Source organism: Oryctolagus cuniculus, chromosome 2 (genome assembly GCF_051225735.1).
Source record: "Oryctolagus cuniculus isolate XC-2025 breed Fujian yellow rabbit chromosome 2, ASM5122573v1, whole genome shotgun sequence".
NCBI classification, from domain to species: Eukaryota; Metazoa; Chordata; class Mammalia; order Lagomorpha; family Leporidae; genus Oryctolagus; species Oryctolagus cuniculus.
The window spans coordinates 169,519,703-169,662,681 of record NC_142868.1 but is presented as its reverse complement, the minus strand read 5'-3'; the positions used below and the strand labels follow the sequence as shown (position 1 = coordinate 169,662,681).

Below are 142,979 nucleotides of genomic sequence, written 5' to 3'. Positions count from 1 at the left end.
TTTTTAGCATCACTACATTTTTTTAATGTCACATAAATCTTTAGGAGTATTTTCAAAGTTAAGAAAATCTCTATCAGGTCTCTTTTATGTAGGAATTTCAAATTTCAGGGTCTATCAAGTATTCTTTTTGGTGACACTCTGAAATCCTCTTTGCATTGAAAATGTGTGGAATATTTATTAACTATATATCCTGTGTTTTGCAGTAAATTCTTGACAGTAGAGAAATTCTATTTTTAATCATCATTGATGAGGGGAAATTCTTTTTACAGTTTGACCTATCTTCTGATGGGAATAATTTCCCATAGACCAATTTCTGGCTCCCAGCACTTCAAATATTTTCCCCCACTCCCCACATGCTTACTGCTGGTGTTGGCACTGAAGGACGCTTTCAACCACTGACCTTGAGTCCAGGAATATGGGAACTGAGAGACAGAGGCTTCAGGGCTAACATCCTGGCAGTTGATGCTAAGTAGATTGGGGAGAAACAGAAAGTGGAGGGGAGCTGTGGCCCTGCCCCCTTGTGGAACTCATGGAAGACACTGCTCCACAAAGCAACCTTACTGCCTTGAGAAATGACTTAGCCCATTGAACACGGCGGTGCCTGGTGGTCAGATGGTTAGTTACCCCTTCTGCTCCTCCCTTCATAGGACTCGGAGTCTTCGCCAGAGGAAAGAAAAGAGGTAGCTGATGGAAAACTGGAAGTGAGAGTAGTGGGACAGGGAGTTCGATCTAAGCCAGGAATCAGACGGAGGTTGTAGGTGAAACTCAAACAGGTAGGCCACACCAAGGTGGTCTCGGCCAACAAAAAGGAGCACCAACTTCCAGACAAGCCAAAGAACAAAGAAAGCTCAGTCAGATCAACTTCAGCTCCACAGACGTGAGTGCACAGGGACAAGACTAGCCAAGCATCTCACAGCAGAGCCCAGCAAGGCCCCACCCGGTAGCACAGGGACTCAAACATGCATCCTCGCCTGCCCCCTTGCCAGGTGGTCACACAAGGAAGCTTTCTACTCTGCCTGCAACCCTGTTCTTTCAGCCATTGTTCCAGGAACGAAGAGAAAAACAGCACCAGATTCCAGAATCAGATTCATAAGTTACAGGGTAAACTTCCTGGAATCCTCTTAACATTGATCAGGTCCTTATATATGCCAGGGAATTAACATTATCCTAATAATAATTACTTTTCTTTCCATGCAGCTTCGCAATAAGTCTAAAGCAAAGATACGACTATATTTTACTCTGAAAAATCTGGGGCAAAGAAAAATTAAGCAATTTGTCTGACGCTACTAAGCTTATAAAATAATGGACTTAGGCTTTGACCCTGCTGCAGATGCAACCCTAGCGCTCAAATGGTTCAACTCTGTTGCCTGTAAGAACTCCGGGTTGTGAGACCAATAGCTCCTTGGGGTTGACCTGACAATCCCCCACCACAAGTCCCCTTGTAAGAGTTTAAGACCCTTCAGGATAAAAAAAAAAATCTTCCAATCATTAAGGGCTATCTTCTCTACTCCTGAGTCAAAGGCCATAGTCGATTACCGATTGTGTCTCCATTCGACTGCTTGCCACCACCATCAGCATGTAACAACAATGGCAGTTCTCAGCAGACGAAGTGGAGGCTGCTCCAGTGTGTTCAGTGCAGTCTGCCTCTCAGGTCCGGAACCCAGATGGCTTCAAGCAGGGCTACTGCTGCTAGAGAAGCAATGTGCCTCCCCAGCCACTACTCTGTGGAAACCACACTGGGGCGGCACTGGCAGCAGCCAGCCCGGGCCTTCTACCTGTGCCCCTTCTCTGCTCCTCTCAAAAGGCCTGTGGAGCATCTCAAGGGCATGAACACTGCCAGCACAACCACCTGTTCCATATTTTTATTATAGATGTATATATTTATTTGAAAGTCAGAGTTACAGAGAGAGAGATCTTCCATCCTCTCGTTCACTTCCCATATGGTCACAATGGCCAGGGCTGGGCCAGGCCAAAGCCAGAAGCCAGAAGCTTCCCCTGGGTCTCCCACGTGGGTGGCAGGGCCCAAACACTTGGGCCATCTTCTGTGCATTTCCCCGGCCATTAGCAGGGAGTTGGATAGGAAGTGGAGCAGCCAGGACTCAAATCAGCAGCCACACGGGATACTGGCACAGCAGGCAGCAGCTTTACCTGCTATGTCACAATTCTGGGCCCATGTGTTATGCATTTTAAGTCATGAAAAGTTATCCTTAGAAATAAGCACACTTGGGGCTGGTGCTGTGGCAGCGGGTAAGGGCTCTATTGCACCACCACATTCCATGTTAAAGCGCTGGTTCAAGTCCTAGCTGCTCTGCTTCTAATCCAACTCCCTACTAAAGTGCCTGGGAAGGCAACAGAAGATGGTCCAAGTACCCCTGCCACCCACATTGGAGACCCTGATGGAGTTCCTATCTGCAGGGTTTTGACTTGCCCAGCTCCAGCTGTTGCAGCCATTTGGGGAGTAGACCAAAGGATGGAAGCACTCTTTCTGTCACTCTTTCTCGATCTTTCTGTCTCTGTCACTCCGAATTTCAAATAAGTAAATAAATATTTAAAAAATAAAAATAGGCCGGCGCCACGGCTCAATAGGCTAATCCTCCACCTGCAGCACCGACACACCAGGTTCTAGTCCTGGTCGGGGCGCCGGATTCTGTCCCGGTTGCTCCTCTTCCAGGCCAGCTCTCTGCTCTGGCCCGGGAGTGCAGTGGAGGATGGCTCAGGTCCTTGGGCCCTGCACCTGCATGGGAGACCAGGAGAAGCACCTGGCTCCTGGCTCCTGGCTTCTGATCAGCGCGGTGCGCCGGCCGCAGCTCGCCAGCTGCAGCTCGCCAGCTGCAGCAGCCATTAGAGGGTGAACCAACGGTAAGGGAAGACCTTTCTCTCTGTCTCTCTCTCTCTCACTGTCCACTCCGCGTGAGGCTTACATACAGCAGACACTTTAAGGTTTAACTCTGTACTGATCCTTTGATAATCTAGGTAATTTCTACTTCAATGAGTATGGGTGTTTTAAACTCAAGTCTGTGCCTGATTCCCAGACCTAAGGATCTGGTGTTGAGCCAATCTACCAGTCCTCCAGGGATCTCCAATCTCTTCAAGTACTTTGGTCCCTACTGCCCATGTCAGAAACCTGGATGGAGTCCTGGGCCCCTGGTTTCAGTGTGGCCCAACTCTAGACGTTGCAGACATTGGGAGTGAGCCAGCAGATGGAAGAGCTCTCTCTCACTCTCTATCAGTCTCACTCTCTTTCAAATAAAAATAAGTAAATTAAAATGAAAAAACTGGGGCCGGCACTGTGGCACAGCAGGCCAAAAAAGCCCCAGCCTGCAGTGCCGGCATCTCATATGGGCACCAGTTCAAGACCCAGATGCTCCTCTTCCGATCCAGCTCTCTGCTATGGCCTGGGAAAGCAGTGGAAGATGGCCCAAGTGCTTGGACCTCTGCACTCATATGGGAGACCCAGAAGAAGCTCCTGGCTCCTGGCTTTGGATCAGCTCAGCTCTGGCCATTGCTGTCATTTGGGGAGTGAACCAGCGGAATGGAAACCTCTCTCTCTCTGCCTCTGCCTCTCTCTGCAATTCTTTCAAAATAAAATAATTATTTTTTAAAAATGTAAAAATTAATTAAGTAAAATTTATAGATAGGTTCTAGTAGGTGCTTTGTGAACACAATCTAATCCTGAGGGGAAAGTTAGATTTATTCACTATTCACTATTCAAAGTGAATAGTCAATTAGTCAATTGTCTAATTGTCAATTAGACAATATGTGTGTCAGGATGCTTTTGACAGAAAACCCAACAAAAACACCATCAACAAAAAGGGAAATGTACATTTCATATAGCAGTAAGTTCAAAGGTAGAATGGTTCCAGAATTGGTTAACTTATTGCTCAATGACATCATTAAAGCACTTGGGCTTTTTCCAACTTTTGCTTTTCCTTCCTTGATATGTTGACGTCTGTCCATACATTCTTCCTCCATCATTACAAACTGGTTGCCAAACTTTTAAGTGCTCCTTAAAGATGCAACAGTGTGGACAACAGTGTCATGAATCTGCCTTGAATCTGATCTCATCAGATGGAAAATTTCCCAGAAGCCCCCTTAACTTTCTGTCAGTCTCATTACTCAGGATTGTTATATATGCCCAATCCTAAACTAATTTCAGGCAAGGGAAGTGGACTTGTCATGATTGGTTTGGTGTAATGATGTAATCAGTTGGCTCTGGGCTAGAGCCAGAGCATCCCCTGAAGTATATGTTGTCTTATATCTGAACAAAATTCAGATGCTGTTAGCAAGGAAGAAGGAAGGAATGGCCAATGGAGAGGCAGCACGCAGTGTGCCTCATTGAGAAAGAACACTGGACATGATTTCTGAGCACACTCTATTGGCTCCCCTCTTTGGCCAATAATTCCCAAATTTGATCACAAGTGTAGTGTGAAGACCCTTCTACTACAGGAAGCCCTGAGACCCAGTTAAGAATTCTACAATTATCCAAAAATTAGTATAATCATGGGTGGCTTCTACTGAATTATGCCACAAGTGAGAAGTATACTATATACCATCAATGGTGCTAAAGAACCTTCCAAATAACCCACCCAAAGTACCCACCATGTGCTTTTGCTGTTCTTCCCTTGGCCTGGGATGTTTATAGGGTTTTTACCTTGCTGAATAGTTGAAAATCTTGTTTTCCTTACTGCCACAAGCATCTTTGTAATATAGTCCCCCATAACTTGAAGTGACTGGAATAAGTGTTGGGATTTTTCCCCCCAGAAAATCAATGTAACCAAGAAGTCCAGGTTTGGCGAGCTAAATGAGATACACAGGTTTGTCTTGCTTGGTACTCAAATAGTTGGCCTACAAAGTGATTTTTGAATTTTCAAAATTAATCACATTTAAAAATCATAAAATTTTGCACACTTTTAAAAAATCTGGATCTCCAACTTTTGTTGAGAAAAGCCAGTGTACCTGGGCCAGTCTTCCTCACAGTGCGAATTGTCTGAAGCTGACTGTTGAGTCCCCTTTGGTCAAGAAATCGAGGCCTGCGCTGCAGCTCATGGGGATAATCCTCCACCTGCGGCACAGACACACCGGGTTCTAGGCCTAGTCCGGGCGCCGGATTCTGCCCCGGTTGCTCCTCTTCCAGGTCAGCTCTCTGCTGTGGCCTGGGAAGGCAGTGGAGAATTGCCCAAGTGCTTGGGCCCTGCACCCACATGGGAGACCAGGAGAAGCACCTGGCTCCCCGCTTTGGATCAGCATGGTGCACGGGCGGCAGCGGCCATTGGAGGGTGAACCAACGGTAAACGAAGACCTTTCTCTCTGTCTCTCTCTCACTGTCCACTCTGCCTATCAAAAAAAAAAAAAAGAAAAAAAAAAAAAAAAGAAATCGATACTCCAGCTTGCCAAAGACCCTGTTTCATAGTTGTGCTACCTGCCTAATCCAGCTCATGACCCCTGGTTCCTAGTCAAAATCCCCACAGAGTTGCCTAATAGACTTGAACTTAATGAACTCAGAGTTCCATCTGAGGATGAACAGCAAATACACAGATAAAGGGAATGAACTATCAGGAGATCAGAGACATGTGACCATCCCCAGAGGAAAAACATTCTGAAACTCGCAGGCTTTCCGCATCTCCCCACAAATCTTGGGACTCTGGCCAAGCTTGATGAGAAAGAAAGAGGAGAGAAGAAAACATCCGATTGTTTCCTGGTCTGGTCTACAACAATCACCGTGTCAAGGGAGGCCCCAGAGCTCTAGATCTGATTACCTGCTGATGGATCCCAGCTTGCCGAACAAGCCCGTTCCCATTAGTGACAGCATACAGTTACTGTCCGATATGCTGTCAGGGTCTCAGCACAATGTTCTTTTCAGGAATTTCTTATTCTTCCTGCCACCCCTTACACACAGACACGCAGACACCCCACCTCGGTACATCTGAAGGTAGGTTTGCCCAAATGGAGCCTGGAAACTGGCCCAGGAAGGCTGTTTTAGCACCTCTTCACATGTTTATTAAGGTCTACATTTTCTTTTATTTTTTTAAATCCCCACTTCATGATTATGACCACTAAACCCCATCTTTCTTGCTGAAAGTAGGAGCTCAAATCTGATAGAAAGGCCAGGAGGAATGTCTACATGAATTACTTTCATTATGTACCTAATTCCAATCAAATCAAGAACCAGTAAAATGTGTTTAACATCTCAGGCTCTCAATCCAGAAAGAGCCAATATTTGACATGAGCAAAAATGTGCACAGCATGACACAATGCTGCATGTTGAAATGGGCAACTGAGTACTGATCCTTTAGCTTACGAGATCATAGAAACAGTTTTTAAAAGTTAGGACAGTAAGCCGGCGCCGCGGCTCACTAGGCTAATCCTCCGCCTTGCGGCGCCGGCACACCAGGTTCTAGTCCCAGTTGGGGTGCCGGATTCTGTCCTGGTTGCCCCTCTTCCAGGCCAGCTCTCTGCTGTGGCCAGGGAGTACAGTGGAGGATGGCCCAAGTCCTTGGGCCCTGCACCCCATGGGAGACCAGGATAAGTACCTGGCTCCTGCCATCGGATCAGCGCGGTGCGCCAGCCGTGGCGGCCATTGGAGGGTGAACCAACTACAAAGGAAGACCTTTCTCTCTGTCTCTCTCTCTCTCACTGTCCACTCTGCCTGTCAAAAAAAAAAAAAAAGTTAGGACAGATTTTTAAAAAATCAGCAAAAAGGACAATTAAATATCCTAGAGTTTACTGTGGCCTTTGGAGAAATTTCTGTCAAACTTGATTCAGCCACAGGGAAATCAGGTTGGTATAATAATATCAGACGTTTTGAGTCCAAAGCACTCCTTCAAGCTTGGAAGGACGCAAACAGTCCTCTCTCCTGATATCCATGGTAAGAGAGAATTCTAACTATTCCATTTTCTGTTGGCCTAAGGTATCTCCCTCAAGAAAATCCAGTTTGAAATAAATGAGCTCATTCAACCTGAAGATTTTTAGCCCTTGGAATGTATACTCTGGAGGAACACAAAGGAATTGAATATTTTCTAGAATTCCTCTCTCCTGGTTGTTTTGGCACCAGAACAAGTGCTTGAAAATGGGGTGATGGGGTGGGTGGAGAATGGTGAGATTGCCTCCATCATTTAATCCAGAACAATCTAATCAGATTGTATCTACCCTGCACACCGTGCTAAAGGTTGTATCAACTATAAGAGAAGCCTTTACCAAAACCCTTGATTGCGAGAAGCTGCTCATTCATTTTTTAAACTTTATTTATTTATTTATTTATTTGAAGGGCAGAGAAACAAAGGCAGAGCTCCCATCTGCTGGTTCACACCCCACATGCCTGCAATGGCCAGGGTTGGGCCAGGGCCAAAGTTGGGAGCCAGGAATGCAAACCAAGTCTCCCTTATGTGTAGCAGGAATCCAATTTCTTGAGCCATCACCACTGCCTCCCAAGGTCTATATTGGCAAGAAGCTGGAGTCAAGAGCCTGATCCAGGACTTGAACTTCAGTGCTGCAGTGTAGGATGTGGCATCTAAACTGCTAAGCTAGCATCTCTCCAAGAAGCTAGCCATCCTGTTGAGTGGGCTGAACCTATCCATCATGGAGGAGATCAAGAACAGCACAAGACAAAGATATAATTGGGCACCTAAATTGGTCTTGTTCATATCTCATGTATTTCCTTATGTATCATTCCACAAGCAGTAAATTATAAAAACTAAATATTAAAACCCATCATGAGTCACATTCCATCACAGCAAAAGTAAGAAGATAAATAATACCAGATGTTGGCAAGGATGCAGAGTAGCCACAAAACCTCTGATGCATCAATGATAGGTGAATAAATTAGCAAAAACCACTTTGGAAAACTGTTTGACAATGTCTATGAATGTATCTATATTCTATAACCCATCAGTTCTACTCCTGGATTTAGATCCAACTGAAGCTCATAAATATTTTCACCAAGACATGGACAAGAATGGTCATTCCAGACCCAAACCAGAAATTACCCAAATCCCCACCAGTTCAGTAGAGTGGCTGTATAATATATTCAAGCAATCTGACACCAGAATGTAGTGAGAATAAAGAAACTACAACTATAAGCAATAATACAAAATGGAGCAAAAAAAAAAGCCAGACAAAAAAGATAAGTACATCTGAGGTGATAGCATTTATATAAAGGTCAAAAGGAGGTCAAACTAAATCATGTGGCAGGACTCAGGATAGCAGTTTCCTTTACCCAGGGATGAGGCAAGAAGAGAACTGGTATGCTGGTAGTAATGATCAATTTCTTTTTCTTTAAAGATTTATTTATTTATTTATTTATATGGAAGATAAAGTGACAGAGAGAGAGAAAGAGAAGTTCTTCAATGGTTTAAACAGCCAGGGCTGGACCAGGCTAAAGCCTGGAGTCAGGAACTCCATCTAGGTCTTTTATATGGGTAGCAGAGGCCTAAATAGTTGTGCCATCATTCACTGCCTTCCCAAATGCATTAGCAGGGAGCTGGATCGGAAGCAGAGTAGCCAGGACTCTTATATGAAATGCTAGCATGACAGACAGTGGCTTAACCCGCTGGGCCACAAAATCAGTCCCAATGATCTTTTTTTTTTAATCTGGGAGCTATTTCCACGAGTGATGCATGTTATGAAAATTCATGGAGCACTACATGACTTGCACACTTTTTATGCATGTTTTCCAATTTAAAAAGTCATAGAAGATTCACATTTCAGCACTATAAACCCATCAACATTTCCCAATGACATCTATTAATAGAGACGTGAAGCCGGAAGAGTTGTAGCAATTGATTTCCAATAATCTTTGAATAAGACCAGTAACTTCATGATTCTTAACTCCCTGTTCTGCCCCTGATTCTCCAGGCAGTTTTAGAAAATCATTATTCTATTTCCTCTATTAAAATTGCCTCTCAGTCTTCATTCACTGTCAAACAGATTTGCCTTTAAGGTGAAATATGTGAAATTGGACTGCTGTCGGTGCTTGTGACATTAAATCAAAATGAAACTTTGAGTCCCTCACCACGTTCATGATAGGTAACACAATTTTACTGCACCAGAGGAATGTGTTGTTATCACCCAAACTTAATTGCTACCGCCATAGAGGAATTGGCCTGATGCTCTGTGAACCCACAGGTGAAGTCTGTGCTGTCACAAACCTTCCGGTGCAACCACGCTCTTTTCCTTTCCTCTTAAGGCAGTGGGGAAATGTAATTTTTTTTCTCTCCATGGACGGATTTCTTTCTTCTGTTCTGAGGAGCCAGGAAAACTAACATGACTTAAGAATGCGAATGGGAAAATAGTTGGTCCTAATGGAAGAAGACCTGGTGCTGCCGCTAACCATTTGGAAAATTTTAGACCACAGCACCTCTTGGAATCTCAACTTGCTCGTCTATAAAATGGGGCCCTGGGGCAGGCATGGTCGCAGAGCAGGTTGTCAAGCTGCTGCTTGAAACACCCATGTCCCCAGATCAAAGTGCGTGTTAGGGTCACGACTCCTCCACTTCGGATCCGACTTCCTGCTGATGCATCCTGGGAGGCAGCAGATGATGGCTCGGATAGTTGGGTGCCTGCCACCCTCATGGGAGACCTGGACAGAGTTCCAGGCTCCTGGCTTCAGCCTGCAGCCCTGGCTGTGGCTGTGGTGGGCATCTGGAGAATGAACCAGAAGATGGAATCAATCTCTCTCTCTTTCCCTCTCTCTCTTTCTCTCTCTCTCTCTGCCTTACCAATGAAATAAATAAAGGTAAACATTAAAAAAACACACATACACACACAATGAGTCCTTCAGGATCACTCTCCCGTTTACCTCCTTGGGTTCTTTTGAAGTGGAAATGAATGTGTGAAAGCAAATGCTTTATAAAAACCCGAAATTACAAAAATTAACAAAATGCTATATAATTATGGTAGGAGGGTGCTGATAAAGTCTGTTGGGTTCTTTCAAACATGAATGTCCTTGTGAGCCATTGCAGCTGCCGAGGGCACAGTGGAGTTAACAAGACTAATAAATTCCCTGCTCTCAAGAGCTCACATGCTGGAAGACAGATAGTAGAAAGGCAAACCAAACTTTGGTTTTGAAGAATGCCCTGAGGGGGCCGGCGCTGTGGCTCAGCAGGTTAACACCGTGGCCTGAAGTGCCAGCATCCCATATGGACACCGGTTCTAGTCCCGGCAGCTCCTCTTCTGATCCAGCATCTCTGCTATGGCCTAGGATAGCAGTAGAAGATGGCCCAAGTCCTTGGGCCCCTGCACCCATATGGGAGACCCAGAAGAAGCTCCTGGCTCCTGGCTCCTGGCTTCGGATCGGTGCAGTTCCGGCCGTTGCAGCCAATTGGGGAGTGAACCATTGGATGGAAGACTCTCTCTTTCTCTGCCTCTCCTCTCTATGTGTAACTCTGACTCTCAAGTAAAAAATAAATAAATCTTAAAAAAAAAAAAAAAAAAAAAAAAAGAGTGCTCTGAGGAGACTAACAATGCAATGCAATGAAATTGCTCTGAGAGTGGTGCATGTGAGCCATGTCCTCAATGTGAGAATGGATTTCTGAGGAGACAGTGCTCCAGGCAAAAGGAACAGTAGATGCACAGGTGCTGAGACGGAGCTGAACTCCCTGAGAACCAAGTGGAAGCCACCGTCGCTAGAGCAAGAAAAGGCCAGAGAGGTGGTCAGAGAGGTAAGCCAGAAACACGATGAAGACATGGTCACAGCAGAGGGAAAACTGGTGGCAAGAGACTCTTCCAGGGGCTGGCACTGTAGCATAGCAGGGAAAGCCACCACCTGCAGTGCCAGCATCCCATATGGGCACTGGTTCGAGTCCCTGCTGCTCCATTTCCGATCTAGCTCTCTGCTATGGCCTAGGAAAGCAGCAGAAGATGGCCCAAGGCCTTGGGCCCCTGCACCCATGTGGGGAACCCAGAAGAAGCTCCTGGCTCCTGGCTTCGGATTGGCTGAGCTCCGGCCATTTGGGCCATCTGGGGAGTGAACCATGGGATGGAAGATCTCTCTCTCTCTCTCTGACTCTTCCTCTCTGTAACTCTGCCTTTCAAATAAATAAATAACTCTTAAAAAAAAAAGACTAGAATATAAATGTCATTGTGTCCCACTTCTTTTTATTTTTTTAACTTAGATTTTTTTTTCCCACTGGTTTTTGATTGAAAGGGAGAGAGACAGAGACAGATAGACTGGAAGAGATCTCCCATCCCCTGGTTCACTCCTCTGAAACCAAGAACCAGGAGCTCAATCCAGGTCTGCCACATGGCTGACAGGGACCCAAGGACGTGAGCCATCATCTGCTGCCTCCTGGGGTGCACAGGAGCAGGAAGCTGGAATTGGGAGCAGAGCCAGCACTAGACCCCAGGCACTCCGATATGGGATGAGGGCGTCCCAAGCAGCCACTTCACCACTACAGCAAACTCCCTGTGTCCAAGCCCCTTCCAATGCCCCAGGAGGCACCCCGGCTTCCTGGTAATCAGATTTTGTAGTTTTTCTTTAAGAAAACTCTCTCCAAACCTGTCGCCACCCCTACATGCACCCAAATGCCTTACAAATTTCTGGTATAGGTCAGGACCTGGAGGTTTGTGAATGCCTCCCTTTTGTAAGCCCTGAGTCCTCCCATCCTGTCCAGGAAGTCAGACACTGCCATGTCTAAGGGCTGCCCTACTTGCGTCTCTTTTCCTTACTAGGACCTGGGCCCAGACATTGCACAATCGACCCCAGCGAAACGTTCCAGCTTCATTTTCCACCTGTCCCTGCTTCACCTCCACCACTTCCCTGCATCTGTGCAAAGCTGCCCTCAGCTTGGCCCCATTCTGACAGCAGAGAACTCTAGGGCTCCATACTTTGACACATGCTACTCCTTGTGCCTTGAATGCTCTTCCCCCTTTTCTGTCAATCTCTTACTGCACCCTCAGGGCTCTGGATAGTTTAAGTCTCTCATCTTTCTCTGATGACTGCTCCCCTAACACTGTGTATATCTCTCTATTAGAGCACTGATCTCATTATGTCAGTTATTCATTTACGTGTCTGGCTCCCTCCTATGGCCCACCCCATGCCAGACTGAAGAATTCCTAGAAAACACATCTTACCATCTCTTGCATTCTCTTTCTCCATCCCATTTCCTAGTTCAATGCCAAATGTTAAATCAATGGCTTGTGACTCTCAAATACTTAGTAGGGAAGGACACAAGGGCTTGAGGAGACTTCTAGTTTTACCAACATACCCCCAAATATATCTTTTGTTTGTTTCTTTATTTATTTATTTTACACCTGTCTCCCACCCTGTAAGCCTAACACCTAGCCCGCCATACTTGGTGCTCAAGAAATGGTTGTTGACTACATAACTATATGGTACCCCATGCAAGGCAATGGTTGTGGTCACTGTTAGGCCACTCCTCGCCTCTCAGGCATGCTCACACCCCAGGGCGAGGTGGGGCACGACAATTATTCTGAGCAAAAACAAATAAGATAATTACAAATCTTGGTAAGTGTTGGGAAGAGCATTTGACCTAGCATAATGTCCTTGTCCCATATTGGAACGCCTGGGTTTGAGTCCCCACTCTAGTTCCTGACTCCAGCTTCCTGCTAACACAGACCCTGAAGGGCAATAGAAGAGGGCTCCAGTACTTGAGTTCCTGCTACCCACGTGGGAGACCTGGATTGAGTTTCTGGCCCCCAGCTTTAGTCCCCTGGCCATGGCAGGCATGTGGAGAACAAACCAGCAGATATGAGCACTCTCTCTCTCAAAATAATAATGATAATAGTAATAAAATAATAATTGCAAATGTCCCATTGTCACCTGGGATCTGTTACTTGGGATCTGTTACTACGCACAAGAAAGCATTCAGACGTGAGACAGGCAGTAGAGGTGGGCATGCTAGCAAACTCTGAAAAGACAGTGTACCTGACAGACCAGGCAGGCACCTCCCTGAAGTACTGAGAGCCCAGTCTGCACTCAGACTGCAGTTTCTAAGGATGTTAGGTGTGGACCTTCTTTCTCCCCGCCCCCCACCCTTGCTCTGGTATTTCCTGGAGAGACAGCTTTCCAGGTGCGGAATTCCTCCCAGAGCTTCATCATAGACCCCTTGGGGAAGGGCACATGAAAGTCCCCTAAGTTGTCCCCAGGGAGAGGGCTGGGACCCACTCAACCAGGTTATTGAACAATGGCAAGACTTTTGATACGTAAATACTGGCTTCCTGCCTTGTTCCATCACACAGAAATTCCTGTTTTTCTTCAGCCGCTCACACACACACACACACACACACACTCCACACTCCTGTCTACCTACCTTAACACTGTGGAGACAATTTTAAAAGGTCAATGGCTGGGGGAAGGGAGCTACTTTGAGGAGGGCATGACAGCTCTAAGGAGTAAAGGATGAATGAATCTTGCCCTGGGAATTGCTCAGCAACCAAGAACAAAATCATCTGCTCTCTAAGGGGTCGGGTCTGGGGAGGAGGCACATTTGGGTGGACTGGGCTTGTTGCCTTGAAAACTCTTGCTGCAGTCCTGGCCTGGAGCAAAGATTTCCCAGGGCAGTCCCAGGCCACTTGTCAGGCCTGGGATGGTGGAGCTGGACTCACTGTTTACTAAACAAATCAATGTGATTATCCTGTCAAGATCTGAAAGAGAAAGACAAAAAAAAAAAAAAAAAAAAATTAGCATAAATACAAGGCCACCTACTTAATTAAAGCCCCAAACCAGGGCAGCTAAAAAGCTGAATATAAAACAGTCAGGGAGAGTTTTAATAAAAGTGAGTTATATAACTCAGAGACATGCTTGAGACTCAAACAAAGGCCTCCTTATCTCAAGGTTAAAGAAAGGAATTAAGACCAGCGGCCCTTTTCCTGTGAACTTTCTACCGACAATGACCCTCAGCCTAGGAGCCTAGGGGTGGCAGAGGCCTCCACAGCTAATCTTTCCTTGGCGTCAATCAGGATGTCCTCTGGGTAAGGTATGAGCTCCTCCTGGTGCTGGAGTCACGGGGCTTTCAACATCATGGCCATTTCGCAACACAAGGACCTGTGTGTATCTTGTCCAGGTGGAAGCAACCTTTGAGACCATCTGACCAACCCCCTCAGGTTAGCAAGATGACTCCAGAGGTCATTTGGCTAGGTGCTACAGGACAGCCCCTGCAGTTCAGGCTGGTGCCACCTCCAACCCACCACTCTGCCTGTGCCTTTAGACACGTCCACACCCCAGCGGTCAGCAGTCGTCAGCGAGGGCAGAGGCAAACAGGCCTGGCCCCAACAGACTTCTGAGGCCAGATCGTCTTCTCCCCACCTGGAGCCTTGCAGTTTCTCCAGTCCCTTTCTCTCCTCCTCTTCCCCTCCTCCTCCCCCTTTTCCTTCCCAGGTGGCCTTTGTCCTCAACCCAATCAGGGCACAGAGGGACCTCTAGGCATTACTTTGTCTTGCTGGTGGCACTGGGAAGCAGAGCTATCTGTAGATTACAGGATTTGTCCTCTTTCAGCCTGGGGGTTGGGGGTGGAGGGGCCAGTGTTTCCTCCTCTCTGCTAAAAGTTGTCACTCCTAGAAAACCCTACACAAGGTAATTACATTTTAATAGGGTATTCTTTGAGACCCAAGAGCTTCCATTAAGAAACACACTGGGGGGAGGGAGCGTGGCTAAGCTTCTGACAGGCACCTGCATCCCATATGGGCTCCTCTTCCAATCCAGCTCTCTGTTTCTGGCCTGGGAAAGCAGTGAAAACTTGGGCCCCTGTATCCACGTGGGAGACCTGGAAAAAGCTCCTGGCTCCTGGCTTAGGATTGGCCCAGCTCCAGGCATTGCGGCCATTTGGGGAGTGAACCAGCAGATGGAAGACCTCTCTGTCTGTCTTTCCCTTTCTGTCTCTGTAACTCTACCTCTCAAAAAATAAACAAAATCCTTAAAAAAAAAAAAAAAAGAAAAGAAAAAGAAACAAACAAACTTGGGACACCCACATTCCACTCCCAGAGTGTCCCAGCTACTCTGTACTTCCAATCCAGCCCCCTGCTAAAGCACCTGGGAGGCAGCAGATAATGGCCCAAGTACCTGGATTCCTGTTACCCACTTAGAGACCCAGATGGATTTCCTAGCTCCTGGCTTCGGCCTGGCCTGCCATTACCATTGTATGGGCATTTAGGGGAGTGAACCAGTGGATAGAAGATCAAGATCTCTTTCTGTGTCACTTTGCCTTTCAAATAAATCTTTTTAAGACTAATCTGGGGAATGGGTCCTCCCTGAACCTCTTAGGTCTTTACCTTGAGGCAATCCAATCCGCTTCAGGAACTCGAAGGGGGAAGGAGAGCTTTCCAATTCCCCTATACAAGGCCAGGGAGCTCCTGGCGTCCCTCACCTGCCCTGGCCAGAACTCTTCCTTTAATGCTACCTGCATCTCCCAAGCTGCAGTTGGAGGTCCACCCCTGTGCTGCCATCCTTTTGGGCACTTGCTACACTAGTCATACCGCCTGTGCTCTCTCCTTTGTTATAGACGAGGGAGGAGAAAAAGATAAGATCTAAACACAGCCCAGAAACTCTGAGTTGCACAAGTGAATAAAGGGCTACTTCTTAGCCACCTGTGCCAGGTAGGTGGTGGATTATAGCTTTAACTGCAGCAAAATGTGGCTCAAGCCGGTTCTGTGGGCAGTGAATGAGGTCTTTGTTTGAGGGACCTGCTGGGCCAGGTTAAAGTCAGAGGCAGGCTCTTTGGGGGTTGGTAGGTTCCCAGGGGTGCTGGGATTACACAACCCTCTCTGGATATACAGGCAGAACTGGCAGGCCCATTGGAACAGAACAAAGCCTTGGGAGAGAGATTTTTTCCTGCAACTCTGCCAGCATCCCTAATCATCCTGGCTCTAGATTTGGGGACTTTAACTAACAAAAGGATAGGTCTGAAATTTACTGTGCTACTCCAAAGATAATTGTTAGGACTCCCTGTGGATTTGAGAATTTTAGAAGTGCTGGTTTTGAATAACTGGTTTTCCCAAAGCTCTGCCACATCAGCAAAACATGCCAGAGAGAATGAAAACTTGCATTCTGTGGGACCTGGTCCTCCAGGGCCCTGTTTCCCCTTATTAGGCCACAGTTGTCTTACATTTGCATGGAAATAAAGGACACCAGCGTCCAACTGGGTGGCTGTTGCTGGGTTGTTTCACATTTTTCATTATTTAGAAAGACCTTTTCATTCCTTTGGGTTCTCTCCAAGTGGAATGGTCTTTTAGAACTTGTGTCTTTTGGGATGCATGGTGGGCCAGAAAGAAAACAAAGTGTGTGTGTGTGTGTGTGTGTGTGTGCAAGTGTTTAAATCTCCATGCTGCTTTTATAACAACCCGAGAATGAAGTGTCCTCAGGGTGGCCAACTGCTCACTGAGGGCCAACCCACACAGTGAATCTGAGAGAGAGAGGCGTGGTTAAAATAAGGAGAGAACTGCCCCCCAGCAGTGATGTCCAAAGATTGGGCCTGATGACTTCTGATTGTAATTCTGGAAATCACCACCCAACTTTATGGAGTGTAGTCCCAGCAAAGTGCAACCGAATCTCTCCATGGTGTCTCCCCATGGATGTTGTTGAAGACGTGATGTGTTCATTATGCAAAACTGTCTTTCTGAGGATCCTCGGGAGAACTTCCATTTTGGTCCTAATACCCAGGAGAGACATTCTTGTCTTGAATATTTATGCTGTTTTTTTAGATTTTATGCATTCCTGTAAGCAGTCTTCAGAGCTAGCCACACACCCTGGATGCAGCCTGCATCTGTAGTTCTACTGGGCTTTAACCTGGGGTGAGCCATCTCCCAGAACCCCAAGTCCGAAAGGACATCTCCCCCGGACAATCTATCCAGACCCTGAAGCTTCAAGAAGCCTCACTGTAGCACCTGTTAGAAATGCGGATGTGGGGCCAACGCCGCGGCTCACTAGGCTAATCCTCCACCTTGCAGCGCCGGCACACCGGGTTCTAGTCCCAGTCAGGGCGCCGGATTCTGTCCCGGTTGCCCCTCTTCCAGGCCAGCTCTCTGCTGTGGCCCGGGAGTGCAGTGGAGGATGGCCCAAGTGCTTGGGCCCTGCACCCCATGGGAGACCAGGATAAGTACCTGGCTCCTGCCATCGGATCAGCACGGTGCGCCGGCTGCAGTGCGCCAGCCGCGGCGGCCATTGGAGGGTGAACCAGCGGCAAAGGAAGACCTTTCTCTCTGTCTCTCTCTCTCACTGTCCACTCTGCCTGTCAAAAATAAAAAAAGAAATAAAAAAAAAAAAAAAAAGAAATGAGGATGTGGAGAAAGGAAGGTCGCCATTCTGTAGACATGATGCCCATGGATGTTACCCAAGTCCTAATATTTCCAAAAGAAACAAGACTTGAGTTGCTTTTGTTCTCTCTCTTTCATCGCAGTAATTTCTAACCACAATCTTCACATGGTCTGTCTATTTGGGTTAGAAGGTAACTCCCCTTGCCCTTTCCATTTTACTGATAAGAGTGATTATATCTTGGCCAACATTAGAGAATTAAGGCAGATAAAAGATCCAAGCCTCTTAACCCACACCCCATATTTTTCTGTTACTTGCTTCAAAGGAAGGATGAAATCTATTTTTTCCCTTTGTTCTTTCTTGGCAGTAGCAAGCAGTGCCACAGGCAAAGGTCTAAAAACACACACATTCTAATCTCGGAGTTCTTGCAGTTTGTTTTGGAGTTTCTGTAAACTTTCCAATTGGATGTATAAATATAATGTCTAAATGTCAACTGTAGGCCTTTATCTAGAATTTTGGGATGTACAAAAAGAAGAAAGGAAAGACAGGGAAGTCCCAAAGATGAGCCTCCTTCTATAGTTCACATCTCAGCCCCAGCAAATGGCTCACGTCTGTTTTAAGGGATTGATCTTAAATGCACAATATGGGCAATAATGACATATTTCAAATCAACGAGATCATAAAAATCCCAGGATCTTGACAATTCGGTCTCCTTGCCTTCTGGACCTAATCATGCCATTAGCCCACATCTGTACCGATTTCTTCATCCATTGCCACCCTTCAAGGCTCTAAAGAGCTTTCTCCAAAGCCAAGTACTGAATAAGTTGCTCTACAAACAAAGTGCCAAGTGAGAGGCAATACCCACATGTCCCGAGCCATCCCATGCCCTCGGCAGTAGTTCTACCAAGGTAGACATCCTTGAAAGAAATAGCTTTACAGTGTGAAACCCAGGAAGGGCTATGAGACAATGGAGAAATTGCATATCAATTGCAATTTCAGCTCATCCAAGATGGCTGGGTCTGTGACATAAATAGAAAAGTGACTCCAGATCCTACATGCCCGTCTGTTTTCCATAGATCTCATAGGACAATGAGTTAGACACAGCGTGTCTTCTGACAGCAGACCAACCAAGTGCTAGTCTCTCAGCTCGATGAGCTCAGGTACAGGGGATGCCAGGGCTTTGGGGTAAAAAGAACTGCTCTCCTTGAGGTTTGAAGGTTGGAGCAAATTTTTTTTCTAGTAAATGTGCTAGAGGCCAAAGGTCAGGAAGCCACTACTAGCTCCTCTGTGTAAGAACATTTTAGAGGCCTCTGATCATGGGTCTGAGCCTAAGTGTTCAAGTATAAAGGAAGAGGAGAAAACCAGACCCAGGAAATAGGCTGCTGCAATTTTCTAATTTTGTGCTGTTCCCACTCTTCGGGTCTCTCTGAAGTTGGTGTGAGCATTGCTTTGTGTGCTTTACTTTTAGCCCACTAGAAATTATCTGGGATGGTTCCATGACCCAATCTGTAGCCCAGAGGAACTGCCAAACCTACCAGGTGTGTATCACTTTATATATTGTCCTGCCCATATGCACCTGTGGATCAACCCAGACTTATTTGACCCACACAGTCTATATTATTCAGATTTCTGGGGGACAGCAAAGAGTATTTCATGTTGTCTTAAGTGATCTTGTAATTGCCATAGACATTGCTTTTTAAAATTTATTTACTTGAGAGACAGGAAGAGAGGGGGACAGACACATAGAGAGAGCTCCCATGCACTGGGTCACTCTTCAAATGCTCGCAATGGCTGTAGGTGGACTGAGGCCAGAGCTGGGAGAGGGAAACTCCATTCAGGTATCCTACCTGAGTGGCAGGGACCCAACTACTTGAGCCATCACCAACTGACTCCCAGAGTCTGCATTGGCAGGAGGCTGGCCTCAGAGGCACAGGTGGAACTTGAACTCAGGCACTCTGAATTGAGATGGAAGTCTCTCTCTCTCTCTTTTTTTTAAGATTTATTCATTTGAAAGTCAGAATTACACGGAGATAGAAGGAGAGGCAGAGAAAGAGGTCTTCCATCTGCTGGGTCACTCCCCAATTGACTACAATGGCCGGAGCTGCGCCAATCCGAAGCCAGGAGCTTCTTCCAGGTCTCCCATGTGGGTGCAGGGGCCCGAGGACTTGGGCCATCTTCTGCTGCTTTCCCAGGCCAGAAACAGAGAGCTGGATTGGAAGTGGAGCAGCAGGGACTGGAACCGGCACCTATATGGGCTGCCGGCACTACAGGTGGTAGCTTTACCCACTATGCCATAGCACTGGCCCTATGAGTCTATTTATTAAAAATAAAAAATTTATTTATTTATTTTAAATGCAGAGTTACAAAGGGGAGAGGGATGGAGAGAGAGAGAGAGACTTTCCATCCACTGGTTCATTCCCCAAATAGCTGCAACAGCTGGGAATGGGCCAAGTTGAAGCCAGGATCTAGGAGCTTCTTCCAGGTCTCCCACATGAATGGCAGGGGTCAAAGCACTTGGATCATCCTCTGCTGCCTTCCCAGGGCCATTATCTGGGAGCTGGATTGGAAGCGGAGCAGCTGGGACTTGAATGGGCACCCGTATGGGGTGTTGGCGTCGCCTGTAATGGCTTAACGCACTATGCGACAGTGCTGGCCCTCAGAATGAGTCTTAATGCGTAGAAATATCAACAAGTAGAAGGGAAAAGGAATGATAGATGGCAGAGCAGAGAAAGAAGAGCTGTCCTGAGCTCACAACAGCAAGATAGGCGTCGTAAACAGTGAGACCCTGTCTTTAGGAAGCTTCCATTGGAGCCCGGTTATCACCTGCCAGAAATCTTCCAAAAGGGATTCCCACCTCTGAGAAGTCAGCTCACGGTACTCTACCAGCTCGGCTTCTGAAGTCCTGCACTCTCAGACCTCTCCTTCAACAAACCGAATCACAGAAGGGCTCCTTCAATAAAGCCATTCAATTCTTTCAGGGTGCCACTGTCCCACAATTCAGTAGAATTGCTCAGTCTGCAGAAAGAAGATAAAGAGGCCAACGTAATCCCAACTCAGTGACACTCACTCACCTTCAGAGAGTAAGTGCAGCCCCCCAGCCGCTGCTGATGAGAGCTTGGATGAAGGAAACTCACTGGGCACAAACTGTAGCATCCAGGACATAGCGCTGGCCATGGTAATTGGCAACACTTTTTGGACAGACAGGTTTTTAGGGACCCACTGTATCATTGCACTGTGATTTTAGGGACCCACACTTCCTTCTCTGGTCTTCTCAACCTTGACTCTGAAGAACTGTTGAGCTTTCCTCAACTCTTCCTTCTGGTTGAGTGATAAGGAGGAATGCTCTTGTTCTCACTGATAAAGCCTCTTTTTTCCATTTTCATGCTCAGGCAAGTAGCTGCAAGCCTGGGAGATTTATCAATTTATTACTCATGCCAATTTTGGACGCTTGAAGCTTTGAATTAAGCCAGGGATACTTGAAAAAAAAAAAAAAAAAAAGGCATTGTACCAACCCAGCAAGCCAAAGTGGAAAACTCAGGAGAGAAAAAGATAGGTCTCCCCTTTGACTAAATTATTCACACTGGCTCACAGATCATTGCTTATTGAATCACGTGGCCTTATAGCCACGTGGCACTCCAGAGGGCGCTTAGAAAGCATGACCTCACTTGTTATCACCCGACCCTCCCTGCAGTGCTCTGCAGCGGGCGTGGCTGTGTTATGAAAGAGCAGGTGTTGCACCTCAGGGCTCCCTCTCCAGCCTCTCTCTGGACTGCTACCCTTTGACAATTTCATGTCAACTCTGAGCCCTGGTTTGCTCTTCTGCACAAGAGAGCTAAAGCTCACAGAGATGGATGAAGCTAACAAAGCTTCGGCTACACGACCTGCTTCTTGCACAGGCTGTGAACCTAGTTCTGACTGTACAGCTTTCCCTTAAAAGGGGCTCCCCAAATTGTAGTAAGCTTCAGGACCCAAAAAACCTACATCAGTCTCCTAATAATACCTGCTCAGCCCAATACCGGAGACAGAATACGACAGGGCTCTCTATTATCTCAGCTCTGCCCAAAGGCCTGTGTTGATCCCTATTCATCCCCAGCTACTAGGTCGACTCTGTCCGTGGCCATCTTGGATGGCCATAAAGATCTCAGAGCCACCCCCTTCTCCAGAGAATTGTCCTTGGCTGCACAGGAGCCCTCCATCCTGGAGTACATGTCACCACCGTCTTCCAGGACAGCTGACCAACACGTGACTGACAGACAATGGCCCTCTGTGCAAAGGCTGCAGCCCTGTCTGCAGGTGGGCCAGCTCTGTGGCGGAAGCCAGGCTCATGATGAAGCCGGGCTCCAGCTGGGATCCCACTCTTGCTTAGCTCCACCCTCTGTCCCATCCTGCTTCAACCATCCCCTTTCTCCTACAGCATCGTCCCCCTCGAGTCCCCACCGGGAGCTCAGCTTGTAGGACCCCCAAGCTAAGACACAGAGTGACAAGAAGGGTGCCGTCAATTCCCCATGTCAAAGGCTGCCTGGTCCACCTTCAGACATAGGCAAAACGTCACAAGTCCTCAAGACCCCTTGCAGTCAACACTCGGGCTTTTACAGAGATGTTTATACTTATCCTGTGACCTCCAACTTGACCTGAGACGCTCCCTGAGCCCCAAACAAAGTCTGCAGATTAAGAATTGCAAATGGGCTGGCGCCGCGGCTCACTAGGCTAATCCTCCGCCTAGCGGCGCCGGCACACCAGGTTCTAGTCCCGGTTGGGGCGCCGGATTCTGTCCCGGTTGCCCCTCTTCCAGGCCAGCTCTCTGCTGTGGCCAGGGAGTGCAGTGGAGGATGGCCCAGGTGCTTGGGCCCTGCACCCCATGGGAGACCAGGAAAAAGCACCTGGCTCCTGGCTCCTGCCATCGGATCAGCGCGGTGCGCCAGCCACAGCTCGGTGGCCGCGGCGGCCATTGGAGGGTGAACCAACGGCAAAGGAAGACCTTTCTCTCTGTCTCTCTCTCTCACTGTCCACTCTGCCTGTTAAAAAAAAAAAAGAATTGCAAATGCGTTTGCAACAGCTTACATGAGGGTCTTGAAGAGGCGGAGGGTGGGAGTGTTGATTGTGGGCCCACCCTCTGATGAATCACTCTAGAGGCTTCTGCTCAGAATCTTTTCCTTGGGAGAGAAGAAGGACCACAAAGGTGAGAATAAATAGTAGTGTCCTGTCTCCTCTGTTCATTTTCTTGTAACTAGTTCCTTGTCCTGGCTGAAGAAGAATCCAGGCTCCCTGATGTTGCCTGCCATTTTAGAGACAGCGTTTAGGAGTAAAAGGATTTAGAGCCTGTTTTCATCTCACCTCTGACTCGGTTTGTAGCACCAGATGAATTAATCATCACCTTTTAGCACTCCCCTGTGTGGCATGGAGATTTACTTCCAAGCCTCACGAAGAGCAAAGACTCTCTGAAAAGGATCATGCTAACAGCAAGACCATCATGCATGATAGAAACAAAGAATTTTATATCATCAAAAGAACAACGAGAAATTCCCCATGAAAGGAAATCGAACACGGGGCAGAAAGAAAATATTCATTACCCAGGGAGGTGCTTGCTCCCCATCTTACCCCTAGGGATGCAGAGATAACTAGCCATCCATGTTCTTCCATGAAGGAGACCAGTATGGGCTTTGCAGGCAAATTAGGAAGATCTGGGCCTAATCCGGGGGTGTAATTCAAGGGAATGAGAATCAGATGAGCCTGTTAGGCTGAGGCAGGAATATTTCAGAACCTGAATTACAGATTAATAAATAAATGCATGGTTGTCTCTCCATCCAGAACCACCGCATCTTCCTGTAGCTTCTTTGGAACAGACCTTAGAATGTGGGAAGCCCTGAACTCCAGTTCAGGGCAAAATAAACTGAATGTGACCTTGGCCAGGGTACTTGACCTCCATTTCCTCATCTGTAATAATTCTCCATTTTTTGAGAGATCTATTTAATTATTTGAAAGGCAAAGTTACAGAGAAAGAAGGAGAGAGAGAGAAAAAAGAGAGAGAGAGAAGAGGAGAGGGGGGAGGGAGAGAGAGAGAGAGAGATCTCCCATCTGTTGGTTCACTCCCCAAAAGGCCACAATGGCCAGGACTGGGCCAGGCTGAAGTCAGGAGCCAGGAGCTTCATCCATGTTTCCCACGTTGCTGCAGAGGCCCAAGCATGTGGGCCACCTTCCACTGCTTTCCCAGGTGCATTAGATGGGAAGTGGAGCAACAGGGCTTGAACCGGTACCCATATGGGATGCCAAAGCTGCAGACAACTACGCCACAGTGCTGGCCCTGATAATTCTCCTTCCATCATCATTCTATGCTGGCATCAGATTCGTGAGGCAGTAGGTATGAACTGCTCTGATGGAAATTGGAAAGCAAGAGATGTCATTGTAAGACAGTGGTATCTGGGGACAGATAAGGAAGGACAGAGGAAAGCTCTTCAGAATAGAAAGAAAGGAACTTGGATCTCTGTAGCCTCATCCTGCCTGGTGTTGGAGCCATCATGAAACCAGACTGGCACGTATATGGAGTTTCCCCACTGTCAGAGGGAGAGCTGGAAAGAGTCCCATGCCCCCTATCAAAGGCTCCTGGCAAAAATTAATCCATGTCTACAGGAGCACAGAATTGTTGTCTTCCTATCACAAACCACTGCAAATGACCATCTTAGTGACCTCTGCCATGACTCCTGCTCCGACTCCCTTTCCAGTTCCCTTTTGTACCTGAGGGCCCATGCACGTATCCTGGAACCACTGATTAGCTACTTGATTTAGTTCCTCCCTCAGGACAAATGGACCCATGAAAAAGAACATTGGATACAAACACGGCACTCAAAGTCTCCTTAAATATCCCCTCCCATGTCCTGCCTGCTCAGCCCAGATGGAATCCCCCATAAACCAGACCAGCCCTGAGCAGACTCGGCTCTACCCTAGCTTCGCGGTTCTGATCATGGGCTACCCTCCTGAGGGCAGGGAGTCTGTGGCTATGCCCTCCCCTGCCTTCAATTCAGCAGCAGTTGCTACCAGCTCCCTCCTCCCCATTAGAAGATTCCAGGACTGATAATGGCAATCTTTAATAATTTTCTCTAAAAATATCAGAAAGACAAGAAAAATACAAGTTAAAAGGCTCAAAAGAAATATGAAGCATGCACTTTTAAAACTTTCAACCATCAAAGGAAAAATCAAAGATAATTAAAATATCAGGGAAGAGATTACAAGCAGATAAAAATTGTATTTTCATATTCTTTAAATTATAAATTAGTGTGGCTGGTTCTGTGGGTAAAGCCAGCATCCCATATGGGCACTGGTTGAGTCCTGGCTGCTCCATTTCCGATCCAGCTCTCTGCTATGGCCTAGAAAAGCAGAAGATGGCCCAAGTCCTTGGGCCCCTGCACCCACGTGGGAGACCTGGAAGAAGCTCCTGGCTCCTGGCTTAGGATCAGCGCAGCTCTGGCCATTGCGGCCATCTGGGGAGTGAACCAGCGGATGGAAGACCTCTCTCTCTCTTTGCCTCTGCCTCTCTGTAACTCTGCCTTTCAAATAAATAAATAAATCTCTAAAAATAAATAAATATATTATAAATTAGTTTGCTTTCTCTGGGTGAGGAGACTTCAGACTTTAAAAATGTAGCTTATAGGAATGATAAAGTTTTGCAGAACCTCGTACATACTACACAAATTGTTGACGGCTTTATGGTACACAAACTCTACAGATGTACCGGATATGATGGTTAATTTTATGTGTCATCTTGACCGGACCACAGGGTGTCCAGCTATTTAGGCAAACACTATTCTGATATTTCTATGTGAGTGTTTATTGATCAGAGCAACATTTAATCGGTAGACACAGTAAAGCAGACTTCCCTGCCAAATTCTAGTGGGCCTCAGTCAATCAGTTAAGTAGAAGATTCTTCCTGCCTACCTGCCTTCCAACAGGGACATTGACTGTTTCCTGCCTTTGGACTCAAACTGAAACATCAGTTCTCATTGTGTCTTTGACTGACTGGCTTTGGCCCAGAAAACACCACGGACTGTGGATCTCAGCCTTTGCATTTGAACTGGCTTTCTTGAGTCTCTGGCTTGCTGATTTTGGAACTCATCAGCTTCTATGATCATTTGAGTCAATTCTTTATAACAAATATCTTTACAAATGCGAGGGAGCTTCAAAAAGTTCATGGAAAAATGCATATTATCAAAAAAATGCATGGATGTAGAATTTTTTTGCACCAGAATAAACTTATCTTTTAATTCCACTTTCCATGAACTTGTAGAACCCTTGTGTATGTACATACACACATACACGTTATTGGAGAACTCGGATACCCTGGGTCATCCTCAACTAAATACAAAGCAGATCTTAAGCTCCTGGGCTGAACAGAATAAGATTGTTTATGTTATTCATCTAGTAGTTTGCAATATGCAGGCATGCACCTTGGGTGGTGTGAGGGTGCAGTGTCCCTTGACCTCCAAGTGACCTCACCTGGGTCACTCAATGGCACACCAGGTGTCTGGTAAAGCAAATGGCAGGTGGTGTAAAGCAGCTTCGGGAGCTTTACGCTCAGGAAGCCAGCTGGGAGCACAGAGGTGGGAACTTGTCTGCTCGGGAGAGGAGCTGAACAGTTTTTAACAAGGCCCCTATGGCCCTGCATGGCCAGGAAAGGCAGCCATGTGGGCACTGATTAGCTCTGTATATGTCTCTTCCTCCAGGAACCTGTGCAAAAAGACCAGGTCCCCAGGGGCAGAGGAAGACTGAGAATATTTCTTTTATTAATGCTCTTGCACCTGCTGGCCAGAAAGCCGATAAGGACTTTCCTGCAGGCAGATTTCTGTCTCCAAAATTCACTGTTCTTGTAGAACCAAGGATGAGTACAACCAAAAATTTAGGATACCTGAACATCTGGAAGACAGATTCACACTTTATTTTGCTTAGTGGGAAGTCCCCACCTCTTTTATCATGGTGATGGAGTAATGTGACTGACCACGCAGGTCATCAGGTGGGTGATGGGATTTGGGACCACAAATCATGCCGTCCATATGCTGGGGTGGATCTTAGAGGCTTTGCTGGAGCTGGCTGGTTATTAATCCGAAGAACAGAAAGTACTTCTTGGGGTGAGCATTTGGCACAGTGGCTGAGACACTCATTATCCAGACCGAGTGCCTAGGGTCTTGGTCCAATTGCAGCTTTTTGCTAATGCACATTCTAGGAGGAGCAGGTAATGGCCCAAGTACTTGGGTCCCTGCCACACACATGGGAGACCTGAGTTGAGTTTCATGCTCTGGGCTTCGGGCCTGGTAATTATGGGCATTTGGGTAGTGAATCAGTTTGTATCTCTCTCTCTCTCTCTCTCTCTCTGCATTTCCAATAAAAATAAATACACAAGTACATTAAAAAAAAAAAAAAAGAAGAAGAAGAAGAAAGAAAGCACATCTTGTTAGAGGGCAAGAACAAGGAATGAGAGAAGAGAGGGATTGCTGTGTGGTCCAAAGCCAGAACTGCTGTATGTTATGCTCACAGTTACTGTCCTACCTAGCACTCTTCTTGGTTTCCCTGGTCAATGGGTGAACTCCAACTGCCATAGTCCATTAACATGACACACTAGGCTTGGCTCAGTCTGTCTCTTTTTTGGGAGGGAGAGAGAGAGAGGGAAGTATCTCCCATCTGCTGGTTTACTCCTCTAATGCTTCCAAAAGCCAGGATTGGGCCAAAAACTTAATCCAGGTTTCCCACATGGGTGGCAGGGAGCCGACCCAACTATACACTACCTCCCAGAGTGCAGGAAGTTGGACTGGAGGGCAGAGTCAGGGCTTGAACCTCGGCACTCCGACGTGGGATGTCCCAAGAGGAGGCCTAACTGCTGCCCCAAACGCCTGTCCCCTCAGCCCTGGCCCTTGATGTGACCTCCCCACACTCACCTTCAAGCACCCAGATTGACAGTGCCTGGGTTTAACCCGGATGTTTGACCACGTGTCGGCTTTCTTTAGTCTGGAATAATCGCTGCCTTCCAAGTGCCTGGAAATTGTCTCCTTATCCTTAAGAATCAGCTGCTTCCTTGGCACTCACCCACCTCCACCTTCCACCATATCCTCCTTGGTTCGCTCCAGTAGCCTCCCACCTGTTTATCAGGAGGGTAAATCCCCCAGGTGGAGATGACAGCATTTTATCAGCATGTTTCCGGAACCAGCACTGTGGGTGCCAGTGATGTTTGTTGAATCCAATTGAATGGAAATTGACTGTGACTTGAAAGTGACAAACTATTTTCCTTTTCTAAGTTGGTTTATATAAAAGCGTGAGAAGGAAAATTAATACTTGCATATCATCTCCAAATAAATTAAAAGACAACTTCCATGTGAATTTTAGGTAGGCAAATTCTGTCAGCATGTTCGTGCAGGTACACCCAAAGGTGTCTCTGGACCTAGTCACACTTTAGACCCAGGGTAACAGTGGATGGAAGAGAAGCAGGTGGTCTTGTTTACTCAGATCATGAGCCACGATCAAAGAAGGGAGGCTTGGCTTTTTGTCGTGACTTTTCCATTTAGTACCTGCCATGGACTTCAGGCAAGTCATTCCTCTACCTCCTTCGCCTTGAAATGGCAGAATACAGACCTTCCTGACTAAAATGATGGACAACTGGACCTTGACCTGCCAATGTAAGGTATTATTAGACATAGGTGGCCAATGCTGCAAGAGTAATCTTCCAAAGGATTGAACACTGGAAAAAACGCCAGGCAGAAGTCAGCTTTCTCTAATGACTCAGTAGGCACCTGAGTGCTTGGGGTTCATTGTTATGAGTATTGTTTACCATTATAACATACCATGTGCAAATATCAGCTAACAGTTTCATTCGCTAGCATGGTGCATAAGCCAACTTGTGACAACATTGCATGTTTTCTTTTTTTTAATTGGCACAGTATGGAGTCATCTAATGAGGTTATCGTCAAAGCAGTGTTAGTGTTTTGTGACTTAAAAGCAAACTCAGAATCAGAAAGATTTGTTCCAGCTCTGTTGGCTTCATCACTGTTCATGGGGCCCAGCAGAGTTTAAAGAGATGGTGTTAGGCTACAAACGTCTGATCAATGTTCACACCCACACCATTGTTTCCAGGTCAGAGTATCAAACATGTGGAGAGTAAGCCCTATAACATTCTTAGTTATAGGGAATTTGGGTACCCTTGAAAGTTGGTGTCATAGAAAGAGAATTTCAAAGGCTTTCATTGATAGCAAGTCTGAAAATTACTGTTTCGCACAGTGACCTAGAAACAGCATTCTAGAGAAAACATCAGTGTTCTCCATGTTCCCCCGACTTCCTGGAAGCCATTTATTGTGGTGACCATTACTTCATGGAGGTGCTCTAGGGGATGAACAAAAACTATAAAGTGAGTCTAAACTCCTGCACCAGAGAGATCTTACTTGTGATTTTGTTCATAGTCAGGACTAGGAAATAAAAAAAGTAGAAGGCTGATTTTGGAGCAAGGATCGTGCACTAAAATCTCAAGGAACAAATCCATTTTGGACAGAGAAAGGATTACAGAAAATTTGAACAAATGAGTGATTGAAGCCAAGAAAGGCCTGAAAAAGAGATTGAGAAATCTGAAGTCATGGTCGAAGGGAGGCAGAAGCTACTGGAGAGAATTTGGAAGACAAGGTGACCCCCATGAGTGCTGAGGCAAGCTTTGTGAACACGTCCTCACTTTTGATATGAAGCACAAAAAGCACCGTCGGTGATCCAGGAGGTGGCAGGTGTGTGAGAGAGAACCAGCGGGACAAGTGGTGGGAGTAGGGCGGGCACATGTGTGCCAACGTTAAAAGCGCATCCCAGGTGGGGCCTTGTTTCCCCGTGAGGTCCGTGGAGCAGCAAGGCCAGCCTCGCTGGGAGACTGTCGAAAAGGCAGGACCTCGGGTCCCACCTCTGACCTGCTCAGTAGGAGTCTGCACTTTAGCAGGATCCCCGAGGGAGCTGGATGTGCGCAGACCGAGCCCTCTATGTTTAGGGCCCTTGCGACCTCACCTCTTCCTTCCGTCCATTCTCTGTATTCTCTTCTTCTTCACCTCTCATCATCCTACTCCTGGAATTGCAAAAAGGGCTGTGCGTAAAAATCAGTGTGTTGGGTGCTTACCTCTCTACTTGGTCCTAATTCAAAGCACAACTCAGCTCAATTCATAAACAGGTGAAGAAGACAGAAACAGCAGGCAAGAGCCTTCCCCAACAAGATCTATGTCTGCATCATTTATTTGTACAGAGCCTTTAACCAAACACAGTGCTTTGGGGGAGGGGGAAACATGCTAAGAATACAATCCCTGCACTTTAAAAAATATTTTTCTTTTTCACTCCCAACCTTAGGGAATAGCCAGGGTGGGGATGGAGTTACAAAATCTTTGGACCAAAATCTATGACTACAATAGAAGGAAGCCGTAGATATTTGTTAAGGCCTCCAGATCTCAGTAAGTAAAGAAGCTTGACCTTCTCAAACAATGTGCGTGAATGGGTTTTTACTTTACCTAAAAACAAGCCCCCAATTTTCTGAAAGAATCTCAATCATACACACACACACACACACACACACACCCCAACACAACACAGATTTGTTTTTAAGATTTATTTAATTATTTGAAAGAGTTACAGAGAAAGAGGGAGAGACAGAGAGAGCGAGCCATCTTCCAACCACTGGTTCACTCCCCAGATGGCCACAATGGTCCTGGCTGGACCAAGCCAAACCCGTGTGCCAGGATTTCAGGGGTGGCAGGGCCCAAACATTTGCATTATCTGCAGCTGCTTTCCCCCAGGCCATTAGCAGGGAGCTGGATCAGAAGTGGAGCAGCAGGACTCAAACTGGAGCCCGTATGAGATGCTGGCATCACCGGCAGCACCTTTACCCACTTCACCACAATGCCAGGGATTTTAAAAGCATTTTGGTTCGAAGATACTCATTTACAAAAGTAAATTTAAGAAGAAAAAGCAGGGGCTTATCTCTTTCTCTCCTCTCTCTGTAGCTCTTTCAAATAAATAAATCTTAAAAAATTTAAAAAGGAAAACCTTTTAGTGATACAAAAACACAGACGCTATTGAATAATTACATAACTATTATATAGCTAATCAAATCAAGATTTCAACAAAGTTTAGTGCGAAACAGGCGGCAGAGCAAGACACAAAACCTTGCATTTAGCATTATCAGACTTTCATGTAAACAAAAAGGGGAACTAGCAATACCAAAATGTTCATTAATACTCTATTTCTGAAATCAATTTCCCGGGTGATTTCAGTTTCATTATTTATACTTTTCTACATTTTCCAAATGTTTACTACTCACTTGTGGACTTTTCTAAAGAGCCGCAGTAGTTTTGGTAAAAGTTCTTTCTTGGTCACATTATTCCCCTCCTGTCTATTGCCTTAAGTTGCCCACAGTTCTCTTCTCCCAATCCAGAAAAGAGATGATTTCATAGTATGATGACCCTCTGCATGGAGAAGAGAGTGAGACAGGGCTAGAAAGGGCCCAGAAAAGGACCAGCACTGTGGCACAGCAGGGTAAGCCATGGCCTACAGTGCTGGCATCCTATATGGACACAGGTTCGAGACCCAGCTGCTCCACTTCCAATCCAGTTGCCTGCTAATACACCTGGGAAAGCAAAAAAGGATGGCCCAGGTCCCTGGATCCCTGCACCCATGTGGGAGACCCAGAAGAAGCTCCTGGCTCCTGGCTTTGGCCTGGCCTAGCCCTGGTCATTGTGGCCATTTGGGAAGTAAACCAGTGGATGGAAGATCTCTCTGTCTCTCCTTCTCTCTCTGTAACTCTTTCAAACAAGCAAATAAATCTTCAAAGAGGTGGGGGAGGGTGGTCAGAAAAAGGAGACTTAATATCCCAAATCCTCCTAATCAACCCCAATTACTCATTGATATGGAAACCCATTCTGGAACCCAGAAACCTGGTGTTTGTTGTACAAAAGCCTGAGAGTGGGTGGAGCTTTCGAGACTGGCTAGTCCACCAGTTCTCAGTTGTGGTGCACGCTGGAGTCACCTGGGGACTTGAAAAAGTATGAATGCCAGGCTGCTACCCTTGGACATTCTGATTGAGTTGGTCCAGGACATAGCTTTTCTCCAAGCTCCCCAGGTGTGAGTCTCCTGTAGAGTAGGTGCATAGCCAGCCTTTGCCCGCTTCCTGAGCCAGGCCAGGTCAGATAGTCACCAGTACAGGTGCACAGCACTGTTCTGTCTCTGTGGGAAGAGGAAGGAATGATTTTGGTGGATGAGCAGAGCCCTGACCACACAGGGATTACCCACACTTCATTGCCAAACAGACAAGCTCATCTATTTCCTCAAGAATGCTTGTACTTGGACTGAGAAGCCACTCTAAGGTTCATTCTTGTAATTTCATTACAGGACAAAACAAGAATGCATTTTTTAAAATATTTTTTAAATTTTAGGGTAATTTTAGACTTATTTTAGAAAAGTGGCAGAGATAGAACAAAGAGTTCCTGTATAATTTTCCCTAATGCTAACAACTTTTTCAAGCAAGGTAGACTTATCTAAACTAAGAAATCAACACTAGTACAATGGTATTAAGTAAACTACAGGGCCGGCGCCGCAGCTCACTAGGCTAATCCTCCGCCTTGCAGCGCCAGCACACCGGGTTCTAGTCCCGGTTGGGGTGCCGGATTCTGTCCCGGTTGCCCCTCTTCCAGGCCAGCTCTCTGCTGTGGCCAGGGAGTGCAGTGGAGGATGGCCCAAGTGCTTGGGCCCTGCACCCCATGGGAGACCAGGAGAAGTACCTGGCTCCTGCCTTCGGATCAGCACAATGCACTGGCTGCAGCGCGCCAGCCATGGCGGCCATTGGAGGGTGAACCAACGGCAAAGGAAGACCTTTCTCTCTGTCTCTCTCTCACTGTCCACTCTATCTGTCAAAAATAAATAAATTTTAAAAAAAAGTAAACTACAGACTTTATTGGGATTTCACCAGTTTTTCCACCCCACGTGGCATTGGACATTAACACCTTTTAGTGTAACAACACTGGAAATGCTTCTACATAATTTATTATCAGATGCTGAGAGCAAATAGAGCATCCTCTGTGGGTCAGAGAGGCCAGACACACATCTCAGACGAGATGCTACCTGAGCTCGGCCTGCAGGGGTGTGAAGCTGTTGCACAGGAACAGGGGTGGGAAAAGCACCCAGCCCTCAGTGATAAGAGATATGGCTGCCAGCGTGCTAACTGCCCAAGGAATTTGCAGGTCACATCAGACAAAGGGTGTAAAGTTCTAACCACAGGATATGGGGCCCGAGAGGGCCAAAAGGTTGGCCAGAAGAGGAAAGACTCTCCCATGCCCTGCAGTTGACTCCTCGCCCTGTACACGGGGAACAATGCAAAACCTCAGGACCCAGCCTTATCTCGGAAGCAAGTTTCCAAGCAAAAGAAACAAAAACAACAAACTACATATTTAGTCTGCCTGCTTCTGAGAAGTGCCTTTGCTTTGCCTTTCTGGGGACCCCCTCCCTGGGAGGCTCCAGAAGGCTGGTGAAACAAGTGGGTCCCAATCGGTAGGGGGGGGGAAGCTGAACCTTCCCCAGCACTGCCGCAGCATCCCTGGGGGATGCTCACCCATGACCGTCTCTACTCGCAAGGTCACCGGCCTTTGAACTGGACTCAGTGCCCAAGGCAGGCACAGGACTGGCATATTGGCATTCCAGCTATATTTAACTTGGAATAAATTCTAGATTTAGCTCTTTAGCTAAGATAGAATTTTTTTCCTCCTCCCCAGCCCTCCCTCTTCCTGGTTCAAAACCAGGTCTAGGGTGAGGCGAGTGAGGAGCCTAGGGCATGGTGTGTTAGTAGGCCTCTGCACAACCTTCACAGAGAGCCCACCCCCTGAAGCTTTGTACCCTGAGTCCCTTGCTTGCTTCCTCCAAGTCCCAGCCCGGTTATCTCTTGCTTATCCACTGCTCTACCCCCTTGGTGTAATGAAAAGGAACCAACGAAATATCCAAACATATCTTCTCGCCAGCTATACTTGATACAGTTTTAAGTCACATCTTCCAGTTTTGAATCAGGGCTGAAAGTGGACAGTCTTCCTGGAAGCCTCCCAGGGAGAGTCCAAGTTCAGAGTTTGCTGCTGCAGATACCAAAGTGGAACCCTAGACAGGACTACATGCTGGGTGACCCAGGGCAAAGCACTTGCTGCTCTGGGCCCCCTATGGGATCAGGAAGATAGGAGGTGAGGACAAGGTGTTACAAAGAAGAGAGGTTCTACACCTTCTGAGATTTCTGACTTAGGAATGGAAAACCTGGGAGTGCAAAGAAGGCAGGAGAACCGGCAAGAAATTCAGAGAGATCCACTTGGCCAAAAAGAGGCGAACTTTATGGTGACTATCTATTCTCTCATCTCTTTGGATATCCAAGAAAGGCTAACAACCCAGTCCTAATTTTCCCATATGAAAAATCAAGTCATTTTACTTAATGAATTGTGTTCAACCCTGGCTGTACATTAGCATCACGAGGGGGCTTTCCAAACACCAGGGCCTGGGCTGCACCTGTAGAGATGCTACCGAGTCCTGCCCCACTGTCCTCAGTCCCCAGCAGGTGGTTCTAACACAGCTGGCGGGTCCCAGGCCAGGCGAGGGCTGGCGTGCCTTCTCTGACATTCTGTGATCCTGAAAACCAGCTTAGCTTCTCTGGGCAGAGCCCAATCCAAGTGCTCCCATTAAAATAATGGGGTGTTTAAAGAAAGGTTAAGGGACTTTAATTAAGTCTCTTGCTCTCTGGCAGAAGAAGTTGGAGAAAGGCAGCCCTGATGACAGGGTTAATGAGTAAATTTCCAAGTAGAAACTACTTGGAGCCTCAGAGACAGCAGGAAAGTCACAATTAAGTTACTGTCTATTCAGATGGCATGGCCATGGTGCCTGGAGCATTATGCAATTACCCAGCTGCCCTCTGAAGCGGGTGCAGGTCCTTGGGGCAATCAGCTGGCGAGCTCAGCTTGACTTCCTCAGAGTTCGCTAATGCCAATTCCAGCAGAGGTCACTGGGGTTTGACAAGGATGGTGTCCAGGCCGAGCGGTAAGTGAAGAGTCAAGTGCAGCACAGCGGATGTAGAGGTCAGGCAAACAGGTCTCATGTGCAGAACAGTGACAGCAAGATGAAGCAACTGTTGATTGCAGGACCAAAGTCTGAGAGCGGAGGTACGTCCAGTACCCACAGTAGATGTTGCCAGTGCGGCGGTCCAGTGGATCAACACAGGGCACGCTCTCAGCCAGGGCGCACGGACTGTTTCTCATTCTCCTCCTTTTTATTGCTCCCCTCTGGACTTCCCATGTGCACTGTGGGTGCTGAGCACTGTAAACACCTGGGGGTGGGGAGTCTCAACCCTAGCTGTGCTTGGGGTTTGGTTGGTCTGGAGCCAGGTCTGGGCATTTCAAAGAGTTCATGAAAAAGTGGAATTAAAAGATGTTTATTTGGGTGGGAAAATTTTTGAATTCTATGCATGGGTTTTCCATAAACTCTTGGAAGACCCTCATATTTTTAAAAATGTGTTCATTTGAAAGGCAGGATGATGGGGGAGGATAGGAGACACACAGAGAGAGAGACAGAGACATGGAGAGACAGAGATTTTCTACCTGCTGGTTCAATAGCCAGGGCTGGGCCAGGCCAAGGCCAGGAGGGCAGCTGGGTAATTGTGTAATAATAAGGTGCTTAGGACTCCATCCAGATCTCCCACATGGGTGGAAGGAATCCAAGTACTTGGGCCATCACCCACTACCTGGCAGATGCAACCGCAGGAAGCTGGATCAGAAATGGCAGCAGGACTTGATTCTGGGCACTCTGATATAGGATGCAGGCGTCCCAAGTGGCATTTTAAGCTGCCATGACACAATGCTCACCTGCCCCTACCTCTCGTATCTTTGACATTCCCCAGGTGCTTCTGACGTGCAACTGAGGGTGCAGAACACTGGGCCAAGCCACTCTTGGCCTGGCTGAGGAGATTATGGGATGGATGGGGAGCAGTCCATGGCGAAGATCTTTAGGAAGTGGAGGAGGATCAAGACATGAAGATCTGGCAAGTTTTCGGAAATCTTCTGATGCCTTTCCAAGCCAAGGCCACTCACCCACTCACTGACAACTAATACTGCTGTGGTGTGAGGATGTAAAGATGAAGTAAGACCCAGTCCTAGGCTTTAGGGGGTAGACAGTCCTGGAGGGAAGACAAACTTAAAGGTAGGTAATGGCGTGACAGAAGGTAGTGATGGACTGTGTGTGGCTTCCATTGCCGGAGCCCATCAAGGGCCCCATTCTGTGGGTAAACACCGCCCTACCATCAAGCACGCTGGGAGGAGGCTGAAGCTGACATATTCAATGAGAGCTTGGAAGCAGGGCCCTGGCCAAGAGAAGGTCATGACCTTGCTGGACCCTCCTGTCGTGAGAGGCCTGGGAAGTAGGCACACCCAGGGTAGTGCAATGGGCAACTCCAGGGAATGCTACTCTGAAAACACGGCCTGCTAGCGTTGTGTCTTAGACACAAGTGGTGATGAGAGAAGCTGCCTCTGGCCAGACAGTGCCAGGAAGTACCTCTGCCATTTGACAGGGCAGCCCTTGTATGGAAATCTGAACCAGATCTCCGCCTGTGGACTCTGAGAGCAACCAGGTCTGGAAGTCAGGCAGAAGGTTATCTGTTTCCCTCCCTGTCTTTCCAGAGCCTTCAGTGAAGTAGAATCCAGAAAGGCTCTGCAGCCTCCCTTCAGGCTGGCCTAACACTCACTAGACCCCAGCCTCCCCTGGGATCAGGGTCGGCGTGCACCCCTAGAACTACGGGGGCAGTCACTGCAGGATGGGCGCTGACCCAGAGTGGTGCGTCTCCACCTCACCGAAGATGCACTGAAAGAAATTCGATGAGAGTGAACCTGGAGAAGGTGTTGGGTTCCTGCCACTGTCCTGGTAAGGATGTACGCAGGTGCACTTTGAGTTTAACTATTCATGAGGCCTCGTTTGCCCTCGTGTTGCTAGGGGCAGGAGTGTGTAGGTGAGCTGAGAACATTCAAGGGATGACTTACAGTCTGCACAAGATAATAAAGGACCGTACATAGCAGGAGGAATCCCAGGGTGTGGTCTCCCAGGAGAGCCCCGACACATCCTGCGCTGGGTGCTACAGGGTGAATGGACCACGACCAAGGAGACAAAGAGAAGCAACTTGGGTCCAGGGACAGCAGGCAGGCAGGTGCACACAGCAAGAACTTCTGTGATCTGGGAACTGGAACTTAGGATCTAAGACTGGAGGGGCGAGAGGTGTCACATTGGGGAGAGCTAGATACATCAGCCTAATAGGGCTGTGCCTGTCTTGTCACTGAGGAACCCAAAGAATCCCAGTCAGGACAACGCCGTGGACTGAGGTGGGGGAGAGATCTGAGCAGGAGGGGATGCCACTGGTGCCAGGCTGGGGGAGACCTTGAGGAAAGCAACACCCTTTCTTTGCCATCCATGCCATGTTCTGCTTTGGGAGGTGTGGGCGATCCCAGCAGTTAGCTGGCAGGTGGTCGGATGCCCAGGCACGTTTCTCCCCACCCCTGCCTTCTGCCGATCAGGTAAACTGCTCCCGGGAGTGGCCCAGGCCCACTTGGAAAGCTACCTTCAAGCTGATTGGAGGGGCACATTGGAGCCAGTGTCAGTTCTGTCCTATAGTTAGTGTTTCCCTGAGTTAGCTACGCCCCTTCTCCCTGCCTTTTAAAAGTGTACGTGGCTGTGAACAGAGTCAGACATGGTTGCGGAGACTTGTCTCCGGCGCTACTTGTGAGGACACTGTCACCCTGCTCTCTTCAACAGTACGACATTGCAGGACAAGCCACAGGGAGGGAAGGGAGAGAAAAGTAGGTCTCTGTTGCATCCCCGACACCCACTGTTTCTCCATAGCTGACAAGGAAGGAGTCAGCCACTGTTTTGATTACATTCTTTTTAGCTCACTCCCATAAAAATAATGTCATCTTTCCATTTTCAGGAAGAACACAAACCTTGCCTTCCAAATAGGGTCTAACTTTCCCTCTGACTCCACTTAGAAAGCAGCTATGTCCACAGCCAAGAGAAAACAAAAGGAACTAAGCGTCAGACATTAGGGTTCTGCCTCCCAAATGGGAAGTGAGGGCTCCCTGGGTAAGTTCCTCCTCCACGGCCCACCAGTTCACTCTGGCCTTCTCCTGATGGTCAAACCCATTTCTCCCACCTCCAGTGTGATCCCCACCACGGTTTGGGTCAACCTGCTGCCTTCTTCCCTGTGGTGGAATGAGAAGGCCATGCCAAGATGGCCACTGGCAAGCGAGTGTCAGTTACTCAGGAATGGCTTCAGAAACCCCCTGGGAAACCACCTGGCAATGGAGCCTGCCTGGCAACAGGCTGTGATTGGTTAGGGCATAAACCGCCCCTTGACCAGATTGGCTGCCTCGGCTATATAAGCTGCTGTACCAACTGAAATAAATGAGTCTGCAGGCTCCTCACCTCTAGCCTGCTTTCACCTGACTTCCAGGGTCTGTGTGGTGACACCACACCTCTTGCCCCTACCACGCGCCTCCTCTCAGAACGAATCTACCACAACACTTCCCCACTCAGTTCTCTACAAGAAAGTCATGTGGATCCCCTGGGCTTGTAGAGTCAACAACCATCTCAATTCTAACTCAGCTCAGGATAAAAAAACCTCTTTGGGAGAAGTGACAGCCATGCAGGCACCAGGCTGGGGATGGAGAACGTCAAAGAGAAGCACTGTTTATTCAACTGGTTTGATTAGTGGGTGCCAGACAGCTATTAGGATAAAAATCAAGCTTTTGGGTAACAATGTCTATTTATGTATGAGATGCCTCCACGGAAAGCCCTGATAAAGCTGGTTGTCTTCACCCACACCAGCCAAATGTGTGGGTAAATAAAGATGTCACATGTGATTCCCTCTCTGTTGCTTTACCACAAATTGGCATGGCATGGAGCACCAGTCGGCCGCGCTCTGTTTCCTAGCTGGGTGGCTTCCATGGCCCAGGAAGGGGGAGGGAGAGGACCTTTTGGCACTGGGGATCTGGGTAGAAATCTGCTGCCCTCCTTCCTTCCTCCTCTGTGTTTATGCCGCACATTCACTCCCAAGTCCATGCATGTGCTCATTGTACGTTAGGTTGTCTAATCCTTAAGTGGTTGCTAGAACTGTCTACCTGTAACTAACTAGTGGTTTAGTCTAAATAGACCCATCCTCAGGGACCAAAACAAATACATCTGGGCCATGCCAGGGCCATTGGCAGCTAGTTCATCTTGGGTGGTCTATCTTTATTTTTCTGCCCGGCTCTGATCTCTGGCTCCATTTTGTTATCTAGCCTCACTGGGACCCTTGGAGCTTTGTGTCTTGGTCCTGGGCCCTAGTAGAAAATGAGCCAACTCTGTTTCCTTGCTTTTGCCAGTCAGCACTGGGCCTGTGCTAGCTGTAGAGCTGCCTTGCGACCACACCCCAGCTAATAGCAGGAGGGAGGCGCTGTCACTTCCCCACCCACCAGACGTTAGGGTCTTTCTGGAAGGTTGCACAAAAGCAAATGGCAACTCAGATGTTACAACTTGAAAAGTGATGGGGGTGGGGGGGCTTCCTAGAATCTCACTCTCTCAGCTTCCCAACTACAGTGCAGAGAACCAGAAGCGGCAACACATTTTACTGGTCAGGCTACATAGATTGATGAGTCACCAAAGATAAATACACCTTTTGAAAGACAGCTTCAAACAGACCTGGCACAAACGTTTATTCTCACTGAGAGCATCCTTACACATTGTGTGAGGCTTTCTGTGTAGTTACCCATGCTGAGGTAGACTTAGCACCTGGTGGTCACTTTCATCTCCCCCAAATCTTCCCGCTTTTGAAGCTAGGAGCCAATTACAACTCAGGGGATTTGAGATGGAGTTGATGAATTAGGACAAAACATAAACAACCTTAAGCAAAAAAAAAAAAAAAAAAAAGGCATTAGATGGATATTAGGGGAATATAGGATTCAAAGAAGAATCAAATAATTCAGTCTTTTTAAATTTTTTTTTTTACTTGAAAGTTAAAGTAACAGAGAAAATGAGAGAGAGAAAAATAAAGAGAGAAAGAGAGATCTTTCATCCACTAGTTCACTCCTCAAATGGCCACAACAGCCAAGCCTGGGTCAGGCCAAAGCCAAGAGCCAGAAATTCCATCTGCTCTGTCACATGGGTGACACAAGCCCATGTACTTGAGCCGTCTTTGGTTGCTTCCAAGGTACATTAACAGGAAACTGGATTGGACGCAGAGATAAATAAATGAGATTCAAACCAGGTACCCAATGTGGGATGCAGATGTCCCAAATGGCAGATTATCTCGCTATGCCACGACTCCCACCCAAGAATCCAGTCTTAAGAGAGGCTGGGCTGCAGCTGGGCCCTGCAAACAATCGACACCGGGGGCTCTTCTCTGCCAGCCTCTACTTCTCTCTACCAATTCTTCTTTCCCGTGATTCCCCAAGAGGTCTTTTTGAAACATACACTCTCATCCCAACCTGAATTTCCTTCCTGGTTCACCTAAAACAGTCAAGGTCAGGGTGAATTTTCCTGCCTAAGCCCCAACACCACTCTCAGTTTGGACCTTGTCTGCCTCTCCCAGCTCACACTGTCTCCTTGAAAGTCTCACTGTGCTGGATCATTTGCTGTTTCCTGGCTATATCCTGCTCTTTCACTGCAACGCATGGTTGCATGAGCTGTCCCGTCTTGATGGAAAGCCCTTCCCCTGGCTAGCTCCAACAAGCAGAGCTGTTTTTCAAGATATATAAGATCAGGAGACTCCTGGAACTTTTGTTCACTGCATTCCTTGTTCTGAATTAGATACGATGCCCTTGGTTCTATTCATGCCCATGGATTACTCTATCGAAGTCCTCATCACACTGTGCTTACTTGTTTGTCTTTGCTATTACATTTGAGTTTCTGGAGGTCAAGGCTGCTTTACCAGCACCAAATACAGAGTCTAGCAAAAGTAAAAGTTCAATAGAGTTGATTGCCTGAAACACCAATGATACATTTGTGAAACCCTGTGTATTAATAGGGATGAAGATGAAAGCACTGTCCTTTCTCCTTGTGGCTAAGTAAGCCAGCTGGGCATACAACCGATGACCTTGGACACAACAATCCAACTGGAATTTCCAGTTGCTCCACAGGAAACAGAATCCAACCTTGTATATAAAATATTGAGTTTTATACTGAAAATGATCTCTGTCAAAGTACTTATGATCTTTGTCAAAATGCTTAACCTTGCTGGTTGAGTTTATAACAATGCCTATTAAAAAAAACCCATTGAAATTCTTTGTGTGGCATTTTCATGGTTACTGCTGGAAAGATGGCGAATATTTCTATCTCCAAACCAAAGTCAGTCTTTGTGCTTGAATAACACATCAGGGTCTGTTATGAGATACTGCTGGTCATTGCCTGTGTTTTTCTAGTGTTTGGGTATTTGCATCTCAGTTGGAAACCTGGACCTTTTATGTGTTTTACCCCCACCTCATGACTTTGTACAGTATTCACTACAGCCCAGCTGTGGCTTAACCCTGCCCTAAGAGGCTGGGCTGTGGGTCCAGGTCACAAGCAAACCTCCTATAATGAGCAATTCTTGGCACAGTCTGGGGGGTGGGGTAGGGGGAAAGGCAGCCCTTGGGTAAGATTAACTTGTCCTTACACAGATTTCTAGACTTTCATAAATGAATCTCTAGTGGGCTGAGTAACAAAAAAAGGAAAAGCCACAGCTGTGAGAATACAGGTGGCATTGTACTTCTGTAAGGATTATGCACTAAGGCTTTTAAGGATATGTGAATTAAACATGGCTGAGCTTTGTCCTGTTTGTACTCACGCACACATTGCTTAGTACTCGTAGCAATCATCATCTGTGCCTTCCACGCAGCTAGTGCACAACTCTCAGGAAGCTGACTAAGTCCGAGCATCAGGTGATGTTGAGCAAAAATGCCCAACTGTGCAATATATAAAATAGCTAAGAAGGTAATATGAGCGACAAGGCTATAAATACACGTGAGAAGCTTGAGCAGCCAAGCCCAGGAAGGAGGAAACGGAGCCTCATTCGGGTTTTCACATTTCTGAACTTTGTTCTGTTATGGATGGTGCAATGTGTGGTTGGTATCCCCCAGGTAACCAGCATGCAGAAGCCAGAATGTCAACCTGAGGCGGAGTGGAAGCCTCTGTTCATTGCACAAACATTTAGGAAGCGCTCATTGAATCCCTGGCACAGCAGCAAGGGGGAGGTAGATGTGTAAGCCAATAATGTGATAAGGGCAGTGTCCCAAGCATGCCCAGACTACCAGAAGAGCTCAGAGAAAGGCGTGGCTCATTGTTTCTGGGGGCGTGGGCAAGGACGGCCTTGAGGACGTGGCCTGGAAGCCAAGTCCTGAGCGGCTCCTCTGGCTGAGGAGCAAGAAGGAGCCTTTCAGGTGAAAGCAAAGTCAGAGCTGCCGAGCCAGCCCCTCCCTGCCCCCCAGAAAGCCAGAGTGGACCCCTCCAGGGTACGCACCCAGCAGGCTTGCCAGGCACCCCAAAACCAAGCAAAAGACGAGTAGGGAGAGCCAGAGAGGAGTGCCAGTCAAGTCCCTCGGAGAGCTGGGAAGTCAACACAGGCAAAGTACGGGTCAGACGGTGACAGAGCCAGGAGCTGGCAGCCCAGGCTTGAGGAGGCGAGCTGGGGGAGCCTGCTGATTGACTGGTGCCTGCCTCTTGGTGGGCGGGGCTAGCACAGGATCCAAAAGATGAGTTCCATGACAGAGAGGTGGGTGTTTGGGGGAACAGTGAGTATTCAGCAGAACAGGAGCAAGTGTTCTTGGGAATGTGGGGAGGACTGGGATTGTATGTTGTATTCACTGGGGAACCACGGTGGTCCTTGGAGGCAGGGGCACAGGATCGCTCTGGCAGCTCTGGGGAAGACAACCCAGAGCAGTGGTTACAGAAGAGCGGTAAGAACGCCACCTGTATCAGAACTCCCTGGCTGCTTATGTTAAATGAATAAGCATCACTTGAGCTGCACCATAGCCTACTGAATTTGAATTCAATGAGGATATTTAAGAATCTGCACTTGAACTTCTCTCTGGTAATTTGGGAGCATAATTCAGTCTGCAAATAGTTGAATTGGAGGGATGGCAATAAAAGAAATAGGAGATTGCAAGCAAGAGAAGACAGAAACTATACTGAAAAGGAGACATAATTAAGAAACACGTAAGCAGGGATGTTAGCATTCAGGTACAGGCACCGCGGTGCCGAGGGTTAAGTCACCACTTGGGACACTTGCATCCTACACGAGAGGGCCTGAAACCAAGCACCACCTCTATTTCTGATCCAGCTTCCTGCTAATGCGCCTGGGAGGCAGCAGATGATGGCTCAAGTGCTTAGGCCCCTGCCACCCACATGGGAGGTTCAGTGGAGTCCCTGGATCCTGGTTTCAGCTGGGCCCAGCCCTGGCTGTTGCAGACATAGAGAAGGTGGGTTGAGGATCTCTCTCTTTCTCTCTCTCTCTCTCTTCTTATTCTCTCTCTCTTTCTCTCTCTCTCTTATTCTCTCTCTCTTCTTATTTCTCTCTCTCTCTTCTTATTCTCTCTCTCTCTCTGTCTCTATCTCTATCACTACCTCCCTCTCTGACTCACCCCTGCAGTCCTCCCCCATCACTCTGCCTTTCAAATAAGTGTTTTGTTTTTTAAAGATTTTATTTTATTATTCATTTGAAAGTCAGAGTTACACAGAGAGAGAAGGAGAGGCAGAGAGAGGAAGAGGTCTTCTATCCACTGGTTCATTCCTCAATTGGTCGCAATGGCCAGAGCTGTGCGAATCTGAAGCCAGGAGCCAGGAGCTTCTTCCGGGTCTCCCACACAGGTGCAGGGGCCCAAGGACTTGGGCCATCTTTTACTGCTCTCCCAGGCCATAGCAGAGAGCTGGATCATAAGCAGAGCAGCCGAGTCTCGAACCGTTGCCCATATGGGGTGCCAGTACTTCAGGCAGCGGCTTCCCCTGCTATGCCACAGCGCCAGCCCCTCAAATAAGTGTATAAAAAAAAAGCAATTCTGTCAAGCAAAGCAGAGGCATGCTAAGTATTTATTGAATGAATAAATGAATGAATGAAATACAAATATATTCAAGTGGTGTGGTGCAGTGGGTGAACACCCTGGCATCCCATATGGGCACCAGTTTGAGACCTGGCTGCTCCACTTCCAATCCAGCTCTCTGCTGTGGCCTGGGAAAGCAGTAGAAGACGGCCCAAGTCCTTGGGCCCCTGAACCTTCATGGGAGAACCTGAAGAAGCTCCTGGCTCCTGGCTTCAGATCAACACAGCTCCAGCCGTTGCAGCCAACTGGGGAGTGAACCATCGGATGGAAGACTTCTGTCTCTCTCTTTCTCTCTCTCTCTCTGCCTCTCCTCTCTCTGTGTAACTCTGAGTTTCAAATAAATAAATAAATCTTTAAAAAATATATATTCAAGTTTCAGAGACCTGTGTAGTAGGGACAGGTCAGCTCTAAAGTATTAGGTAAAGCATATGAAATTTCCATTGTTGTAGATCAAAACTGAATGAATATTGGCAATTTAGATGTTTGGTTTACTGACGAAATCTATGAAATCTCTACCCTTTCCTTTTAGGGTCTATCAGTGTAGGATTATGAAGCCAGGAGTCACTTGTTCTTTATAACCAAGCTCCAGGGGTGACTACAAGGGCTTTAGCTCTTTTTCCTAACTTGTGTGATGGTCTCTAGAGGGTTGGAAGGATTTGGGGCTAATAAGAGAAAAAGTGTGATCATTGGAGGCAGGAAGGCACAGTTTATTGAGCAGCTCCTGCACACAGTTGCATGAGAGGGTAAGTCCCTTGCAATGGGAGACTGCCAAGAGGCTCACGGGAGAGGGCAGGGAACTCCCAGGAAAGAGGGGCTCACTGTCTTGGTGACGTCACACAGCTGCATGGGGCAGGGAAGTCCTATTCACCAAAGCCAACTTTGGTTCATTTACATAACACAGTTCTGGCTTGAGGGACCTCAGTCTACTCCTCTCCTTTCCCCAGCTCTGCTCCTGCAGGTCACCCCTGACAGCTGGCAGTGGCCAATGGGAGGCACTGCCGGAAGATTAGAAGCTGGGAGAATGGGAGGCCCTGCAGTATTTTACACCCCCTTCTCTGCTTTGGGCTCCACTTTCGGCAGTGGCCACCTTTGTATTGAGATGACTCTGGTCACTGGGCTCCCGGTACCCCTCTCCTGTCAGTTGCCCCTGTAGGGAGGGCCCAGCTATTGCCACTCCTCCAGGGTCTCCTTGCCCTGTGGTCAGTTTCTCAACCTCACCCATCACCAGTGCCACCAATGACCTCCATGAAATTCCCTGTTTTAAGCACTCCGGGTGACTTCTGACCAGCTAGTTGGACCCAGGCTGACACATCTTTTGTTCTCCCCAGGCCTCCAAATCATGATAAGAATAGGGATAGTTTTAATATATACAACTGATGTTTTCACACTCTTATGTAAAATGTGAATAAAGACATCTGTTTTTTAAAAATTACCCAGCTAAAGAATGCAAATTAAGGAATGGGGTATTTTCAGTCTGCAGCTCCTAAGCTGCCTACACTTCCCTGCACCCCCGAGCACCTCTGTGTGGAAGTCCCGAAGGCACTCTTTCTCAGCAGTCCTGCTCCACGCTGTGCGCAGCTGGCGATCGCACGACGGCGCTGCAGAGAGATGGACAAGGCCATCTCCAACCCAGCAAGAATAGGATTGTGGGTCAGATGGGAGCCCAGCTCCCCCAGGCTAGAGAACATCAGCAGTCAGGAATTCGCCTCTCCTCAGAGAGTTCTCTGACTCCTAACGTTGGCCAACCTGAATCATCCAAGATCCATTTTCATAGCTTATTTCTAAAAACAGTCAACTTACCTGTGAGCCCCTCGGCCGCAGACACCTTCTACCAACACCTTAACACTTTAGTTTTCTTCCTATGAGTCTATAAATGGTCCTTTTATGTCAGTAGTATCATACTGGACACATTGCTTTAGAGTTTGATGCTTTCTACTTTGTATATTGTGAACCTCTGCCCCCAAATCTATTAAAAATCTGTGCATTATAATTTTTAATGATATGCAGTATTTTTTTAAACGTTTATTTTATTTATTTGAAAGACAGAGTTACAGAGAGAAAGAGAGGGAAAGAGGCAGAGAGAGAGGACTTCCATCTGCTGGTCCACTTCCCAAATGTCCACAGTGGCTGGGGCTGGGCCAAGCCGCCCAGGCAAGAACAAAGTCAGGTCTCCAGCTTTATCTAAGTGCGGACTTACCTGAGGTGCTAATGAAGCCCCAGGGGCTATCTTGAACTCTGAGTTTTGGCCTCTCCAAAATCCAGCCTGGTTCACTAGAAGTCAAGTGACCAAATGGCCCAACCACAGTCGTCAACTCCACCCCCGCCCTAACAGGATTCGCTGCTCCCACTTCCTATCTCTGCAAGGCTATAACAAGACCTTTTCCCACACAGACCCTCCCCCACCCCCAACAATACATTTTTCCTTTAACTCTGGTGTTTGGTATGTTTTATGGTGGCCTTTCAAGGAGCTTCTTCAGGATATCCCACGTGGGTATGTTGGGCCATCTTCCACTGCTTTCCCTGACGCATCAGCAAGGAGTGGGATTGGAAGTGGAGCAGCAGGGACTCAAACTGGCACCCATATGGGATGCAGATGTTATAGGCCACGGCCTAACCTTCTGCACCACAGTGCTGTCCCCAAGATTTTTTTTTTAGGGCACAAACACCAATGCTAGAAACATACAGAAAAACATTATAATTTCAGGAAAGCAAGGATGTGGCTGTATTCCTCTTGGTATCTCACATAACGCCAGCCTAACAATTAACAATGCAATTAATGTTTAATTTTTTTAAATAAAAAGACTCACAAGAACATATTCAACTTCTATGAATAATCTCTGTAGCACAGAGCAGGCCAAGCTCTACAATGCTTCATGCAGTGTCTCTCAACCATGATTGCACGTTAGAATCATCCAGGGACCACAGCCTGGACCAATGAAATCAGAGTCTCAGAAGGAGAAATATGCTGGCGTCAGCATATTTCCAAAGCTCCTTCAAGGATTCCAGTGGGCAGCCTGGGCTTGGAACCGAGACTCCTCAAAACAGGCACTTAACTGAGAACAGAAAAGAGACCTCACCTTCCCCTAATAATCATGGAGACTACAACATGGCCGAAATAGGGAAGCCCCGGGAGTGCGGGGGCATGAGGACCCCAGGCTGCGCGTCTCGGCGCTCCATCTGACAGAGGGGTTTAATAGCTTTTAAGGGCAGCGGCTTTCTTCTGTTGCCAAAGTGTCCAGCTTTCAAGAAAACCCTCTCTCTGCACTATCCCCATATGGAAACCAGGACAACAGATGGCAGAATAATGGGATGTGTCTGCTCAAGCTGGAGCGGCTTCCATTTACAAGACATCAGATTCATATTGACTGGGGGATGTCCCGACATGCTTCATTTCAAATGGAAATGGAAGGATCAGGGGCCCTGTCTTTGCTCATTACCATAGGAAAGTCTCCCTGGTGGCCGGGCACACTGGATTGCCCTGGATAGGAACTGCAGGAGCTGCAAGGGACCCCTCCAGCTCTCTGTGACCAAGTGTTAGGGAATCCCCATCTGCCCAACCAGGGAGTCTGAATTGCACAGGAATTAAGATTTATCCCTGAAGGAAATCATCTCCAGGCATGGGGAGTGGACCCGGCCAGCCAGGCGGTGCTCTTGGCGAGCCGGCTCCCGCTCAGACTGGGAGGTCCTGAGCCAGCCCTTAGAGGTGGCCAGAACCCTGCTGGCTCCCAGAAAGGCTGGTCTGGTCTGCGGGGAGCCCCAAGTCCCCGTGGGAAAGGTAGGGCCGAAGGAGAAGGAGCTGAGGAACAAACCGGACAAATGAACTGACAAGCAGCGCTCTCCCCTGCATGTCGAGAGATGAGGAGGAGCCAAGCCTCAGCGGCCAGGCAGCCACCACCAGGCGATGTGGACTGGACCTTGGAAACCTTCCGCTTCAGAACGCCCAGTGTGCAGTGAGACGTCGAGGGGAGGATGCTGACACGCATCCGGGGGCGAACTGCAGGCTTCTTCAGCTCCCGAGCCATCCACTTGGCACCCCCGGCGGCTCTCAGCCTTGGCTTCCCATCAGAATCTCCTGGGACGCTGTCTCAGCGCACAGAGATTCCAGCTGAACTGGTCTGGGGTGTTGTTCGGCTCCCCAGGTGAGAGTCCCCACTCGCCGCACCCCTAGGCGCAGCTTGACGAAGCGGACTCCTCCCTTTCACTTCATAAGGAGCCTGCACCGTGCGCAGGCCGGGAGCTGTGAAAGTGAATCAGTTGGCTTCTTGCCCTGTCGCTGCTCAGCCACAAGCAGGAGAGCACGCTGGGAAGAGCTCCGTTGCCGAGAGTTGAGAGTAGCAATACACGGACAGATAAGTAAGAGCTTGATCCGCTCTGCCTGGGAGGACCTGCTCCAGTCCACGTTCAAAGGCTGAGGCAGACAGATACACAGGCCCCTCCAGGGAGCGGGGACAGCACTCCCACAGGCCTGAGAGCGTGGAGCGCCGTTATTTGTTGGGCGATGTCTCTAATGCAGGATGTGAGGTGGGAGCCAGGGAGGTAGACCGGGCTGGGTCATGAAGGCTGGGCTGGGGAGTCATCCTGAAATGATGGCGACACACTGAGATAGACTGTGCAGAAAAAATGACAAATAAAGCTTGCAATTTATGAACATGCCCTCATGAGGGTGTGGGTAAGGAAGAGAGTGGGGAAGAAGCCAGAGACAGGGAGAAGAGCCGGGGGGGGGGAGGGGGGGGCAGGGATGAACCCAGGGCAAAGGGGACTGAGAACAGGGGTCAGGTAAGACCTGAATTCTTTCTTTTTTTTTTTTTTTTAAGATTCATTTATTTATTGCAAGTCAGAGTTACATAGAGAGAGGAGAGGCAGAGAGAAGTCTTCCATCCAATGGTTCACTCCCCAGTTGGCCGCAACAGCTGGAGCTGCGCAAATCTGAAGCCAGGAGTCAGGAGCCTCTTCCAGGTCTCCCACACGGTGCAGGGCCCAAGGACTTGGGCCATCTTCTGCTGCTTTCCTAGGCCATAGCAGAGAGCTGGGTTGGAAGTGGAGCAGCCGGGACTAGAACCGGCGCCCATATGGGATGCCCGCGCTTCAGTCCAGGGCATTAACCCGCTGCACCACAGCACCAGCCCCATAGACCTGAATTCTGAACTCTACCACTGCGTTATGCACTTGGCGGGTAGAATGAACAGGGTAAGGTAGTCATCTGGCTGAAGGCTGGGGATGTCTGGTCCCACCCTCTCCTCTCCATTTCCCTTCCTATCCTCTGAGCTCAGCATCTCGCTCTGCCTCCTTCAAGACACTGGAGGTTTTGTGAAGGAGGGAGGGGGTGAGGCTCACCAAGTGCACACTCCGTGTTCTCTTCCTTCTCATCCTGGCAACTCCGCTCCACGTCACCTGCTCTGGGAAGGTGCGCTTGGCACCCACAGACCCAGGCTGCATCCCCACACAGCTCTTTTGGATCCCTTCGTCAGCATTCAGAGCATTGCCCCACATTGTCCATATTCATGGCTTTACGCGTTTCCCCACTCCCAGCTCCCGCCCCACAGGGTAAGCTCTTTCCAAACAAGATCACTGTCTCTGTGTCTTGTGTCCTGCCACAATGCACAGGAAAGGGATTTGGTAGAAGTCTGTTGGTGGATGACTGGATGCCGAAGTTTGCGTTCATGGGTTGTAGGGAAATGTTCTGTGATAATAAGGAGGGTGACATACCCAAGATGCTGCAAACCCTCCCCTATCACAGGGCCCCTCAGATTTAATTGCCTGCATCATTGGAGCATGAGGGTGGAGAATGACAGTGAGAAGCCTTACCCATGTCATTTGGACTACTCTGCGGGACCACTTGGAAGACTCTAGGCCAACCACAGGGCTGGGAATCACACCGTGAGAACTTCCAGGGCATTCTCTCAGAGAACCTTTAACCAGAGCAGGGAGTGGAAGGCGGGGACAAGCCTGCTCTGCCCAGGGAAATAGGAAGCTGGTGGGCTTTTGTTTTTTTAAGATGCTGGTGGGTTTTTGTTTTGTTTTGTTTTAAGATTTATTTGAAAATCAGAGATACATAGAGAGAAAGAGAGAGAGGCACATTAGCAGGGAGCTGGATCGGAAGTGGAGCATCGGGACTTGAACCGGCACCCTTATGGGATGCGGGCACTCCAGGCAGAGGCTTAACCTTCTACGCCACAGCGCCAGCCAGGGCTTGCATTTCTCCCTGGGCAGTTCTCCCTCGGCTAGGCCCTCTCCACAGCCTCTTCAGGTGACTACCTTCCAGAAGCGCCTCTCACCCCAGGAATCCCGGGTCTTCACTGGTATTGTGAAGAAGGTTCTGATTGATCGATACACATAAGGTGTGCACAGGTGGCTACTGTCTTAATTCTCCCAGGAGGTCACCCATGTTTAAAATCAATTAATTAACAATCACATTTGAGACAGAGACAGACAGATAAGGAGAAAGAGAGAATTCCCATCTGTTGATCAGTCGCCAAGTGCCCAGGAGCCAGGAACTCCATTCAGGTCTCCTGCATAGGGGACAGGGACCCAACTCCATAAGGCAGCACCTGCAGCCTCCCAATCTGCACATTAGCAGGAAGCTAGAATCAGGAGTAGAGCCAGGACTTGAACCCAGGCACGCCCATGTAGAACACACGTGTCCCAAGCCGTGTCTCAACCGCTGCAGCCAACAGTAGCCCTGGTCACCTTTTTGAAGTGCTGGAAGATGACTGGGAAATTCAGACGCTACAAGCAACTTGAAGGGACGCCCACTGAGGCCTCAGCAGCATCCAGCAGCTCCCCCTGCCAGGAGGGAGACATTTGAGACTCATTCCAGCTCCCCGAGCCGCATGGTCAGGTAAGAGAGTCCAGCTGTGGAGTCTGAGCTGGCAACTGAAGGAAGAGCTCTGGAACCCGCACCACCCTCAGAATCCCGCCCGAGGGCTGCACGGCTGGCGGGAAAGGGAGTCGTGCGATCAATCCGGGCAGCCTCTCTGCACGTTGCTCCCACCCCTCCCCCATCCCCGGAGGCAGCTGGCTTGTTCAGGTGAACGCTGTGTATACTTGAGGCTCAGGGGAGTGTGAGAGGAGGGTGGAGAGAATGACAGGAAAGAGAAGGAAAGGAAAGAGGCTCCCCTGAACACACCCAATGCCGGAGTTCTACCAGGTGCTCTGCCGAAACTGAGCAAACCGGCACCTTGCGGATGCCATGAATTCCCTCCCGGTGCTCTGGCGCTGGGGGAAGCTCCCCTGGCTGTTCTCTGGGCGAGGCACCTGCCCTAGGTGGAAGGATACAGGTTGGACAAGGACAGGGCAGACAGGCCGGCTCTGGCAAGCCCAGACTTGAGGACTGTCACTTTGCTTGGAAATGGGGGCTGGTGGGATCTCCAGGCAGGGGAGCTGCTTTCCTGGGAGAGCCGTCAGCGTCGGATCAGCTGGAGGAGTCATGGGGCAGAGGCCCAGCTTGACTTTCTTTATGATAGCTGCGAAACAGGTGCAAGAAAACCATGCTGGGGACAAGTTGGTCAAAATGAAAGACGTGCTGTCTGCCCTGGGATGCCTCCGGGGCACAGTGGCTCAAAGGGGGCAGACAGGTTCTCCCCAGGGGAACACCTGCACGCCTCCAGTCCCTTTTCTACATCAACCTGCCCTGTGATTTTACTTTTTCAGGACAGATTCTTTCTGCCCTGGACCGTAATGCTTGATCGCGAAGGTTACTAGACTGATGCCTCCATACAGACCACTTGAGTTTTCAGGGAAAAAAAAAAAATCGCTACGTCTCCAGGTTGTAGTCCTTCCACTCTGATTTTAGGAGGGCCTTACCTGTGCCTCTCCTGAAGCAGCCTGGAAGTTCCCTACCCCGACACAGAGCCCTCACAGATGCCAGCCCCTGAACATCGGATCAGCCTGGGCTTCTGGATGGAGCCGAGCTCTGGTCCAGGGTACGAGTCTTCCAGCATAAAGGCCATTTTCCAAATGACCTTGAAGCTGCCCTCTAAATGCCTCCTTGTAGACAGATTTGGCAAACAGCAACTAAGTCCTTATTATACGTCAAGCCCTGGGAAGGCGAAAAGAGTGAGACTAGAGAGAGAGAATCGCAAGCTCAAGGTCATTTTCTCTGCTGGGAGTGTAGGAGTGGCCATCACGTGTGACAGTGGCCCTTAGCAACGGGTTTCACAGGAGGCTCTCAGATCACCTGCATCTTCACATTCTTCTAGGCCTTGAGTTCCACCTTCACTGCAGTTGGATTTCTAGGCGTTCTATCAATGACGACTGTGCCAAATCGAATCGCAGTTTCTCTCCCAGCGCAAATCCACATCCTCGATCCTGAGAGAGAATGTGAGCAAGAGCAGGACCCAGCAGCAAGGAAGGGCAAGCCGGCCACCCCTCGCACGGCCAGCTGTTGGCTTGTCCATCTGTCCGAAGCCCACACCTGCAGCCTTCGTGACTGCAGAAGGGGGTGAGGAATAACAACTGAGCTAAACCCAGCCTGAGAGTCTTGACCCACATTTCAGAGTCTCCAAACCGATGCAGCCAAGGCCCCGCTGCAGCTGTGCCTTTAAGAGAATGACGCAGGCCACGGAGCTCATCTTTCACTGAGCTGGCTGTTGGGGAGGGTGTGGCCTTTGCTTCTTAATATTTTTCTTGTGTCGCTGACGCTTGGAGGGATTATTGCAAAACTCACCTTCCTGCTCTCCCTGGGAACACAGAATGTGGGAGCAACAGCAAAGTCTTAAAGGATCAGTCTCATTATACAGAGAACAAGAGTAATCAATAGGTGTTTTCATTCCCTTCCTTTAGGAACCAGTTCTCAAGTCCTAGGGCCGTGGCCCCCAGTGTGGACCACACTTCTGGGCGGTTCCAGAGACGAGCCACAGCTGTTCAGCAGGCATGTGTGAACCACCGATCGTTCTCCCCTGCCCTGGGCTTGCAATGTGCAGTGTTAGTCACCAAGTTCTCATCCTCAGAACATGAACTCACACCTGGCTAAAAATCTCACTCTGACAACTGCTAGCAATGTGATCCTGGGCCAGGAACTTAGTTTTTCGGAGTCTCAATTTCTGTAAAACAAAGTTAATAACAGGATGGACTTGATAGAATTGATGTGACAATTAAATTGGAGACCGTGTATAATGCAAAACAGGTGCAACAAAGTCACACTGAGGGCAAGTTGGTCAAAAGGAAAGACAAGCTGTCTGCATCCACACATCCGTGTGGAGTCAGTGTGTGGTGCATGCTCAGTGCTTGACAAATGGCCTACCATGAATGGGAGGAGGGGCAGGGCACTATACCTTTAACAGCCACTGTTCATTGACCAGCAAGACTGAGAAGGCAATCATTTGGCCTGCTGAAATCCCCATCCATCCTCTCCATTTCACACTAACTTCATTCTTTCTTAGTTATCCACCTGCTGCTGCCACCAACTTGAAGGTATCAATATCGAAAAAATATAGGGCCCACGCTGGGAGACTTGAGTTTTAGTATCTACTAACATTTTCTCTTACTCGCCACCTGTTTCTCTTGAGGCATTAAACCCAAGACCTTTAGACCTTGCTGCTTTGCATGACTGGTTAGAGTGCATATGAGGTTTTTGCAAAGCAAAGCAAAGCAAAAAAAAAAAAAAAAAAAAAAAAAGATACATCACACCAATTTGCCTCTCAATCTCTGTTCCTATTGAAAGACTTTGAGCCCACAAGGTCCCCCAGCAATAATCATATGCAAGGCAAAGAAATTAAGAACTCTGGCTGGGAAGGCATTAAATGCATCTCTGGAATGTAGTAAAAGACATTTCCCTCCCCCTGGGTTTCTTTCTGGCTTCCTGCCACAGGCTCTGAGGAAAACAAGTCCTCGTATGAGAGGTATCACTTGGAACATGAGAGAAGATACCTTGAAATCTGATTATAAATCGCTGCTGGGTTCTTCGAATTGGGTTATGCCCTGGGTCAGATTATGTTCCCATATCAGCAATGCATAAAAGATATTGCTCCTGCTAAAACAAAAACCTGTGATACAGAGCTTGGAAGGCACAGAGACCCTCAGTAATACAAGTTGCAAATAACCCAGGAGTTAGCTTTACCCCTTTCATCAGCATTCCAGAGAGGTCCACTGGGCTTCTTGCTTCGCAATCTTAGGAGTCACCAGGATGACAAGAGCTTGGGGAAAGCAGGCGGTGGCTGGAGAGGAGCAGGTGGGCAGAGTTGTATTACAGAGTCTGCTTAAAAAGGAAGCGCAGGCCAGCCAGGCTCGTCACGGCTCTAAGGGAATCAGGGTCCCAGACAGAAAATCCAGAGTTGGGGACGGGGGAGGGGGCTTTGGCTGGGCTTGTTCTAGTGGAGCAGCATGCCCAGGAAAGCTTCTCCAAGGCTTCTTTAGATTTACTATGTGGAGAGAAAGCCTCCGATGCATGACGGGACTTCTGTCCCATGAGGAAGCGTGGCTGCCCCCAGGACAGCCCTGAAGGATGTTAATGAGGCTTTGCCGGTGCAGGGTGTGGCTGGCTGGCTGGCTGCTTCTCCCAGCTCCAGGAAGCCCTGCCCAGCCAACCTCATCCAGCTTGGTGGCCCAGGTCACCCCAAGAAACTCTGAACTTCCACCTACCAGAACACAAGGCCCCTGCGGCCCTGCGTCTGTTTGCCTTCCTGCAACAATCAGGCTGGGTCTGACAGGTGTTTCCGGGGCGCGAGGGGCGGGGGTCAGAAAGAGCAGCCATGGTCAACATCTGGGTAATAACCCTTGGCCCCTTCGCCTCTCATTCCTCTTCATGCTCACCCCTCAGGAAGGCCTTCCAGGGTGGGCAGGTTGGAAGCACAGCTTACCCACGCCCTCCCTCTCTCCTAACCCTGCTTTGATTTTCTCCGCAGGAAAGACCTTTGCCGTAGTTGATTTGTTAGTTTGTGTATCTACCATCTCCCTCACCAGTACACAACCATCAAGAAGGCGGAGATTTGAGTCTGTTATTCGCTGTGTACCTAGGACAATGCGTGGTACATAGTAGGTGTTCAATGAGCCTACCTTTGGAACCCATGGCCCCAAGAGCCCAGTGCTTTGCACACGCAACAGCCCCTAAGCCAAGCCTTCCAGGGAATATTGGTTCCTGGGGAGCCTATGCGTCCTCCCCAGGGCTGGGCTGGCTCACTCCATGCCTCTCTCTCTCTCTCTCTCTCTCTCTCTCTCTCTCTCGCAGGCCTTCGAATGTCTGCGTGTCAGGGGAGTCACTCAGAACACGCGGCATGTCTTCTCTGCTTCCGGGCCCCTGGTGTTAGAGGGCCAGTGCCCACTCTCGTCCTTCCTTTTTCCTCTCTCCTAGTTCAGCTGCTTCTGTCAGGAAGTCAGCCTGGGAACAGAACGGCCTGGCTCAGCAACCCCCTTCCTTGTGCTCCTTGGGGGAGGCAGCTCAGGGCAGAGAGGCAGTGACGGCATCAGCCGTGGTTCTCAGCTGAACAGCAGAAACCCAGACTGTCACTTCTAAGTAACACCCTGACAGTAGGATCAGGAGCATTTTGGAGCACCTGAGACCCCATCCTGGGAAGGCACCTGCCCCCCACCGTGAGACCCTGGTCTGAAATTATGATCTAAAGCACTCGGACAGGCCGGCGCCGTGACTCAATAGGCTAATCCTCCACCTTGCGGCGCCGGCACACTGGGTTCTAGTCCCGGTTGGGGCGCCGGATTCTGTCCCGGTTGCCCCTCTTCCAGGCCAGCTCTCTGCTATGGCCAGGGAGTGCAGTGGAGGATGGCCCAGGTGCTTGGGCCCTGCACCCCATGGGAGACCAGGAGAAGCACCTGGCTCCTGCCATCGGATCAGCACGGTGCGCCGGCTGCAGCGGCGGCCATTGGAGGGTGAACCAACGGCAAAGGAAGACCTTTCTCTCTCTGTCTGTCTCTCACACTGTCCACTCTGCCTGTCAAAAATAAAAAATAAAAATAAAAAAAATAAAGCACTCGGACAATAGCAGTTCACTACATCACACCTGGCAAAGCATAGAAACCCCCTAGCATGATCGCTCAAGCTTGCAAGCAGATAGGCTGCACCTGGGTTAATGATAAAAATGCAATTTGTCTATGTCCTATATGATTTAAGCCAATACCTGGATTAATGTCAAGAGTATAATTGAAATTGTTAAGATGTTAACTAGTATTGTTAAGATTATAATTGATGTTAGTTTCGCATAGGTTTTAGGTCAGCTTGACCCTGGTAACCATGCATTCCCTCCTGATCCTAGCAACCGTGTATTCCCCCTCCCGATTTTGTGGTTTTTGCCTTTATAAACCCTGTTGCTTTGGGCTTCAGGTCGAGAGTTCTTTACGGCATGGGTCCACCCCCAGCAATAAAAAAACTGTCAAATTGGATCAATGTGTGCATTCGCTCAGGCACAGCAGGCTAACTTCAGTGAAAATGATATTTAGTGGAGAATGTGAGGTAGCTCACACCATTTCTGGGAGGCCAGAGAAACAGGCCTGCAGGCAGCTGGAATAAGGCCCCAAGTTACTCCGCAGACGTGTTCCTAGGAGACAGCACATGCACCCCTCCTGGGTTTAGATGCTGTAGTCCATCCTGCTGACATCCCAGCCTGGGGCACCAGCGGGGCCTCGTCCCTGCTGCCTGAGACGTGGATGTGGCTGATGCCACCCTCACTTAAAGGGGTTCACTCCGTGCCTACTCCCTGCACACCCAACCACAGAGGCCGGCGGCACCTGCAGCTGAGCCTGGCTCATAGGCTGGCTCCGGGCAGCAAGGGGGGCTGGAACAGCAGTTTCCAACCCTGTTTTATGATAAGTGAGTCCTCATAAGATGGAGTGGAGCACTCCCCAAACGCTGAACCATCAGCAAATTATGACAAATGTCCACCGCATGGGTAGCCTTAGGTGTCCTGGCCAAATGCCCTCTAACTGGCACCTTACTCTAATATGAATGTTTTTTAGGTATCAGCGTTATTGCGATATAATTCTTGTATCATGTAATTTATCCATTTAAAGTATACAACTCAGGGTGGGCACTGTGGTGCAGTGGGCTAAGTTACTACTCGGGATTCACCTGGAGTGACTAATTTGAGTCCCTGCTCCTGCATGGTTCTGATCCAGCTTCCCGTAATGCTCCTGGGAGGCAAGTACTTGAGTTCCTGTTACCCACATGGCAGACCCAGATGGAGATCCTGACTCCTGGCTCCTGGCTTCGGCCTTGCCCAGCCCTGTTATGGGCATTTGGAGAGTGAATCAACAAACAGATCTCACACTTCTTTTTTTTTTCTTTTTTTTCTTTTTTTTTACAGGCAGAGTGGACAGTGAGAGAGAGAGAGATACAGAGAGAAAGGTCTTCCTTTGCCGCTGGTTCACCCTCCAATGGCCGCTACGGCCGGCGCGCTGCGGCCAGCCCATTGCACTGATCCGATGGCAGGAGCCAGGTGCTTCTCCTGGTCTCCCATGGGGTGCAGGGTCCTAGGACTTGGGCCATCCTCCACTGCACTCCCTGGCCACAGCAGAGAGCTGGCCTGGAAGAGGGGCAACCGGGACAGAATCCGGCGCCCCGACCGGGACTAGAACCCGGTGTGCCAGAGCCGCAAGGCAGAGGATTAGCCTAGTGAGCCGCAGCGCCGGCCTCTCACACTTCTTTTGTGTCTTTCCCTCTCTCCCTGTCACTCAGCCTTTCAAATAATGAAATAAATCTTGTTTTAAAATTATACAGCACAATGATTTTTAGTATATCCAAAATCAATTTTAGAACATTTTCATCACCCCAAAAAGAAACCTCACACCCTTTGGACATCATCTCCCTATCCCTCTATTCCTCCCAGCCCTAGCCAATCACTCATACTTTATATCTCTACAGATTTGTCTACTCTGGGCATCTCATAAATGGATGCAGTATGCAGTATGCAGTCCTCTGTCACTGACTTCCTTCACTTGGCATTATGTTCTCAAGGTCCGCCATGTTGCAGCAGGTACTAGCAGCACCGACACTGTAACAGTACTGGCAGTACCAGCGGTATCAACAGACAGGAATTTCTCAAGTGGCTGCATGTAGAGGTACCTTAGACTCTCAACAGCCATTCTCCTCTTCTCACTTGTTAACATAACCAGGTTTTGTGTAGCAACAATGACTAGGGCCTCGAGATTAAATAGTGATTGGTATCCACCAGTCATGATAACCCCATTCCCCTCTGTGAGTAACTGGGCTCACAGTAGACCTGTGACCCAGTTCCAGCCAGTGAGAGCTAGGGTAAAGTCTGCCCAGACTTCTGGGAAAGAGGGACCACATCCCCTTCCTGCCTACTTGAAAGTGCGTCTTTGAGTACAAGATGGCTGCCCTACTAGCCGTCCAATTGGGAATGCTGCTGCACAGCTGACCATCGGAGCACAGGTGTGTGTAGGTACACCTTATCCTCCAGGGCGGTGCCTGTACGCTTGGCTCTCAGGAAACCCACTCTTCCCCCTACCAACCCAGGGGTTCCAGGAGCCATTCTTCTTGGCTCTACTTCCCCAGCGGCAACCAGTGTGCATCTCCTTTGCCTTCCGTCACCTCTGTTTCCCTAACCACGCTGGTAGCCCCTGCCTCCTGGCCTCCCCTGCTTCCTGCCACTCCTGCCCACGTCTCACCCCACATTTCACACTTGCCTCTGCTAGAACTCATCTCAGAGAACCCTGGCTTTGAACTCTGGGCGAAACTTGAAGCTAAGAGCTACTTAACAAATTCATCGGAGGAAGGGATGAGCAAAGCATTATTTATACTCACAAAGGGTGAGTCATAGAAGAAATAGAAATGACCAAAGAACACTGAAAACTTCAGCTTCATTAGCCTTCAAACAATATGTTTTGTACCAATCAAATTGAAGTCCATTAAATATTCAATAATACATTGGCAAGGATTGGGGAACAGGGATTTTTGCACTAAAGTTCAAGCAAAAATTGGGTCATCTCTAGAAAGCAATCCGACCTCAAAAAATGTGCAGTCTTGGCCTAATTAATTCCGCTTCTAGACATGTGTCCTAAGGAAGCAGCAAGAGATGCATAAAGGCAATTCTAATTAAGGATATTCATCTTGGCATGAAAATCCAGAAACAAGCTATATGTCCAGCAATCTGTGTGTGTTAAATATACTGTGCCCAGGGCTGTCATCGAACTCAGTGTAGCAATAAAAATCTGATATAATGATAATGACATGGGAAGGTACTCATGATGTATTCAGTAAAAACACAAATCAGGTGACAAAATGTCATGGCAAAATGATGCGATATGTTTGGACAAGTATGAATGTAAAAGGCTCAAAAGATAGTCATGTGCCGTATGAGACATGTTGACCAATGGTGGACTGCACATACAATGGTGGTCCCCTAAGTTATAATGGAGCTGAAAAATCCCTATTGCCTAGCGAAGTCACAGCCATTGTAATGTCAGCACAATGCACAACTCACATGTTTGCTGGTGCAAACAAACCTCTTGTACTGTCAGCTGTATAAAAGTGTACGACATGCAGTTTGTATAGTAGTAATAAATGACTATGCTACTGGTTTATGTTTTTACTGTACTATACTTTTTGTTATTTATTTTTTTATTTGAGAAAGGAAGAGAGAGAGAAGGCTCCCCCTCTGCTGCTTTTCTCATCCATATACTTGCAACGGCTGGGCTCTCGCACATCGTTAGCAGGAATCCAACCACATGAGCCATCCCCGCTGCCCCCCAGAATCCGCACCAGCAGGAAGCTGGAAGCAGGTGCCAAAGCCAAATACTCTGATGTGGCACATGGGCATCTCAAACCAGTGACTTAGCTGCTAGGCCGATGCCTACCCTTATGCATTACCTTTCTAAATTTTTTTAAAAAGTACTTATTTTCATTTTATTTGAAGGGACAGGGAGAGAGAGAGAGATCTTCTATTCACTGGTTCATTCGCCCAAATGCTCACAACATCTAGGACGAGGTCAGGAAAAGACAAGCTCCAGGAGCTTCATCCACATCCCTCACATAGGTGGCAGGGCCCAAGTACTTGAGCCATCATCTGCTGCCTCCCATAGTGCACCTTAGCAGGAGGCTAAATTGGAAGCGGATTAGCCCAGACTCAAACTGAGAACTTCAATATGAGATGTGGGCATCTCTAGGAGTGATTTTAACTTAAAATTTATACAAGGTTTTAGAAAAAATTTTACTATGTTTATTTGAGGCAGAGAGAGAGACACATAGGGAAAGAAAGCTCCTGGCCTCTTCTCCAAATGCCAGCAATGGCCAGGATTGGGCTGGAGCCAAAGCTGGGAGCCAGGGACACAGCTGAGGTCTCCTGCATGAGTAGCAGGAACCCAACTCCTTGAGTCATCGCCACTGTCCCCCAGGGTGTGCATTAGCAAGAAGTTGGAGTCAGGAACTAGAGCTGGGTGCTGCTACGGAACCCTGGGGTGGGGCATGGGCATACTAATCAGCTTCCTAATAGCTAGCTAGATGCACACCCCTTATCGTTATTTTAGATTATATTCCTACTAATACCAAAAAGCGTCTGTAAAATAGAGTGCTGTGTTATAGTGCAGCAGCCTCATACATGCTGTGTGAGGTCCCATGGAGTGATTGACCTACAGCATCCAGGTTCGTTGTAATTACATGTTAGGATGTCCACACAACAAGAAAACACCCAACGACTCATTTTCCAGAACACATCCCCTTCTGTAAGCAAGGTATGACTGTCTTCTAAAATGTTTCATAGTGTTTATCTCTGGGAAGGCGATTACAAGTGGATTTTGTTTTCATTATACATACCAATATTTTCAAAATCCCACACTACATGTATATTACTTTTAAAAATCCCGAGAAAAGGGCAATGTGTTGACATTAGCTATGCGTCCTAGGATCGGGACAATCAGGACTCATCAGATATGAAGCAGAGTTCTCAGGGAGTGTGGTCACCTGCCCGTCCCTGGGCTGGGTGAGCTGGGCAGCAGTGGGAGGTGTGGGGGTGAGATCTCCTCTTCTCACTCTCCAGTGCTGTTGTCAGAACAGCACCGGCCACCAGGCCCATGGTCAAGGCTCCAGAGAGGCCCTCAAGTGAGCCCTCCATAGACGAATCCACCCACACTCCAGGCAGAGGAGAAACACAGTGCAGATCCCTGGGAGGAGGGAGTCATAGGCCAATGCTGGGTGCTTTGTGGTTAACCACAATACCCGGGGAGCAGGGCAAGTGCCAGGCCAAGTGAAAACAGAGCGTGGGGGTGAGTCACAAGAGGCGGGAACAAGGTGTGGCAATCAAGACAGAGACTTAAGTTGAAAGCAAGTGTAAGAGTTGAGAGAGATGGGGGCAAAGATAGAGAACCACAAGGGCTGACTGGTAGAGAACCAGTTTTCCAACGAGAGGACTGGGCCTTTCTAGGTCTGCTCCTGGCGCACACAGAGCCTCTGTTTAGTGGTTTGTTTTTGAATTTCCTTGTTCCTTTGTGTATTAGGGAGTCGCACAGAGAGTTCCCATGCACAGGTTCACTCCCCAAATGGCCACAACAGCCAATGCTGGACCAGGCCGGAGCCAGAAGCAAAGAAGTCAATCCAGGTCTCCTGCATGGGTGGCAGGGACCCAGCTACTTGGGCCATCATCGCTGCCTCCCGGGGTATGCATTGGCAGGAAGCTAAGATTGGGAGGAAAGCCAGGTCTCAAATCTAGATACTCTGACATGGGGTGTAGGCATCCCAACCAATGTCTAAGCCATCAACCAAATGTGTGTCCTGGCGGGTTTGCTAGATGGGCCATGATATGGTCCCCTTTGGCAGATTAAGAAAATTCCCAAAGAATTAAAAGTCAAGTTTCTGCAGCTTGACCACACTGACTGGTGATACTACTGAATCTAGGCCACTCGTTCCTTAACTGCTCAAGGGAAGCTCCCAGTCTCAAACTCCATGATCTTCCATGTGGTGATATTTCTTCTGCGAAAGCTGAAGCTGTAGTTTGGTAGAGGGAGCACAGCACTTAGAGTTGAAAGAATGACCAACTACCCAATTCTCCAACCATCCAACTACACCCAGATCTGAGTTCTAGTCCCACGCTTGGGAGAGTTGATTCACTTCTTGAGTCATGGTTTCCTTGTATGTAAAGTGGAGAGGCCAACTCCTCCACCACATACTTCCCAAGTGCCTAGTCAGCAGCTAGGTCAGATGTGTGTTAGGCACCCGGATCACACGAGGGGCCGTTCCTGCTCTCACAGGGATTGGCAAACTACGGCCCACAGACTGTCTTTGTGCCTTGCAAGTTAAAAATGTTTTTTGTGCAATTTTGAATTCATAAAAAAATGGAGAATATTTTGTAACTTCTGAAGAATTATATAAAATTGACATCTCTGTGCCCATGTATAAAATTCTATTGGAACACAGGCCCAGTCATTAATTGTTGTGCCATCTCTGGCTGCACGCATGCTGCCACAGCAGAGTCGAGCGATTTTAACAGACTGTATGGCCCTCAAAGCCAAAAATATTCACAGCTGGAGCCAGCACTGTGGCACAGCGGGTAAGCCGCTGCTGCAGTGCCAGCATCCCATATGGGTGCCGCTTTGAGGCCCAACTGCTCCATGTACAGCCCAGCTCCCTACTAATGTGCCTGGGAAAAGCAATGGAAGATGGCCCAAGTGCTTGGGCCCCTGCCACCCAAGTGGGAGACCCAGAAGAAACTCCTGACTCCTGCCTTGGGGTTGGTCCAGCTCCAGCTGTTGCAGCCACTTAAGGAGTGAACTAGTGAATGGAAGATCTCTCTCTCCCTCTCTGCTTCTGCCTCTCTGTAACTCTGCCTTTCAAATAAATAAATAAATCTTTTTTTAAAAAATAAAATAAATCTTTTTTTAAAAAAGATATTTTTTAAAATATTCACTAACTCTTTTCAGAAACACACACACACACACACACAAATTGCTGACCTTTCAACAGAAAAAAGGCACGAGAGAGTTCCAGTCTAGGAATAGTTCTATGATATTGGAGGAGGTAGGACAGAGTGCTTCAGGGCTGTTAGAAGGGTGTTTGTTAACTCCCCCGAGCCGAGTGTTTCCCAGGCTCACTGGGGTGTGGGCGCCAATCAGGTGGAAATAACTGGTGTGTCCAGAACTTCGCTGGCTCCTGCCCGCCAGTGCTGCTCAAGTGTGGCCAAGGACCTGGGCCCTGGGCCCTGGGAAGGAGTCTTGAGTGCTCTCGGCTGCCCCCTGGGAAGGCACCTGTGTGCTTGCCAAATGTCCTGCTTCCACTGCAGCAAGGGTGCGGCGGCCACGTGGAGTCGTGGTCCCTGCAGACCTCACACTCAGAGAGCCACGGTGCTGCTCAGTGTCCCTGCAGGTACTTGGCAACCAAAGTAAACAACCGAGTAAGGCCCTGTGCAAATGACTCCTGTCCCTCCCTGCTGCCAGCAGCCACTGGTCTGGGAGACAAGGTCAGAGAAGGTCACTGCCTTCTCTCTGTGCAAAACTCTTTCCCCTCCTCTCCCGTCCCCATGCAAATGAGTGCCTGGGGGTGATGGGCGTGCAGAAATATTATCAGCATTTCCTAATCTACCTCCCAGCCTGCCAGCCACCCAACCGGTCTTTATCCAAGCATGCAAATGCACACCAAGTATTTGCAGATTTGAAGTGACTGGAACTTGGAGCTCAGCAGTTCAGGTGGGCAGCTCCAGCCTCCCTTGAAGCCTCTTGGCCTCTTTTCCCTGCCAGACCCAAGCAGATCTAGTAGTGCATCAGCCCCAGTCTGGCCTCCGAGCTCCAGTGTGTTGAGGGAGACCTGGGCCTGGGGGACACCAGCAGCAGGAACACAGTCCCTAAGGGAAGATCCTGCCTCTGGTGCTCTGTAGGACACGCTGCTGCCCTGAGCGCCAGCCTGTGGCCCTGCCTACTTCAGTTTGAACCCGTTCCTTCTGCACCTGCACTGACTCTGGCTGGGGCAACCTCCTATGAAGGGTGGAGCCCCCAGTTCTGCACCTGTCCAGTCAGTCCTTATCACAGCCACTGCTCAGCCTCGCCTGAGCTCCACGCGCCCACCGGACCTTGCGCAGCTCCTCCTGGCTCGAGTGCCACCTTTCATTTCTCCTCCCCACCCGTGTCCAAGCTTCCCATACCCTTCTTTAGCCCTGAGATTCTCTCCAGCTTGCATGAGAGAGGGGGTTGAGCAGAGAACAACCCTGCCACTCCCGGGGGTCTTTTCAAGGCTGACTTCCTCCCCGATGCTAAAGTGCCTGGGCCAGCAAGCCCCGGCTTGGCTCAAGGCCCAAACCCACTTAACTACGGTGGCAGCTGGCATCATGGCTCAGTTCCAAGCTCTACCAGAGCAGAGCAAAAGCTGAGGAGACAGGGGCAACTCTTCACTACACCACAGCATCTCTGAGTGGGCTCAGAAGCAGGTGGGGCCAGCCTCACAGGAAGTGGTGTCAGTGCAGGCGACAGAGACTGGGGACGTTGGAGGGTGACAGACCAATCTTGCTCCCCTCCACACTGCGTCCTTCATTTCTATACCTTTAAGGAAGCAAGAAAGCAAAAACAAAGGGACAGAAGAAAACGAACACACAGGACTCCCAAGCAGTTAGCCAAATGCCCCTGCTTTCTCTGCGGTGACTACCAAGTGTGGTTGTGTCCGGTTCCTTTGCTATCTCTCTGTCGACCCTGATCCAGCTTATGTATTTAGCAGGTGACAAATGCCTTTGACCACACAGTGGCCTCTGTACCTCTGGAACCTGTTTTGCAAGTGTGTCCATTTTAATCCAATTAGCAAACAGGAAATCTTGGAGAATCTCTCATTTTCCAAGACAGAATGAAAATCCATGCAAAATTTTATGGGCAGTTTGTAAATGGTGGTATTCTTTGTCCCTACAGCAATGCCCTTAAAAAGCCAGCTCTCCAAGGCTGGGGATCAGGCATGCTTTTGGAACCATTCTTTCCATTGTGGGAACCTGGATGGGTGCCTTCCAATGGCCCTTCTAACTCTGAGCTATCAGGATTCAAAGATTAACAGACACTAATTGCAAGGGTCAAAAAAAAAAAATGACTTGACAGTGTGTTTTACCCAGAGCAAAGAGAGCCCAAACATTTCAAACTGGAGCTGTCAACCAAGAATGTGTTTGCGAACCAGCTGGAATGTAAAGCAAACCAGCAGACACAAGATGAACCTTCCCTAAAAAGGTAATCAGATGGTGAGTGACCGAAGCTTAGCAATGGGATCGGTAAAAGATTTCTACACCACCCAAAAGGCTTTCACACTGTGAACTCCGCCAGGGCTGGCGCACGTTAGCGTGAGTGCATCCTACTCAGTAGCTAGCTGTGGGCAGACGGCAAGAAATGGAGGCTGTGGTAGCAACTCTGAAAAGCAGCTAAACAGGAGGGCGCTGGAAGGAAGAGACATAGGGTAGTCAGCAGTTATGGGGCCCAGGGGGCGGGGACGGGGCTGCCACCGTCCTTTCTGCCTGCTGCCACTCCAGACCACTAGGACACATCACTTGAGGACAACTTCTTCTTCTTCTTCTTCTTCTTTTTTTTTTTTTTTTTTTTGACAGGCAGAGTTAGACAGTGAGAGAGACAGAGAGAAAGGTCTTCCTTCTGTTGGTTCACCCCCCCAAATGGCTGCTACAGCTGGCGCTATGCCGATCCGAAGCCAGGAGCCAGGTGCTTCCTCCTGGTCTCCCATGCAGGTGCAGGACCCAAGCACTTGGGCCATCCTCCACTGCCTTCCCGGGCCACAGCAGAGAGCTGGACTGGAAGAAGAGCAACCGGGACAGAATCTGGCACCCCAACCAGGACTAGAACCCAGTGTGCTGGCGCCGCAGGCGGAGGATTAGCCTAGTGAGCCACGGCGCCGCTGCTGAGGACAACTTCTAACCCCTCTGAGGCCCAGGCTAGTCAACGACACTAAACCCTACCTTTTCTGGGGGGTGTGCAGGAAGTGTGATGTTAGCTAAATAATTTTTAATTTTTTTTATTGTGAAAGAGATCATACTTACAAAAGAATGCACATGACATAGATGTGCATTTTGAAAATAACAAATAAAAGCTAAGCCCATGTCCACACACCCAGCTTACACAGGGAATCCAATATTGCTATACCCTTGATGCTGCTTCTTAGCAGGCCCCTTCCCAGTTGTGTCGCTCTCTCCCCCAAGTCCACCCCACTCCAGTCCTTCCTCCCCCAGGCAAGCCACCAACCTGACACAAGTGCCATTCTGCTTGCCTTTGTAGTTTTAATTTATTTGTGATAGATCCCAAACCGATACATCATTTGGCAGGGCCTGGTTTTGAACTTCACACAACTCCGTTGTAGGCTTCTCAGGTTGCTCTTTGTGCTCCATAATGTTTTTGAAACTCGTTCATTGTGGGTGACTGTAGCTGTAGTTCAATCCCTTCCTCCACCATTTCAGATTCCATGGTGTGATGGCACCGTGATTCCTTCTCAATTCTATTATTTATGGGCATTCTATTATTTATGGGTTGTTCCCGTTTCAGATATTTTAAACAAAGCTGTTGTGGATGTTCGTCTCCGTGTCTCCTGTGTGGTGTGGGCAAGAGTCACCCCAGGGCAGAGTGGTCTGCAGAGCAAACCCACTGCTGCTGGCCACGCTGCCATCGCTGTACAAGATCAGGAGCTGGAACCAGACCGGGGAGCAGCTGCACCGCTAACAACACCTTAGTGCCCCCAGCGCCTTTTCAAAGCCGGGTTCCCTTTCAAAGGAGTGGTTGACTGACATCCTGGCACAGGCTCCCACCCCGGTGCTTTGTGGAGCACTTGGTATCTCACACGCTTTCTCTTCACCTTCGTCTGGGGACTTTGGACCCTCACTCAGCCTCTTAGGTTTTTTTGTTTGTTTGTTTGTTTGGTTTGGTTGGTTGGTTGGTTGGTTTTTTGACAGGCAGAGTGGACGGTGAGAGAGAGAGAGAGACAGAGAGAAAGGTCTTCCTTGGCCGTTGGTTCACCCTCCAATGGCTGCCGTAGTAGCCGGCGCACCACGCTGATCTGAAGGCAGGAGCCAGGCGCTTATCCTGGTCTCCCATGGGGTGCAGCACCCAGGCACTTGGGCCATCCTCCGCTGCACTCCTGGGCCACAGCAGAGAGCTGGCCTGGAAGAGGGGCAACCGGGAAAGAATCTGGCGCCCTGACCGGGACTAGAACCCGGGGTGCCGGTGCCGCAAGACGGAGGATTAGCCTAGTGAGCCACGGAGCCGGCCTAGTTTGCTCAATAAAAATTTGTTGGAGGGGTGGATGGACACATGGAAGGTGGATGGAGAGACAGACGGAGGGAGGGAAGGGTAGTTTATCCTTCTCCACCCATGCATCTACCTCAGGTGCTGCCACATTGGCTCATGAATCTCACCTCCCCAGCTGATTTGTCCAGGGCGGGGCAAGGTGGAAACAGTCCATGTCCTCCCTAGTATTTCTCATCCTGGAACCAAGATAACTGGTCAGTGTCTTACCAGTGACGGCTAAGAGATCAGCAGTCCTTTCTACCATGCTGGGAAGGCGCCGGCGGCAGCGACACAGGACGGAGCTGAGGCACAGAACAGGAGATGCTCAAGGAGGAGCAAGAGGCTGGCGGCCCCCAGCACCTGAATCCGGCCTCGGGCCTGACTGCTTCCTGCCTTTCCCAAAGCTGGCCGGCCAGCCTCTGCCTTGGCTTCTCCCTTCAGCACAAGGTGGTGGGAACAGCGTTTCCATGTCCGGAAAGAAGATGACCATACCAGACTTTGGCCCTAGACAGCCGCAGCGACCTGGACTCAACATTGTCATTTAAAATGCAAAGCGAGTTTTTCTGGATTTTTTGGAGGAACAGTGTGCATTCTTCAGACGTGTGTTAGTGAAAACACCAATCAGAACCCAAACCAAACCCCACACAAACTCACAAGCAAAAGGATCCGCAGGGCTCTCATACTGTGGCAAGCAAGGGTCAGTCTCGTCTTTGCTGCCACAGCTTGGGTATCAGCCACGTGGTTTTACTCTGAAGAGTAAAGGAAAGGGGAAAAGGCAGGAATTCTAAGCTCCACCAAGCTGGTGAGAAGGCTGCCATTGCGTTTCCTCCAGTTTCTCCCTGCCTGAAACGCAACACAGCTCAAAGCCTAGAAGCGGACCAGGGGTGCAGACTGCAGAGCTCCAGGGAGCGTCTAGTTGTGAGTGCAAGGGCAGAAAACGCAACTCCTGCTGCGCAGTGAGGGAAACCTCCCTCCTGGCCTCTTCTCTTTTTCTTCTCTGCATTGGCTCGCGCCCCAGCCCCCAGCAATCCCAGAGCTACACTGTCGGCTCTCTGTCTTGGGCTCATGGCGCACTGGCCTCCTATACTGATGAAGGGATGACACTCACCAAGCAGCTGGCTCAGGCCGGGCCCTGTTGGGTGGAAATGAATGATGTTGAAGCTGGAAGAGGGAGTTTGGGAAGGAAAGTTGGATTTCTTTTGAGAGTTTCAGTTGCCGACTCCCACTTGTCAGCAGACCACATTTTTTTTTTAAGACTTATTTATTTGGCCGGCGCCGCGGCTCACTAGGCTAATCCTCCGCCTAGCGGCGCCGGCACACCAGGTTCTAATCCCGGTTGGGGCGCCGGATTCTGTCCCGGTTGCCCCTCTTCCAGGCCAGCTCTCTGCTGTGGCCAGGGAGTGCAGTGGAGGATGGCCCAGGTGCTTGGGCCCTGCACCCCATGGGAGACCAGGAGAAGCACCTGCCTCCTGGCTCCTGCCATCGGATCAGCGCGGTGTGCCGGCCACAGCGCGCCGGCCGCGGTGGCCATTGGAGGGTGAACCAACGGCAAAAGGAAGACCTTTCTCTCTGTCTCTCTCTCACACTGTCCACTCTGCCTGTCAAAAAAAAAAAAAAAAAGACTTATTTATTTATTTGAAAGTCAGAGTTATAGAAAGAGACAGAGGCAGAGAGAGAGAGAGAAAGAGAGAGAGAGGGCTTCCATCTCCTGGTTCACTCCCCAAATGGCCACAACAGCCAGGGCTGGGCCAGGCAGAAGCCAGGAGCCAGGAGCTTCTTCTGGGTCTCCCACATGGGTGCAGGGGCTCAAGCACTTGGGCCATCCCCTGCTGCTTTCCCAGGTGCCTTAGCAGAAAGCTGGATGGGAAGTGAAGCCTTCCAGGACTCGAACTGGTGCCCACATGGGACGCTGGTACCGCAGACAGCGGCTCTCCCGGCTACGCCACAGCGCCAGCCCCAGCAGACCCCAGTATTGTCCTTCCCTCTTCCTCTTGCCTGTCCCTTCTTTTCTGCCTCCAGTCGGAAGGAGAGTTACACGTGTCTCTGGGAGCACACGTTTTGCAGCCTGTAGACAGAGAGAAGAGCTGTGAGGAGTACGATCCATTTCCTCACTGCCTGACTCCAACTCCACCTAAGAGCCTTATTAGACATCATTACTGCTGTTAGACAAGCCACAGGGACGCAGTGAGCAAAAGCTGAGGCTTAGGACAAAGCACAAGGATTTGGAATCAGATCGAGCCACACTTGTATCTCTCATGAGCTGTATGACTGTGAACAAATATCTTACCTGCCAAAAAGGAAAGTTTTTAAGATTCAGAATTGCAGTTCTACCTTAAATTAGGTAAGGATTCATATGCTGACATGTGTGAAAATACCCACTATAAATCAGGTGTAAATATTGTGGGGCTTGATGTTGGTTCACTCCTCAAATGCCAGCAACAGCCAGGGCTGGGCCGGCTGGAGCTGGGAGCCAGGAGCCCAGAGCTCCATCCGGGTCTCCCACATGGGTGGCGGGGATCCCAGTACGTGGGCCATCACATGCTGTTTCCCAGGCACATTAGCAAGAAGCTGGATTGAAAATAGAGGCTTAACCCACTCACAACACCCACCACAGTCCGCATCTTGATATGCAAATATGCTAGTTGTAGGAGCTCCTGAAATATTTACCCCCAGTCTCACCTCATCTGATATTTTTAAATCTATTTCAGCTACAATTAAGATTTTCACTTAAGATCTAAAAGGCTACTTGTAATAATGCCTTTATATTTATATCACACTCTATAGTTTTCAAACCATTCAATTGCTTTTGATTCTCACCACCCTTTGGGGTGGATAGGGCAGTCATTCCCATGTTTGAGGGTAGCTAAAGACCAGAGAGGTTTTATAAATTACCCAGGGTCACACAGCCACGTAGTGACAGAACCCAGGGCAGAAGACACAAATGGTGCTACTTAGTCTAGTGTTCTCTCTGGCCTGTGCTGCTGGGAGCATCTCTCGAGAAATGCAAAAGACATTTTGAATGGTGTGAACTCAAAGGCAAAACCAAGAACGTGGCTATAGCATTCTCAGCGCCATACTGCAGGGCAGCTATCACAATGACAGCCTGGACACAGACTCCCACAGAGATCCACGAGAGGCAGGCAGCGTCCTGTGGAGCTTTGGGCTGGACTGGCATCCTGTATCTGTACGCCAGGGTTCCATATCTGACTCCATTTCTTTCTCTAGCTTCTAATGTAGATCCTGGGAGGCAACAGTGATGACGCCAGTAATGGGTTCTCGCCTCCCATTTGGGGAAACCTGGACTGAGTTCCCAGCTCCTGGCTTTGGCCTGGCCCATCCCCAGCTATTGCAGGTATTTGGGAAGTGAACCAATGGACAGGAACTCTGTCTCTCTCGGCATCTCTGTCTCTGCCTCTCAAAGAAATATTTTCTAATTAAAAAAGATCACAGTGTCATATGGCAAGGTGATGTACTACTTCATAAAACTCATATTATGTGTGTGAGAGATAAAGTTTACTGTTTGTAAAATGGTATATTAGAAACTCCATTTAAGAAATAACTTGGAGCCAAACTTCTGGTTATTTCAGTTAAATGCTTTTCAATTTTCTACTTAATTTTTGGAAATTAATGCAAAAAAGATTTTTTATTGCAGTTAAACAAAACTTGAGGCCTATTTTAGTAAATATTTAATTATCCAGAACACTCAGGGGATTTCATGCCCTGGTTCATTGAATCTCTTTTTTAATGAGAACGAACTGAAACTCCTTGTTAAGATGCAGAGTCATAGGACAGTACGGGCAGAAGAGACCTTGGAAATCAGCTTCCGTCACCCACCTCCCTTTCCTGCTGGCAGGAGCTGAGGTTCAGAAGGAGGAAGTGGCTTCCTCTGGGCCTCTGATCCGATTGGTGGGGGTTTGAAAGCCAGGCCCACAATCAACTGCGAGATTGGACTAACTCTCCATATCACCATGCATAACCCTTGGGATTGCTTCTTACAACAAAAAGCCCAGCTTTCAGCTTGTCTCCTGTCATTTGCTTGTTTTCCTACTCAAATGCAGTCTCTTTTACAAAATTTATAGCAAACTCCAAAAATTTGCCATAGCATCAAAAGGTTACTGTGGTCAAGCATCTCTCTCTCTCTCTCTCTCTCTCTTTCTTTCTGATTTGAGTTGATTGTTCTTTGTTTGCTCTGATCTTGTTTCTTTGGAAATATTATAGCATTCCAGAACCTTGTTTCTTAAATGTATTTTGTCTGTTGCTTGAGCCCGAGAGAGGCAGTTTTCATTCCTGGAGGTCTCTAAAGCATCCCTATGCATTGAAACTTGTATTTAAGGAGCTCTATCATATTAAGAGCAAGCCCTGGGAACTGATAGGCATGGCATGCACTATAGGGACATGCACTGTGCTCTGCACCTGTTCATTCATTCTCCACTATACACAAGCACCTACTGTGTGTTGGCCACTGTACTGGGCATTGGCAAGCGACACAGCAGGAAAAAAAAACCTGAAAGGTCCCTGCCCTGATGGAGCTTACAGTCTAATGGTAACAAACAAGCAGCCAGTAAATAAATCAACGAGAGCATTAACAGGATGTTGGATGGCATTAAGGCTGAGGGAGTTGGGAAAGCAGGCCAGAGGAGACCAGGGATTGCTAGGGGTGGGTGGTAACTATTTCACAGAGAGCGGTCAGGGAAGGCATTGTTAATCAACAGGCAGAGGAACTCCACTGTAAGCGTCAGGCTGCAAATCCCTTCCGCCAGGAACCAGTGATCCCTGTTCCGTAAAGTCTCGCACCGATGTTCAGTCCTGGAGGTTATCCGATGTTGATCTAGGGAGAAGACAAATTGCATTGGTTTCATTCCATCAGCAAGTTCATAAGCCAAGTGCCAAGTGCCCTGTGATGAGAGACACAGCTGCCCGGTCCTCAAGATTAGTGACCAGCCAGAAAAGTGACCACCCACCAAGGTTAGGGCTGTGAGTACAGTAGGAATGTTGCCCAGGAGGGAGTTAACAGCATGGAAGTCTTCCTGGAGCAGGAAGAAGGGGATTTGAAACAAAGGAGATGGCAGGCATGAAGGCCCAGAAGTCAGTAAGAGGGGATGATGCATTGGGGACGCTCAGGCTGTTTGATCTGATGAGAAGGTGTCAAGAAACAAGGGTAGAACTGCGCTGAACTGAACTCTGAACACGGAACTCTCTAAACTTCCTGAAACACTACTGAAACCTTTCCTGGCTGCAGTGAATAAAGTAGGATGGGCTCAGGGTGCTTCGAGTGGGGTGAGCTCTGGAGAGGTCATTAGGAGCACAAGTCTTGGATGTTAACTTTTATAGTGGAGGGATGAGAGGATAGGGTTTGCTTTTTACTAGTATTCCATTACACACAAATAGAGGGACGCATGGAAGCAGGAGAATTGGAGCAGCTGGTGGATCCAGGTGAGCCAGATGAGAAGTGGGGCAGCTTGCCTTAGGGACTGATGGAGGACAAGGTATGAGATGGAATTGATGGCTATTGAAAAGCAGAATAGATTAGATATTGGGGCACAAGAGACAAGATTAGGAGGTAAGGGTGTTATTCTTTCATAGAAGTCAGACCAGGGAGACAAAACCAAAACCAGGCTTTTAGGCTATTTGGAACTCTTCAAATCAAGGTAGAATTGACTTACCATAAACTATGCATTTAAGTGAACAAATTGATGCGCTTTGACTTGCATATCCATTTGACTTATGTATACATCATCGTAACAAACATGAGGGTGATCACGTTTACCAACATTAGTTTTAACGCAGTAGGTTTAGAATGGGCCAATGAATTTAGATTAGGAGAGTCTTTTATTTTTTTCTTTTTTAAAAAAATTATTTATTTATTTATTTATTTGAAAGTCAGAGTTAGAGAGAGAGAGAGAGGGAGAGACAGAGAGATCTTCCATCCACTGGTTCACTCTCCAGATGGCCACTATGGTTAGAGTTGAGCCAGGCTGAAGCTAGCAGCAAGGAGCTTCATCTGGGTCTCCCATGTGGGTGGTAGGAGCCCAAACACTTGGGCCATCTTCCACTGTTTTTTCCCAGGCAGGGAGCTGGACCAGAAGCGGAGCCATCTGGGCCACAAACAGGTACCCATGTGGGATGCCAGCATTACAGGTGGCGAATTTGCCGGCTACACCACAACACTGGCAGATCCTGACTATAGAATGTCATAACACATAACATATCAAATAATGAGGCTAATTCTTCAAAGGCCATGCCAGGATTTACATATCCAAGTGAGTGTTTTCCCTTCCCTAGATGCCACTGCACAGAACCACTTGGAACTTTTTTTTTTTTTTTTTTTGACAGGCAGAGTGGACAGTGAGAGAGGGAGACAGAGAGAAAGGTCTTCCTTTTGCCATTGGTTCACCCTCCAATGGCCACCGTGGCTGGTGCACTGCGGCCGGCGCACTGCGCTGATCCGATGGCAGGAGCCAGGTGCTTATCCTGGTCTCCCATGGGGTGCAGGGCCCAAGTACTTGGGCCATCCTCCACTGCACTCCCTGGCCACAGCAGAGAGCTGGCCTGGAAGAGGGGCAACCGGGACAGAATCCGGCGCCCCGACCGGAACTAGAACCCGGTGTGCGGAGGATTAGCCTAGTGAGCCGCGGCGCTGGCCTGGAACTTCTTTTGAGCACCTGCCTTCATGACCAAATGCCCAGAGCCAGAAAACCCACATCCTGCTAGGAAAAAACTGACGTGAGGGAAAATAGAATTCATTTGCTGCAAGTCAACCACGGGCTGCCTGGGCCAGGGCAGAAGGGGCGTGTCCCTGGGGGACAGAATACAAGAGGATCACAAGACAACCTTTGCAGGTGGACTGTGATGGTTTCATGAATGAATACATAAGTCAAAACTCTTCAAACTGTTCACTTAAATACGTGCAGTCTCTTGTAGGTCAAGTCTACCTTGACAAAGCTATTTCTAAGAAGTTCTTTGCTGCAAGGTGTAGTTACTGAGGACTGTCACCACGCCGAGGAATACACACAGAGGGAGAGTTATTCAATGAAAATTTAAGAGAATGCTTTCCATGTGCATCTCCCAAATCATTTTGAAGGCAATTCTCAATTGCAAGTGTTTATATATAAAATAAGTAAGTGTCAATATGTATCATGGTAAACTCACTGATATGCCCCCATCAGAAGATAGCCCTTCAGTGCAAATGTAAGCTCCAATGCACATGTTTCTCACTTAGCAGGACACCCTGTAATCTATTGGAACCCAGTGATTTAGTATCTTCTGGTTTCATTCACCCTTCATAAGGGACAGTTCTCTGGGACTCCAATTTCCCTCCCTGTAAATACATTTTTTCCGTTGCTTATTAGGCCGTCTGGATAAAGGGTTGGATAAGAACAAGTGGCGGCCGGCGCAGCGGCTCACTAGGATAATCCTCCACCTTGCAGCGCTGGCACACCAGGTTCTAGTCCCAGTTGGGGCGCCGGATTCTGTCCCGGTTGCCCCTCTTCCAGGCCAGCCCTCTGCTGTGGCCAGGGAGTGCAGTGGAGGATGGCCCAAGTGCTTGGGCCCTGCACCCCATGGGAGACCAGGAGAAGTACCTGGCTCCTGCCATTGGATCAGCATGGTGGCCCTTGGAGGGTGAACCAATGGCAAAAGGAAGACCTTTCTCTCTGTCTCTCTCTCTCTCACTATCCACTCTGCCTGTCAAAAAAAAAAAAAAAAAAAAAGTGGCATTGCTTTTACCAACTGTAGTTTGGGAGTCAGATATGCGGGCCAGCCTAGCAGAGCCAGAATCTCAGAAAGTTTTTCTTTGCTGAAGTTCCCCCCTAAAAAAGAAAAAAACGATATTGCCCTCTGACCACTGTGCCAATTCTGAAAGTCTGCCATTAAAAGATTCCTTCCTCTCTCCTTTTGGGATAAAAACTCTTTTCCTCCAGAATTTTGTCTGAACACAGGATAGTGGAGGACCAGCCCGGATGCTGCGCCAAAGGCAGAACCAGGAGGCATCCAAAAGTCACCATTAGGACCGGGGTATCCCAGAGTGAGGGCCACCAATGGGGGGAAGGGATAAGGACAGGGCAGGCAAAGTGTCACAGAGGTTCCAAACTACAGCTGTACCCCCACCTTCTTATCCAGTTATTTATTTATTCAAAAAGCAATTATTAGGCCCCATATACCCACCTGAATTCTACTTCTGTGTTTAACATAGAGCACAGCTATAAAAACCAGGAGGTTCAGCAGAATTGACTAGCAAGCTCAGACTGCACACTAGCCCACAGCAGCAGCAGGAGCTGGCTTGGGGGCAGCAGTCGGTTCCACAGGAACTCAGAGGCCAGGCTGCCTGTTCATCTCACAGTGTTAAGAGCAGCTTGGAATCAGAGACAGAATATCGACAAATGGTGCTTTCAGGAGAGTATTAAAAATATGAATGCAAAGCAGGTGGGGGCAATGTTAAAATAGTTCATCTAAAAATAGATTAATTCCACTCTGTGGCCAAACCTGATTAGGTTTCGCATTCATCTGGGGTCACCATTTGCTGGGAGCCTCCTGTAGGGCCATGGGTGGGAGGGAAGAGGGTCTCCTCCACCATCTTTGTTCTCAGCTGTGCACTGGCCCATCAGCTGCAGCTGAGCCCAAGACCTTGGAGTTCCAGGGACCAGGAAAAACAATGGCCCTGTTGATAACTGAAAAGCGATTGGGAGTGATTTGGAAGGAATGTTGGTAAGTCTTTTAAATCCCACTTTTCATACATTTTCCTTCAAAGCTGCCGTGAGGTCATACATAAAATTCCTGATCATCTACTCGGCATCTCGCGTGGGTGGGATCCTGTGTAACCAGGCCCAGGGGGCCATCAAGGAGAAAGAGGCAAGGCCCCAGAGGTGGAGAAGCCGCTCCCGTCATGCCCAGCTGGAACCCAGGCGGTGGTGGGGAGGAGCCAACTCCATCCTCAGAGCTTATCCGTGAGTGTGGCCCAGGCCGAGCTGTTGGGAGGAGACAGGATCAGAACATGGGCAAGTTGTGGTGGAGGTGCTTGGCCCCTGGCCCTGCCGCTGCCCCAGGGACCTGTGTGGCAGAGAGGCTGGACCACAGGCCGCTCTTCCGGGTCCCACCGCGGGATGGTATCCTTTCTCACCTGCAGTTGTTCTCACCCCAGCTCTCTTGCGATCCCTCACTCCTGCGGACCTGGAGGAAGCCAGACAGGGGACATTAGCCACGGGCGAGAGGAAAGGGGACGTCAGGGGAGCAGCTGATGGCAGGGTGGAAATACTCAGGCACCGAGAGTGGCAGAGACGCTGGGAGGAGCCCGGTGGGGGCCCCCCTCCAGGAGGCTGGGTCTGGTCCTATTCCTGTGAGACGCTCCTTGTGGCTCCTCACGGAGCACTTACCAGGCTTCCCCAAACTACCTGTCGCTGAATGGGCTCCTGAAAGCTGCTGCTGTTCGGCAAATGGCCAGACCAGAGGGCCCCTGCCTCTGCGGAGCTCAAAAGGCCACAGGCCAGACGGGATCCCAAGGAGAACAGCAAGGGCCCTTGTGAGGGACAAAGGGACCCAGCCTTCGCTGAGCCCTCCACCCCTTCGGGAACAGAGGGCAGACTCATCACTCTGCCTCCTCACTAGATACTTCCTTTTTTTTGTTTTTTGTTTTTTGTTTTTTTTCCTTAACAAAACAGATCGCCAGTGTTCTGAGGCAACAAGGTGGGGCAACAGAAATTAAACTAGAACAGGGTCACACAGCCTGAAACTCCCTTAATTAGCTGTGTGAGGTTGGCCAAGTAATTTAAGCATGTGTCCTAGTTTTCTCATCAGAAATACAGGACAAGTGCTAGTTGCTCTACTCACCTTGAAGAGTTTGCATGAAGATCACCTGGGAAAATCGGCATGAGGAGCCTTGGAAACACACACATGAGTGCTACACTACTTCATAAAGCGGGAAAGAGACAGGGCGGTAGGAGGGTGACGTCACCCACGTCATTGAGCAGAGGTGTCCCTACCATACCCCTCTACCAGCTTGATGCCCTAACACTGAAGAAGCCCAGGGTTAGCTGTGTGAATCTCCCCTCAAAAACAAAGCCTGTGGATTCCTGACTACACCAAAGTTGCCGTTTATTCCACAAGCGACATTAGCAGAATTGGAATTTACCCCCTCACCCCTTCCTTCCACCTCCACCTCCATATATAGAGACTTACATACCAGGCCGCTTCCAGCTGCAGGTAACCAACCACACAGCTGAGCTGCAAGTAGCTTGAACGACAGAAGACTCTCCAAGGTTTGTTGATTAGTGGCATACCAGTATCTTCAAACACTCAAGACGTCACAATCCCTTTATGCCATCTTCCCTGTGTTGGCTGATGTCCCCACGGTTTCAGAAGGGCTGCTTCCGTGCCACACTGCGCGTTCTCTTCCAATCGCATCTGAAAGCAGAGAAGACTTTTCTTTGATCTCTGTCCTTGTGAGGGCAGATAACACCCAGGAATGCTCCCCTCCCTTCTCTCTCTCTCTCTCTCTCTCTCTCTCTCTCTCTCTCTCTCTCTCTGTCTCTCTCTCTCTCCACATGGACCCAGCTGCAAAACAGACTAGAACAGAATGTCAGGCTCTCTACCAGCCAGGAAGCAGTGAGGTTGATGGGCAGGTTGGAGTAAAGCATGTAGCTTCTTGTTGGAGGGCAGGCGTGTGGCTCCTTGTTGGAGGGCAAGCCGCTAGTTCCTTGCTGCCAGCTGAGACAGGATGTGCTTCCGAGTATTAACTGGCCTGCAGATCTAACTTTAATTTGGATCCATTCAAGGGAAAGGGGAAGAGATCCACCCTAGATTCCAGGGACACAGCACATGGCAATCCCTGTGTCTCATTCCCCTCACCATTAGTAATTGGCTCAGGCAGACAGTTGGCCTAAGGCTCTTCAAGCTGATCAAACCCCAGGACTTCTGCTCAAGCAGAACACGGATCTGAGAAGCCCGGCTTTGCCATCCATTTCCACTGCAAGAGAAGCGCCTGTGAGATGAGGAAAACCGAGACAAAAAGAGAAGCTGCAACATGATAACATTTTGAACACCTGGGTTCAACCATTCCTGAAGCCATCTGGGCTTTTCAGGCACAGGAGCGATGTCTTTTCTTCCAGCTTAAGTCAATTTGAATTGTCATTGTAAAGAAAGAAAAACAGAAACAACAATGGTATCAAAGACCCACCTTGGTCATTTTTCTAACACATAGGAGGTGGCCTCTGATTTATTGAGGTCAGTTCCCCAGATCTTTAAATGCTAACAACACATAATGAAGTGAGAAAATCCAGACACAAGGGAGAGATGTGTGCAGCCAGAGAAAGAGCTGTGGCTCCAGTATCTGCAACTTTTCTCTTCTCCACTGGCAGAAAAACCACTCACATCCCTGAATCGCCGGCGGTCGAGGGTTTTGCTAAACTTGCTCTGAAATTCCATAGGGGTCTTACATGGTCCTTGGGGCTCTTCTGAAAACTAATTAAACAATCTTAGAACACACTGTTACATTTTCAAATATACTTTTAAATATATATATAATATATATATTCAAAATTTTGCACTTTGGATTAATAAACATACTATCTCTACCCAAATGCATTTGTCTTCCTGGCTAATATGAAAGTTGGTGCACGTACAGCTACCAAACACATTCAGACTGGTTTTGTGTTTTGTTTTGAAACCACAGCCTGGGTGAGGAGAGACAGGGACCCCAGGATCCTGACTGTTCTCAGCCTGCACGCACAGCAGGGCAGAGAGACCTCGGCGAGTCCGTCCCCGGCAGACCCCAAGGATGTGCTGCCGGTTCCCCCTGGGGGAGTGGACTGGCCCAGTTTCGCGGCGGTGTCAGCTGATGGGTCTCAGCTGTCAGCGGTGTTTGGGGATTATCGAGGCTGAAGATATCTGCCTCAGCAGGATCATGCCTCCTTTCAAGGGCAGCCTGCATCCCATGAGTGACCAAGCAGGGAGGAAGGCCAGGCTCTCCCGCCCCAGCTGGGACAAGGGAGTCACCCAGCTCCAGGGCGCCCGCGGTCCAGCCGAGGACTTTGCTGGGCAGGCATCGCAATCCGACTTTCTGCTCTCTAATCTCTCCGAGCCTGCTTCCCAGGAAACCCCCTGCACCACTGCAGTGAAGACTCGGAGTTCCTGGACCTGGATGGAGCCGGGTGAGCCAGAAGAGGATCGCTCAGCTGCCTCCTCTCCTGCCACCCCCTCCCCGCCCTGTCTTGCTGTGCATGGTCAAGGTGCACAGCCTGCCTTCTCTATCAAACTCCCTGTGAAGCCCCAGGCTCTCTCCCTGTCCTGAACTCACAGCACATCCTGGGTGTCCCCTACCCAGGATGCATCACCTACAGTATTTTCTCACGTTGTGTTTTGGTTTTGGCCATAGGTTGTTTTTTTTTTTTTTTAAACACTTGGTCTTAGCTTTGAATACTTTGAAGAGACAAAGAACACAGACAGGTATTCCTAAGTGGTCACACTGCAGTTGGCCTGCCCTAGAACCTCTGAATCTCTGCCTATTTTTAGAATCAGAGTTACTTTTCTGGCTCTCTGAGAGCACGATGGGGGAGGTGGTTATAAGTAGATGGTGTTTCACACCTCGGTGTACACCCCAAGGACTTGAAAAGAGGAACTAGAGCAGACACTTGAATGCCATCACTCATCACAGCATTCTTCGCCATAGCCAGACGATGGAGCCTATCCAGGTGTCCATCAAAGGACGAAGGGATAAACAGAACCTGGTATGCACCAACAATGGAATAGTATTCTGCCTTGAACATAAATTAAGTTATGATACATGCCACAAGGAAGGACAGACAGACGCTCAAAGACAGATACTGTGTGATTCCACTTACAGAAGTTTCTAGAAGAGGCAGATTAGCTGAGACAGACAGTAGATTTGTGGTTCCAGAGGCAGGGGGGAGTGGAGAATGGAGAGTTATTGCTTAGTGGTTGTAGAGTTTCTATTGGGGGTGATGAAAAGCTGTGCAACTGGATAGAGGTGGTGGTTGTACAACATCGAACGCCGTGAGCATCACTCAATTGTACACTTACAAATGGTTAGAATGGCAAATCGTGTCATACAGACTATCACATTTTTTAAACATTAATATTGTAATATATCAAAACCCACCAACTTGTACTTTAAATGAGTAAATTGCATGATATGTGAGTTATATCTCGATAACGCTCTTAAACAGATTATGTTTGTTATAATTGTTTATCCTGGGTCAAGTTCAAAGAGCTGTATAAATCTGAAGACAAAACCCATGAGGCCAGCACTGTGGCATAGTAGGCTAAGCCTCCACCTATGGCGCCGGCATCCCATATAGGTGCTGGTTCAAGTCCCAGCTGCTCCACTTCCAATCCAGCTCTCTGCTGTGGCCTGGGAAAGCAGCAGAAGATGGTCCAAGTTCTTGGGCCCCTGCACCCACATGGGAGACCCGGAGAAGGCTCCTGTCTCCTGGTTTCAGATCAGCACAGCTCTGAAGTTCTGACCATTGCAGCCAACTGAGGAATGAACCAGAGGATGAAGGACCTCTCTCTCTTTCTCTTTCTCTCTCTCTCTCTCTTTCTCTCTCTGCCTCTCTTTCTCTCTCTGTGTAACTCTGACTTTCAAATAAATAAATAAATCTTTAAAAAAAAAAAAAACCCGATCTTCATTATTCAGAAGCCAGGAACTCAAAGTCTTCCCAGGGTAATTCAAAAAGTTTGTGGAAAATGTATTTAAATGATAAGCTTCCTTTATTGCAAAAACATGTGTATGTTTTCAAAAAGCTCAGGGAAATGTCTATTACAAAAAAGTTATGCATTAATTTCAAATTTTGTGCACCAAAATAAATTTATATTTTAAATTTATTGTTATTTATTTTTATGTATTTGAAAGGCTGAGACACTGAAAGAGACAGAGAGTGAGAGAGAGCGAGAGAGAGAGAGAGCGAGAGATCTTCCATTTATTTACTGGCTCACTTCCCAAATGCTCTCATGGAAGAAATGCCTGGATGAGATGAGAGACTAGGAAGTGAGGACAACATTCCAAAGACTACAGAAGACATTTATCTGTTGGCACCCCCTAAATGCTCTCAACAGGCAGTGGTGGACCAGGTCAAAGTCAGGAAACTGGAACTCAGTCTGGGTCTCCCATGCAGGTGCAGGGATCCAAGTACCTTAACCAGCACTTGCGGCCACCCAGGGTGCACATTGGCAAAAAGCTGGAATCTGCAGCAGAGCTGAGGCTCGAAGGCAGGGACTCTGACCTGGGGTGCCGGCATCCCACGCAGTGACTTAACACTGCACCAAACATCCACCCCTAACCTTATCTTTTGATGCCGTTTTCCACCGACTTTTTGAAGTAACCTCTGATGAGGGGCAGGTAGGAGAAAAGAGAGGCAGGTGAACAAAGCAAGCCCCAGGGGAACTGGCCTAAAGGTTAGTGGCAGTGGACCCGCAAAGGGGGCTCACAGCAGCCACAACATTCCAGTCATTTGCTGCCACTCGGGGAAGCCAACTTGTGTCAATAGCACTTCTGAATTTTCACAAGGAGCGCAATAAAGTTTTAGATAAAAATCTCTTATGAGGCCGGCACTGCGGCTCACTAGGCTAATCCTCCGCCTTGCAGCGCTGGCACACCAGGTTCTAGTCCCAGTCGGGGCACCGGATTCTGTCCCGGTTGCCCCTCTTCCAGGCCAGCTCTCTGCTGTGGCCAGGGAGTGCCGTGGAGGATGGCCCAAGTGCTTGGGCCCTGAACCCCATGGGAGACCAGGATAAGTACCTGGCTCCTGCCATCGGATCAGCGCGATGCGCCGGCCACAGCACGCCGGCCATGGCGGCCATTGGAGGGTGAACCAAAGGCCAACAAAGACCTTTCTCTCTGTTTCTCTCTCTCACTGTCCACTCTGCCTGTCAAAAAAAAAATAAATAAAAATAAAAATCTCTTAGGTTTATTTCATTGTTGGCAACTGTCTTGAATTTTTTTTAATGAAAAGTAAAGCCATTTTTTAAGCCTAACAATACATGTCTGCCAACCGACCACAGATTGTTACCTGCTGGCTTTTGACACTTGTTTAAACATAATCATTGCAATCAGGAACTCGCACTGTGCTTTTAGTGAGGAAACCAATCCTGCCCATGGGCCGAAGGAGTGCCTGACATTCTCAGGGGCTGCCTGCTGCCGATGGATGGATAGAAATTATCCTGGGGTAGAGCCAGTGCTATGGCATAGCAGGTAAAGCCTCTGCCTGCAATGGTGGCATCCCATATGGACGCTGGTTCAAGTCCTGGCTGCTCCACTTCCGATCCAGCTCTCTGCAGTGTCCTGGGAAAGCAGTAGAAGATGGCCTAAGACCTTGGGCCCATGCACCCACCTGGGAGACCCAGAAGAAGCTCCTGGCTCCTGGCTTCAGATTGGCCAGGCTCTGGCCATTGCGGCCATTTGGGGAGTGAACCAGCGGATGGAAGACCTTTCTCTCTCTCTTTGTGTAACTCTGCCTTTCAAATAAATAAATAAATCTTAAAAAAAAAAAAAAAGAAAGAAAGAAAAGAAAAGCCCAGTGGGGGAGTTTTAAAAATATGTCCTTACTTTTCACAGGATGTGCCGGCCTGCGGCACAATGAACTGGGTCTTCCTGAAACAGAGAGTGGGAATGCGGGGACAAGGACGCAAAGAATGGAGCCAAGACAAGTCCTGATCAAGGCTCGTTTATTGAATAAATGCAGTAGTATTTAAACATGACCAGTTGTTTACAAGGAGGAGCACAAAAGATTTACATATCAAAACGGCTCTTAAGGTTACAATAAAAACACTTAGGTGATAAATGAAGGTTACAGGTGTGACTGATTATTTGTTATCATCTCTTGTGAAAGGTTTAGGTTCCTCCTGCCTCTTCCCGGAATCTCCCCTAGCCTAATTGTCTGTGCCGGGAAGTCTCCATTCATATGTTTAAGTGTAAACAAAGGGAGTGACTACCTGTGGCTGCCCACAACAGGATTCTGTGCAGTTTGCTTACAGCCACGCCTTATAAACCAAACACTATCATGAACTCTACACATTTAATAGAAGGCACATGGAGTGCACAAAATGCCACCATATACTTGCTGCCATGTCCAAGTGTCAGGTAATTTAATACAGGAGAATCACACGCACCCACACAATCGTGAGCTGGTGTTAAATCTGTCTTTTGCTGGCCCAGTTCAAGGTGTTTCAAAATGTGCTAACATCCCTCACCTTCCCCTCTCACTAGTCCTGGGCCATATTTACTGCCCCATTTGGCCATAGCACTGGCCTTGACCCTGACAGAAATCCCCAAGCCTTGCATCCCCTGAGCGGCTTCCACAGAGGAGACTCTCCTGGCTCCTGTTGTTTGCTGAATTGTGCAGCAGCATCTGAGAAGTTGTTCGAGTGACTGCTTCTATTCTACCACTAGCGCTGGCTCTTGCACACAGCTGTGGCAAAGTGATACAAATGCAGTGAAAGCCATGGCAGAAATGCCTGGATGGAGACGAGAGGCTAGGCGGCGAGGACACCATTCCACAGGGTGCAGAAGGCATGTGGAGAACCAGCCTGAGAAACCCTAGAGGACATACAAATCACCATCCGCTCCAACAGAGGCAGACCCGGGGACGGACGGTCCACGGGAGAGCAGGTGGCTCAGCAGTCACTGCCAACAGGTGCACCACCCCAGCCAGAAAGCAGCGAGAGGGGGACCCAAGAGTGACTGTCTTAATAATGGGTGGGAGGCAGCTGGACTAGTTGCAGAGACAATTCCAGTGTGCTTGTCTTGCTCAATATGCAAGCCCGGGGATAATGCCTGCTGTCTGGGATGTCAGAGGGCTAAGATTCCGTTCTTCAATCATTCTTATTTTTAGTGTGGGGACAAGGGAGTTGAATTACTATGCCATCATCCGCTTGGGCTGAAATCCATCTGCTCCGAAGAACCCTAATGGAAGGATTAGGCCTGTTGTTTTTTTTTTTTTTTTCCCTATAACCTCTATTTCTGGGGAATAGGTGCTCTCTAAAAACTTTTCAGTAACCCAGATTTGCACACCTGCTTATAATCTTATTTTTCCCTCTTTAGCTTCCTCTTCTCCGTCATCGTCATTATTCCCCAGTTCATGTACATTCCCCCCAACCACCTGCACACCTACCACCTAGGCAATGCTGTCTTTAAAAGTCATCTTTCCTATAATAGATAAACGCAGAGAACAGCACAGAGGCCCTTGGGGGAGGGGGAATATTATGCTCGTCATGGAATTTGGAGAGCAAGCTTGTATTTGGGAACTCAACCGTCAGCAAAGGTGCTGGCCCCTTTCTTGGAGACCTGTCAGTCCTAAGCTGGATATCAGAGTACACTCCTGACCCGCCTGCAGGTTTCGCGTGGTGGGTTTGACCTTTCCAGCAGGGCGTGTTCCTGTGGCAAGCTTCCCATTGGTTCACCAAGCCTCCCTCGTTTGGAATCAGATGAGTAATTGGGTCTTTTCTGGCTTCCCACCCATTAGCATCCCTTTCTACTGAGAAACCTGTCCGACTACATAGCAAATGTTAATTGCCAAAAGTAGCTCACCTTCCGCCCCCTCCCTGCCCCCCACCCCGTCTTTCCCCTCGTCAATTTCCGTGATCTTAATAGCTTGACTTTGAATCCTCCCTTTATCTTTTCAGTTAGTCACAGCTTTGAGCTCCTTGGAGAAGGTACTTTAGAGAAGAGATGGTGGGGGCAGGGCGGAGGCGTGAAGGGGCGTGGCCTCGGGGCTGGCCTGAGAGCTTTGTTGGGTGAATGGTTTCCAGGGAAGGGCGGCCGCCTGGGTGCTGCGCTGACCCCCTTCCCGTGAGGGAAGAGAGGACAGAGCCCCGGGCTGGCTTCCTCGTGCTGGAAATGACTGGGGTCTGGCTCCTGGGAAAAGCACCCTGATGAAGGTCACTCCGAAGCCGGGGCAGGTGAGCACCTCAAACCTGGCTCCCTCTAGCCCTGTGTGTCCAAGGTCTCAAAAAGTTTTGGCCACAGAATCTTCCCTTGCAATTATTCGAGCAAGCAGAGGCCAAGAAGCTGGGCTGGGCGATGTGGGGGTACAGGGAATGGGCTCCCCTGCTAAGTCTCCCCTATCACCACCCTCTGCCCCTGCAGTACCCCCATTAAACATCCCTAGACCTATGGCACTTCCTTTTGGGCAGAAAGACATTGTAATCTTAGCCTTCTCCACCCCCATGCCCCCTTCCCCCATCGCAAGAGGGGGACAGATGCTGCCAAGCAAATGAGCTGAAATTCAAGTCGGAGATATTCCTAGGGGCTGTTTACTTGGTGTCCCATGCCTAACAGGTTCTGCTGTGCCCTCTGGCTGAATCCCGCCTCTGGCGGGCCAGCAGACAGTGCCAGCAAGGGAGGCTGGCGCGGGGCGCGGGGCAGCAGACACATGGTGTCCCCTATCTGTGCAGCTGCACCTCTGCCTCGCTGCGGCCAGCTCCTGGCTCTGCCGTTCGGGGTTTCCTCATGCCTCCCAGAGATCCTTTCTCGCACTGAGTCTGCATCGGAGACGCAGCTCAAATGACTCAGTCGGGATTTGGGGAGGAGAAGAGATAGGGAAATGTTGATAGCCCAGATGGTTCTGCTTTGTCTGATCCCCTTTCTCTCTCTCTCTCTCTCTCTCTCTCTCTCTCTCTCTCTCTAACTCTTTCAAATAAATAAATCTTAAAAAAAAAATAAACACATGTTTCTAACTCTTTTCTAGCTTTTCCTTTGTGTTTCAGGGCCACCAACAGTTACTGCCATGCTGAGCAAAGGGGCCCTGGAGGCTCCGTGGGTGCACTTGCTCTGGGTGGTGTCCCATGTGTTGGATGGAATCTGCATGTAACCCTGCCCAGGACCACCTGGAACAGAGCGGACTCCCAGGTCACAGGAGGCCACAGGAAGCCAGCCACTGGGAAGCGGCACTAACCACCCTGTCCTCAGGGGACCCTCCTTACGGAGGGTGACTGCATCCTGAGATCCTCTCACACTGGGAGGATGATGAGGCTCTCACAGGGAACCAGGCAGACAGGAAGACTAAGCAGGGAGTTCTCTGGGGACTCCCAAAGCTGGCTCCAGGAGCACCGGGACCCAGCACAGCTGTGCCACCATTGTCCTTGCTGTGTCACAAGACCTTACAGTCAGTCAAGCCCATCACCTGGGGAGAGCCAGGCCTGTCTTGTCCTTGAAACCCAAGAGTAGGGGCCGGCACTGGGGTGTAGCGAGTAAAGGTGCCGCTTGTAGTGCCAGCATCCCATATAGACACCGGTTCGAGTCCCAACTACTCCACTTCCAATCTAGCTCTCTGCTGTGGCCTGGGAAAGCAGTAGAAGATGGCCTAAGCCTTTGAGCCCCTGCACTCACTTGGGAGACCTGGAAGGAGCTCCTGGCTTCAGATCAGCGCAGCTCCAGCCATTGCAGCCATCTGGGGAGTGCACCAGCAGATGGAAGACCTCTCTCTCTGCCTCTGCCTCTCTGTAACTCTGCCTTTCCAATAAATAAGTAAATCCTTCAAGAAGAGACTGCCCAGCAGTTTCTTTGCCTTTCATTTTCCTACTTGAGAGCACAGAAATCCCCTTCCTAGAGTTGGGAATAAAATGGGCATTTTAAAAAGGAATTCTATTTCCAGAATGCAGCTTCTCAGCCCAGCCTTTTATTGGGAGCAGTTGTCACTGACCCCTGGAGGGTCAGGGGGTAGGGAAGGCATGCACCCAGCCCGCAGGATCCGAGCGCTGAGAAATCTGAACAAGGGAGCCCCAGGGCAGGCCGCTCGGGAAAGAGAAGGGCCAGAGGGTGGTTCCGCCGTGCCTCTCCCGCAGCAGTTCCAGTTCGGCTGTCCAGAGAGGACCTTCCCCAAGGGTCCCCTGCAGCAGAAGGACTGGAGAGGAAGGGGGTGGCTACTGATCCGACTGCCTCTTCTGCGTCTGGCCTGCTGCTGGCTGGACTTGCAAGCTTGGCTACAGAATGACGCCAATGTCACATTCATGTCCAGCCCGAATGCCATCCCGGGCTCCTGACACCCAGATGTGAGCTGCGAATGGCATGCAGCGACGACCAGTTCCTGGTATTTGCTCACATGGCACAGAATCCTTCATCCTGGAATCAGAGCCCAAACTAGACCTTGGACTCTGCCACCCTGGCTTCTACCCTGTCTTTATGAGTAAGTCCTGAGGCTGGGAACAGCACAGCTCCCATCTCAAGCCTCGCCAAGGACACTGATGGGCAACCTCAGACAGCCTGAGGTAGGTCAGGGTGGTGGGGTACTTGAGCCAACTGCTCCAGACCACGAGATCTCTGTCATGTGACACCTCACATTCCTCAAGGAAAGGGCTGCTCTCTTTATAGGAGGCAGATTTTACCTTTTTAGCCTCAAAAGTTGTCTTTTTTTAAAGATTTATTTTTATTTATTTGAAAGACAGAGTTACAGAGAGAGGTAGAGACAGAGAGAAAGGTCTTCCATTCGATGGCTCACTCCTCAGATGGCCACAATGGCCGGAGCTGCGCCGATCCGAAGTCAGGAGCCAGGAGCCTCCTCCGGGTCTCCCACATGGGGGCAGGGGCCCAAGGACCTGGGCCATCTTCTACTGCTTTCCCAGGCCATAGCAGAGAGCAGGATGGGAAGAGGAGCAACTGGGACTCGAACCGGAGCCCATATGGGATGCTGGCGCTTCAGGCTAGGGCTTTAACCCACTCTGCCACAGCACCAGCCCCCCCAAAATTATCTTTTTTTATTTTGAGGTGTTGTCTAAGGTGGCATCTACGTGAGGTTACAGAGTGTTAGTGTGAATCCTGTTACATAGCTGAGCTCAGGCCCATGGAACCACATGAGCCTAATTCACGCTTTCCTTCAACAACTATTTGAACAGAATAGAGCTAAAGTAGCCTGCTCAGCAATGCGCAAGGTTGTCACTAAAACACAGCTCGTAATCACAAGACTTGATATTTGGGTCACAGTGGTCACAGCCCAATTATGGAACCTTACTCCACTAAAACCACCTGGGGCCAGTGCTGTGGGTCACCGGGATAAGCCACCACCTGAGACCCCAGCATCGCATGTGAGCACCAGTATGCATCTTGGCTGCTCCACTTCAAATCCAACTCCTGTTAGCGTGCCTTGGAAAGCAACAGAGGGTGGCCCAAGTGCTTGCGTCCCTGCACCCACAGGAGAGACCCAGGTGGAGCTCCAGGCTCCTGGCTTCACCTTGACCCAGCCCCAGCCATTGTGACCATTTAGGAATGAATCAGTGGATGAAAGATTCGCTCACTTGCTTGCTCGCTCGCTCTCTGTAACTCTGCCTTTCAAATACATAAATCTTTAAAAAAAAAAAAACAGCAAATTGCACATTCTTTCTAAGTGTAAAGGAAGGAAATGAAATCTGTTTTTTTTTTTCAAGTGATGAATATTTCAACAGCAAATGATCGCCAAGCCTCTGTCTTCTCACCACCCTCTCTACCAAACTGTTCTCCAACCCTAGGGGAGGAGGTGTGGGGGAGGGGCTGCACTTGAGTGACAGATGTGAGGTTATTGACTAGAAAGTGAGAACTCAACCCCAGGGGAGAGAGAAGCATCCTTACTTACACTGCAAAGTGGCCGAAAGTAGGCCAGGGCAGCGAGGGAGGGGGCGAGGGAGGGGGCTGCGAATCCTCTGCAGGAGCGAGACCCGGTGCTGCAACCTCAGTGTGAGGAGGAGATGGCAGAGCCTGACTCCACAGAAGGGCACCGAGGCTAGTGGAGCCTGTGAGAGGAATGTCAGAGCACAACCAAAGGGTACGCGTGGTCTCCCTGCAGAAAATCATTTGATTCAGCCGGAAAAGCAGCGAGTGTCCACAGAGAAATGTGTGCGTTCTTGGAGAACAGGGGGACAACAGTTCGAGGAGACACACCGACCTTTTTTGAGAAGCAGAGAGACAGGGAGAGAAGAAGACAGGCAGGGCTCCCGAGCACTGGCTCCCTCCTCAAACACCAGCAACAGTAGGGGCTGGAAGCTGGGAGCCCAGGCCTCCCACAAGAGTGGCAGGGACCCAGCCACTGGAGCCATTGCTACTGCCTTTAAGAGCCTGCATTGGCAGGACCCTGGACTCAGGAGCCAGAAGCAGGTATTGAACCCAGGCACCCTGACACGGGACATGTGTGTCCTAACCACCAGGCCAAATGTTTGCCCCAATCCTGGCTCTTAAAGCTAGCTTTATAACACACTAGACTCGAAGTTGGGACTGGGGGTGCAGAGGGGAGCAGGAAACTAGAAATACTTGGAAGTAACTCAGTTATATTTTTGACCAACACAAGCTAAGCCTCCCAAAGGTAATCTCATAGTCTTAGCTGGACTGTACCCTAAGGTTGTGTGATCAGTAAGGAGACAGGTAGGCATCAGAGAAAGAACCAGAGAACCAGGGTTACCTCTCAAACTCCTCCCCTGGCCAGCGACCCGAAATCACCGTTGTGGAAGAGCTACGCTCCAAGCCGGAACCAGCTGCTGACTGCGCCCTGTAATGACCCAAACTTAGATATGTCATTATAATAATAAAATATTGTATATGTAAATATTTATTTCATAAATAAAATATACTAAAATCACTCCTACTCGCGTCACGCACCTGACGCTGTGACACTTCCAAAACTTCCTAAACAGGCCAAATGTTGGGCAGTCACCACGTTCCCAGAACTCGCCACCATTTCCTGGAAAACTGCACCCTCCACACCTCCAGATCACATACAGGGACGACCACACGGGCTGCAACACCCTCCCCCCCCCCCCCCCCCCGAGAACTCCCCTGCACTCCCTCTGAACTATGTACTTTTGCTTTTCTAATACATGGTATTCCTCTGCTAACCTTATCTGCATCTTGTCCTCAAATTGTTTCATTCTCAGAGACAAACCCTGGACTCCCTGGTGCACTAACGGCTGGTCTTCCTTCAGCTGCACCAAGAGGTTGGATGGGGAAGCGCTGTGGGAGGGACATCCTGGGAGCCCTTTGTCCTTGACCTTGGCTGGTTCTGGAGTAGGCCACCCGCCTCCCCCAGAAACAAAGTGTCTACAGGCCCCTGTTCAGGGGTTCATGGCTGCCCTGAGGCCAGTTTTCCACACGGTGTGTCTCGTTCATTTGCTTTGTTCATTTCTCTCTAAATCTGCTTCTTTAGCTATCCAAAAAGAGGGGCTTCTCAAAGCAGGGCTCCTGGGCCAGCAGCACCAGCAGCACCAGGGAACAAGTTAGGACTATAAATGCTCTGGTCCCAACCTGACAGCAGCACAGTTTACAGGTGGGGTCCGCCTTCTGCCTGCACAAGCCCTTCCCGCTGCTTCTTCCAGAACCACTGCTCAAGTGAAAGGTGGGCACACCCACAGACTTCAGCAACCTTCAACATTTAATCCTTTTGTTACTTACGGCCTGCTGCGGGCCGCTCGGGTTAAACTCCTCCACAGAAACACATCAGACTCCTTCATCCAACAGCTCGGTGCCCCAGGGTTATGAGGATGTCACTGAGGCAACCATTTCAACACTGGGGCCGAGAAGAGGCAGCACGACAGGGCCAAATTAGAATCTGATCCACTCGGCCGGTCTTCCTCTCCAGGGACGCGCACAGCGTACCCGCGCCCGCCTGTGGCTTCCCCCGCGCTATCAGCGTTGGCCAGACGACCGGAAGCGGCCCCAGCCCTGCACCAGCTGCTTCTTGTCTTTGGAAACTAGAGCACGGAGGGAGAGCTGCCCGGGGCCAGGCCAGCACAGGGAGATGGATACGCGACTTGAGCATTTCTCTACACTGATTCCCCACCCCCACACCCAGGAAAAACAGGACTGGAGCGCCCTGGAAGCCCAGCACACTGGCTCCTGTTCGTGTCCAACCCCTCCTCCCCACTCATTCCTAACCGCCTCTGGCAGTCTGCGTTTCAGGCCTGCCAAGACATTCCAGGACGGAGCAGCCAGCCATTCCTTCCCGCAGGTGGCCTGGCTGGGGTTGTCAAGCAAGAGGCCAAGGACAGGTATCTGTCACGGAGGCCAAGGGACGCCTGATCCCACAGCTACGGGCTGGGAGCTGTGAAGGCTGGAGACAGCCAACCACGCAGGAGAAGGGTGTGTTATGTAAGCAGGTCACGTGGGCTCATGCTATTGCTCTTCACCTGCTGCTAATTAGCGCACCGCCTGCCGGGAACAGAGTAAGGAACCATCGGCCCCTCTTGTGGGCTCACCTTACTGTCAGCGCATGGACCTAACGATCCTGTCTAGAAGGGTTCAAGCCAACCAAAACCACGTGGTAGGTTAGGTCCTGGAGATACTGGGAGTAAGCCACCAGGCGCCCTGTGCACCAGGAACTCATGGTCTAGGAGAGGGACAGGAACAAGTAAGCAGCTGTGCACACACACATGGTCCCCTTAAGGAAACCACCGCTGGTGTACAAAAATCCTGCAAAGGGCTGACGGTGGATGCTGGCAGACGCATTTCTCCAGGCTGAGAGGGCCGTGTGTGCCACAGCCCGGGAGGGAGGCCAGGATCTCTAATCCTGAAATGGTGAAATCAGGCTAAGATTCCAACAGCAGGAGCAGAGTCAAGAGAGCTGCCTCCTCCCAGCAGGGCCAGCAATGAGGCTCAAAATCCGAGTGTGAGAACCAGAGGGGAGAACAGGTCACACTAGGCCAGCACCAATGCACAAAGAAGGGCAGGGGCCTAGCACAGAGGCTTGCCCTTGAGGGCTGGGGGCACTGGCCCAAGGAGATGGCAGGTGCAGGCAGAGTGGGGCTTTTCTGCTGGAAGACATGTTGCCCAGGAACATTTCAAAGCCACCCTACCTGGCCCTCTGTGTCTGGGCGGGCACTGGCAGTGTGGGAGGGAGAATACAGAAATGGAGATCAGAAATCTTCCTGTGTGTACCCAAGAGGACGGTTTTGATATTTTTAGTTTAGTTTGTTGTTGAAGATTTATTTATTGATTGATTTGAAAGAGCTACAGCGAGCGAGGGAGAGACAGAGAGAGGAGAGAGATCTTCCATGTGCTGGTTCACTCCCCAAATGGCCACAATGCCCATGGCTGGGCCAGGCTGAAACCAGGAGCCACTAGCTTCATCTGAGACTGCCACGTGTGTGCAGGAGCCTAAGCACTTGGGCCATCCTCCACTGCTTTCCCAGGTGCATTAACAGAGAGCTGGATCAGAAGTGGAACAGCTGGGACTTGAACTGGTGTCCCAATGGGATGCCAGTGCTGCAGACTACTGCAGACAGCAGCTTAACCCACTATGCCACAGCACCAGCCTTTTGCTTTGTTTTTTTTTTTTTTTTTACTTTCATTTTTTTGAAAGGCAGACAGACAGAAAAAGATCTTTCATCTGCTAGTTCATTTCCCAAATGCCCACAAGAGCTAAGGCTGGGCCAGACCAATGCCAGGAGCCCAGAACTCAATCCAGGTCTCCTACATGGGTGGCAGGGACCCAGGTATCTGAGCCATCACCTGCTGCCTCCCAGGCTGCACATCAGCAGGAAACCGGAATCGTAAGCAAGGGAACGCAGGATGCAGACCAGACATTCCACAGTGGGATGCAGGCACCCAGGCAGCTACCTAAGCATTGTACCAAACGTCCACACCTGAGAGAAAACTAGGTAAGGGCCCTGGAGGGGCAAAGAGGACCTAAGAGGAGAACAGTTCACAGAGCTGAAAGAACTTGCTGCAGGTACACCGTGCTCGGCATCTCCACCTCTAGCGACATCTTCCCTGGAGTGTTGAGCTCTGTTCTCAGCACCATTGCCCAGGGCCCTGGCACCAGGCCAGGACTTCAATGACCAGGTACAGCCTTGGGCTCAAACAGCTAGTGTCTCTCCAGCAAATACAGCATCACTTCATCTTGTACCCTGTGGGCCCCTCAAACCCCAGGTGTCTAAAACAGAAGCCCTCCCCTACACTCCTCTGCAATGGGCCCCAGCTCGGAGAGTGGTACCTCAGTTCTCCTGCATGCTTGACCCAGAAATCCAGTGCAGCCTCTCTCTCTCACCTCCAATCAAATGATTTCCTAAATCACTCATGAAACTGTTACCTTGCGTTCGTTTGCTTTTGTTGCTGTCACAGATTGCCAGAAATTTAGGGGCTTAAAACAACACAAGGTGGGGCCAGCATTTGGCACAGTGATGTAGACACCACCTGGGGGCTGGTGGTGCTGTGATGCAGCAGGATAAGCCACCACCTGCAGCGCTGGCATCCCATATGGGAATCCGTTCAAGTCCCAGCTGCTCCACTTCCAATCCAGCTCCTTGTTTATACACCTGAGAAGGCAGCAGAAGATGACTCAAGTCCTTGGGCCCCTGCACCTGCATGGGAGACCCAAAGGAAGCCTCTGGCTCCTGACCTCAGACTGGCTCAGCCCTGGCCATTGCAGCCATCTGAGGAGGAAACCAGTGGATGGAAGATTTCTCTCTCTCCCTTCCTCCTCTTTTCTCCCCTCCACCTGTAACTATGTCTTTCAAAAAAAAAAAAAAAGACAACACTTCAACTGCCAACATCCCATATGGGAATGCCTGGTTCAAGTCCTGGCTCCTCTGTCTCCCAGCCAGCTTCCTGCTAATGTATACCCCATGGATCAATACATGATGGCTCAAGTACTTAAGTCCCTGCCATCCACAGGGCAGACCAAGATTGAGTGCTGGGCTCCTGGCTTTGGCCTGGCTGAATCCTAGCTGTTGCAGGCATTTGGGGAGTGAATTATCAGATGAAAGAGCTCTTTGTCTTTGTGTGTTTGTGTGTGTGTGCACATGTGTGTGTGTCTGTCTCTCCGCCTTTCAAATAAAAATAAAAATCTGAAATACCCCGACAAATGTATTATCTTTCAGTGCTAACGGGTGGTAGTCCAGAACCAGGGTGTCACTGGGTCGCGCCACTTCTGGAGGCTCTGGGAGAAATGCATTTCCTTGCCTTCTCCAACTTCCAGAAGCCACCTGTGTTCCTTGGCTTGTGGTTCCTTCCTCAGCCTTGAAATCCAGCAACGGGTCCAACCTTATCTCCGACCCTGCCATTCTCCTTCCACGTTTTAAGGTTGTTGGGATTACCTTAATCCCACTCACAAAAGCTAGGATAATCTCCCATCTCAAGATCATTAAGTCAATCATGGGGAGCCTTTATTCTCTACCGCATACCTCCTCCCATCCCAATGCCACTGCCACCACCGTATCCCATGGGAGGTCACCAGCTTGTTCCCAGGTGTGCAGAGGAACTACAATGTGTTTAATGAGGAAGAAGAAAAGAAGAGAGAGAAGGAAAGGGAGCCTCTTCTCATCAAGCCCTTGAGGGAAAGGATGCCATTCCCAGTCTCTTACCCACTCTCCCTGAGCCCAGTTCCTCCTCCCAGCCATTCCTGGCCTTGCTACTCCTTTTTGCCCTTGCTGCTGGCCACCAAACCTGTGCCCTGGCAATTTCTTCTATCTGAAAAGTTCTCTGCTTCTTTATAGTCTCTCTCTCTCTCTCTCTCTCTCTCTCTCACACACACACACACACACACACATTCCACTCCACTCCATCCTAAGCCCTACACAGAGCACCTGGCTAAGTCCTGGCACTCCAGGTCTTGGTTGAAATGTCAGCTCCCACAAAGCCTTCTTGGGTGTCCAGGTTTGGGTCTCCAATGGTCTCTGGTGGGCACCATAGCAAGCACCCCGCTCTTCGCCCTTACCTCATTTGTAGCTGCCTGTTCAAAGCTGTCTTCTCTATGCTTTAGGCTTCCTTAGAACAAGACACAAATCTGCCATGTTGTCCCCCAAGGGCATTGTATGGCTCAAGAAATATTTTCTGAATAAGATGAAAATGCTTTGTACTGCAAACTCTTTGAGTGTCAAACATGATTGGGCTTGCTTTTGTTCAGCCCTAGACCCTAGATCCTTCCTTCCCTCCCTTCCTCTCTCTTTCTCTTCCACTATTTCCTTATTACCTATTGCTAGCTGGATCGGAGGCTGTGGTGAAGTCAGTGCACACCTTCCTATGGGAAGGAAGGGGAGAATAAACAGTCCGGCGCTTGTCAGCTGTTCCCAGGTCAGGAAGGCAGCTCGGGACAAGGCCCTGGTGAGACGCCTGGCAGAGAAGACATTTCCCAAAGCCAGATCCAGGAGAGAGGTTTCCCCTCTCAGGTCACATAGGGAGGCTGTACCCGGCTGTCTGCAATGTCATCAGTGGCCACAGCCACATTCCTGAGATGCAGTAAGAATTCCAGGGCAGCACACATGGACAGCAGCTGGACATCAATCATTCTAACGCTAAATGAAGAAGATAGGGCCAGAGTGGCAGGGGCCCAGGATCAGTGCACACTGGGGAGGCTCCCATCCCTTTCCCCTCCCCCTGCAAGCCCCTCTCCCCTTCCCAGCGTACTTCCAAATGCCAGGCCTACTCAAGGCAAATATTGAACAGAGTCCCACCAAACTTTTAGCACCTTCACCAGTCGTTGGTGCCAGTGACAAAAGGTTGTTAACAAATCAATCTTTTTTTCTCTGTTTTTAGTAGACAAAGGATTTATAAAATCATAATTTGTCTCCCCCAGGAGTTAACCTGGCCAATATACATTATGTAAAAAGTACTCACCAACCTAGTTCCTCTCTCTTTTAACTTTTTAAACATAAGCTTTACAGGATTTTCATAGCCAAAAGTCAGTCTTTTGTTTCCTTTTCATGTGGAAATTTTTGCTTTGCTTTATTTATTTTCACAACTATAACATAGTGTATGTTTATCTCACAATTTATTCATCCATTTTTCTCTTGGTGGACTTTTATGCTGTTCTGGGTTTTTTCTTCTTTCACACAGTTCTATGATACACGCTTCTGTATATCTTCACGCACACACTGGAGAGAGTCTCTCACGTGGAATTGATGGACATGTACTTCCACATCTTTTCTAGATATGTAAATACTGAATCACTCCCCAGTCATGTTTGTCTTGATGGAAACTCCCATCACCAGCATGCATTGCTCCATCTCTTCCTCGGTGCTTTGGCAAATGTTTTTGGTTTTTACCCATCTTACCAGTATAACATAATATCTCATGTTTGGTTTAATGTACTTTTTCCTGCCTGCTAGTAAGATAGCATACCTTTTCGTGTATTGGTCTTTTAGCTTTCTTCTTCTGTGAATTGCCTGTTCATATCTTTTACCTAGTTTTGTTGAGCTGTGTGTGGTTTTTCACGCATATACTGAATACTCATGCTTTGTGATTAAGAGGCTGTGTTCATGTTCTCCAAGAAACAGACTCTGAAACACAATTAGAGTGCAAGCATTGGGGGGAAATGCTGGTGAAAGATAATGGGGAAGGGAGCAGGAGAGGTGGGGGAGAGCCTTCAGACCCCAGTACTGTGAAAGGAGAGAGAGGGGATGGGGGGTTGGAAAGGAAGAGCTTCTTTCTGCAAAGCAGCTCTGAGAAAGTCTCAGCCAGGCCAACAGGGAGCCCAAAAGAAAGGAAACACCCATGGCACAGGAGTGCTCAGCTCTGGTACTCCTTCATGGTGCTCACCCATCAGGGCTCTCTATTTGGTTGCATGGGTCCAATTTTCCGTCTCTGGGCCAATACCCCACTAGTTTAACTTAGTAAATCTTAGAATCTTATAGGGTGAGTTGCTCATCTTGAGTTATTCAAAATGTCTTAAATATTTTTGGCCTTTTTTTTTTCACAACATTGTTAGAATCATCATGTCTAATACCAGAAAAAAAAAAGAAGAAGAAAAAATCTCTTTGGATTTGGTTGGAATCACATTGAATTTACAGATTAATCTGGAAAGAACTAAAATCTTATGACAGTAGATCTTCATATCATGAACATGTCTTAATGTGTCAAACATTAGCTGAATAAGTAAAGCTTTATCATTTTCTTCAGGAAGATCATGCATACATTTCATTAGATTTATTTCTGGTTCCCTGGTGCTTTTGTTTCTCTTATAGATGTTAGCTTTAAAATTTTCTGTCTTCTATGGTTGGTGCATAAAATGCAATTGACTTGTAGAATAATCTTCTATCTAGTAACTTGAATGTATTCTCCTATGAGGCTAAATTTTACACATTTCTAGGGAATTTTCATATCTCTGTACACAAGGACAATCCACCAGCAAGCTCTTATCCTTGGCTGTCCAAGAAATCAGGGGGGAATGCCAAGGGTGAAATTTCTCTGTTTAAATTGCAGCAGGTGTTCCTAAACCTCTTGCTATCCAATCGACATATACAACAGCAACGCCCCCTTCTGGTGGCTGGCCAGCAAGACAGCGTTCTCCCGGGAGATAGCTGCATCCCTTGTGTAGCTCAAAGATGTGGACTGAGTGGCCCAGCGTGAGGTCAGCTGTACTGTTACAAAACAGAAGCGTCCCCAGGCAAAAGGCTCAGAGCCAGCTGGGTTAGACTCAGGCCGACCTGATTAGAGGATAGCATTTCTTGATTGGCCACATCCTCACTGTCCTTTCACTCCCCCTACTTGAAAAGACCTCAGGGACATAAAAAAGCAGGCCAGAAGGAGGAGGCAGCACTGGATGGAGAAAGGGAGTTAGAGAGAAGCCTGCCCCTGCCCACCGCCTAGTCCTGCGCAGCTCTCAAGCTGTTCCCCAGTGGAACTGTCTGGTCCAATTGCTGGAGGCCTCTCAGGCAGCTTCGAGGGACTTGTGTGGGGCCAGGAAGGTGAGTTCTGTGAACTGCTGGCTTTGGGGTCCTCCCAAGTGATGCTGCAGAAAGAGAGAGAAGGTGACGAGCTAGTGTGCATCTCTGTCTCCACAGAATGGGTCTGAAGGAAGGTGACTTCTCATTACTTCTTTTCTCCTTCTCCGTGGCCTACTTGCTTCTCCGTGGCCCTGATGGCTTGGTGTGAAGGCCTCAGTTATTTCTACAGCCGTCAAAGCTGAGAGCCAACGTGGCATCATGAAAAGCGAATGTGCCTTGAGCCAGGCAGATCTGAGTTCAAATCCCCATGTGAACTCAGGCATCACATAGTCAACTCTTCTGAGTTTCGGTTTATTCCTCTAAGGGAGAAGAAACTCCCTTCCTTAAGGGGTTACTGAGCTGACTTCATTAACATGAAATCATGCACACACACTCCAGAGTGGCTGCTCAGGAAGGCTGTTTCAAGTCCCAGAAAGGATCGTGGGGAAAACACGATGAGACACTTCTCTAGTTAACGGGATAATTAAAGTACTCACCGATGTCACTTCTCCTCCAGTGAAATAAGAAACGTGAGTTCCTGGAAATAAGAGGCAGCCACAAGCTCAGCATTGTGTGCATGTGCAGGAACTCAACTTACTCTTAGACGACAATCCTGAGCGGTGGGTAGAACAGCAATGACGTCAACACTGCAGGTGAATAAACTGAGGTTCCAGGAAGCACCAGGACTTCCTGAAGTCCCTGCAGGGTGCACGTGTGCAGGGCTAAGAAGCTGTGTGTACCCTTGCTGGGAGCCTTTGCTGACCCGGGGCCCGCAGCTCATCACTCTTCCTGACAACCTAGGCCCAGGCCTCGGGACAGCCCATGCAACTTTAGGCTGGTTCCAGGGAAATCCTGATCTCTCCTGTGCAGAGGGTAAAGTATTTATCTCATTTGCCAGGAGCAGGAGGTCATTGGCCCACATGCCCCTTCCTGCCTCTAGAGTTTTCCTACTAACAAGAACTGACTGAAAAGCCATTGTTTTTTGCTTTCTGTAGGAACTGCCATTCTGTGTGATGTCTGATGTTGGAAGTGCAATCAGATAATGGTAAAGAGGAAAGCAAGGTGATTTGGGAAGGAAAGAGGCCAAAAGAAGCATTTTATGGAAATCAGCAAATCATTTTTTAAACACAAAATGATTGTTCTTGTTTTTTATTGTCTTTATTATAATTACCTATGCATTTTTGGGGGGGGGGGATTCTTTAAGATTTGCTTACTAATTTGAAAGAGTGACAGAGAGAAAGGGAGAGAGAGAAGGATGGAAGGAGGGAGATTGAGACACAGAAAGAGACAGAGAGGGAGAGATCATCCATCCACTGGTTCACTCCCCAAGTACCAGACATGGGCCAGACCAAAGCCGGGAGCCAGGAACTCCCTCCAGGTCTTCCACATGGGTGGCAGGAACCCAAGTCCTTGGGCCATCATCCACCGCCTCCCAGATGCAATAGCAGGAAGCTAGATCAGAAGCAGAATAGCTGAGACTTGAACCAGAACTCCAATATGGGATGTGGCCATCCCAAGCAGCAGCTTAACCCGCTGCATCGCAACACCTGTCCCTGAGTGTGCCTTTGTATTGCTCCCTCCGGTAACCTGTAAGGTTCTAGGGGTGAAAGTGTCTGTGCCTGTGTTTATCTTCCACAGCACTTGAACTGCTGTCTAGCAAATAAACAACTGACCCCAGAAGGAAGGAACTGGCCTTGCACCTCCCCAGAAATATCTTTTCCTCTGGCTGTCAGGTATGTCTGACATTCTTACCATGAGAGTCTTCGTCATTTGGAGGCTGCTCCTTTCAACCAGGCGAATTGGGTCCTACCCACTGTCCCTAGAGTGCAGCAGGATTCCATGGGAAGAAGAAAACCCAGAGGAGAGCTGAAACGTGCGACTTGGTCAGTCCTCGGGGGAAGCCAAATGGGACTATGCCCCTGGGACCCAGAGACTGGCTTCAGCCCTTGTAGGGAGGGAGAAAACTCAGGACCCCTGAGAACTCAAACGTTGCCCACACCATCATTTTTCAGGGCCTGTTTGATTTGGGTCTGGTTCCACACTGCAGCCTGGGCTGCAAGGTGGAGCACCACTAAGTGGTTCCTGTGTGAGTCAGCCAATGACCTCAATCTCGTTCCTTTGGTCTCCATCAAAATTGAGCTGATCCGCTTTAGATGTCTAAAATTTAGCCCAAAATGCTCCTCAGAGCAGGCAATGCCCACCGCCTCATGCGACTAGGATAAGCCAAAGGGGCTACTGGTGTATTTGTTTTACCTACTGTTTTCTTTTTAAGGTGCATTTATTTATTTACTGGAAAGGCAGAGTGAGAAAGAGAGAGGTGGGAATCTTCCATCTGCTGGTTCGTTCCCCAAACGGCCACAACAGCTGGGGCTGGGCCCAGCTGAAACCAGGAGCTGGAAACTCCATCCAGGTCTGCCATGTGGTGGCAGGAACCCAAGTACTTGGACCATCTGCTGCTGCCTTCTCAGGTACTTAACCCGAAGCTGCATCAGAAGGGGAGAAGGCTCAGTCCCAGGCATTCAGATATGGGATGCAAGCATCCCAAATGGCAGCTTAACCCACTGTGCCACAATGCCCACTTCTTGCTGTTTTGATCATTGGTTTACTTAGTCATTCATTTATTAACATATTGATACCCATTTTGTTACAAAGTAGATTTAGGTTTAAGGCCGGCGCCGCAGATCACTAGGCCAATCCTCTGCCTTGCGGCGCTGGCACACCAGGTTCTAGTCCCGGTCGGGGCGCCAGATTCTGTCCCGGTTGCCCCTCTTCCAGGCCAGCTCTCTGCTGTGGCCAGGGAGTGCAGTGGAGGATGGCCCAAGTGCTTGGGCCCCGCACCCCATGGGAGACCAGGAGAAGCACCTGGCTCCTGGCTTCGGATCAGCGCAGTGCGCCGCCCGCGGCGGCCATTGGAGGGTGAACCAACGGCAAAAGAAGACCTTTCTCTCTGTCTCTCTCTCTCTCACTGTCCATTCTGCCTGTCAAAAAAGAAAAAAAAAAAGTAGATTTAGGTTTAAACCAATTTATCCAGAAGATGACAGGTGTTTTTTTTTTCCTTGCATGAGAGGAAAAGAGAGAGAGAGAGAGAGAAAGAGGACATTTACTTCCCTTCTCCAACTACTGATTCACTCCCCAAATGCCCAGAATTGCTGCAGCAAAAGCCAGGAGCCAACACACAATCCAGGTCTCCCATGTGGGTGGCAGGGACGAAATGATTTGAATCAACGCTGCTGCCTCCTAGGGTCTGCATTGGCAGGAAGCTGGAGCCAGGAGCCAGAGTTGGGAATTGAACTCAAGAGCTCCAGTGTGAAACACAAGTGTCTTAATAGGTCTCAGTCAGGGCTAGACAGCTACTCGACAGAAGACGCATTTTTAATTTAACCCATTTCTACTATCAATGTTATTCAATAATTTTAAAAATTTCTAAATACCTAATATAAATATTCTAATATAAACAGTGGGATATCATTAGTGAAAACACAAAGATGCCCCTACCTCATGTACCTTATATAAGCAGTGGGTGAGCCAAGAGATAATTACAACATAATTGACTGTCAGTTGCCTTATAATTGATCATGGCTAACACTCTACTATCAACCATTCCCCAAACACTGCAAATTGAGTTGTCCCAGCTGTTTGTATTTTGTGTATTCTAATGATAGCCCACTGATTGCTATACCCCTCTCCAACAACCAAGAATTGCCCCGAGGTTGAGGCTGGTGCTGTAGTGGCCCTCCAGGCACCACCCCAGTCTTTGTTACCCTTGGGACAGAGCTCTCACCTTATAAATGAAAATACTTAAACACACACACACACATACACACACACACACACACAGGAGAAGGAGTATCAAGGTAGAGTTGAAACCCTGCAATCTTCCAGCTACAAGTGAAGTTGGAGCCCCTCCCAGCCAATCTCTGCGTCTCACAGATGAGCAAGGGGAGGCTGTAGCCCTGTAGAGGAGTGGCAACCCACCCCCGGAAACACATCCTCCACCTCCACTCAGACTGAGCCTGGCGGCCGGCATCTGGACCCTGAGCTTTCGACTTCTTCTGAATGTGTCTAAATTTGTCCTCTCCTCTTCTCAAGATGTCCATCTGGAGATCAATCCAGAGAAAGGTAATTGGCTGCACTGTGGTTGGTCACAGAGTTAGTGCCCGCGTTGTAAGTGGCATCGTGGGACCCACGCTTCCCAACACCCGGTTTCACAGTAAATAACACTTACTTTATCCCGCAGCACAGAGCTCTGTGCTAGTTAAGGAAGCCGATGACTTAGGAGGAAGCCCTGGCACGTCAGCTGTTACTGTTAGTGCTGCTTAGCTCCAAGTGAAGAAAGCTCTCCGGTCCGGGCTGAGGGCCAGTCTACTCTTCAGTACAACAGCATGACCTACCCCAGCGGGTTTTGAGATGTGGCTGCTTGGTTGGCAATATCAGCATCACCAGGGGCTGATTCCCAACTTCAACCCACGCCAACTGGACTGGAAACTCTGGGAATGGAGCCTACAGCCTTTGCTTGAAGGAGGCTTTCAGCAGGGGTGGGTGGGTTTCTTTTGTTGTTGTTGTTTTGTTTTCATTTATTTGAAAGGGAGAGAGAAGGACTATTCTCATTCACTGATTCACTTTCCAAATGCCTACAACAGTCAGGACTGGGCCAGGCTCAAGCCAGAAGCCTGGAACTCAGTTTAGGTCTCCTGTGTTGGTGTCAGAGACCCAACTACTTGAGCACTCCTTCTTCTCCTTCTCCTCCCCCTCCCCCTCCCCCTTCTCCTTCTTTTTGACAGGCAGAGTTAGACAGTGAGAGACAGTGAGCAAGATCTTCCTTCCGCTGGTTCACACAGCAAATGGCTGCTATGGCCAGCGTGCTGCATTGATCCAAAGCCAGGAGCCAGGCGCTTCCTCCTGGTCTCCCATGTGGGTGCAGGGCCCAAGCACTTGGGCCATCCTCCACTACCTTCCCGGGCCACAGCAGAGAGCTGGACTGGAAGAGGAGCAGCCGGAAGGCATCACTTCTTCCTCCCAAGAAAAACATTAGCAAAAAGCTGGAACTAGGAGCAGAGCCAGAATTCAGACCCAGGTACTCTGACATGGGATATGGATGTCTGAAGCCATGTCTTAACCACTGGGCCAAATGCCGGCTCCCCTTTGGGCTGATTCTGGTACTTGCTCAAGTTTGAATGCATCTGCTCTGGAGCAATGCTTTGAAAATTTCAGTCCTGGGGCCCCCAGCCTCAGGGTGTCCAGCAGGAGCTTCTAAAATAGGTGAGTTGAAAAAAAATTCAGAAAACCAGCTATTTACCCCTTCAAGTCCAGTATTTCCCAAACAAACCTCATCTGAAGCATTACTGGGGACCTCTTAGAAAGACCAATGTCACAGCCCTTCTTCCTGGGCATTCAGAATAAGAGCAGAAGAGAAGAGTTGAAAAGGCCAGGCTCAGGGTCTATGCATGTCCCTCCCTCCTTGGGGACAGGGCCACTCATCAGAATTCACTTGGGAACTGTGGCTCTGGGGCTCCCTAAACCACTGGTTTACTTATGACATCCACCTCAGTCCAACAGCGTCAGTATCGAAGAGGATCCCATTTGCTGGCTACTCAGTGCATAAATATTATTCAAAACCTATTGCTTTTTTATTATTTATTTTTTTAAAAGGTCTTCCTTCCGTTGGTTCACCCCCAAAATGGCCACTACAGCCGGAGCTATGCCAAGCCAAAGCCAGGAGCCAGGTGCTTCCTTCTGGTCTGCCAAGTGGGTGTAGGCGCCCAAGCACTTGGGCCATCCTCCACTGCATTCCCAGGCCACAGCAGAGAGTTGGACTGGAAGAGGAGCAACCAGGACTAGAACCCGGCACCCATATGGGATGCCGGTGCTGCAGGCGGAGGATTAACCAAGTGAGCCATAGTGCCAGCCCCAAAACCTATTGCTTTTTAAGGCTGAGAGCGCACAAAATGTTTCTGTGATTTCTGAGCGTCAATTACAGATGAGCCAGGCAAAAAGCAACCCATGGAAATCTCTGGGAACAGAGAGGTCCATTAAGATGGAGAAAAGATTGCCAAGAAACCAGGGAAGAGGCTAGAGAAGGAAGAGGAGAGAAGGACACGAAGGGAGAAGAGGGACCAGAGAAGCTGAGATTTCTTGGGAAACCGTGAACGACTCTGAGCCATTGGAGCCCCAGAAAGGAGCCTGGCTTGGTGGTTAGACACATGGACCCTTGAGACTGCCCGGTTTAAGTGCCATTTCTGTCCCTTCCTGGCAGGTGGCTGACATGACCTTTCCAAGCCTCACTCTCCCTACAATCTACAGATGACAGGCCCTCCTGGCAGCACTGTCGTGAGGAAGTGGGCATACCCCAGGCTTCCCCAGCTGGCGCGGCAGAGGGCAAGAAGCGCTCAGTGAAACTGCTATGATGCTAAGCACTCTCTTCTTGGCAGAATCTTGCCCAGGTTTTCTCTCATTTCTCACCTCTCAGTGCCCTAGTAGACCTTCCTGTGAGGATGAGTGCTGTTTCTGATCTACTTTAAAATCAGACCACATATCCATAAGAGACGTTCCCACGCGTCTTCTCAGCCCGCAAATGAATGAGAGGTAGATGAGGCTATGAGCCTGTTCCTGAGATGGCAGGGCCCAGGTCTCATGGGCACCATGGGTGACCATGCTTCCAGATTCGGCAAGACTTAATCCCAGGTGCACCTTCCGCTTGCAGCAAGGCCAAACAAGTGCCTCCCAAGGCTTCCCCTTGCTCTCCCTAAGGCTGGGTGCCTCCTCCGCACCTCAACTCACTACTCCAGGCAAAACAAGACACGTTGATTATAAAAGAGACAAGATTGCCTAGAATTTTATTTTCTCTTGGAGAAAAGAGGTAGGCCAGCACTCAGAGCTGGACCAAGCAATGGACTATTAAGAGTGATTCTCGAACTTGAGTATGCCTCACAACTGCCGAGGGCTTAGAGTAAGCTAGAGTAGCACACAGTACGAGCCCCACTCCAGAGTTGCTGCTGCAACAGGTCTGAGGCTTGAATTGGCCTTTCCACCAAGTCCCCGTGTTGCTGGTTCCAGGCCCAGGCTTTGAAGCCCTCTACTCTATACTTTTGAGAAAGAAACTATGGCTTGGAGCGGGTGTGTAGTGTAGCGCTTGGGACACCCACATTCACACCAGAGGGCCTGGGTCCAATGCTCAGCTCCGATTCCCGACTCCAGCTTCCTGTCAGCACACACACTGGGAGACGGTGGTGATGGCTCAAATAATTGCGTTCCTGCCACCCACATGGGAGACCCGGATTAAGTTCCCAGCTCCCAGCTGTGCTGCCAGCTCTGGCCGTTCAGGGAGTGAACCAGCAGATGTGAGCGAGCTCTCCCTGTCTCTCTGTATCTCCCCCCTCATCTTCTAAAATAAATAAAAGCAATTAATAAACTATGACTTATCAGAAGTTGTACATCACAGAAACATTAGATTGAAAGATACTCTTCACGACTAATTGCAATGGGAGGTAAAAGGAACCTTCATATGTCACTACATAGGTATCATCATATCATCTTGGTTATGTCATTCTTGATTATAGTATTGGTCCCAACCACTGACCTCAGTTTATTGTTCTTAAGCGTGATGATCATCTCCTAATTTTTGTTTTTTATTTATTCAGTGATATCCAGTGTAATATGAGAGCACTTGGAAAACCCAATGGCCCAAAACAATCTCCCCTTTTATGAGCCATTTCCAACATCAAAATAAAAAAGTCAGGGACCGGGATTGTGGAGCAGTGGGTTAAAGCATCACCTGCAACCCATGTGAGTGTCAGTTCATGTCCCGGCTGCTCCACTTTCAATCCTGCTCCCTGCTAATGTGCCTGAGAAAGGAGCAGCATATGGCTGCATGGGTCCCTGCCGTCCACAAGAGAGACCCACTTAAAGCCCTTGATTCCTGGCTTCATCCTGGCCCAGCTCTGGCCATCAGAGCCATTTGAATAGTGAACCAGTAGATGGAAGAACTCTTTCTCTGTCTCTCCCTCTCTCTGTGTAACTCTGCCTTTCAAATCAGTAAAATAAATATTTAAAAAAGAATCACAAAGTCAGAGATGGTATGTCTAGATCTCTTTGGAAACCCAACAGAAAACCTGGAGTACCTTCTGGTCTCTTTTCATTTGGCTTGAAAACATTAGTAAATTAGTTTGCTATCACTTGGCTGCTGAGATAGTGAGACACAAAGAACTATAGGTAGGACCTTGGCTAAAATCTTCCCCAGCAATAAATGAGATAAGGAAGCATCCTGAAGATTTGGACCTGAGGATGGCTGCCCAAGGACAAAACAGGGAGAGAAATCTGAAAAGGTTGTGGGAAGTCCCAGTGCCTGCTTTGGTGTGCTGCCATCTTGGTTATCAAATGGATTACAAGATGCAAAAGAGAGCATTAAAGGTGAGAACAAAACAGTTCCTGACGGTTCCAAAGGGAAATCAGCAGAGACACTGATGACTTGGCTCCTGACCAGCCACGGGTGCCCTGCTTACCTCACAGTGCCGCGGCTCTCCCTTATGCACTGGCCCAGTTCCCGTGCTGAGCCCAGGAAGGCGTGGTTTCCGGGTAGGTCACTCCGCAAGGAGGCTGGGTCACTTATTTCGGGGAGGACGTGGTGCAGGTCCATGGAGGAAGGAGACAGCTCAGCCTCGGACAGAAAGACATCCTCTGCACGTGAGATGGCGCCTGCCGACTCCCCTGGGGACTGGTGGCAGGGGAGCGAGGCCCAGATCGCAGTGGCCTCTGCCCGTCCTCTGCAGGCAACGCAGCCTCCTTGGGCCTAAAAGCCAGTTCTTGATAGAGGAGCCTCACCTGGGAACAGGTGTGTTTTCATTGTGCGGACTCAAAGGAGGCCTCTAGGTGGACTTAGTACCTCAATGGACAGCGAGGCCAACAAGGGGCCTAATTATGGTCTTCAAAAGCAGAATGGACAAGGTTAGGGGGCCTAAATCCCACACAGCTGATGGCTACACCTATAGAGGCTTGGGGGCCTCGGTCTACTTCACCACCGGGAGGAATGAGGCTGTGGCGGCCACAGGAAGGCTGGCAGGTCAGACACGCCCCCTTTCCCGTGATGCCCTCCGGACCCGTATAAAAGCCACCGTGAGAACCCGGAAGCGGAGGGTGTGCCCCCGGAACAGCTGCTCAGCAGGCTCCCTTCCCAGCCGGCAGTTTGCCCTGCGCGGGCCCTGCGAGGCAGGGAGCGCAGGACAGCGGCAACTGAAGATGGCGTCACCGCCAAGCGGGAGCCCGCAGCTTGGCTCGGCGCAGTGCCAGATGCCCTGCGGCCTGCCTTGCCTATCCAGTGCTGCAGACACCCTCAGAGCCTCCCAGTGGCCTCTGGTCACAACACTGTCCTTGCTTGCATGCGCCTGTTTTCTCCCTGTTGGTCCAAATCCGGTTTGTCTTTTAAGAATTAACTGGAAGTCACCTCCTCCCTGAAGCCTCCCAGCTTGCCCAGGCTGGAGAGATCTGGACCTGCTGTGAATCCTTTGTCTTCCCTCTCTGCTCCACTCATTAGGCTCTTTCCATGACCTCTACTCCCTTCAAGGTGAGTTGACTTTTAACTTAAAAAAAATTTTTTTTGAGAGGTAGGCAGAGAACAACCTCCCAACCACTGGTTCACTCTCCAAATGCCCACAATGGCCAGGTCTGGGCTGGACCGAAGCTAGAAAAGCCAGTAACTTAATCCAAGTCTCCCACATAGGTGACAGGGACCTGATGACTTGAGCCATCACTGTTTTCTTCCAGGGTCTGCATTAACAGAAGGCTGAAGTCAGGAGTCGAATCCAGGTGCTCTGATGTGGGACACGGCGGGTCTTCACGGGCATCATAACTCAGGAAAAGAGGCGCAGAATAGAGAAGAAACAGTGTGCAAATCTACAGCCAGGCCGAATTGATTCAGAGAAAATACATTTGCGGAAGTGGTGACCACCTGCCCGCGTGCATGTGATGGAACACGTGGCAGAAGGCCCGACCCCCAGGGGCTGGGCCTTTTTATATTTTAGGACTAGGGGTGGGGGTGGGGGTAGGGGGTAGCAGGTGGAGGTGAATTCCTGGAACTGGGCCGGGCCTTGGAAACCTGGAAAAGAATTTGGGGTATGAAGGCAATAGGGTGTGAATCCTAGTTGAGACTCAAGGGCAAGGAATCATTCCATTGTTTATCTTTTGGACAATGAGCGAGAATGGCTGAGGCTTATGTCCTTGTTCCATCAGTAACCACTAAGCCAAATGTCAGCTCACAGACTTGACTTTTTAGCTGTGTCTGTCCGATGCTTGTGCGGTTTTTATTATTATTTCCTCCAGCACACAGCACACATCCATGAGCACAGCCAACAGGTGCGTGCTTCTTTGACTACCTATGTATGCATTACAGACACACTCCTTTATAAACATGCTTTAGTGGGCCTGCGTTACCTCCTCTCAGAAACAAATGGCCAGCCCTGACAGAGCATAACTACTCACATAGGTGGGGAAAACAGAAAATCCAAGGCATTCATTATCCCATCCGCAGTTAGCCAATGTTGAAGTTTTAGGATATATCCCCAAATTTTTATGTACATAGATTTTTTTTTAAATTTTTTGACAGGCAGAGTGGACAGTGAGAGAGAGAGAAAGGTCTTCCTTTACCGTTGGTTCACCCTCCAATGGCCACTGCGGCCGGTGCACCGCGCTGATCTGAAGCCAAGGAGCCAGGTGCTTCTCCTGGTCTCCCATGTGGGTACAGGGCCCAAGCACTTGGGCCATCCTCCACTGCACTCCCAGGCCACAGCAGAGAGTTGGCCTGGAAGAGGGGCAACTGGGACAGAATCCAGCGCCCCGACTGGGACTAGAACCCGGTGTGCCGGCATCGCAGATGGAGGATTAGCCTAGTGAGCCGCGGCGCCGGCTGTACATAGATTTTTACAACAACTTTATTGAGATATAGTACGATTGGGTAGCCATATGGAAAAGAAAAAAAATTGGATCAGTTCCTCATACTGAACACCAGGATAATTCCAAATGGATCAAAGATCTAAATGTAAAAAATGAAACCATATAAATAGCATAGAAAAATGAGTGAAATACATTATAACCAAGGAGAGACAAAATCTTTCCTAATTATAGCTCATAAACTCCATAACTCATCAAAGATGAACACATTTGGCTCCACTACAATACGAAAGCATCCTAAGTAAAATCAAAAGGCAAGCCAGTCACTGGGAAGCGTGGAGCAGGAGGCGGGATGGTCTGCAACTCAAAGGACAAGTGTCGGACAGCTGAAGTCTGTGCCCGTGGAGATTCTCTTTGATAGCAGAGTTCTTCCGGGGACGAGTGGAGTTTATGGTTTTGTGTTAGAAAACTCTGCTTCAGCAAGATGTGAAGAGGGGAAGAGGCTCTGGAAACTCATCTGACTCCAGATATGATGATGACGGGTGAGGGCCGCCAGGAAACTTTCCCTGAAGAACTGACTAAATCAGCCACCTACATGGCCCTCTTCCTCCTGCTGTGGCAGGGGGATGAAGCAGGTGAATGTCTGTTCTAGAGGCAGACAGCTGGGTATGCACATTCGCAGCAGAGGAAAACAGCAAGAGGCAGAGGGTCGCCATGCTGGACAAGTATGTGAGTATGTGCATCTGGGAGAGGGCTGCATGCGCCCTCATGGACAAATGAGGTCGGCTGGGAATGCCCTCTGCAGGCCTCTGGCCTGACATGCAGTTCTATAAATGCATGCTTGTCTTATCTTTTTATATAGTTTTAAACAATCAACATAGTTTCCATGAATAAATATTTTTAGGTTGCAAAAAAAAATGAAAAAGCAAATTAAAAAGCTAGGAAAAATAATTGTAAATTGTGTCATAGGCAAAGGGCTGATATCTTCAATAGTTAAAGAAGTTAAAGAATGCCTCAGAGTGCCTGGGTGTGAGTCCTGGCTCTATTCCCAATTCCAGCTTCCTGCTGAAACACACACTTGAAGGTGGCAGGTGATGGCTCAAGTTGTTGGGTTCTTGTTACTCTGTGGGAGACCTGGATTGGGTTGTCGGCTCCCGGCTCCGGTTTCAGCCCAAGCTCAGCCCTGGCCATTGTGAGCATCTGGGGAGTGAGCTGAGAGATGACAGCTAGCTCGCTCGCTCTCCCTCCTTCTCCCCCTTTCAAATAAATGAAGTTGATACAAAAAATTTGTTTAAAGAAAGGGGTACCTTCAGCTGCACAAATAAGAAATACAAAGTCAGAAGAGTAAGTATAGTGAGCAACCTTGTTCTGTCGGAAAGAGAAGAGAAATATGAGTATACGTGCATAGAAACAAGAGGGTGAAACAAAAACTAACAAACGAAATTATCTCCAAGGTGAGGAAGAGGATGACCATTGAATGGGGAAGGGTATGGACAAGGAAGCCAGCAGTTCTGTGCTTTTTTATACTTGTTACTTTCAGCCATGTAAATGTTAGGGTACTGAAAAACAGAGCCATATGTAGAAAAGGCAATCCCCTTTGGTCAAAAACAAACTGAGACAACTGACGCTAACAGTACATCAAGTTGATTTCGTCGGCTTAAAGAAGAATTATTTCAAGCAACTTTCAAATACAGTCTTTTGACTGAACATTCCCCAGAGAGAGAGGGCCCGGGGACAGAGAGAACTAGAGAGAAATCTGAAACCATATTTGTCAATTCTCATAGTTATCCTATAGGACAAATGACCCAGTTTCTTCAACAAATAAAATGCACAAAATCTACGTGGAAAATCACCTTTCATGGCTTCAAACTTAAGAGACCTACGACCAAATTACAGCTGTGGAAGAGTCTTGTGAAATAATCAGAACACTGAACTCCAGTATAGAGGAAATTAAGGAATTATTATTAACTTGTGGATGATTTTAGAGTTATATAGCTTGAATAATTAGTATCATGGTTATGATTTGTTGTTACATCTTATTGAATATTGTGGCTGTATTTTCTCTTATTTTAATTCTTCTTCAGTTACAGTGGGGTTTTTCCCCCTAGGTGCATATATTTATGTATTTTATATTTTATTTTCAGGTTTGTTTTTTTTTTAAGGGGGATTCCTAGGCATCTGGCAACAGAAGTTGTATCATGACGAATAGCCTCCACCAGGCACCTCTAGGGCTCTGGGCCACTAAGTTCTACAAGGATCACCCAAGTCAACAGTGAAGCTTTCAGAAGGTACCAGAGAGGAACTGGAGCCTTAGGGGAATGAGCTTTAAGCCAGTGCTCTGTTTGATCCAGTGGCTTGAACTGGAACAATCTTCTTGTCCATGTTAAATCAGGCCATGGGGGCAAAGAGGGCACAGGCTGTGGAGCCCGGCCTCCAGTTGGAATTCCAGCTCTCCCACTTGCTTTTTATTATCATCATTATTATTAAGATTTATCTTATTTATTTGAAAGGCAGAGTTACAGAGAGGGAGGGAAAGGCAGAGAGAGACAAAGGAGTCTTCCATCCACTGGTTCACTCCACAAATGGCCCAAATGGCGCCAGTGGACCTGGGCTGGGCCAGGCTAAAGCCAGGAGCCAGGAGCTTCTTCCAGGTCTCCCACATGGGTGCAGGGACCCAAGCACTTGGGCCATCTTCCACTGCTTTCCCAGGCACACTGGCGCGAAGCTGGATTGAAAATGGAGCAGCTGGGATGCTGGTGTCACAGGCAGCGGCTTTACCTGCGATGTCACAACACCAGCCACTTTCTACTCAGTGGCCTTGGGCCAGGATGGTGTGAGGAACAATTACGTTAAAGACACGAAGTGCATCCAGTAGTGCCTGGCACAGTGGAAACACTGTGTCACTAAAGACAGTAAGTCTGACTTTTAGCATTTACTCTTTAGAATCAATGTGTCAGGCACGTGTATGGCTTCTTTTAGTTGTGCAAGAGAATAAAGTTCATTCGGATCCTCCAGTAGACCTCCCAGAACTACTTCTGCACCTTTAAGGAGTGAACAAGTCAGTGAGAAAATCACACAATGGATGGTTACGTCCCTGCCCCTTCGGCAGTGAAGCGCCCTCTTCTGGAGAAGTCTGGAAGGTGATTCCCAACGTCAGGCACAGAGAAGCACAAGGCTGCCCTGAAGGCAGACCACACCAGGAGTCCAGTGACCTTCAGACGCCTCCTCCAGGAAGGCTTCCTTCCTCCCTTGGCCCAGGTGGGAAGCCCTTCTGTGTCTTCTTTCTTTCTGCTGGTAGCCATCACCTGAGGGCACACCCCTCATCCTAAACTGGAGTTTCTGAGGTTTTTCTCTGCCCTGCAGGAAGGCACTCACTGAGGGTGAGGCTTTGTCACCCCCAGCCCAGCGTGTCACCCAGCGGTGTCTGAGAACGAACCTGGGTCACCCAATGTTAGACCCATGTATGAGAGCCCCACGTGAGGGACCTGGTGGTCTGAGCAGAAAGGAACAGGTGGGGGAGGGGGAGAGAGGGGTGAAGGGCACCACAGCCAGCCACCCAGCCTGCACTTCCACTTGGGGTCTGCCCGGCCCTCCAAACTGAAATCTCACCTCAGCAGAAGCAGCCTGCCTCAGAGTGGGCACCTGGTGCGTGGGTGCAACACCACGTCCCGTGGGAGTTCCTGGGTTCAAGTTCCAGATCGACTTCCGATTCCAGCTTCCTGTTAATGCACACCCTGGGAGGCAGCAGCGCTGGTTCAAGCTCAAGTCCGAGCAGGATGGAGTTCCCAGCTCCTGGCATCAGCCCGGCCCAATCACAGCTGCTATGGGCTCTGGGGGCGTGAACCAGCACTTGGGAGTTCTGTAAAATCGTCATAGAAACAGTGGAGAGAATCCTTAAAAGAATGAAAAAGGGAATCCCATCCGACGTAGCAGTCGCACCTGTGGGTACCAGCCGAGGAGCTCTGCTCACCCGTGTGCATAGCAGCCAAGCGGGGAGGCAGCCCGGAGCCCAGCACCAGAGGAGCGGGTTAACAAGCTGTGGCGGACCCGTGGAAGGGGACGCCCGTCAGCCTTAAGAAGGAAATTCTCTGTAAGGAGCTGCTACGTACAACGTGGCTGAACCTCGAGGACTTGAGGCCAAGTGACACAAGCCAGCCCCAAAAGACAAATCCAATGTGATTGCACTGACAGAGAAGATCTAATCAAATTCATGGCCGGAGATCCCGTGGTGGCGGTGGGCGTGGGGAGGGCAGTGGTTAGATCCTGGGTAATGGATTGTGAAAGAGGAAACATTCCAGATCTTAGTCGCTGCCAACATATACTACTGATCTGTACATTCAGAAGTGTTTAAGATGTCTAAATGTTTCAGATGAATTCATATTTATGTGTATTTTTACCACAATTTTTTAAAAAGAGAGAGACAATCCAAGGACGAAAATAACTTGAAACAGATTATTGAATCATCTCAGTTAGCTGGGAGATGAATCGTATCGCCCTGATTAGTCCAGACTGGTCCACCCCTCTTTTTCCAGAGGGTCCCTTAGTCCAAACACCTTTGCTGGTTTCCTGTTTAAGGCTCAATTCTGTGACTCCTAAGCCTACAAGGCTCATCGCCTCCCTTTGCACAGAATCTGTGAATCTAACTTAGACTTGATTTTCTTGCCCCTCCCCTCCCCCTCTCTGAGGCCAGCCCCTCCAAGGTGTGCTGGGCTGGAAGAGGGAGAGGCTAGGGAAGGTGTTGCCTCAGGTAGGAGAACGAGGTGGCATGAATCCGTCTCCCACACCCTTCACAAGTGGAGAACACAGGCCAGCGGTGCTGGGTCCTGCCTGCCTCGCCATGGGGCCCTTCCCCACCACCTCCCTCCCTCCCATCCTCTTGCCCTGCTCCATGTCCCAAGGGATCAGGCATCATAGGGCTATATGTTTTTAAAGATTCATTTATTTATTTGAAAGGCAGTGTTATAGAGAGAAAAGGAGAGAGAGACAGAGAGATCTTCCAACTACTGGTTCACTCTCCAGAAGGCCACAATGGCCAGGGATGGGCCATACCAAAGCTAGGAGCCAGGAGCTTTTTCTGGGTCTTGCACATGGTTGCAGGGGTCCAAGGACTTGGGCCATCTTCTACTGCTTTCCCAGGTCCATTAGTAGGGATCTAGATCAGAAGCGGAGCAGCTGGGACTTGAACCGGCACACACATGGGATGCGTGTGTCACAGGTGGCAGCTTAGCCTGTTACACCACAGCACACAGGGCCAGTTCTGACTCCCTCCATAACCTGGGGCTCCCAGCTGCTGGGGACCACCGGGTGGCTCTCTGAGTCAAGAGCCTTTGGGTCCTCACCCCCAGACCCTCACTCAAACTGATGGTGTCACAGGTGATCTGACGGAGAGATCATTTCCCAACTTCCAATAATGGGGAGCAGGGAAGACTAGAGGTGGGGGGGACATTTGAACTGGCCTCAAAAAACCGTTTAGACTTGGCAAAGGAAAGGTTAAGGGTTGGGCAGGAGGCAGAGGGACGCAGAGGCAAAGGTCCAGAAACAGGAGGCTGCAGGCCAGGCAGGAGGCCCATTGGCTCCATCAGATGTGCCCGAAGAGGAGTCACAAGTGAGGAGGGAATTCCATTTCGTGTTGCGCTGGGCCCAGTCTGTCTCTCTGAGGAGGTGAGGCAGCTGCACGGCCGCTCTCAGGAGCAGCGTTTGGGTTCCCGCAGGCACGGTAAGCTGAGAGCAGAAGAGTTCACCAGCGCTGGCAAGGACTGTCTAAACAGTGGCCTGCTTGAAAGTAGAATTCATTTTTGGCTTATGTTTGCCTTTGTCTCAAGACGTAAAGTTAGGGGCTGACGTCAGGGTGCAGTGGGTTAAGCCTGTGATGCCTGCATCCCATATGGGTGGTGCTTCGAGTCCTGGCTACTCCACTTCCAATCCAGCTCCCTGCTAATGTACCTGGGAAAGCAGCAGAAGATGGTCCAAGTGCTCAGGTCCCAGCACCCACCCATGTGGAGGATCCAGAGGAAGCACCAGGCTCCTGGCTTCAACCTGACACAGCCCTGGCCATCGCATCCATTGGGGAGTGAAGCAGTGGATGCAAGACCTCTCTCTCCGTCTCTCCCTCTCTTTCTCTGCAACTCTGCCTTTCAAATAAATGTTTTAAAAAGTCTTTAAGAAGGAGAAGCAGAAGAAGTAGTTATGATGATGTGCATCTTTATACGCTGAATGCAACATTTCTACTCCTCTCGAGACCCCAAGAGCATAAGGGCCTAAGGAAGCAGACAACATCTGTGTTTCCAGGGAGAGACAGGTGGTGCAGAGAGGACCTGCACAGTAATCCCGCCAGCTCTGAAATCAACCTCGGTGTCACAGAAGCGCTGCTCCCACACTCACATGTTCTGGGCCCGCCCTTTCTCCGTTCCACCTCCCTGCTCCTCTATTTCTATGGCACCCATCACCATGGTTTCCAGCCAGGTGCTCCAATCAACACGTGAAGTTGCAAACAGGGCCAAATGTGGGAAGACACGCTCCGCTCCTGTTTCTGAAGCCTTATCTGAAGCTGAGGTTGGAGGAGGAGGAGGACCAGGGTAGCGCTGACTCCTTGGCTGACGGAATGTTGAGGTCTGTGTGGGAGAAGAAGAGAAGCCAGCATCGAGTACTAATCAAATGCCCACAGGGGGAAGCACCTTGTTAGCTACCTGGAGATTCAGAGTCCCTGCTCCTGGCGCTCTCGGGCTATGGCAGGCTCTCCATATAGACAGCTAGCCCAGGGACGCGCCATTAGACCAGGGCTATGGCAGGCTCTCCAGATAGAGAGCTAGCCCAGGGACGCGCCATTAGACCAGGGCTATGGCAGGCTCTCCATATAGACAGCTAGCCCAGGGACGCGCCATTAGACCAGGGCTCAAGCACCAGCTCACTCCAGGAGCAAACTCCCCTCTCTGACTGCACCAGGGGCAACAGGTGAAGGTCAGCTCTATGCTGATGGCTTGTGGGGTTGTGTGCTTAATGAGGTAGACTCGGTGACACAAGGGAAGCTCGGCTTAACCAAGAGATGAGTCTTGTATCTCATCACCCCTAGCCAGCCCCATTAGAGCGAGGACTCACAACCAATGGAATGCGAGTGTAGTTCAATGAGATTCTTATATTCCTTGGCCTGGGTGCTGTGCTGCCATTACACAGTCAAGCAAAACATTGCATTTACACTGGAAACCAGTTTCTGTATTGGCTCATACTGAAAGGATAGATTCTGAGAAATGAAGTAAAACTGCAGCCACATTCTGGAAGGTTTAGCATCAGAAGGAGCAGTCAGAGAGGAAGAGAGGACACTACAAGGAGCCTGGCGCTGTTCCCAGCCTTTGGGGCCTCTCACCTGGACATGGAGCCAACACCGCCCTGGTGCCTGCAGCTACAACTTGCTGTTAACCTTGTATCCTTAGTCCCTCAGGCTGCCATGAACCGGGTGGCTCATAAACACAGAAATCCGTTTCTCATAGCTCTGGAAGGCAGGCAGTCCAAGACCAAGACCCCATGGACTCTGTGAGGACCTGCTTCTTCTCCCTGAAACCCCGTGTGGCAGAAAGAGGGAGCCCGTTCTCTGGGGTCCCCTTCATAAGGGCACTGATCCCATTAGCGACCCCCATCACTTCTCCGAGGCCCCCCTTCCTAATACTATCACTTTGGGGTTCAGAATTTCAACCTATGGATTGGGAGGAAGGGTACACAATCATTCAGACCAGGGCATCACCCCTCCCCTTGTCCGTTGGTTTTCTCTTGGCTCTGTAAGCCCAAGTGGCTTTTCCAGCACAACAAAATTGCCTCTAAGCCTTTCGCCTGCAGAAGACACTACAGTGTTTCCCGAAGGATGGGAGCTATATCTGCAAGTGCCCTCCTCGGGTCACTTTGCTCCCTCGGCAGCCTCCGGCACCTGCTGCATACTACGGAAGATGACAGCAGCCCACAACCTGTGGCCTGTATGCTGAGGGGGTCCCAGCAAAGAGCTTCAGCGCGCGCTCAGCCTGGTGGCAGGGCTAAGACCCCAGGAAAGGGGGGCAAGGGGGCGTGGTCTTCACGGTCAGGTGACCAAGGAAAGCCTGCAGGTTCTCTTGGCCCACGGAGAGTCTCGCCTGTCTCCTTGGTCTTCTTGGCTCTGCTGGCGGCAGCCCCTCGGTCAACAGGGAGCCCGGGCCAGAACTCTAGGTTGATGTCACCTGGGGCAGGGTCTGTCTGTCAGCCCCGGAGTGGCTCAGCCTTGGAGAAGGCCTCCACGGCCCTGCCCACCGTTCTGGGCTCTGGGGGACGTGGCCCCGGTGCTCCTCAGAAGCTTAAGACGGCTCGTGCAGGGGAAAACGGTCGGTCCGGCTTGAATATCCTTTCTGGCACCAGGTGAGGATACAAAGAAACACGCACAAATACATGGTTGGTTTTGTTTTGTTTAAGGAAGTGGGAACATTCAAGCGCTCGTTTTAAAAATCCTTAGGCAAAACCACCTCTTGATTTCAACTCAGTGCACTTCCTCCACGGCTCAGCCCCTGCAGGAAGTCGCATCCACTGCAGGCTTCCTGGCCTGGGCCCAGCTTGCCCTGAGGCCTGAGCTGGGCCAGTCCGCCTGGGGTTGGGAGCCGCCCAGCAGGAGCGCCTCTGGGTGGTCCCCGGGAGCGGAGCCTGCGGCACAGCTCAGGAGTCCCCCCCGGCCACCAGGTGGCGCCATGCGGCCGCCGGCGCACGGGTCCCGGACGGGCAGGGCTGCGCCACGCCAAGCCCCGAGCCCCGCGGGCTGCAGCCGAAGTGCTGGACAGCCTCGTAGTGATCTTGGTCAGGGCGCCCGCCACTCCGGATCAGTTCAAACCCAGAACATAAACAGTGGCCCGGTCGTCCGGAGCCCGACTCCTGCTGAATGAGCGCGTGCATCGTATTTGACCTCCACGCTCCCCACCGCCTGCCTCATCCGCAAATGTGGATGATTTACACAAGACCGACCTCATGGGGCTGTGGACAGGAATCAGTGAGGCAGTGCACTGTACGTACATATGTCATATGTCTGTGTGATACACAATTAAATCTGTACGGGAGATATATAAAGTTCTATATGTATGTACAATATAGACGCCTAGTCATAGTACACGCCAGTATTAACTCTATGTTTCATTACGCAACTTCTAGAAATTATTAATTTTTAAAAACATTTCATTCCAACAGAAGAAATAGTTGTTGTTTTTTATATTGTTAATTTTTTTTTTAAGATTTATTTATTTGAGAGGCAGAGTTGCAGACAGAGGGAGGGAGAGACAGAAAGAGATGTCTTCCATTCACTGGTTCACCAAAGGACCGCAGTGGGCTGGTCCAAGCTTAAGCCAGGAGCCAGGAGCTTTTGCTGGGTCTCCCATGTGGGTGCAGGGGCCCAAGCACTTGGACCATCTATTGCTTTCCCAGGCCATAGCAGAAAGCTGGATTGGAAGAGGAGAAGCTGGGACTAGAACTGGCGCCCATATGGGATGCTGGTACCACAGGCGGAGACTTAACCTGCTATGTCACATAGCTAGCCCATAAACTTTTATTCCTATTCACTGGCACAGAAATTGCACATATTTGTGGGGTGCTGTGTGATACTTCCATCCATGTAACAACATGTGATGATCAAATTGGGGTAATTAGCATGTTAGTCTTCTCAAACATTGATCATTTCTCTGTGTTAGGAACATTAGAAATCCTTTCTTCTAACTGCTTGGAAGTATGTAGTAGATGATTGCCAATGATAGTTGCTCTGTGCTATAGAACGTTCTAATGTGTTCCTCCTATATAGCTGGTCGGTGGGATCCAGCCACCAATGTCTACTGCCCCCTCCACTACCTACACAGCCGCTGGTAACCACTACCCCACTCTCTGCTTCTGTGACATCAGCCCATTTGGGGTCCACATAGCAGTGAGAACATGGGGGATTTGTTTGCTGGGCCTGGCATGTTTCACTTCACAGGACATCTTCCAGGCTCACCCATGTTGCTACAAACGACAGGATTTCGTGTGTGTGTGGCTGAGCAGTGTTCTGCTGGGCACGTGTACCACCGCTTCTTTACCCATTCATCCGTGCTGGACAGCCCGGTTGACCCCAGATCTTGGCTATGGTGAGAAGTGCTGCAGCGGATGTGGGGTGCCGGTGTCTCTTCCACAGGCTGACCTTGCCGTTGACCTGTTCCCAGTGATGGAGTTGCTGGATCAGATGGTAGTTCTGTCTTCCGTCTTTCAAGGAACCTCCATACCATCTTCCATAATGGCTGTCCTAGTTTACGAAGCCACCAGCACCGTTAGAGTCTTTGCTTGCTTTCTTTTTTTTAGTTAACTTTGTACAATCAAACTGTCCACATTTATGAAAGTTGAAAAAACAGCATAATGAACTCCCCCTCCCCCTAGTTCCAATAGTTATCCCACTTGGCTAATTCTGTCTCATCTATGCCCTAAGCCTCCTTTGAACTGTCAGCTGGGCTATTTTAAAACAAATCTCAGGCCAGCGCTGCAGCTCACTAGACTAATCCTCCACCTGCGGCGCCGGCACCCCGGGTTCTAGTCCTGGCCGGGGCGCCGGATTCTGTCCCAGTTGCTCTTCTTCCAGTCCAGCTCTCTGCTGTGGCCTGGGAGTGCAGTGGAGGATGGCCCAGGTGCTTGGGCCCTGCACCCGCATGGGAGACCAGGAGGAAGCACCTGGCTCCTGGCTTCGGATTGGCGCAGTGCGCTGGCCGTGGTGGCCATTTGGGGGATGAACCAACGGAAGGAAGACCTTTCTCTCTGTCTCTCTCTCTCACTGTCTAACTCTGCCTGTCAAAAAAAAAAAAAAATCTCAGATCTCCTATAACTTAATTTGCCTAGTATACGGTATTATTTTTAAGCTCAGTGTTTATTTAATACTGCCTCCATGCACAGTCTGTTCTTTCATCCATAGATTACCCGTAACACTGAAAATCATATCCACGCTGGCATGGACACAGCAATGGAAACTGAATACTGGAAACTTGGGGCAGTGGTGTCTGCTGGAAAGCTATTCCCACTTCTCAAGGGGCAGGCTGGCTCCAAGGAAGGGAACAGAGGCTCAGCCGCTGACTCCCTCCCACCGAGAATCTAGAGGGTGCTCTTCTCCCGGGTGTCACCCAAGGCTGAGTGACAGCCTCCAGAGAGGGCAATTTCCCCCAGCCAGATTCCTGAGCCCAGCTCAGGGTGTGACCCATTTAAAAATGTTATTGATTTATTTTCATTTCATTTGAAACAAGAGAGGCAGGCAGACAAATCTCTGTCTCTTGGTTCGCTCTCCAAATACCCTCAAGAGGTGCAAACAGTGTGGGTCTGCTGTGTTGGTGGTGGGGATCAGGTACTTGAAGCCGTCAGCCACTGCCTCGCAGGTGCACATTAGCAGGCAGTGGGTCAGAGCAGCAGAGCCAGGACTTAGACCCAGGCACTCTGATGTGGGAGGCAGGTGTCCCAAGCTGTGACTCAGTGCCTACCCCAAATGCCCACCGCTAATATCCCTCACATTAAAGCCCTTTGAAATCAGACAACAGAAACCAGATAACAATAAGGTCTTCACTCAGCTGTATGTTTTCAAAATTCAGCAGTAGCACTGGCGTTACACAGCGCCTGACTCATAGATGAGACCAGGGTGACGGGACGCAGGACAGAATCATTGACATCGGGGGACCTTTGACCTTCCTATTTCACTATGAAAATAACAGTAGCGTAGCACTTATATTGCTGCTAATGCACTTTCACACAAACACAGCATGTAATCTTCACGACCCACTGCAGTTGGCATTCTAAGAATTTTGCAAAGAAAGGCACAAAAATCAAAATGCTAGGGAGTCTGGAAACACATCACACACACACACACAACATGTATACACACATGACACACACACTCCACACATCACATATACCATACACCACACACACCACATATGCTACACATGCACAGAGATGTCCCACACACCACACCACACACAGCACACACATACACTTTTATTGAGGTGGATTAATTCTGAGAGGAGAAGCGCAGTGGGGACAAGAGGCGTGGAGTTACCACACAGACACCGGGAGTTGGGTAAAAGCGGGCCAGAGGCAAGCAGCTCACAGACTCGTTTATATCAGTTGGTGCAGCAGCTTATATAGCCGAGGCAACCAATCCAGTCAAGGGGCGGTTTATGCCCTAACCAATCACTGCCTGTTGCCAGGCAGGCTCCATTGCCAGGTGGGTTCCTAAGCCATTCCTAAGTAACTAACGCTTGCTTGCCAGCAGCCATCTTGGCATGGCCTTCTCATTCCACTGCACACTTTACTCCAGTTTGTAGTTTAACAGGGCGAGTGGATTCTCTCACTGAGTCAGCAGCAGCACGGAGTCTCCCCACTACTCCTACATGTATAAAGTGGGTGTCAGTCTTCCTCCTCTCAAAACAGGAAAACGCATCTGCGTGGTGCCCGGCTGAGACCGCCCTGGCCTGCTGCTCAGTTCCTCCTCTCCTCAGCCTCAAGAGTCACCAGGCACAGCACCTGCCCGGTCCTGTCCAGGGTCTGGGTTCAAGTGCTGAGGCTGGGTGTGTAGATCCCTGCACCTTGGAGCTGAGGACCCCTGGGAACAGCAGCGCCGAGCACGGGTGATTCTCCCCTGAGTGCTTTCCGCCAGGCCACCAGCAGGTGAGCCAGCGACACCCAGGGCCAGGAGAACTCATGTCTTTCAGAGGCCAGGATCCTGGCACACCACTAGGAGAGGCCGAGGAGGTGACCATTGTGTGTGTGGCTGTTGGCCGATGATCTGAAACCCCGCTGAAGAACTCTTCAAAGTCTTCTCTTTCTTTAAAACCCCATCCTGGAGCCGGCGCTGTGGCGTAGCGAGCAGGTGAAGCCGCCTCCTGAAGCACCAGCATCCCATATGGGTGCCAGTTCTAGTCCCGGCTGCTCCACTTCCGATCCAGCTCTCTGCTATGGCCTGGGGAAGCAGTAGAAGATGGCCCAAGTCCTTGGGCCCCTGTACCCATGTGGGAGACCCAGAAGAAGCTCCTGGCTCCTGGCTTCGGATCAGTACAGCTCCAGCCATTGCGGCCATTTGGGGAGTGAACCAGCGGATGGAAGACCTCTCTCTCTCTCTGCCTCTCCTTCTCTCTGTGTGTAACTCTGACTTTCAAAAAATAAATAAATCTTTAAAACAACAACAACAGCAAAATGCATCCCTGCAGTAAGATGGACTCATGTTACCATGACGACGCAGGCACATTTCCTCTGCCCTTGTATCAGAGTTGCTGCCATCTGCGGCAGCCCCCCACAATAGCCGGTGCTCCCCATGAAGACAGAGGCCGGCCTGTGCATCTTCCGGTGCTACAGGACATGCCTTGGAGGACGTCAGCACCGGGGAAACAGTGATGGGTTTGGCCATTCAGATCGCCAGGGTAACCTGCCCGAGCCATGGCCGTGGTCTCGCTGACCCCATCTGCAGCTCACTTACATGGTTTTGGTTTTAGGGTTGCCCGTCATTCACAAATCACCTGGGCTGTTGTTCGTTTTCTTCATGCAGAGGGCCAGATCCAAAGGCTTCCTGCTAAGTGAGACTCCAGGAAGGCTTGGGGGGTGGGGATGGGGTACCATGAACTCCAGAACTTAGGAATCACAGACACAGAGCTAGCGAGGGTCCTCAGCCTTCCCTTTCCTCGTCCTTTGAGTCACCTGCCATCCGGCTGAGCTGGAGGGGCCCGCCCTGCTCGCTGTCCTCAGAGCTGACTTCCCAGCCAGATGCCATCCTTCCTGTTTGAAGTGGACTGTGTGTGTGTGTGTGTGTGTGTGTGAGCAGAGCCCTGGCAGCCACACACGAGTGGAGGGGGGGACTCCATTGTTGGAATGGAGCCCCCTCTGCTGTCTGCTGCACACTGAGGACATCTCTGTCTCACTGCCCTGCCCGTGGAGCTCGGAGTAGGACCGAGTTTCTGCAAGTGTCCCTGACGCGAGCATTTCCGCTCTCGGCACTCCCCCTGACGGCTGGCTGTTCAGGACACGCTGCTAGGGCATCCCGCTGTCATCCCGTCTTCACCCTGTCCAGCCTGGGGAACCGTGTCACTTGTGAAGACGGGAAGCAAACTACAGTGCCAGTGACTGCCAGCGAGCTGCAGTGTCCCAGTGCCTCCCGGCTCTGCTGGCCCTCCCCCACCAGGTCCTCCTGCACACCACCAGCCACCTTTCTTACTTTACTTTATTTATTTATTTATTTACTTTTGACAGGTAGAGTTATAGACAGAGAGAGAGAGAGAGAGAAAGGTCTTCCTTCTGTTGATTCACACCCCCAAATGGCCGCTATAGCTGGCGCTGCACCGATCTGAAGCCAGGAGCCAGGTGCTTCCTCCTGGTCTCCCATGGGGTGCAGGGCCCAAGCACTTGGGCCATCCTCCACTGCACTCCCGGGCCACAGCAGAGAGCTGGCTGGAAGAGGAGCAACTGGGACTAGTACCCGGCGCCCCAACCTGGACTAGAACCTGGAGTGCCGGAGCCGCAGGTGGAGGATTAGCCAAGTGAGCCGTGGCGCTGACCTCTTATTTTATTTTTTAAGATTTATTTTTGTTTTTCTGAAAGGCAGAGCAACAGAGAGAGAGAGAGCACGCGAGCCCATCTGCTGGCCAGCGCTCCACCCAGAGGGCCAGAGTCACAGCCCAGAACTCATTCCAGGTCTCCCACGTGGGTGGCCGGGTCCCAGCTACTTGAGCCATCACTGGTGCTTCCCAGGGCGCTCATTAGCAGGAGGCTGGATCCAGGAGCCACAGCCAGAAATTGAGCCCAGGGACCCGGATATGGGACCTGGGCATCCTCTCCTCGGCTGCCGGGCCCAATGGCCACCCCTTGTTGGTTGTGATTACAGTCAGACGTGCTCCAGAAGTGGTCTTGCTCGAGGCTTAATCCAGCAGGGCCGAGCGGCCACGTCTGATGCAGAGGGTCAGTGACGTGATTTAGGTTTAACCAGAGCATTATTCCATAGAATATACGTACTATAATTTATTAAATAGCCCCCATTAATCAAAGCTTATGATTAGATCTTATCAGCTTTGTTTTGTTAGTTGTTTCTTCTGGGCCACTACCCTTTAGGTGGTAATTTCCTGAGTAACAACGATTATATCTTAAATACAAATTTCCTTCCTGGAAACTAACATATCACTGCCTACTTGCGTCACGCATTTGACATGACATGAATATTCTTTTAATTTTGGAAGAGCTCATAATATCTTCTTCACATTTGCTAAAAGGAAGACAGCCCTTGGGAAGGGAGCCTCATATTTGGCATGTTTACCGAGCAGGAGGAGATAATTGTTTAAGTTTCCTAATCCCATATGTTCTGGTTTTGCTCCATATGCCAATCTCCCTCCCAGCACATGCACCGTATTTCCAATGGCAGCACCCTTGTATCGCCACAAAAAGCGTTTAAATTCCTCCTCCAGGAGTGAGCATTTAGCCCAGTGGTTAAGACACCCGTGTTCCACATCTGAGCACTGGGTTCCATGATCCCAGCTCCAGCTTCCTGCCAGTGCAGGCCTTGAGAGGCCACAGAGAGGGTGCATTTAATTGGGTTCCTGCTCCCCATGTGGGAGACCTGGATTGAGTTTCTGGGGAGTGAACCAGCAAGTAGCAATTCATTTTCTCTCTGTCTCTGTCTCTGTCTCTGTCTCTCTCCCACCCACCCTCAAATTAAAAAAAAAAATGAAAACTAAAAACACAACTTCTGCATCCATACCACAAAATTATTTAAGTTGTAGAGTGAGGCTTCCTTAATCTAATACCTCACCTTAAAGATGAGCCAAGTGAGGTCTGGAGGGATTCAAAATTTGACCAAAATCACATGGTTGCTAAGCGGAGGCGTGGGGGCTATGGCCAGGGCCAGTCGGGGACCCTCTCCAGTGCCAGGGACAGCCCCTCCAGGGTTTGGGAGTGGCCGGGGCACGGCACGCGGGCAGTGGTCCTTTGAGAAAGGATTTGCTTTTTCTGAAAGACTTAGAAGTAGGGAACTGACTCGTACACGGACTCCCGAGCCCGCTGCAGACGGAGCTGTTCCTCCCGGGCCCGCCCCACACCTGTGACTTGTATTCCTGCAGCTTGCCGCGGTGTCTGCGGACAGCGGCTGCCGGCACTGGGAATGCTCCTCCTCCCTGGCTCCCTCAATGGTCCTTGGCTTCCAGTGCGCCCCGCCTCGGAGGTGAGGTTGCAGACTATCTGGTTACGCAAAAGTGAAATCCATTAGGCACTGCCAGAGAGGAAGTGCTGGTCAGGGGCCGGCCCAGATTTGCAGAGCCTAAAGCTTATACATTTTTTTGAGCTCATCTTTAATGGAAAAGAAATAAAAATATCTTATTTTTGCCATTTATTCCAAAACCTACAAACACATTGCTCGGTCCTCTCCTTGCTTCTTATAAAGTGAGGGGGCTGACGCTTACTGTTCCTGCACGGCTGGGTAAGTGTGCCGCTGGGCCTTACGTGGAGTAAAGCAGTGCATACCTGGAGTGCATCTGCAACCTGCACCTGCACACAGACAGAGCTGCTCCCGCCCCTCTGCGAAGCCAGGCACGCAGCAACCCCAGGTCCCGGGGTCTTCAGGAAAGTCCCCGTTTCTAATAGTTTGAAATGTACCAAATGATGCATCTTTTCAAAAACTACAAGTGACAAATGTTACAGACTGGAACTACAAAACACACACACACACAAAGCAAAAAATATTAAAAATAGAAACAAACCTCAACAAATAGGGGTAGAGCTCCCAGCTGTTGCCTGTGGGTGCTTTGCTTCCCATCTCAGCTCCGAAGAGCAAGCCCAGGAAGGAGATCAAGAGCAGCCCGCAGCTGCAGGGCACAGAACTGTGTGCCCACCGTCAGTAACTGCTGCCTGACCTCAGGGCGGCAGGCACAATGTTGATTTGCTGCTTGTATCTTCTACATGATTGGCAGATGTTCCTCAGTAGAGTAGAGATTTTTTTTCCCCATCATCTGAGCCATTTTATTACTATGAGCAATGGTCCCTGATGGAAATGCAAGTTAGAGGCTTATTTTTTTTTTTTTACCTCTGATTGCCATTTTCCAATTAAGAAGCTAGTTTAAGAACCACTTGGGCGCCATTTATGGCATCCTCTTGCAATACCTGCATAAAAGAAGAAGCATCTCCTACACAAGCCTAATGGTTGTAGACCCAACTAATCAATGCTAGAAAATTAAGGCCATGCTGTACACAGATGGCATCGGCAACCAGAAATATTCCACTGGAAGCAGCAGCCGTGCTGAGAAGTATGGCCAAGCTAGCCATATCTGCTCCTCGAGTCACAGCCTATACTTCAGTTCTTCGAGCGCATCCAGTTCTGGAGGAGCACTCCACTTACGACAGAGCCCAATCTGTTCCCTAAAGAAAAGAGCTTTCGCTAAGCAGAGGCAGTGCTGTTGTAGTTCGTGGATTCCCAACAAACAGGAGTACTGTCTTGGGCTGTGGGACAATGATTCTTTGTGTCCTCAGTTTGACATGTGGTGAAGTGTTTTCTTTTTCTTTTTCTTTTTCTTTTTTTTTTTTTTTTTTTTTTTTGACAGAGTATAGCCAGTGAGAGAGAGACAGAGAGAAAAGTCTTTCCTCCATTGGTTCACTCCCCAAATGGCCGCTATGGCCGGCGCTGCGCCAATCCAAAGCCAGGAGCCAGGCCCTTCCTCCTGGTCTCCCATGCGGGTGCAGGGCCCAAGCACTTGGGCCATCCTCCACTGCACTCCCGGGCCACAGCAGAGAGCTGGACTGGAAGAGGAGCAACTGGGACAGAATCCAGCACCCATATGGGATGCTGGCGCCGCAAGTGAAGGATCAGCCAAGTGAACCACGGCGCCAACCCCCGTGGTGTAGGGTTTTAAAAAAGGTATTTGCTGGGGCCGGCGCCGTGGCTCACTTGGTTAATCCTCCACCTTGCGGCGCCAGCATCCCATATGGGTGCTGGGTTCTAGTCCCGGTTGCTCCTCTTCCAGTCCAGCTCTCTGCTGTGGCCCGGAAGGGCAGTGGAGGAAGGCCCAAGTGCTTGGGCCCCTGCACCCCATGGGAGACCAGGAGAAGCACCTGGCTCCTGGCTTCGGATGGGCGCAGCGCTGGCCGTAGTGGCCATTTGGGGGTTGAACCAATGGAGGGAGGACCTTTCTCTCTGTCTCTCTCTCTCACTAGCTATAACTCTACCTGTCAAATAAAAAAAAAAAAGCTATTTGCGAGGAAACATGCGTCAGGCTCTCTGGCATATTTCACTTTCCACAACCCGCCTCTCCCCACGGCTCTTCTCACAATGTGATTTTGACACTCTTCCATGAGACTTGGGGTGCTCTTGAATAGGCTCAGGTCTCCGGCATGGAAGAAAGGACAGTATGTGTGGATAAACCACAGTTTGTTTATTCTCTTGTTGATGGGCTTTTTGTTGTTTCCAGCTTCAGACTTTTAGCAATAAAGTTGCTATGAACGTTTGCATACAGTTCATGGTATGGACATATACTTTGTTTTCTCCAGGAGTGAATGGCTACATCATATGGTCTGTGTGTGGCTGAATTTTGAGGGAATTGCCAAATTGGTTGTGCAAGGTGGTTGTACCATTTTATATTCCTACCAGAAGTACCAGGGCACTTCAGAGGCTCTGTGGAACATTGGAATTAAAAGATAAGTTAATGGCCTGCACCGCGGCTCAACAGGCTAATCCTCTGCCTTGCGGTGCCGGCACACCGGGTTCTAGGCCCGGTCGGGGCGCCGGTTCTGTCCCAGTTGCCCCTCTTCCAGGCCAGCTCTCTGCTGTGGCCAGGGAGTGCAGTGGAGGATGGCCCAAGTGCTTGGGCCCTGCACCCCATGGGAGACCAGGATAAATACCTGGCTCCTGCCATCGGATCAGCGTGGTACGCTGGCCGCAGCAGGCCGGCCGCAGCGGCCATTGGGGGGTGAACCAACGGCAAAGGAAGACCTTTCTCTCTGTCTCTCTCTCTCTCACTGTCCACTCTGCCTGTCAAAAAAAAAAAAAAAAAGATAAGTTAATTTTTTCTACAAAGAATTCTTGAGGACATGCATTTTTTTTAGTAAGACCTCTTTCCTGTGAACTTCTTGAAGACCCCTCGTATTTGTGGACTTGATCAGAAATACATATTGCAAATATTTTCACCAAGTCTGTGGCTTCTCTTTTCCATCACTAAAAGCAAAAGTGTTTAATTTTGATGAAGTCCAGTGTATGAGTTTGCCTTTTACATATCATGTTTTTGATGCCATTACTAAGAAATATTTACATAAACAAAGGTCACAAAGAGTTTTTCTCTCTGTTTTCTTCTATAGAAGTTATAGTTTTAGCCCTTAACTTTTGGAACCTTGACCCATGTTGTAATTTTTGTATATGGTACAGGATAGGGATTGAAGTTAATTTTTTTTGCAGATGTATATCCAGTTGTTTCAGCAACATTTGCTGGAAGATTATCCTTTCTCCACTGAATTATCTTTTCATATTTGCAAAAACAACCATCCGTCAACATATGTATGGATCTCCAGATACACGGTTTATCCTGTTCCTCTGGTCTGTTTCTTATACATGCACCATGTGGTCTCGATTACGATAGTTATAAAATAAGTTTTGAAACCAGTCTTAATCCTCTGCCATAGACTAAAAGTGTCCCCCCAAATTTTTTTTTAACTTTTATTTAATGAATATAAATTTCCAAAGTACGATTTATGGATTACAATGGCTTCCCCCCCATACCGTCCCTCCCACCCACAACCCTCCCCTTTCCCACTCCCTCTCCCATTCACATCAAGATTCATTTTCGATTATCTTAATATACAGAAGATCAGCTTAGTATACATTAAGTAAGGATTTCAACAGTTTGCTCCCACACAGAAACATAAAGTGAAAAATAATAGATGATTTTTTTTAAATGATGATGAAATCAGATCAGACCTATTGTCATGTTTAATCCCAGTGAGAGTCAAGTTGGGAGTTGATAATTTCTTTATTTTTTTTTTTTTACAGAGGATCAGTTTAGTATGCATTAAGTAAAGATTTCAACACCCCCAAAATTCTTATATTGAAATCCTACTGCCCAGGAAATAAGGAAGGAGGCGGGGCTCTCGGGAGGTGATCTGGTTATGAAGATGGGGCCTTGGTAAATAGCAGTGCCCTTATATAAGAGGCCCAGAGAGCGCCCTCACCCTGCTGCCCTGTGAGGAGTCAGTGAAAAGACGTATGTGTGTCTCTGGAGAAGCAGGACTTCTCTTGATACTGTGTCTGCTGAGACTGTCCAGTTGACAGAACAGAGAGAAATGAATTCCTATGTTTACAAGCTACCCAGATTGTGGTCTTCTGTTACAGCAGCCCAACTGGACTAAGACTTACTTGTGGGGAGCAACTCGGACTAGACTAAGTTACTGGAATTAAGACTTATTCTATGCATCTGCTCTCCCACAATATGGTGCTGGGAGAGGAGAAAACAGCTTCTACGCAGCTGCCTCTTGCCAACTTGAGTGATGACCTCCAGGAGCTGATCCTGCTCCTGATTGGAGGAGAGCAGCGTACTCGGCGTGTGGGCAGCCGAGTTGGGATTGGCGGAAGAGGACTATAAAGGAGGAGAGAGACAACATACACCAGGAACATCTATCTGAAGGAACACCTGTGCAGCCCCCGAGAGAGCCGGCCGGCGGTGTGCCGCTCCCCCGCAGAAGTGGGGAAAGTGGCAGGGGGAACCGCCCTTCCACGGAGGTGGAAGGGTCGGTAGCCAACCCGGGAAGAACCAGCAGCAAACCCGGGGAGGGCCGAGCAGACGAAAGAACAACGCAGGGTCCTGTGTCGTTCCTCCACGAAGAGGGGGAGCGACACTTACTCAAACTTGGTTCATTTTCCATCTTTTGCCATTCATATGAATTTTTACAAGCAGCTGTAAATGTCTAACTAGAATCACACACACACACACATACACACACATACACACACACACACACACCCCGCTGGGATCTTGCATTAAATCTATAGGTCAAACTGGGGAGAATGGACATTTTATCTATATTGAATTTTTTGACCCATGAACAAGACGAATCTCTGAATTTATTTAGGTCTTCCTTAATGTCTCTTAGTATTTTATAGTTTTCCATGTACAAGCCTTGTATGTCTTTTGTCAGATTTATGCCTGATTAGTTCATACTTCATGCTATTGTAACTGATATTTTTTAAATTGTGATATTTGATTTTTAGAAATCCCCCCCCCAGTTTACCCACAGGTTGCCACAAATCTGGGAGCCTGCTTGGAAGAAGAGGAAGGGGGGGGCTAGGACTGAGGTCCGGGGAGTCTCAGTCTTCCAGATGTAGATTTTCACTCCATCTTCATTGTCAGGGGGTTGCCTTTGTTCTTTAGTCTGATGCTTCTCTTGTCGAAAGCTCCCCTGCTCTGAGGTCAAGGGCGGGCTGTGTTAGGGGGTTTGTCGTTTGTTACTTAGGAAGTCTCTCAACAAACGGTCCCGCTGGGAGCCCCGTTCCCTCCAGCAGCTGACGGTGCCCGCGGTTCCCGAACCTTCCGGAGCTCTGTCGAGCACACGGCTGGGTCTGCTGCTGTTTTCCTCCGCAGACGAATTCCATGACTTTCTAGTGAGTGATTCTGCTTCCCGCCGTCCATTTGCTTCCCGCCTTCCAATGTTTATTCACATCACTGATTCTCTGGCTTCTCTGTGCTGTGTGGCCTTGAAACACGGTTATCCTTGGCAGGACTGTGGAACCCACAGCATGTCTAGGAGCCGAAGCAGCCTTGAGTTATCTAATAATGATCCTAACCCGCTGTCCTGCTCCTGCTTCCCCTACAGGCAGTGGAGCTGAGTCTAAGGAAGGAAGTGGGGCTGAATGGTGAGCTCTGGCCCCCTAATTAATTTATTATTTTAAAACATTATATGGTAGCTTTTAAAGATATATAAGACAATGTATACAGCCATTTCTATAACCCTTCTATAATGACAAATTGGTAAAAAAAAAATTGCAACGTGTATGTCAGACAGATGGCTATAGTACAAAAAGAATGAAAAAATGCTTATAAATCAGCAAAAAGATGAACACCCAAAAGAAAAACACACAAGTATGGCTGGAACATTTGGAAATATATTAAATGCATTACATTCAAATTAAAATAATATTGAGCTATTAAATAATATTGAGCTAACCCGCTTGGTGTGAAATAGGTCAAGATTTCCTGGAGGAAGAAATACACTTTGTTATTGTGTTGTAGTCTGAAATGTGAATATTTTTGAACAGAGAAATTCCAGTGCACAGGCAGATAAATGGATGCTTGCAAAACTATATCCACAAAAGCAATAGCATGGGATCAGTTACGCAAGTTTCCACTCTTGGGGTCAGTGCTGCTGCCTGGGACAGCAGCATCCCATATGGACACGGGTTGAGTCCCAGCTGCTCCACTTCCAATCCAGCTGCCTGCTAATGCGGCTGGAAAACAGCAGAAGATGGCCCAAGTGCCTGTGTCCCTGCACCTATGCAGGAGACCTGGATGGAGTTCTTGGATCCTGGCTTTCAGCCTGGCCAGCCCTGACCCTTGCAGCCATCTGGGAGTGAACCAGTGGACAGAAGGTCTCTCTCTGTCTCTCTCTGTAACTCTGACTTTCAAATAAAAAAATAAAAAAAAGTTTCCATTGCAGCTCACAATGGAGGACTCAGCAGCAGTCTGAACTGAGAACTGAATGATTGTTTTTGTCTGTACCTTCTTATTAAGACTGCAGCTTTTGTAATGAACGTCTTTCTTTCGAATCAGAAAACTCACGAAAGGCATCTTAACTTTATTCCCTTAGAAGCAATTCAGAATAGTAGTTGAGAGGATGACCTTTGGAGCCAAACTGCCTGGGTTCAGATCCCTGGTTCAGCCCTCAGCAAGGTTCTGAATGTCTCTGTCCCTGGTAACAGGGGTACGACCGCAACATCTCCCTCCTCCGGCGGCTGTACAGACTACATGAAGTAACACGTGCAAAGTGCTCAGCAGCCTCCTGGCGCAGCACAGGTCATTGAAACACATCGACTGTTAACGGTTTCATTTGGGAAGCACACTGATAATTTAGTGATTCCTGTCTGCTCTGTGTCCACATACTTCTGATGTCAAAGCAATTGATTGAAATGCCAATAGTCAACGGGAATAACAAAATGACAGGTTTAAAGCCTGGAAAGGAGACAACTTGTACTTATTTGCAGATGATGTAATTGCCCACCTAACCAAGAGAACCAATTGAAAAATCATCAGGACTAAGAAAATTCAGCAGAGTGGAGGCATAAAAGATAAATATTTTGATTTCAGGGGCTCATACTAGACTGGCAATAACTAATTAGAAAGTAAAATGGAGGAGCAGGCATTTGGCCTGGTGGTTAAGATGTCCAAGCCCCACCTCAGACTGCCCAGGTTCAATTCCTGGCTCCAGCTTCCCACCAACACAGACCCTGGAAAGCAATGGTGATGGCTCAAGTAATTGTGTTCTTGCCACCCTTGTGGGAGACCTGAGTTGTGGTCCTGACCCCTGGCTCTGGCTCCAGCCCAGCCCCATTATTACAGGCATTTGGCGAGTGAACCAGCCAGTAAGATCTCTCTCTTGCTCTCTCACTCTCTTTCTCTCCCCCTCCCCCCTTCAGCACCTCTCAAATAAATAAAAGAAAATTTTTAAATATAATGGGAAAAAGATCTGATTCACAATAACAAAAAAAAAGTAAAACATTTAGGAGTAAGTTTCACAAGAAAGATATAAACTCTACATGAAGAAAATCACAAAAAATATATACTGGAAGATTTGTAATGAGATCTGATTCTTCTGGCTAGAATAATCAAAACTGTAAAAAAAAATTGACTTGTATATTAATCTATAAAATCTAATGTAATTGTAATGAAAATTCCAACAGGGCTTTTGAAAATATACTTGGCAAGTTGATCCTTAAATTAATCTAGAAGAATAAGCACTTGAGAATAGGGAAGACAAATGAGAAAAATAAGATGAATGAGGTGGCTTGCTCTGCCAGATAGCAAATTAAACCATGGCACTGGGTCAGGAATAGATGATCTGTAAAACAGATTAGCGAATACAAATCCAGACGTAAGCTTTACCCAACATTTAGTACGAGTTAGTGAGAAAAATGGAATGAAACAATAGATTTATTTTGGTGCAAAAAACCTTTAAATCCATAATACATATTTCCCTGAACTTTTTGAAAGTTTCCCCTAATATATGGTAAAGTCCTTGACCTTGCCAAGACTGCTCAGGAAACCGTTGAGACGGTTGGTTATGTACACCTAAAAATTTTACATTCGGAGTAAGCATTTGGTTCGGCAGTTTAAGTCAAGCCCACATCTCAACTTGGAGTCCCTGGTTAGAGTTGCAGCTGCTCTGCTTCTGATCCAGCTTCCTGCTAATGTACACTCTGGGAGGCAGCAGGTGAGGGCTCAAGTACTTGCCTCCCTGTTACCCTGTCACTCACCTGGGAGACCTGCACGGAGCTCCAGACTGCCTTGGTCTGGTCCAGCCTTGGATGTTGTAGGCCTTTAGGGAGTGAACCAGCAGATGCAAAGTCTGCAGTGTGTGTGTCTGTGTGTGTGTGTGTGTGCGCGCTTGCGCGCCTTTCCAATCAAATGCAAATAAATTGTAAAAATTTGTAAATTCTTATGTTACATGATACATAAATAAATTCCCAGGTGGATCAAAATATGAATAAAAAAAGAAACCAATAAAGTACAGGGAAATATTTGCAGAATATTGGAATACGTTTTGTCTTTCAAATCAAGATTCATAATCTATCATCATGATTTTTTTTAGTTAAATATATGCATGAAGAGAGGTTATTAAATGTACAAACAAAAAAGTTAGGAAGATCCTACAATGATAGTGGTTAGTGTTTATGATTACAGTGCGCCATCACAATCTTTATTTTGAATCTTTGAATTTTGCTTGATCACCTTTGTAATAGAAAGAAAAACCTGTATCATATAGCCTGATGACTTACATCAAAACTCTTAAAAAAACATTGGAATCAGGCAAAGCTAAGTATGTATTAAATGTATCAAATTTATGAAGTGTTAAGATTTTGTGAATCCTAGGCCCATCCCTATGTTGATTTTATGTTTGATTCCCTTTAATTTGTTGGTGGCTCTCAAACATCGAATGAGAATTCCAGAAAGTCTGACCATCTACAAAACAGAAGAATATGATCTGAAACTAATGTTTTCCTCTTTATTTTGCTACTTTTATTTTAGCTTTATCACAATATGGCATCACATTTAGACTGCTGTCAATAAAATTCCCCAACTGCCAGGATAGGGTTTTGGCCTCATGGTTAAGATGCCCACGTTCCACAGCCAAGCGCTTGGGTTCATCTCCCGACTCTGGCTCCTGATTCCAGCTTCCTGCTAATGCAGACTCTGGGAGGCAGTAGTGATGGCTCAAATAATTGGATTCCTGCTGTCCATCGGGGGACCGGATTGAGTTCCTCGCTCCTGGACCCAGCACAGCCACTGTGGGCAAGGGAGTGAACCAACAAATGGGATCTTTCACTCTCTCTCTAAACCAAATAAATGTTCAAAATATTTTAATAAGTCAAGCTCCACGGCCGGCACCGCGGCTCAATAGGCTAATCCTCCGCCTTGCGGCGCCGGCACACCGGGTTCTAGTCCCGGTCGGGGCACCGGATTCTGTCCCAGTTGCCTCTCTTCCAGGCCAGCTCTCTGCTGTGGCCAGGGAGTGCAGTGGAGGATGGCCCAAGTGCTTGGGCCCTGCACCCCATGGGAGACCAGGATAAGTACCTGGCTCCTGCTATCGGATCAGCGCGGTGCGCCGGCCGCAGCACGCCGGCCGCGGCGGCCATTGGAGGGTGAACCAACGGCAAAGGAAGACCTTTCTCTCTCTGTCTCTCTCTCACTGTCCACTCTGCCTGTCAAAAAAAAAAAAAAAAAAAGTCAAGCTCCACAACTAGTTTTCTGTTGTAAAATGAATACAAGTTTATTGATTTTTCTATTCCTGCCATAACAAATTATAACAAATGTGATGGCTGGGGGCTGGCACCGTGGCTCACTTGGTTAATCCTTCGCCTTCAGTGCTGGCATCCCATATGGGCACCAGGTTCTAGTCCCGGTCGGGGCACCAGATTCTGTCCTGGTTGCTCCTCTTCCAGTCCAGCTCTCTGCTGTTGCCTGGGAGTGCAGTGGATGATGGCCCAGGTCCTTGGGCCCTACACCCGCATGGGAGACCAGGAGGAAGCACCTGGCTCCTGGCTTCAGATCGTCATAGCTCCGGCCAAAATTGCAGCCATTTGAGGAGTGAACCAGCGGATGGAAGACCTTTCTCTCTCTCTCTCTTTCTCTTTCTCACTGTCTATAACTCTACCCGTCAAATAAATAAAAAACTTTTTTTTAAATGTGATGACTTAAAAGATACAAATTTATTATCACTCAGTTTGGTAGATCAGAAGTCTGACCCAGGACTCATTTGACTAAAGCCAAAGTGTCAGTTCTGGGGAGAATCTATTTCCTTGCCTCGGGCTGTTGGCAGGATTCTGCCTCCTGCCATTGTGGGACTTGGATCCCCGTTCCCTCGCCAGCTGTCAGCTAAGGGCTGTTCCCAGCTCCTAGAAGCTGCCCACGCTCTTCCAGCTTTGAAGTCAGCAACAGTAGATGGAGATTCTGTGCTTCAAATCTCTCCTTCTTCTGTCTCTTCCCTCATGGAAGACAGGGAAGTTTCTCATAGGATTAGGCTGGACCCACCTGAATAACCCAGGATATTGTCCCCGCCTAAAGGTCTATAACTTTACTCACACAGAAGGTCATATATTGACAAGTTCCAAGAATTAGAATATGGGCATGTTTGGCAGAGCGGGGAGTGGGTGAGGACACACATGGTAGTTAGGAGTGTGTGTTTTGGAACCAAACCTGAGAGGCTGGAAATGGGGTTCTACCACTCAGCAACAGAGCAATCTAGTACCAATTAATTTCTCCATTTTCACACATTTTTACAATTTTTATTTTTACTTTATCTGAAAGGCAGAGACAGGCAAGGAAAGCTCTTCCCCTCACTGGTTCACTTTCTAAATGCTCCCAACACCCAGGGCTGGGCTAAGTGAAGCCAGGAGCCCAGCACTCAGTCTGGGTCTCTCATGAGTGTGGTAGGGACCCAACTTACCTGAGCCATCACCTGCTGCCTCCCAGGGTGCATGTTAGCAGGAAGCTGGAATCGGCAGCATAGCTGGGATTCAAATCCAGACACTCATATGTGGTGTGGATGTCCCAAGCAGCACCTTAACTACTGTGCCAAGCCACCCCTCTATCTTCATAATAATGACCTTCCACCGCATCCAATTGTCACACAAATTACATAGCATGTATACTTAGTAGGACATCTACATACTTAAGTGCTCAATAGATGCTATCAATATTAAACTTAAATGAGAAGCCAGCGCCACGGCTCACTAGGCTAATCCTCCACCTTGCGGTGCCGGCACACCGGGTTCTAGTCCCGGTCAGGGCGCCGGATTCTGTCCCGGTTGCCCCTCTTCCAGGCCAGCTCTCTGCTGTGGCCAGGGAGTGCAGTGGAGGATGGCCCAAGTACTTGGGCCCTGCACCCCATGGGAGACCAGGAGAAGCACCTGGCTCCTGCCATCGGATCAGCGCGGTGCGCCAGCTGCAGCGCGCCGGCCACGGCGGCCATTGGAGGGTGAACCAACGGCAAAAGAAGACCTTTTTCTCTGTCTCTCTCTCTCACTGTCCACTCTGCCTGTAAAACAACAACAACAACAACCTTAAATGAGGAGACTTTTCTTATCTGGGTTAGGTTTCATCTTAGTGTTTCCAGTTGGGGCCGATAGCTGTCAAGACAGTTTTTAATCTTGAGTCTGTGGTCTTCAGCATTAGAACTTCCTTCTAGATTTGTGTTATCTTCCTCTGGATATGCGCACTTAGAGTTGCAACTTTAGGCCAAGTCAAGCCATGACTTTGGCACCAATGGAGACATCCATCATCTGTGAAAACAGCTTTATACAGGAGGTGCTCAGAAGAAGGGCGAGGAAGTGTCAGATCCCTGCTCTAATGGGGTCTGTAGCTGCATAGCCATTGCCATAAATGGGAAAAAAAAAATAGGGTCATTGCAGCTGTATCCAAGTCCCACTCAAAGCCACTCAATTTGGGTTCAAATGGATAAGTGAAATAAGTAAGGGAGATACTAACATCCCTATGTATAGATTAATCAAAAGCTGAGGTTCGGGGCCAGCGCTGTGGCATAACAGTTACAGCTGCCTGTCTGCAGTGCGAGCATCCCATATGGGTGGCCAGTTCGAATTCCGGCTGCTCCACTTCTGATCCAGCTCCCTGCTATGGCCCTGGGAAAGCAGTGGAAGATGGTCCAAGTCCTTGGGCCCCTGTACCTGTGTAGGAGATCTGAAAGAAGCTCCTGGCTCCTGGCTCCTGGCTTCTGGCTTCAAATTGGCCCAGCTCCAGCCATTGCAGCCATTTGGAGAGTGAACCAGCAGATGGAAGACCTCTCTCTCTCTCTCTCTCTCTCTCTCTCTCTCTGCTTCTGCCTCTCTGCAACTCTGCCTTTCAAATAAATAAATAAAAATCTTATATATATAAAAAAAAAGCTGAGGTTCAGGCCATTTGAAAAGACTTGCCCAGGATCACACAGGGTGGCTCACATATAAAGGGCAGAGGAAAGAGAGCAGCCCAGGACCTCTAACTCCTAGCCCCACCTCCTTCCATCTCAGGGCTCTGCCTTTCAAGGATCTGCAAACTAATGGAAACAATTTCTTATGCTTATCTGAAACTGGGGTGCAGTGCCAACTTAGTATTTAGCTACTTTTTAATCTATAACCTCCATTTGTATTGGTGAAAAAAATTCAAAGAAGCAGTTAACAGGCAGATGTTTGGCAAAGTAGTTAGGTCACTGCTTGGGATGCCTATGTCCCATATTAGAGTCCCTGGGTTCAAGTCCTGCCTCTGCTTCCAATCCTGCTTCCTGTTAATGCCCTTGCTGGAGGCAGCAGGGGATAGCTCAAGTACTTGGGTCCCTGCCATCTGTCTCTTTCTTTCTCTGACTTCTAAATAATAATCCTTTTCAAAAAACCAATTTATTATTTATTTGAAAGTCAGAGAGAGCTTCCATCCACTGGCTCACTCCTCAAATAGCCGCAATGGCCAGCACTAGGCCAGGCCAAAGCCAGGAGCCAGGAGCAAGGAACTTTATTCGGGACTCCCACGTGGGTGACAGGGGTCCAAACGCTTAGGCCATCTTCTGCTGTTTTTCCCAGGCCATTAGCAGGGAGTTGTATAGGAAGTGGAGCAGCCAGGACACAAACCAGTGCCCATATGGGATGCCGGCATTGCAGGTGGTGGCTTTACCAGCTACACCACAATGCCAGTCCCATAAACAGTTTTTAAAAAGCAGCTGACTGTGGCTTTGCAAGTGACTGGTTGTAGCAGCCCCGTGTCACTCTAAGATGATGTGGAGACCCCTGAGGATATAAGTGCCCCTGTCACTCCTGCAGATTTGCATGATCGCCGAAGCCACTTCCCTACTGATGATTTAATTGTGAGATGAGCACATCGGGTATTACTATTGCTCCCATTTCACACAAAAGGAACCTGAGGTTTACAGTTACCTTCCATGACTCCATTGTTCAGTGTCACCCAGCTCGTTTGTGGCAGAGCTGGAATAAGAAGCCAGGTCCTAACTCAGTGCTCTACCACACAACGCTATTTCAGTGTTGTTGGTAATTACTTTTGACCTACCCCACGTGAGAGGAATGTAGTGTTTCTGTCCCAACACCAACACACTGTCGTGGTCCTTACTGTGCCCTAACTGAAAAATACCACTGTCTCCTACAGAATATCCAGTCACCTGACAACACAGAAATACTTCCTTCCAGAATCTTTAAGGTCAATGTGATGTGTATGTGATGAGAACAGGATTTGGGGTTGATATTGTATGTCTATAGTCCAGCTAGCAGGCTATAATCCAAGTCTTACCAGCAAGGCCTCTCCTACGGAGCTGTTTTTAAAATGCTTATGATTGTTCCATGTCCCTACAAGATAGATGATGGCACAGTGATGTTTTGTTGTGACTGGAAATGCTAAGCTCAGGTTTTTTTCAAAGTCAATGACCTCAGAGGAAAAAATATCAAAATTCTAAATACTTTCTTTTTTTCAAGTCTGAGTTAGGAAAATAGCCTATCCCAGACATTCCTTCAGACTTGGAAAAGCTGGCCCTCAGGGTGGGCATTGTGGTAGGGCAGGTAAAGATACCACTTGGGACACCCGCATCAGAGTGCTTGGGATCAGGTCCTGCCTATGCTGTCCATGCTTCAACTTCTCGCTAATAAAGTACATCCTGCAGGCAGCAGATGATGACTCGTGTACTTGGGTCCCTTCCATCCATGCGGGGACCCAGATAGGGTTCCTGCCTCCTGGCGTGGGGCTGGCCCAGCCCTGGCTATTGCAGGCACTTGAGGAGTGAACCAGTGGATGGAAGGTCTCTCTCTGTCCCCTGCTCTGCCTTCCAGATAAATCAAAACCTAAAAAAGGAAATCAAGTCCTTGAAGAGCACAGCTTTCAAGATACCTAAATCCAACGCCTACACGTACCTACACTATCACTCCCCTCCTGGTCATGACGATCCATCCCAGATCCCGTCCCCTCCCTCTTTACCCATAACCCGATAAAAGGAGGTGATTGGTGTCACTGGGGGATTCCATAGACCCACGTGGAATGGATGGAACCACTTGCTGCTTCACAGCTCAGCTAGTTTCCCACGTGCTGTTCCCAATCCAAGCTTCCGCTCTGACCTACACCAGCTTTAAGGTGAGTGATCCTTTATTTCCTAAAACTGTTGCTATAATAGCAAAATTACCTGAGCGGGGGAGGAGAGGACAGTCATTAACTTGATCAACTTCAGAATCACCTGGATAACTTAGGCAAGAATAAAACTTCTACTCAGTAATAGTTTTACCTATGTTATCCAAGTAACTTCAACAACTCTTTTTTCCACAAGTGATAACTGCTGGGTCAGAAAAACATATATATACTAGCAAATAGAACTGATTCTTGAACAAACCAAGCCATCTTGCCTATAGCCCATGTTGTATAGATAAGGAACTGAGTGACAGGGATTCCTCCAGCCCAAGTCTCCTTTCTCATAGTCTCTGCCTGTCCCCCTGGACAGCGTTATCATCTTCATTGGAAAAGCATCACAACCTCACACAGCTCTGAGGCACAACTCAATAGAACGTGCCGCATGCTACCAAGTGAGGTAAGGATGAAGACTCAGAGGTGTTTTCCCTGTGAATTTTCAGTTTATAACCCACACGGTCTCCATTCACACACAATGGCAATGCTCCACCTTCCTCCAAAACATAAACCGAAACAATGGGTTTTACTGACCATGAAACTAGTTTGGAGCAGAAACTAGAGGGAGCAATGGGTGTCACACAGGTGCATAGAACAATGCACGAACCATTGCATTTTATATTTTTTAAAGGTCTCCTAAAGCCCTCTGGAGGATTTATAAACACAGCAATGTTTTTGTTTTGATGCACTGTTGTCTATACACATCAATCTGTTATTGAAATCCTCCTCAAGGCTTTGAAGCAGCTATGTCTGTTAACCATATGGGTCAAAGTCTAAACGAATCAGTGTAGAGTTGGTATAATAGTCTGTTGATTTTTCATGAAAATGTGACATTCAATGAAGTCTCATCCAAGCTAAAGGTTCAGCGAGAGTGGCTCCAAACTAGTGAAGGCTGAATCCCAGCACCACCTAACCTGAGAGCCAGTGTATCACTCCAGTTTAGAAACGTACAGAAATTGTTTCTACTAATGAAAACCCTCAAATCCTCTTTTCCTAAGTGTCCATTGTGCACAAGGCCCCACTGGGCTCTCTCCATTGGCTCCAATTCTCTTGCCCCATGGTCTGGATAACGGGAGCAGCCGGCCACCATAGCAATAGAATAAACCAGACCTGGAATCCCATCTCAAGCTGGTGCGGGCCTGAACACACAGACGACCCCCATCCACCCGTATGGAAGCAGCTATGCTGAAGCCCTGAAGCCCTCTGCAAGTACCAGCCCTTGTTTAAACAGAAGGGTCGCTGGCTGTTCTTTCCTACTGCAGTAAAATGTACGCCACACAAAATGACCACTGCAAGCATTTCAAAGTATACAATTCAGTGACATTAGTACAATTATAAAGTGCGCAACTACCACCGCTCTTTAGTTCCAGAGCAGAAATCCTGTACGGATGAACACATCCCCAACCCCTTCCCACCCCATGTGGCTGCACAACTTTGCGTTCTAACCATTTACCACAGCAACTAAAATAATCTGGATTAGCATAACTCCCTGAAAAGGGCCAATTACTTCAATGCATCAGTGGAGCTTCTTGCATATGAATTTTGAGAGTTAGCATTTGGATCCTAGTCAAATTTAACCTCATCATCTCCTAGGTTTGTTAAACTTGGGCAGATCACAAAATCTGTGTCCTGCCCCTAATTTGCAGCACAGAATTATTGCACCTTGCTCCCACCACATAGTGCTGATCATTCCTGCACCCAGCTTTTCCAATATGTAGTGGAAACCATAAAAGCTACATATTAGATTAGAAATTGAACAATTTTCAGTCCCTCCCTATAAAAGTGTTTTGTCTTGTACCTAGAAAGATGCCTCCTTTGCCATTTTCCCTTAAAATTAACTTTTTAAAGATTTATTTACTCAAAAGATGTAGTTACAGAGGAAGAGACATGGAGAGAGGTCTTTCATCCACTGGTTCATTCCCCAAAAGGCCGCAACAGCTGAGGCTGGACCAGGCCAAAGTCAGAAGCCAGGAGCCTCATCTGGGTCTCCCACGTGGTAGCAGGGGTCCAAACACTTGGGCCATCGTCTGCTACTTTTCCCAGGCTGTTAGCAGGGAGCTGGAGAGAAAGTGGAGCAGCCAGGACATGAACCGACACCTTTGTGGGATGCTGGTGTCATAGGTGGTGGCTTTCTTCACCTGCTATACCATGCTGCCAACCTCATCAACTATTTTTTAAAGAAGCTGATTGTGGCTTTGCAAATGACTGGGTTGTGGAAGCCCCTGAGGGTAAGAAGATTTACATCGAGTACCACCAAAGCCATTTCTCTGCAGATGATTTGTGTGGTTTAAAATCCCTTACATGAATTGTTCTGTAGGACTTGGGCCATCTTCTGCTGCTTTCCCAGGCATATTAGCAGGGAGTTGGATGGGAAGTGGAGCAGCTGGGACTCAGACTGGCACTCCTATAGGATACCAGTGTCACAGGCAGCAGCTTAACCCACTGTGTTTAACACTGGCCCCTAGTCTATTGAATTTTTTTTTTTTTTTTTTGACAGGCAGAGTGGACAGTGAGAGAGACAGAGAGAAAGGTCTTCCTTTGCCGTTGGTTCACCCTCCAGTGGCTGCCGCAGCTGGCGGGCTGCGGCCGGCACACCGCGCCTATCCGAAGGCAGGAGCCAGGTGCTTCTCCTGGTCTCCCATGGGGTGCAGGGCCCGAGCACTTGGGCCATCCTCCACTGCACTCCCTGGCCACAGCAGAGAGCTGGCCTGGAAGAGGGGCAACCGGGACAGAATCCAGCGCCCTGACCGGGACTAGAACCCGGTGTGCCGCCGCAAGGCGGAGGATTAGCCTTTTGAGCCACGGCGCCGGCCCATCTATTGGCTTTTTAAAGCTGTCTGCCTGAACTTAAGTTGGCTGGCACACCATGTACATTTGATAGACATTGGAACAATAAATGAGTTCAATGTCCAAGAAGCCAAATGGTTTCAAGTGACATATCTGAATTTTTTTTTTGTAGAAACCAAAAAGCTTTTTGGTTCAAACTATCATTTCTTTCTTTGCATTTGTTACTTTACATTTATCCTTTGTTACATCATAAAACCCATAACTCTACCTCTCAAGTAAGTAATTTTTTTTTAAAAAAGGTAATTTACAAAATATATTAGGCTTAAGTCAACACTTGAATCTATTTGTTAGGTTTTAAAGGAAAAAAAATCATGCATTAAAATTCTTCAACTTAAAATCCCAAATAACCTTTTTTTAAAAAAAAATTTTATTTTTACTTGAAAGTCAGAGTTACACAGAGAGAGAAGGAGAGGCGAGCGAGCGAGCGAGAGGGAGGGAGGGAGAGAAGGAGACAGGAAGAGAGGGAGAGAGAGAGATCTTCCATCCCCTGATTCATTCCCCAACTGGCCACATCAGCCAGTCACACCGATACAAAGCCAGGAGCCAGAGCTTCCTCCAGGTCTCCCACATGAGTGCAGGGGCCCAAAGATTTGAGCCATCCTCCACTGCTTTCCCAGGCCAGAGAAGAGCTGGATGGGAAGTGGAGCAGCCAGGACACAACCGGCTCCTATATGGGATGCTGGCACTGCAGGCAGCGACTTTGCCTGCTACACCACAGCACCGGCCCCCCAAATAACCTCTTTAGCTTAAACAGTACTCATCATTTATATTTGTCATTGGAAACCACAGGGAAAAATTTCTGAATAAAACAAAGGGATAAGGCCAGCTCTCTGCTGTGGCCCGGGAGTGCAGTGGAGGATGGCCCAAGTGCTTGGGCCCTGCACCCGCATGGGAGACCAGGAGAAGCACCTGGCTCCTGGCTTTGGATCAGCGCAATGCACTGGCCGCGGCGGCCATTGGAGGGTGAACCAACGGCAAAGGAAGACTTTTCTCTCTGTCTCTCTCTGTCCACTCGGCCTGTCAAAAAAAAAAAAAAAACAACAACAACAAACAAAAAACAACAACAACAACAACAACAAAAAAAAAAGGGATAGAAACTGTAAACCTTAATTCTTTGTTTCATCTAATATCAAACTTGTTTTTAAAGCTTAACTAAAAATAACAACAACAGTAGCACAATGAATAAAACAGCTTGTTACTCTTCACATGGATTCTCATTGGACTAAGTCTCTTGAGCCGAATATCTATAGGGAGCTAAGGTTACTGCAGTTCTCTTTCTTAAAAGACCTTTGCCACCTGAGGAACTTTTAAGTAAAGCAAAGCTCCTTTTGTTTTAGATTCTTCATTGTGGAA

The 142,979-nt window shown here is 48.9% G+C and overlaps 1 protein-coding gene and 2 long non-coding RNA genes across 7 annotated transcripts; 1 reads left to right on the top strand and 2 right to left on the bottom strand.

The window, feature by feature from the left end:
• Window positions 1-48,084: 48,084 nt before the first annotated feature.
• LOC138848824 (uncharacterized) lies at window positions 48,085-53,467 on the bottom strand. Its single transcript, XR_016230429.1, has 2 exons — window positions 53,351-53,467; window positions 48,085-52,334 (listed from the first exon to the last, which is right to left on the bottom strand). It is a non-coding gene; the product is annotated as an uncharacterized LOC138848824 (long non-coding RNA).
• Window positions 53,468-68,050: 14,583 nt separating this feature from the next.
• On the bottom strand, window positions 68,051-90,160 carry LOC149128139 (uncharacterized). 4 transcript variants are annotated; one of them, XM_089326538.1, is made up of 6 exons: window positions 89,786-90,125; window positions 88,800-88,886; window positions 77,272-77,389; window positions 76,607-76,827; window positions 75,548-75,597; window positions 68,051-71,260 (listed from the first exon to the last, which is right to left on the bottom strand). In XM_089326538.1, exons 1-4 carry the CDS (start codon window positions 89,842-89,844, stop codon window positions 76,720-76,722), a joined length of 372 nt encoding a protein of 123 aa, XP_089182664.1. In that variant the 5' UTR covers window positions 89,845-90,125; the 3' UTR covers window positions 68,051-71,260; window positions 75,548-75,597; window positions 76,607-76,719. The 4 variants fall into 4 exon arrangements, 1 of the variants encoding a protein (XP_089182664.1); XR_016229468.1 differs by lacking the exon at window positions 77,272-77,389 and having other exon boundaries at window positions 89,786-90,160; XR_016229470.1 differs by lacking the exons at window positions 77,272-77,389; window positions 88,800-88,886.
• On the top strand, window positions 84,153-85,921 carry LOC138848823 (uncharacterized). 2 transcript variants are annotated; one of them, XR_011386932.2, is made up of 2 exons: window positions 84,153-84,336; window positions 85,144-85,921. It is a non-coding gene; the product is annotated as an uncharacterized LOC138848823 (long non-coding RNA). The 2 variants fall into 2 exon arrangements; XR_016229471.1 differs by having other exon boundaries at window positions 84,170-84,336; window positions 85,125-85,921.
• Window positions 90,161-142,979: the final 52,819 nt, after the last annotated feature.

Excerpts from the sequence above, each read along its gene's own strand:
- LOC149128139 (XM_089326538.1), bottom strand. The coding sequence starts at position 89,844 with ATGAAGGAGTCTGATGTGTTTCTGTGGAGGAGTTTAACCCGAGCGGCC. Across the intron at positions 88,887-89,785 it reads CGAGCGGCCCGCAGCAGGCC|GGCGCAGTCAGCAGCTGGTT; the intron begins GTAAGTAACAAA and ends GGGTCATTACAG. Across the intron at positions 76,828-77,271 it reads GCCTGAGCCAATTACTAATG|ATGCGATTGGAAGAGAACGC; the intron begins GTGAGGGGAATG and ends CTCTGCTTTCAG.